The sequence below is a fragment of the Sabethes cyaneus genome, chromosome 3 (genome assembly GCF_943734655.1).
Source record: "Sabethes cyaneus chromosome 3, idSabCyanKW18_F2, whole genome shotgun sequence".
In the NCBI taxonomy this organism is placed as follows: Eukaryota; Metazoa; Arthropoda; class Insecta; order Diptera; family Culicidae; genus Sabethes; species Sabethes cyaneus.
This window is the reverse complement of record NC_071355.1, coordinates 245,295,643-245,401,265: the sequence shown is the minus strand read 5'-3', so window position 1 is coordinate 245,401,265 and position 105,623 is coordinate 245,295,643. Positions and strand designations below refer to the sequence as shown.

Here is a 105,623-nt window from a genome sequence, read left to right as displayed (position 1 = left end):
CGCGGGGAATGTGCGTACTGTGGTCCAAGTCGTTGATCACGTACGGACCCATGGTGAATTCTACGTCCACTCCGGTTACTCGAAGGTATTCCACGTGCTCTGGAGATTTGTATAGTTCTCCTTTCGCGCGGAATTTCGCCGTTGAACTTCCTGTAATTTTATAATAACGTTTTGTTAGTTGAAATTATTAGGGAACAAGGGACAGGGCAGAAAAAAATACTTACGCACTGAAATTGTGAGGATAGAGTTTTCGGTATCTTCCTGATCCTCCAACGATTCGCCGGAATACATTCCTAACAGTTCCAGAGCAGGCATCAGGAATGTCATGCTGAGCTCCAATTCGTCCAAATCGATACTAAACAAAAAGAAAATAACATTCAGACTCTCAGACAGAAAGGTCAATCATTCACTGCAAAATACCTCGTATCGTAAATAAAACTGTTTTTAAGTCCCAGCAAATAGCGGTTAACGTAAATGGCTTTGAATTCTTTTGCCTGATGACTGATCGTCATGTTCGGGAGCAGCAGCGGATCGAATGGAGTGATTGTCACCTTCGGTGACACCTTCCCGCTGGCCAAGAAATTGACAAAATACTGAATTGAGTTACCGACGCATTCATTCAGGTCTGGTGAATCTCTCGGGCATCCTGCGGTATCTTGTCGTCGACCTGTGTGCGAGCAGATAAAAGGATTTCAGTAACATTGATCGATCAATTATCACATCAGTTGTAAACTTACGATCACGGCTTGGTGCAGCCAGAGTTAGCTGAATTCCAGCTACCAAAAGTAGATATATGTTCAAAGAGACCATTTTGTTTCACACAGTGAAGGATCACAGCCAAAGGTTCGTAAAACGGGACTAAAACTCCGCACGGCACCAACGTTAGATCGAGACTGCGACCGAGACAGTCGATCGTCTCAGTTCACATTCAGTCGCCGTTTCAAATATGTTGCAAAAATTACTGTTTGCCAAAAAACATCCCTCCGGAAAGAAAAAGTATTGCCGTCCGCAGGACGGACCTTCCCAGAGGGAAGTCACGATCGCGCTCGCACATTCCGACGACAATGATGGCGATCAATTGAAATTCGCGTTGATTTAATTAAACGGTGGCGCTTCGGAGGACAGCACTCGCAAGCTGTCTCTTTTTCTCCCCAGTGCTCGCCGGTCCCGGAATGCAGCAAAATCGTATGCAGAAATGATGTTCTCAATTCACGGGAAGAGCTACCCACACCGAACCGATTGACCGATCTCGAACACTAAAGTGCATCCCGAGTCGCGCTCTATTTCTATTGCGGACACCCGCCGCCTCGCTCCGGCCGTTCTTCATCGCTGCCGGTGTCGCCGAATACTGCGTGCCATCGATTCACTACTCCAATTTGGTCTGCAGCAGGCAAATTCTCTTGTTATTTTCGGCCAACAATCAACGATTCATTGAGAGAAACGCCGTCGCAAATTTGCGTCAATGAACTGCGGCACTAATGAAATGCCGGTGATTGTCAAAAACGCGTGTCCAATCGATCGGTCGTTGCTAGGCCTCTGGGTGCGGAAGCTTTCGCGGGTGGGAGCGAGGGGACGAGGCGTCTTTAGTCCATGGTGGTGCTAGTTTTCATTCACCAGTTCCCGAGCGTGGGGTCGTTGTCGGTTTTTGTCCACAGCAGGTGGATGGGACGTTCGAGGCGAAGAGCAGGTTAAACGATAGGCATGTTGACCGTGGTCAGGGCGGAATTGGTCTTGCGTGCAATGTGCTTGCAGCATTTGGTGAGCTTTCGAACGGACTTCGTGAATGAGCTGGGATAGGATGACTGTCAGTTCAGTTTAATGCAATGTTGCGTGCGAGTTAAGTGATCTTCAACGCAGGATGTGGTTTGTTTCTTGGCTACAAGTAGGTCTAGGTGATAAACTAATGCTTGCTGAAGATCGAAGCAAACTGTGACGCACGTGAAAAATTGTTGTCCTTAAAAATGTTTTCACGGAGTTTGGTTAGTCCAGTTTGAACTCGGAGCTTTGTTTCATTTTGAAAGTTTAAAATGGAATTGGAAGTGGACCAAAAATTGATTTTGAAATTGAACGTTTGGAGTAATTTAAATCACGGGATGGCGTGCCCAGGCTGGGAAACATGCCCCATCTTCTTAGTAATATTTAATCATTAACAAAATGATTTTTGTAATCAAGAATTCCGTAGTTTTTAATTTAGTTTCAAGGCTAATTTAAGCTCAATTTCATATTGAAACTCATTTCTAAATTCATTCCCAATTTCTACACCGATTTCAAGTACAATTTTAAGTCTCTCGTGTAGTCTAATTTCTTCATACATGCGTACTCATTCTAACAAACACGCCAGCAGAAGCATCCCTTTCGGACTCTCGCTCTTATTTATTCATGCACTGCAACGAGTTTTTGCGAGGGTGTGTGTTTAGTCAACAGCTACAGTCGTCGCTCGTCGTTCGTCGTTGAAGCCCGAACTGCTGATACCGATTACTCGCGAGGATTCGCACGCCCGCCCGTGGGTAGAATCGAGGACGAAGAAAAGAAAACAGTTATGCAAAATTTGTATCCCAGTGCACCACGATAGCTTCACGGGCAACTGATTATTCATGAGTTTTTTGACTCGCGAATAAACTATGCAGGAAGATGATGTGAGGGTGTGCGTGTGGGTAGCAGAATGTCTGCACACAGCAACCGAGGCTGTTTCTTTTACGCCTGCGTGAGCGGTGTTAGCGTTGCCTACGGCCGGCTCGCCCTGAATCATCTAGGAAACATTTGATACTAACATGGTAAAAAGATCCCATATCTTATGATAAGCATAACCCATATTTCGCTTAACCAAAATCAAGAATTCAAAAATTGTTGAGCTGGAAAATTAGTTAACTCTAGTCGAAGGATTGAAATCTTACAGTGTAATAACGACAAAGCAGAAATAATTCGTTACGATATTGAATTGAGATCAATTTTAATGTTCATTATTGGTTACAGCTGTAGTAAGAAATTTGTAAATATCGATAGTTGAGGTAAAAACCAAAAAGCGTCTTCGCCGTTTTGTATTTTGTAAAGGTAACTCGACCCGAAGAATAGAGAAAAATAACTAGAGGTCAATAGTCCTAACAAAACGAAAAGATCTAGACAGATGTGATTTCTGCGGGGGCTGTCCCCCGTGTTCTAGCGTTACATTCGGGCTACTGTTATAATTGGGGCTAGTGCCCTTCGGGCATGTGGTATTCGACCTTTTGGTATTCGAGCTAGTGTTGTAAAACCGCACCTCCCAGCCGAGATTCGAACATAAAACGGCTGGCGTATTAGGCCAGCATCGTACCCCGAAGCTAACTGGGCGGAAGAATGAGATTGGAGGAGAAAAAACGGAAAAGAACACGAAGTAAAAAGTGACAAAACGGAAAGAAAAAGAGGAAAAACGCGAGAAAAAAAGATTAACGAAAGCAAAAAATGTAACAGAATAGCAGGAAAACTGGAAAAGAAGACAAAGGAAAAACGAGGTAGAAAGGAGGAGCATTTACAAAAAAAAACGATGAAGAATGGAAAAGAAAAGAACAAAGATGAGAGAAAAGCAAGCAAACCTTCAAGAAACTGAGGAAAATGAGAGGTGAGGTAGGGGTCAGTCCCGGCGTAGTGGTTAGCATTCACGCCTCTCATGCCGAGGACCCGGGTTCAAATCCCAACCCCGCAGAAGTCACGAATGACCCAAAAACTGGTTAAAGTGACTATAATCTAAACAAAAAAAAAAAAGAAAATGAGAAAAATAAATATAAATTAGACAGAAAATGACAAAAGAGAGCCTGAGAACGAGAAAAAATAGAAGAAAAAAAACGGCACAGAGGAAGGTAAGAACTCCAGAAAAGGGCGAAAAATCGGAAGAGAAATTGAACAGAAGAAGAAGAAATAGCGAGTAGAAAAAGAAAAAACAGATGAAAAGGGAAAACGAGACAAGAAACGAAATAGAGAACAGGAAACAAAAGAAGCTAAAAGGGAAAAGAAAAATAGCAAGAGAGAGAAAAGAAAATCGAAACGAGGTAAAAGAGGTCAAACGGGATATTAATAGACCACGGGAAAATGGAACAGAAATAAAATAAAAAAAACATGTAAAACGGACATAAGAAAAAGTTAAACCAGACTAGCAAAGTCGAAAAATGGGTGATAAGAAAGGAAAACCGGTGAGGAACGGGAAAAGAGAGCCAAAAACTGAATAAGCGTGACCGAAAATATGAAAATAGGGGGCAATACGATGAAAATAGGAAAAACGGAACAGACAAAGACGAGAAACGCGAAGGAAAAGAGAAAAAAGTGAACAATAGTAAAAATAACGTAAAATGGAAACTGGAAAGGGAAAAATAAGAAGCGAGGAGAGACGGAAAACAGGACAGAAAATAACAAAAAACGGATGGAAACATGAGGCAAACTAGGACTTAAAATAAAAAAAATAGGACAGGAAACGAAGAACAATGAACAGTAAACACGGGACAGAGAAAAGAAAAACGAAAGAAAAGAAGGCAAAACGGAAGAAAAGTGAGAGCAAAAACCAAGAAAACGGTTCATAAAAGGAGAAAAAACGTAACAAAAAGTGGAAAAATGAGATTGTTAAAGCGAAAAAACGAAACAGTAGTAAAACGTGTGAGAGATTAAGACTAAAAAGTTCTATTTTCAAGTAAGCCATCGCATTTGATTCCGTGTCCATGTATGTTTGAGAATTGCAATCGAGCTTAAAATCGGACATGCAATTGGGCTTGAAATTAAACTTGACATTGAATCTCCCTCAAGTTTTACCTCTTTTTGTTCTTTTGTTCTGTTTTCCTGTCCCATTTCTTCATTTTTAGTTTTTCTTTTCTCGCTTAGTTTTCGCTCGCACTTTTTTCTTTCTTTTTCTTCTTTTCCTCACGTTTTTCTTTTTTTTGTCCCGTGATTCTTGTTTCATTGTTCCATTTTCCTTCGTTTCCAGCCCCATTTTTTCTCATTTTCAGCTTTGTTTTTCTTCTTAGTTTTTACTCATTCTTTTTGTAAATTTCTTTCCGGTTTTCTGTCTTTTCTCTTCCCCTTTTTTTAGTTTCCAGTATTCGAAATTAGTATTCCCTCTTTTTGTTACGTGTTTTCGTTCTTTCCTCTCATCTCATTTTCCTTTTTCTGCCTGCTGTTTCCGAGTTCTGCTTCTTTTTTCGAGTCGGGTCATCCCCAATTTCAACACCGATTTCTAGTCTAGTTTCCAAACCAATTCAAACTACAGTTTCAAGTGCAATTGAAATCTAATTTATATCCAATTCCAATTCGTACTTTAGCCCTCTAGTGCCCAGGTTTTTCCTAGTTTAGAGTAGATTTGAGCAACAGTTTCTTGTAAATATGTTTTTTTTGCGTGTTGGGGAGTTACCACCGCGATCATTATTTTGATCTATTGTGGTAAAAATTTTAGTAAATTTTCTTTGCATTCACAGATGGATCACTTATGGATTAAGATGTACAAGTAGTCAGCCTCTTGCTGTTCTTCTGAAAACAAAGCAGAAAAGGAAAAATGAGATAAAAGAAAAAAACGGGAAAGAACACAAAGTAAAACATAGGATAGGAAAACAGGAAGAACAGGAAAAAGATGTACGAAAGAAAAAATATAACAGAATGGGAGAAAAAAAAGAAAAGCCTTGGGCTTAAACGTCTTTCTAAGACTTGACCCTTCTTTATCGACAAACTTCACAGCCGGCTATTAGAGTACGGGACAGTTACGGGGCTAGTGCAACAATCCTTCTGATTCCATCTAGCAGCACCGCCTAGTCAAGATTCGAATATACAACGACTGGCTTGTTAGGCCAGCATCGTACCTCGAAACCAAGTAACGTTAGAACGGGAGGGAAAACGAAACATAAAAAAGATAAAGAATCAAAAGGGAGAGGAAAAGAGGGAAAACGAGGTTATAACAAGAGCAGATCATAAGAAGAACGGATCCGACGAAAACTAAAAACCGGATACAGAATAGCTTTGTTTAAATAGCAAAAAAAAGGGGCAGAAAATGACAAAAGAGATTGCATCTGAAAACAAGGAAAAGCGGAAGAAAAAAAAAACGGAAAAACTAAACAGAAAAACCGGAAAGAAAAGAAAGAGAAAGCGAACAAAGAAAGAAGAAACAGCGGATCGAAAGAGCAAAAACGAAGAAAAAGGGAAAACGAGACAAGAAATGGAATACGAAACTGAAAACAAGAGCAACCAAAAGGGAAAAGAAGAATAGTGACAGAGAGTAAGGAGATCCGCTACAAGGAAAACGAGGTCAAACGGGATATTAATGGAACACGAGAAAATGGGACGGAAAAAAGAAGAACGTGTAAAACGCACTTAAAAAAAGGTGAACCGGATGAGGAAAAGACGGAGATAAAAAAGAAAACCGGTGAGGAACGGGAAAAGGGAGCCAAAAACTAAAGTAGAGATGGAAATACGGGGCATCAAAAAGAGGGAAATTGGTACAGACAAAGACGAGAAACGAGAAGGAAAACAGTGAAAGAGTGAACAGGCGCGAACAGGAAAGAAAATAGCAAAAAACGAGTGAAAACATGAGGCAAAATAAGGCTAAAAATAAAACAAATAAGATAGAAAACGAAGAAAAATGGAACAATGAATCAGAAACACGGGACAGAAAAACGAAAGAGAAGAAGGTCAAACGGGAAAAAGTGAGAGCAAAAATTAAGAACACGGTACATAAAAGGGAAAAAAACGTAACAAAAAGTTGTAAAATGGGATTGGAAAAGAGAAAAAACTGAACTTGCTGTGGTAATATGTATGAGAGAATAAGACGAAAAATGTCAATTTTCAAGTAAGCCATCGCGTTTAATTCTGTGTTCATGTCCGGTTGAGAATTGCAATTGAACCTAAAATCGAACATGCAATTGGACTTGAAATTAATCTCGACATTTGCCTCTCTCTCAAGTTTTGCATCTTTTTTGTTCGTCTTTTTCTGTTTTCCTGTGCCATTTCTTCATTTTTGGTTCTGTTTTTCTTCTTTTCTGTTGTTTTCTTAGTTTTCGCTCACACTTTTTTTCGTTTTTCTTCCTTTTCCCTCTTCTCCTCGCGTTTTTCTTTTATTTTGCCCCGTGTTTCCTGTTTCATTGTTCCATTTTTCTTTGTTTCTTGCTCCATTCTTTTTGCTTTCAGCTCTGTTTTTCTTCTTAGTTTTTACTCATTTTTTTGTAATTTTCTTTCCTATTTCTTTCCAGTTCTCGTCTTTTTCTTACTCTCCTCTTCGTTTTTCGTCTTCGTCTGTTATGTTTTTCCTCTTTTTGAAGCCCCCTTTTTCCATCTTTGCTGTCACACTTATTCAGTCCTCCTGTCCTCCTTTTTTTACTTATCTTTTGCCTTTTTTCCACGTTTCCTCTGTCGGTTTCTTTCTCGCTATTCTTTTCCCTTTTGGTTTCTCTTATTTTCTGTTCCGTTTTTCATTCCTTGTCTTGTGTTACCTCTTATTCTTTCCCGGTTTCGCACCTCTTCTGTTCGGTTTTTTTTATCTTTCTTCTATTTCCTCTTTCACTTTTTTTCATCTCGTTTTCTACACTTTTTAGTCCTAATTTTCCTCGTGTTTTACATTTTTCTGTTCCGCTTGCATATTTTTTACTTTTATTTTCGTTTTTCCTGATTTCCAGTCTCGTTTTTTGCTTTCTGTCCCGTATATTCCTTTTCTAGTTTTTGTTTTAGTCTATTCCGTTTTTCCTATTATTATGTTCTGCTTTTCCTCCTTTTCTGTCTCATCCTGTTTTTCGTTTTATATCGATTGTCTTCTGTTTTCAGTCTGTTCTCCTTTCTCAATTTTCTTGTTCTCGTCGGGTCTTTCTCTTTTTCTGTCTAGTCTCCTCTTGATTGCGTTTTTGCCCATTTTTCTCCCAAATTGTTCTTTTCCACAGTTTTCTCTTTTGGTGTTCCATTTTCCCTCCCATGGTGTCACGATTTTTCTTTCGCTCTTCTTTTTTAATTCATATTAGTTTTTCTTCTTTTTCTCTGTAGCGTTATTCTTCTTTTTCTATATCGTATTTTCCCGTGCTCTTTCCGTTTTTTTTTCTACCAGACAGACAAGAGGCAGCAAGTGACAGACATCTGTGGAATATGTTACGAAAATTCACTTACCTTTTTATAAGAAACTGTTTGTTCGTACAGCGCACTGCTTGATTCATTCAAAAATTTCCATTTGACAGAACATAATTTTTCGCTTTTCTTTGTAGTTGTGTAAATTGAACATAAAATCTAAAGTGAATATAAATTGGATTTAAATTGGACTTTAAACTGAGTTTGAAATCGGACTTGAAGTTGAACATGATAGCAATTAAAATTGGACATGAATTCGGACTTGAAATTGAAGGTGGACTTAAAATCAAAGTTGAAATTAGATTTGGCAATGGATATGAAATTAGGCTTCAAATTGAACTTAAAGTAGGAATTGAATTTGGACCTAAAACTAACTCAAATTAGGCTTGCAATCGGCGTTGAAATGACAGTTGAATTTGGACTTAAAATTAAGTTTAAATTAGGCTTGAAGTTCAATTTAATTTTTATTTAATGGACTTGGAATTGAAAATAGTGGCAGATTAATCCAAAAACTGCGGACTTCTGGGTTAAAGTAATTATTTTCTATTATTTTAATTTTAAAGAAAAGGTGTTATTTCGAATTAATGAAAACATAAGTCGAAAAGTCCATCAAAAACATCACTCTCAGCGGAAATTTTTACACATTCAGGTTGATAATAGTTCATAATAGTGAACCGACGGGGTACAAAAATAAATATTATTTATTGATACAAATAAAGCTCTATTTACATCGCCCTTACAGCAGGTTTTGTGTGGACCACTGATAACGACCGATTCGCTACTGTTGGCTGGGAAAGAACTGCTCGAACGGAGCTAGCCGCAGGATATCGTCCAGCAGCAGTTGGAACTTCTCCCGGAACGCTTTGGTGAATTCGTTCTCCACGATCGACAGGATGTTTCGGCCCCGCTCCAGATCGAAACTTTGGCTGTACTCCGAATAGTTGCCACTCATGGTGAACCAGCCGAATCCGACGGTATGGTCGCCGATCGTCAGATCAAAATCGGTAATATTTACCCGAACGTATATCCGATCCTCTTTCTCGTAGGTCATTCCCTTGAGGTGCATTCGAAGCGTGGAGTTACCTAAAAAGTAAACAACATTTTAAATGTTTTTTTTTTTATAAATGTGAGTTGAAAAACGCTTACGAAGAGAAGAAAACATTTTGGCCCATTCGGCGATTTGTTTTTTATTTACGAGCTCCGCTCGATACGAACCGTGAACGTCCAGTGCGGGCATGTGGAATTGCAGCGAAAATTCAAGCTTGTTAAGATCTGCCCTGAAAAGTTCAGCATTCGTTGATTACATTCAGGAGAAAATAGTTTTGTTTTAACCGAAATTATTACTTGACATCCGTTACGAACGAATTCTTGAAGCCCCGCATCTCTCTGGTCAGGAAATAGGTTTGAATGTTTTGGTTTCGTACCAGAGTGACGTCGGGGAAGGCGAGCGGGTCAATGGACATGACTTGGTTTCGATCGGATATTTTTCCATTCGACATGTAGGTAATGTAATACTGGATCGCACTTTCGATGCATTTGTTTAGGGATGATGAATGCCGCAAGCAAGCATTACTGTTTTCGGCTCCTGAAACGACGAGTGAATTCATTTTCTTTATTTTTTTTTTTTGCTACAATCAATCGGAAAAACTTCTACGCGTTGATATAAATAAAGAAAACTACTGAATCTTAAGTATGCACTTTTGAAAAATTAAGGCTAGTTCGTTACAACAAGTCGTACAGGTCTGCAGTTTTCAGTAGATCATATTTACCGTTTGACGAGAAAGGAAAATTACGCTGAGTACGTTAGTAAAGTGCATCCTTCTATCATTGTGATAAACTTGGATGCTAAAGCTTTGGAACTGGCAGGAGCTCGTGTTAACAACAAAATACCTCATGTTATTTGCAACTGGCCATCCGTAACCACAAATAATGGAACAAAATTATACGTGGAATTACCCGTGCCCAAGGTAGTTTCCAGTGTATTATCGAACATTCAAGCCGATCTGTTGTCAAATAACCTAGAAAAAGCTTGAATTCCCAACCTAAATGGTTCAATTAATTATCAAAAACCGTTCTTTTCATAACGAACATATTCGTATATGAAGATTAAAAGATTTATTTTGTTCTACTAATCGCGTCAGACCATGGTCTAGCGTACTTTGTTGAATTATCTAAAAATATTCCAATTTGTATAATTGAGTGGCCAAAGGTGGTCAAGGAAACGATTAAGTGATTTGGTTGGGAAGATCTATCACATGCGGCTTACTCACCAAATGTTCCATACGTACTTTTTCAAATTTTGTTTGGCTTAGACGGTACTGTTAAATAAATTAAAATTGTGTCAAACTGATCCATCCCTGTTTATTGGCATAATCATAAGGGACCATTTGGCATAATTCCTTAAAATCGTTTTATAATATTTCATAGTTGATTCAGGGCAAGACGGCCATAGGCCCGAAGTGTTGCCGAGGACCCGTCGTCCTAAGCGTCTCACATCTGTTTGTCATAGCCAGACATGTGTAAAAGTAAGAAACCGGATTTTTTCGGTTTTGCAGTATGTGATGGAGCATTATCATGCACTAAAATCACTTTATGCTTCCTTTTTCGGTATTGTGGCCATTTTACACACAAAGCTCGATACAAATTGATTAATTGTTATCGGGAGCGTTTAGTGAAACAGTTAATCACCTGGTTTGAGTAATTTTCCACGAAATTCGAAATGTTACACAAAAAAATCTCAGCTCAGATTCAGCTTCAGAAAAACAACTCCAGAGAGCTTGGACCATTTTCCACCAAACTAGGCATACGTGTTCCTTGACATAAGGGAATCAATACCCAAGTAACAATTCTAAAACCGCTTGGTTTTATTTGAATTTTATAAAGGTTTTATTGCTGTACGAATCACTACCTCTGGTTTCCTCAAAAATGGCGTGTTCAAATTTGATGGCGTGTCAATTTTAGCCACTCATCAATCCAATATGCAAGATAAAATTTAATGCGCATATGCTGCTCAACTACGGAAATGACTGAAAATTTATTATATATTCTTTCGGATATTTTATTATGGTTACTGTAAATCGAACAGCATGATCCGGCAGAACAACTCTACATTTTTTGCTCATGGCTATTTTCAAGTTAATAATGCTGTCTAGGTGATTTAACTTTTTACCCAGTAAGTTTTGTGCTTTAATGAAAACCGTTAGGGACTGTAATAAAATTTAAATTGTTGCTTGGGCGGCTTTCGATCTCGAACAGAACCGGCCTGTAATCGATCTGCAAAAAAATAAAAGAGCACCGGAAAGGACCAACTTCCTCACAAAGAATAAAGCATGTTTTATGGTAAGAAATTGAACGTTTGTTTTACGATTTGTTTGTTGTTTTCTACCACGAAGTTTACTCGTAAAATAAGTTACGAATGTGTCGTGCGTATAAACATAGCTGTATCCGTACGAATTATTATATTAAATGTACGAGAAAGTTCGTGACAAAAATAGTATAATAACGATGCCTATTGGAAAATAGTGAAATCTCTTTTTCTCTGACAAAACTACCATGATCGGGAGGCGACGTTGAGCTCGTTTGTCATATTTCGCTAAGAATAGCCGACTGCATCGGCAATTCACAGAAGATTGTAATGGCACAAATATATTTTCTCATGCCTCTTCGTAGCACGATCTCGTCGATAACGAAGCCAGATAATAAACGTGCATCAAATGCGTTCTGATGCAAAATGTGCTACGAAAGTTTTTTCGCACCAAATGCGAACCATTCGTAATAACATTTGCTGTAGAAAATAAACCTACGAATGTTTTTAAATGGTAAGTTTTTTTATCAACCGCGAATATAGTTTTACGAATATTTTTCTGCAAAATACGAAATTATGTTCACAGCTCAGTTTCAAGAATTTGGAAAAAGGAGAAATTACTGGAGAAGTGCGGTTGTTCATTTTATAAAAAAAGGCCATCGGCTCGACTGCTGCAATGACGTCTTACCTCAATAGCAAGAGATTTCGTAGAGCAGTATCAGGCGAGCTTCAAGCAGGCCCGTGCTTCTACGGATCAAATTTTTACTCTCCGACAAATCCGCTCGACAGAAATGTCGGGAGTACAGCATGCTTACGTTTTATGTTTTCATGGATTTCAGGGCGGCGTAGGATATAGTCGAGCGCGAACAGCTACGGCAGATATTGCACGAGAACGGTTTCCCAAGCAAACCGAAGCGGCTGATCAACGCTAGCCTGGACCGAATCGAATCGCGCAGAGGCGATGGATTAAACATGGCTATGGAAAGTGTGATTTGGCAAAGGGGAGTGTGATCGAAACGAGAGGAAAATATCTTCGGAACAACGAAGGCAGTCTATACCAGGCTAAAAACAGAAGCTGAGAGAATAGGGTTACAAATCAATGCGTCCAACACCAAATGTATGGTTGAGAGCAGTTCCAGAGAAAACAAAGTTTTCCTCCCACGGGCAGTGACTGTTGACGGTGATGACCTGAAAGTGGTTGATAAGTTCATATATTTGGAATCTCTGGGCACCGCGGATAACAAAACGAGTAACGGGCATTCTCTTTCCTTCAGAAGACGTTTCGATCTTGGATCCTTTGAGCATACACAGTCGTACAAAACTGATTGTGTACAAAACTGATTGTGTACAAAACGCTAATCAGACCTGTAGTCCTCTACGGACTTGAAACTGTAATTTTGCTTATGGAAGACATATGTGCATTTGCCGTATTTGAACGATACGGGTTGCGGATTATTGTTGGCGGAGTAGGTGCAAACGGGAAGCAGCGATTGGCGCTGGGGCATGAACTGGGACTGCAGTCACTATTTGGAGAAATTCCTATTGTACACCAGACGAAAAATGGGAGACTAAGGTGGGCCGGCCACGTCTCAATGATGCCGGACGACTGACGAATAAAATTCGTTTTCTTCAAGAACCTCACCGGTAGTGGCGCAAAAAAGTGCGTTATTTGTCGCAGAGAGTAATTCAAATATCGGTAGCAAGAAGCCAAAGTTGGTTGAAATTTTTACCCAAAATTTCAGTTGGTACACTTTAAGGTCATTTTTAGTAGTTACAACCAAGTTTTAGCTAAATCTGACCTATTCACAGGTAGAATCACTTAAGAGTGTATATTACCGCTAGAAGCAACGTATTGTCACTGCAAAACTGGCTATCTTCAATTTATCAGAAAATTTAGCAAATCAGGCAAAAAGTACAAATTCGGCTTTATATGTCGGAAGACCGGCCTTTTTGCCGGAATGACCGGCCACCGGCTTTGCAAGTAAAAACCGGCCAAAAACCGGCCACTTGGCAACCCTACGCTCAATCCACAAGTTCTAATCGAGCTGGTGTGGGGTCCAAACCACACATAAGTTTTCCAGTATCGGACGTACAAGAGAGCAGTACAAGGCTTTTAGGCAATGAGGATCCTTGAAGTCTCGTACTCGTCCTATTCTAACGATGAACCCTAATTGTCTACTCGCTTTAGACACGATCGCCGTAAGGTGTCTGTCGAATGTCAGCTTTCTGTCAAGAATAACGCCCAGGTATTAACGTGATCCATTCTCTTTAGCGCTTGCCCATTAATAGCATACTCGAAGAGAATCGGCGTTTGAGTTCGGTGAAGAGTAATTACTTCACATTTAGCAGTGCTAATAAGCAAGCAATTCAGTTTACACCACGTCGTAAATTTATCTAATAAAAGCTGCAGACAATAACAATCTTCTAAGCTACGATTCGTCAAGTAGATTTTGAAGTCATCGGCGTTAACAAGTCGACATCCATTGTCTATAGCATGAACTGCGTCATTGACAAATATAATAAAAAGAAGTGGCCCAAGAATGCTACCCTGCGGTACACCAGATTCGTTTGTGAATGCAGATAATAAATCCGATCCAAGCTTGACTTGTAAAACTCTATCACACAGACATGATTTTAGCGACGTGACAAACTTGTGCTTTACGTTCGGTTTCCAAAATACAGTTCGACTACTACTACTACTACTACTACTACTACTACTACTACTACTACTACTACTACTACTACTACTACTACTACTACTACTACTACTACTACTACTACTACTACTACTACTACTACTACTACTACTACTACTACTACTACTACTACTACTACTACTACTACTACTACTACTACTACTACTACTACTACTACTACTACTACTACTACTACTACTACTACTACTACTACTACTACTACTACTACTACTACTACTACTACTACTACTACTACTACTACTACTACTACTACTACTACTACTACTACTACTACTACTACTACTACTACTACTACTACTACTACTACTACTACTACTACTACTACTACTACTACTACTACTACTACTACTACTACTACTACTACTACTACTACTACTACTACTACTACTACTACTACTACTACTACTACTACTACTACTACTACTACTACTACTACTACTACTACTACTACTACTACTACTACTACTACTACTACTACTACTACTACTACTACTACTACTACTACTACTACTACTACTACTACTACTACTACTACTACTACTACTACTACTACTACTACTACTACTACTACTACTACTACTACTACTACTACTACTACTACTACTACTACTACTACTACTACTACTACTACTACTACTACTACTACTACTACTACTACTACTAGTAGTAGTAATCATTTGCGGGCTAATTTCAAAAATATCAAGATCAATAAGGTCAACAGGAACAGGTTTCAGCAGCACGCAAAGCACTATCATCTGAAGAAGGCTTAGCGGCGAATACCGAGGAAAAAAATCAGAGGGGTTGTGTACAAGACACGACCGCATAGGTAACACAAGACTACGTAAGTCTCTTTGTAATGATAGTAGCATGTATCCACGCATGTAATAATAGCGCCTCAAATCTTACTTTAACATCAAACACTATTTACATATATATTTATTTTGATTCAAAAAATTGTTATGTCAAAATGGCTTGACTGTGCTGTAGGTTGAGAAATTCAAATTTTTGCATGTCGATAATTTTTCACATGGTTTTACTCATATTCATGATTGCAAGCTACTATATAAGTAAGTTAAAGTTGTTTGCAAAATGATTTGTACCTTCCTGTCTCATGCCGAGTTGACGGTCAAACAAAAATTGATATCACTTCGGATCCCTCCTGCCTTGTCCACCATTTTCGAAAGAAATTAATCTTAATGTAATGCTTGACTATTGTAACTATGTATAGAATTGCAGGCAACTAACTGACGTAAAGCAACAAATGAAACGTTCAAAACTATTCTCGGATAAGAGAGTGGGTGATTTTCCTCGCTTTGAGAATTACTGCGTCACGTCACACACTAATATTCCTTCACTCAGCCTTGTTTCCGAGTAAGGCAACAGTTCCGAACAAATTATTGCAGTATATGGAGACAATCCGGCGAAAGGAAAGGGCGGCCGCTCACTTTCTATGAAGTTTCACCTTCAGGACATCAAATTGGGCTAGATTTAATGTTTAAACGATAACACCGGTTGAACAAGAGGGCTGAAAGAGCTGGTCGCAGTGGTCCAAGGTCCCCAACAAGGAAGAGGGCTGATTTGGCACTCTGGCATACTCCCCAAGCACAGATATCAAATCGGCCTAGATTTAATCGCGTTCGTAAGGAACTTTGTTGGGACTAGGAGATTTTGTCACTCTTTCTGGCGTACTTTCCAAGCACAGATATCAGGTTCAATCGTTGCAAAGAATCTTTGACCTGTTGGGACGGGGAGATTTTGTCACTTTTTTTCTAAAAATACGTTGCGACCAATAACGAAACGAGGATTGCCAGTTGGACAATGCTTCATTATTTTCAATTTTTCAATAGTGCATACTTTGAATGCGTAGAAGATTTTTCGATTGATTGGTGCAAAAATATTTAAAATCGCTCGCGAAACCGTTAAGCTTTTAGCGCTCAAAACCAAATCATTTTTTGTGACGCTCGCACTTTTCGATTTTTCGGAATGACACCCTATCCCAAACCTTGCCGTAAGACGTGGTCCTACGTCAAAAACCTTCCGGAAAGCTCACACGCAGCAGATCCCGAGCATGATTCCTCATGATCGAGGTACACATCAGTAGTAGTTGAGCGGCATTTTCGTTTTGAATTTACAAAATTCCAAAATTTTTTCGGATTCCTGTGCAAATCTGTTTCGATTCTCAAAACATATGATTTGTAAAGACTGGAATTCAAAACGTTAATGATACTTAAAACGAGTCAAAAACAATTGTTAAATTCTGAGAATTTGGTACATTTTTATTTATTTCATTAATATGGCAGAATAATGATCTCACTGAATCTTGCAGTATTCAAAGCCAATTTGAAAATGTGGTTTTCAGTTATTGCGAAGCCTTAAAAAGCATAAGCCCAGGCACTAACTGTATCAGGAACAAACTCAAGCCGTGAATATCAAAGCAACCCTTGGCCCTTAGCGACATTCAAGTACATATAGTGAACCAGGTTAATGTTATGAATGATAATTGTAGATCTCGATTCCGAAGGCAAAGTAAAATGCAAATTTCGGTATCTGGGAAATTGAATATAAATTGGTTAAGATAGTTCACAGTTCGTGACAATCATTCTGTCACCCATCACCAGTATGAACTAGCAGGAATAAATATCTTAGAGAACTTAGAAAATCTATGTGGCATTACAAGTTTGGGCACAGTTTGTCACATTGTTAGATTAATATGCTAATGAATGATAGTGAATGCATCTATTTAAACGAACCTGTGTTCAGTGCCCCGAGGGGGCAGGATAATTATGAGTACATTTTTCTGTGAGTAGTTTCAGCACTGGAAGCATATGTAATATGTGTAATTAGCCTTAACAGCTGAGTGCAATACCTTTCACTCAACTCAACTCAGCTTAGCTTAACGCACTGACGGAGTAACTAGATCACCTTGTATTGCTTTGTTTACATCTGGTATGCAAATCTGTTGGTAAGAGTATAACCTACCCCACCTACCTATGCGTTAGGGGGATCTATTGGAACTAATTTCTAACGAACAAAACTTGTCTAGCAGGCAATGTGACAGAGGTTAGGATCACGTCAAAATAAAGCATATCAAAATAATTCGTCATTCACTTGACATGTGAAACATAAAGCAGTGAAAACGGTATTAATGTAAGTTATTTTAGCAAAAAAATTAAGTATGTTTTAGCATGACTTGATATTGACAGGTCAATGAAATTTGCCGAATGACTTTGATGGCCCACTAGTTTATTATTTATCTAAAAAAAGTTAAATTTTAGTTAAAAAATATTGCTTAAGCATACACACGAGTTCTGTCATTTCCTCAGTAGCATCTTCACCAGTTAATGCCATGCAGAAGAGCCTCTACTCGGGCGCGGTGATCAGGAGCAAGCACAAGTTAGTTCTACTTACTTATGATGACGAGCAAGCAAGTCAAGTGTACGCGCAATGTTTCAAGGCCAATGTCGAGTGTGAATAACTTGCCCCAACCCGTTGTTGCTTTGCTCTTTCTTCTTTCAACCGACCAACCGATCAACCCGTTTTGCGCGCTTCACGATCCCGCGATCCAGCGGAGGGCAGCCCATTTGTACGATAGGAGACAATTACCCCGAGACGATCCCATCTCTCACTGACCACCGGCCGGTTCGATCCCTTACTCTCTCTCTCTCTCCACTCTACTTGAGGAGAATAAAGTAATATGCCAAGCACAATTTACGCACTCTTCTTTCTTCCGCGTATGTTCAATCACTAACAACGCGGAACAATCTTCCATTTAACAATCTTCCATTTCCGGAAGTCTTCTACGTCTACAAGAAGAGCACACGCGGCGCCCTGCTTTTTTGCGGTTTAATTCTCGGATTCCGGCTGTGATTTATGACCCCATTGATAGCTGCCACGATTACGGGTTCTATTTCTGTACACCACAAACCGATTAGGATTAGGGGAAGCACGGGCACCAGGAGCCAGGAGTTGCCAGGAAAGAAATTGGAACACTTACGCGGAGATCCGTCGGCAACCGTTAGAATTCCTGCCAGTAGCAGCAGCGGCGTCACAACCGCAAACGTCACCGGACCGAGCTTCCCAGATGGCATCATATTGCACTCCGTTGTCGCTTGCTTCACGAAACCAAACCCGCTTATCACACACTATCGCCCAGCCAGACGCAACAACACTCCCTTCGGACGCGAAAGTAAGTTCACGAATGAAATTCTTTCCGGACCGGAGCCGTTTGCTCTAACGAGAAGCATCATCCAGCCAGCCTGCGGACGAACGAACGGACCAATAAACCTAAGCGGAGAAAGAGACTGAATGATGGTCATTTTACGATCGTCAGAATGATGATCGTCAGCACAGTCAGTGCAATTATTATCAGTGAAGAAGCCGGCCGGACGGTCGGTCGGTCGGTCCGTTCTCTGAATCAAATCGCCGGCTCACCGTACAGTATCAGATACGGCCTCACATGATTGAACAACTTAAAAGTGATTTACAGTTCGCAATTTGGTCCGACAACGGTAGAAGGTAATAAATAACACTTCGACTTCGAGAGCACGGCGAAACGAGAGTGATCTTTCAGTTGTACGCAGCAAATAGACGGCAGAAAGATGATAATGGCAAAGCAAACTCCTGTAAATAGGTTCATTCCCATCATTATAGGTATGGTGGAAGGTATGGTTATCAACCGGTTTGCTTGCTGTAGGTACCTTCCTAGTAAGGGCGCTCTATGCTCGCATGCATGGTGAGAAAGTGCATAGCGAGTGCCCGGAGGCTTGGAATAACTCATAAATCCTGTTTCAATTTTGCTATGTATGGTGTTGTGGTGTGCCGGTGCTTTGATCAAAAGCAGAGAGGTGAAGTGGCAAAGAAATGACCTGCCCGGTCGACCGGCAGTGTTCGGCTCAACATTGTAAAACCTGATCAGAAATTCTTGCGTGTACCACCCCTGCGTGCCTGCCTGCTGGGAAATGACTCATCCAAGGCCGTCACCTCCCATCGGGGTAAGTGATAAGGAAGCAAAAGTGTGAACTGCGCGCCCTGATGCCGATGCGCTGCGCCGGTCGAAGAAAACAAGAAAGGGCAATTCTGCCGGCAATCGTAGGAATGATATAAATATGGCAGAAGCCTCACTCCTACTGTCCATTGAGGGAGATGTGCTGCCGCGAGATGTAAGATCGCAGTCTCCACTGCAGGAAAAATAGCCATCGTACAAATTGGTATGATTTGATAAAATATCAGCGAAAGTAGTGTGACTGCAGCTGAAACTGACTCTGCATTCTGTGTCAGATTCAGATAGTAGATTTGCAACGAGGAAGAATCTTTATTTGAAGTCAAATATTATCTAAATTTGTAATTTTAATTTTCCATGGAATAATTCCAGATAAAGTCTAGTAATTCTGATGCTTTCCGATTAAATGAAGATGATAAATGTTTTTCATTAGCTTTAATCTAGTTGAACATTTATTAAATTACAAAACAGAGTTTGACACAATTGAATTCCTGTCCTGTTGATTGTTTGAATTCCTGTCAAATCATGACTGAACTGCCATATCAGACAGCACAAAATCATGAATAAGAGTTCATGATTTTGCGTTGTGTTGTACTGCAAGAAGCTCGTGATATCATGATTATTATTCATGTGTATTTTTATAAATCATAAGCTAGAAACCTGGAATCATGAGTCATTTTGTTTGTTTTGGAGATCAAATTTCTATCCGTGTACGCGTTTGATTAGCCCATATAGCAGCTAAATAATCGCCTACGAGTCCTCCACTTTTTCTATGATCCAACCAACTCGGAGAATGATTCACTTATTTGCAAAATGCTGTTCTTTTCATATCAAATCACAGTTTTGATAAAAACTTGAGAGCCTTCGGCTAGATTATAGTGACCAGATTTTTTTGGCATAAATGCGAGACATATTGAATGACTTATTTGCTTAAGGGGACCCTACTACTACTTTTGTGATTTTTTTTTCGGTTGTTGGAATTAAAGTGAAGTGTTGGGATATTTTTTAAATGCATAAACATTATGGTACATAAGCAATCGGATTTCAAACAAGCTTCTTCAAATAGTCAGCCTTTTCGCATACGCACTTATCACCAAACTCCGACCAACACAAACATCAAGTATCCTGCACGTCAGCTTTGTCGGCAGGTTCCATGTCTGTTCCCGCTGCTTATCAACAACCCAAAAACTGTATCTGGGTATTTAGCAACCCACCAAATGGTCACTAACCCCCATTCAGTTCAGCAATGCTTAGTAACTGCATCCGAGGCTTATCAATTCAAGGTTCTAGCCTCGCACTTACGTTTGTCCTCGTCGCGACGGTGCCCTTCTTACGACGGAAGAGCTTGCCCAAATTGCTCAAAGGTTGTTCAAGCGTTCCTACGAAATCTTAGCTAAGCAGATTCACGCTGTAACATCCATTATTACACTGATAATAAAACTTTATAGGTTTATAGTAGGAAAACGAACGTTTGCTTTACGAATTCTTCCGTTGTTTTTTACCACGAAGTAGATTCGTAAAATCAGTCCTTAATGTTTCGTACATATGAACAAAGCAATATTCGTACGAATTATTGCATTTTACAAAATGATTCGTAAATTCTACGAATGAACGAAAAAGCTCACGATAAAAATAGTACTAGATTTCACTATTTTCCGATAGGTGCCAGTATTCTACATTACCGACACCTATCGAAAAATAGCGAACCGAGCTCATTTGCAATACTTCTTTACGAACAGCCGACAACGCCGCAAACCACACAACCACAGCTACTGCGTACCAAGCAGGTCATAATTGTACAAGTTTATTTTCTCTTCATACAATCTTCGCAACTCGTTGTGGGTATGAAACGGGGAAGGCAAACAAGAAATTGACCAACATAGCTCTTGCCGTCTCAAGCCCCTACCTAGCAGCTCCACGCGGCCATACCCGGCAATGCTCTATTGAGTAGCTAAGCTAGGAGGTGCGATGCTGTGTGGTTCCCAGCTGTCTGATTGGGCAATTAGGCAATTTTGGGCAGATGGCTGAACCACACGACCTTGTTATCAGTTAAGCCTAATATGTTATTTTGATAAAAACTTTAAATAGGATTTGCAATGGCCTAATGCACATGGATATTAGAAGGAGAAATTAAATTAATATTGGATATTAACCCAAATGACGCAATTATATTTCATTCGACGGATTGCTGATGAGATTGTTCTACTTTTGCCCATATATGTTCCATTTCATTTTATTTTTACGCTTATATATTCATATTATATTCATATCACATATTACCGGGTACATGAGGCTGGTAAACTGCTGGGTAATGCGTACCATCGATGCCTTGCGAGCTGGGCATAAAATAGACCCCACAGTGGTCCACAGCTCTTACCCAGCAACTCCTACCCCTACCTCCTCGTAGTACCAGCCGTGGAGATCGGGTAACCAACCCCGGTGGAAGCCAAGGTCGTATACTGATAGGGGAGGAGGGCTCCCTCGAGCTGCGTTGGTCCTCCAGCGATACTGTGGGGTTAGTTGCGGGCTTTGCAAGCCTGAACCACTGAAAAATCAAAGCAATGGACTCCGTAAGTAATCATAACTCTAATCGGAACAATCGGCAAAGATCCAGGCGACGAAAACGGACTAACGATTGAAAATTGGATAGATTGGATAGATGGTCGGCACTTTTCAGACATTATTGACGTCAGAACCTATTTGGGCGCTGACATCGATTCGGATCACTACCTAGTGATAGTAAGGATACGTCAAAATCTATTCGTTGTGAACAACATACGATATCGGCGCCCGTCACGGTATAATCTAGCGTGACTGAAGCAACCGAATGTTGCTGAAAACTACGCGTTATCTCTCGAAACCGCGCTGCTGGAAGATAATGAGCCCCTCTCAAGGACTGTTGGAATGCCGTGAAAACAGCCATTAACAGCGTAGCGGAGAACGTCCTAGGCCGTGTTGCACCGAATCGACGTAACAAATGGTTTGACGAGGAATGCCAGCAGATATTGGCTGAGAAGAACGCAGCGCGGGTACAAATGCTGCGTAGACCCACCCGTCAGAATGTGGAGCGATACAAACAGAAGCGGAGGCAGCAAACCCGACTCTTCAAGGAGAAGAAGTGCCACCAAGAGGAGAAAAAGTGCGAAGAACTCGAGCAGCTGTATCGCTTTCACGACACACGGAAGGTTTATCAGAGACTCATCGAATCTCGCAAAGGCTTTGTGCCGCAGGTAGAAATGCACAGAGATAAAGATGGAGATATCTTGACTGAGAGCTCTGGGTGCTCCGCCCAGTGTGAACTGGGAGTGCGCCGTAAATACTTAAGATAGAGCAATACTTAGGGGGCATCCATAAAGTACGTCACGCTTATAGGGGGGAGGGGGGGTTGACCTAATCGTGACGATTTGTGACGTAGGGGGGAGGGGGGGTATGAAGTTATGTGACGTCACATGAAAAAAAAATCAAATGGAAAATTTATTCGGGAAATTATAATTTAGCCTTCATTTGAAGTTACAACTATTGAAGGCTTCTATAAAATTAACGTACTGATAGATTTTAAAACAAATAGTTAAATTTTTTGAATGAACACTTTTTTGAACATATATGTGTGAACAGGACTCATTTATTCTATGTAGTATGAACTCTCCATTAAGGCTTTACAGAATATGCAGTACACCGCTGAAGAGCTGCTTGAGTACCGTCCTGCCTAAAAGATTTTTGCAACCGCAAATAGCAGTCGCACAAACTCCTGAAGGGTTACAGGATGCTACCAGAGACCCACGGCAATGTTTTCCCTTGATATTCGTGCTGAACTCAATCGATGAAGAAAAACTCATACCGAAGTTCCACGGCTGCTTTTAAGGTTTTTCGGTATAATTTATACTGCCCCTCACTCAAAAGCTCTCTGAAGGATAGGGTTTAAGCCACTTGCGGATTAAATTTCGCATCTAAGGTAGTGTTGAATGATTACACGATTGAAGAAATACACAAAATGACAAAGTCCCTCAGAAAAGTTCTTCCAAGGCGTGTTGCTGCAAGACGTCAGCTGGAAGTCCTGATTCTTTCAACTAGGTCAGACGAATTTGAGTGAATGAATGTAAAGGGCGTAGATATGCGCTAAACATTAATCGACGGCACATCAGCGAGTTCTGAAGCATATCCGATTACAGCAATTGAAGATCATCTTCAAAATCCGTGAATCGATGTGTCACACACCTGCGGCGAGTGCCGATACTCCGCCGACTGGCAACCGTGACCGACCGAACGTCATCTGCTTGTCATCCTCTGATCTGGACAATTGAGACCGTCATTTTCTTTCTCTAATCGCAAGCAGTACATGTGGAGTAAGTGCGGTGAAAATTTTACTTAAATCCTAATTTGTTCCTTATTACTAATTTAAAAGTGACTAAAATAGTATAAAATCTAAAAGGATTTCCTCATGCTAAACTATTATTATACTTATCTAAATACATACAGGTAAATTGTAAAACATGCACCCATGATACAAAACTATAACCTAAATTAAAACTATTTAGATCTAATCTACCACGCATACGGTTAATTATAATTTGCTGCAACAAAAGAGCACTAAACGTGAGTAACTCATGAACAAACTATATAAAAACCAATTATATTATATATTACAATTATTTACATGAACACATTTGTTAAAATTTACAAGTAGACTTAAAACTAATGTACAATTAAATTGATTTCATCCCAAAGGGATTTTATAACCCTGTCACACAGTACAACAATAAAGTCGGGTTACGAAACCGGAAAATCGTCGCATTCTTGTTTGCTTACGCAACAGATGACTTATAAGCTCGAAAATTTTCTTTTTTTTTTATTTGCTGAAATTCATTTGATAGCTTTAAATAAAAAGGTTGGAATGAATATTTAATTTTTTTTGTTGTGAAGGGGGGGGGGGATTGCCGTGACGTGACGTACTTTCTCAGGGGGGGTCACGAATGTGTGACGAAATGTGACAAGGGGGGGAGGGGGGGTTGATTTTGGTCAAAATTTGCGTGACGTACTAAATGGATGTCGCCTAGTTCAGTAATCTTATGAATAATAATCGATTCTATAAATGCCCCATACATAACATTTTCGAATTTTGTTTGGCTGAGGTGTTACAGCCGAAAAATCAAAATAGGTGCACTGAATGCAGGACTGCCCTGACTGTTTGCATCAACTTATTGTCAAGATTTGTGATACGGAACGACTACCGGAGGAGTGGAATGACGGGGTATTCTGCCCTATCTACAAGAAAGGTAATAAGCTGGATTGTGAGAACTACCGAGCGATCACTATCCTGAATGCCGCCTACAAAGTGCTGTCCCAAGTCATCTTCCATCGACTATCGCCAATAGCCAATAGATTTGTGGGAAGTTACCTGGCCGGCTTCATGGAAAGTCGGTCTATAACCGACCAAATCTTCACCCTGCTGCAGATCCTCCACATCACATCACCTGTTCATCGATTTCAAAGCCGCATATGATAGCGTAAACCGACAAGAGCTATGGAAAATTTTGGACGAAAACGGCTTCTCGGGTAAGCTTACTAGACTTATCATGGCTACGATGGATGGGATGGATGGGTGCTGTGTGAAAATCTCAGGTGGACTGTCGGACCCATTCGAATCTCGCAGGGAACTTCGACAAGGAGATGGTCTTTCCTGTCTGAGGAGATGGCAATCGAAATGCGGGACACGATTTTCAATAAATCCAGTCAATTTATCTACTTTGCTAACGATGTGAATTATAACCGGCCTAGTGTCTGCCCAAGATTTAGGAGACTGTCGCGCGGGTATAATATTTAATGAATGTCAAGTCAAGAAAATATTTGAAATACTCTATTGCGAACAGCTTTCCCCGGCGACGTACGCAGCCACGCGTCAACGGTTTCCACCTACCCACCACCAGGGGGCGGAAAATGGAGTCGAGCTAGCGTGGATTGAGTATGTCAAGTATGTCAGGAAAACATTCAGCCAGAGAGAGAGAGAGAGAGAGAGAGAGAGAGAGAGAGAGAGAGAGAGAGAGAGAGAGAGAAAGTAGGGTTCTTGGCGTGAAGAAAGATCATAGGTCGTTGGACAAAAGCTAATCGAAGCCATTACCTTGTCTGAAGCCAAACCGTAAACGTGCACAAGTTCAAACAGACAGACGAAATTAGACCAGACGTTTCAGTTTGTTAAAATTTACAAATTAGAAGGAAGATAGGAGTAAAAGACAGAAATTACCGCAAGTCTGAAGGAGGAGACGTGTATCACAAAGCAAACAACAGGTGCGGGGGGACCAAAAAAAATAAAATAAAATGGTTTGTGATACAGTATTTTTTTGAAGAAAAACACGACTGTTCTCGTTGTGGGTTGAAACCCGACTGACTAAATATATTTCCCTATTTTCTACACGATCTACTTAAAAATACCCTAGCCTATCAAAACCTAATTCTAATAAAAATGAAAAGGAAAACCCTAAGTTCCTGAGATAGGAAAGAAAAGAAAAGAACCTAACTCGCCTAGTCGTGTTCGCCTTGGTCCTCGCTGCCTTCGTTGATTCCCCGAAAACGATCACCCAAACGGGCGATCGTAACTCAACGTGATAATATCCAGATGCCCGTTCACCGCTGGTGGAATAATTAACAGCTGCTTCTCACGCTCAGCGCCTCGCGTCGCCTTTTCGATTCCTTATCCTCCCACGCAGAGCGATAATTTATTCCTGATAGCTAACGTCTTTTTATTCCGTCGCTCCCTCATCCTGTGACTACGCTTGGCAGGATGCCATTAGCCTATAACTTATTAGGGTCTTATCCGCCCTTTCTCTTTTTTTATTACGACTCGTCATCCTGCGATCGCGGCGACATAGCTGCTAATGAAAATGTAGCGACATACAGTGCTCGCTTGCTTTTTGGAGTTCTTCCACCTGCATAGTGGTCCTCGACAAACTCCGTTTGTACGAGACGAACTATTTTTCCTATGAGGCAGGCCATAAATTTTATAATCAGGAATGAGTGGCTTTGCATCCGCCCCTACTTAATCAGCTTCAACGCACTTAACCTGCGTTGGTAAGTTCGCTGGCAATGAGTCCATGTACTTTTTCCAATCTATTGATAGGAACTCAAATACCAATTAAAATCTATTTTCCTCCATCAGAACACCCTGAAGCGAAACTATGTCCGGGCGCAGCAATTCCTTCAGCCGCGAGTTTTCACGAATGGCAGTAGACTGTATTTCTTGGCTTATCATGGTAACTAATTTACCAGAAAAATTATTACGACATCTGTACACGACACCTTATGTACCTTTTCCGATCTTCTCCATTTTCTGGAAGTTTTCCGTCGTTTGTGTTGTCGTTGTCTCAATTACGATCAGACTTTTCTTGGCTCACGCGCGGGTAAACAAGAGTCGAGCGGGGTTTTGAAGTTCGTTGCTATCTTGGCAATGTATATGTGTAGCTCCATAACTGTGAGCTCGTTGGTGCCTGGATACAGCACATCCTCCGATCCTTCCGACGCTAATAGGTCTGATTATTTGTTTCAAATACAAGAAAAGAATCTAAGCTGATAACCCTACTGCTGTTGTCACAGTTTTTCTAATTTTTCTAAATGGTAAATTATATAATAAGTTTAACCCTTTAAAGACCGGCTACACCCAATGAACTCATCTAACTAGTTTCTTCTTTTTTTTTCATCTACTAAGTCTAGCAAAAAAAATCTGAATGTAATTAAAATCAATGTCCTCTCTTTTTTTTTTCTTGTTGATAATGACCCAATAGGGAATTAAAGTAAAATACATTGGTAAGAAAGAGAAACAAAAAATAAAATTGGGTGGTCTTTAAAGGTACTTTAGAGGTCTCCCGATGGTGGTGCTTCCTCCCTGGTTTTCTGAGGAGATTATAAAAGAAAGAAAGAAAAAGAAATGAATTACCATGCCACACGTTTTTTCCTTTTTTTTTTTAATTCGCGATACTTCGATTGTTTAAATTGTTGCCTAGTGATTCCCGATGTAACATCTCCAGTCTATTTGTCGTCCTTTTGATAGTCCCTTTTTTTGTCGATTGCCGCGCGAGTCGCTTCCTTCCCTTTAACCAGATATGCAGGTAACTGCATATTCCTCTCCCCCCTTCGATTGAAAAATGGTACGCCTACCATTGCAGGTTTTCTGAAAAGAATAAAAAAAAAGAAAATTGTCGCTCCTCCACTCACTCGTCCATTCATACAGGCGGGATGGCCAATCCCTACAACCTTATCTTCACTTTTCCGAAAATAATCAGTAGTTTTTCATGTTTTCTTTATTTTTTTCACTATTTCCGCTCTCTCGAAGGTTCTACTAACTAACAATTATTCTTTCGATGATCCAGCTGGCAATATAAAAGTCTATTCGTCATTGTCTTTAGGAAATCTTATTTATTTGTGATGTATGTACCCCTTCATTACCATTTTTCGTTTTCTAACTTTCTTCTCGTCATTTTAACCTCTACTTTCAACGCCTTGTCATTTATATAACTTTTATTCGATTCTCAGGTCTTCGCCTTTTATACTTCTCCATTGCTTATAATTTTCTTGAGTCCATAATTTTTTTTATCGTCTGTGGCATTGTTTCTATATTCCCTTTTTTTTTGTCAAGTTTTTCCCAAATGCGTCCTGCATGTCCATTGAATTATACAGTCTTATTTCGTCTCTAACATGCGTGATATCACCCTTTTTGTTTTACCTTTTTGTAGCCTTTCATATGCTTCTTTTTTAACTTTTTCCTCTTTCTTAGCATCATATTATTGTCGTCATCGTCATATTTCATTCCCTTCATTATTATCATTGATTTCAGTAAAGTCATAATACATTTCATTTTTTTAGTCATACGCGTTTTTAATATTTTTGTCGATCTTTTCTTTGTCAAATAACGTTTCACTCACAATGTCCATTATGTCAATTTTACTCAGTTTAAATGTGTTTTATTTTTCTATACCCCGTGTCTCGTTTTACCAATGTGTCATGCCTGCTACTTGAATTTCCTTTTAAGTCTCTTAACTAATTTTCGTCATTTACCACAACACTGTTACTCCATGTGTTTGGTTCCATTTTGCATTTATCTCCGCTTTCTTACTTTCTGTAACTCCCCTAGCTTCCGTGTCCAAATTCTTCGCTCCAAGGTCCTCAATATTGTTTTTTTTATGTCATGTTTATTTTAAAGCCCTTTGTCGGTCTGATAGTGTAGATTGTTTTGTAAATGATCATCATTCTCCCACAATCTATCTAGATCACTATCTATAAGAATGGTAGAATTCTTATCTTCGAGTCCCTATGTCGAGTATGTCCATGCTTTTTAATAACTTTGTATAATCGTCTGAGACACTGTCTCTATACCTCGTTTCATCCTTCCTTGTATTTTTGATTCGATTTTTTCCCCGTCTTTTTTTTAACTTTGTCTGTCACGCTTTTTATCCTTTCTAATTATCCTCGTTGATTATATCTTCGTTGAATGCCAACTTCCCTTCTTATGTCAGTTTGTACTAATCTTTCATTTTTATTTTCTCGTTGTCTTTTACTTGTCTCTTATACCTTTTTCCTTTTTTTTTTTTCATCATCATTATTGTCGTCATTATTATCAGCATATACCATTTTCATTATTTCCGTTATTATTTTCGTCATTATCACCATCATTTTCGTCATTACCATAATCATTTTCATTTTTCATCTTTTGTGCATGCATGTCTTTTAATATCCCTCATAATACGTTTTGTATATTTTTGTTATTCAGTCGTCTTTTAAATACTTAGTTTTGGTTATTATGAACCATCCTTTTTGTTTCCCCCTTTTTGTCGATGTCAATTTTTCCGTATAACATTTATTTTTGTTCATAATATAGGTCAATCAATTCCCCTTGTTCGCATACCTTATATCTTTTATTTTTCCTTTCGACGTCCTTTATCATAATTTGCCGTTTGTAAACGTTTGCATTGTCTTTCATATCATTTTTTTGAACCGATTATTTTTTTTATTATATTTAAAGTCTTTTTTTTTCTTTCTCTTTGTATCTCATTACATTTTCCCAATTCTCTTGTGTCAGGTAGTCACTTTATGCATATCAATTGTTGATAGCGATTTTGTTCCCTTTTATCTTTGTTTTTGTCAAAATACAGTAGCCTGTACATAAAGAATAGTTTGCTTCGGTTTGTCATACATTCTTTTTCTTTGTCTGTTATATAGAGATACATTGTCGTTAAATATCTTTTTTTTCCTCAGTAAATGAAAACCAGAAAGAAGAAACAGAAATTTTTTTGACTATGAGTTTTGTTAATAAAAATAAAAAAAAAATATGGCATCCTCTTTAAAAAAAATAAAATAAAAGTATCAGTGCATGAAAGTTACATTTAAGCCCACACTCAAAATGTCTTTTTTTTATATATATGTATTTCTGGAGATGGGAAAAAAAATAAATTTTGGATTAAGAAAGCACCTACAAAATATATGAAATAACCTAAAATATCTTATGCAGCATACAAAAAAAAAATTATAGATCAGCGTTATGCCACTGAAAGTAATACAAACTTTGTGTTTGAAAATGAAATCACTCTTGCAATAGTAATTCGTGTAAATCAATCCATTGCACCGTTTTAATTGCATAAAATTATCACTCGGAATTAGATTAGTCATTTCTAAGCCTAAAAAACATTCAATCACTTTTTTTTGTTATTGAACTATGTGTGTTAAGCTATAGCAGATAACTTTTTATCGCTCTTTCGGTTATATTGACAGCATAATGCATACTTTCACATCGTGCATCGGATCGCACACGGCCTATGCTATATTTGATGCTGTACTATGCCGGCCATAGTTTTTATAATTATATCATAATTCTTTAATTTTTTGAAGTTTATAAATCTTTAGTATTAATATTTTATAAAAAAAAAAACCTTGAAAAATTCGATAAAGTATACTATTTATATATGTTAGACTTTTGCTACTTTTTCAAACAAAATCAAAGCGATGTTTAAGTTAAACAATGTATCGATATTATGTCTTTCGAAGAGAGAAGATTATCAGTATCCGTTTAATTTAACCGCAGGCTTTATTTGCCACAAAGGCTGCCACTAGTCAAACGGCATCGTAATAAGTCATCATACCAGATACATAAAATGTGCTTTGCTTCGTTGATTAATTAATTAGTTAATCAATTGATTATAATTTCGCATCCCTATAGGGTAAGAAATCTAGTCTTCGACCCTGTGCTAGTTTTCGACTTACTGCTGAAATATTCATGAAATAAGCTAATGAAAAGGTAGAAAAAAGCTGTCATTTAGGATATTGTCAATGTAGATATTTTGCTAGAGATTTTTCAATATCTCACCAAGATTTAAGTTTGTATGTTCAAATAATCCAAATAATAGTTTTGTAAAATGAAATTTTAGTTCGAGTGTTTTCTTTTCGTCCAGTGAATACCGATACGAAATTAAAATTTTCAAAAATTGTGTTTATCAGGACACTGAATTCATGGATTAAATTATTATGCAGAGAAAAGGCAATATTTTTTATTAAATGTTCTTTTGTTGCGGTGCATATTTGTTTTTGAATGCAGTAATTTTATCTTTAAGTTGACGAAGAAAATCTTAATTATGGGATATCTTTTTTACATGGTTGGATAAACCGCTTCAAAAGCATGGTCCATACTGCATATCGACAGGATTTTAGATGCTAGAAGAAAACAAAATTTAGACGCGAAACGCAGTTTGAAGCATCCAAGAAAACATTCATACAGATTTCAGCATTGTCGATAAACCGAAATTCGGAGGAATCGACAATAATCATAACGGGTATAGATTGAAAATTAATAAAAATGTTGAGAAATATTCTCATAAAAATTTCTTGAACAGAGCACATTATTACACTAAAAAAAAATCAAATCTTATTATCAAAACAAAATTCAATACCGCAAAACTTTACGTCGGGCTATACTTCTGCTACTATATTTCATCCGCAATATAGAGAATTTTAATCCATGGTCATAATAAACAATATACGTTCTAATGCAAAAAAAAAAAAAAAAATTAGCCTAATACTTGGGCTCAGCACCCCAAAATTACTTAAACAACTAAACATACCATGAAGGTGTCAATTGACCACTTGCTTTTTTTTTTCATTTTCACAGCACTATTACACTATTCCTCTTGACTACTTTTACTAGAAAATATATTTAAAACATAACACGAAGTTTACTGCCCTACTATTTGTCTTTTTTCCGAGAAAAATATTAACGCTAATCTGTTGACAATCGCGGCAATTACGGTCTGCTAGTGCAAAATATTCATAGAGTGCAGTGTTTAGTGTTAAAGAAATTTTTATGGACCACTGTGCGACGCAATGTTTTTACGGCGGTGGAAAAAAAAAATCGAAAAATTTAATAGAAAAATTGGAAAACTCATCATCATATTGGACTTGCGGTTGTACCATCTCAGATAGTACGCTTCACTGCTACCCATTTTGAAAGGTGGCCTTTTAAGTCTTTTGGATCGAATGGCTTGACCAATGTTACTTACTGTGATGTATTTAGGCGATTGTGGCAGGACTTCTGATTGGTGATTCCTCGAAGCGGTTGCTCATAATCGCAAACTGTCTCCTTGTCAGTTGCATTTGCACACGTCATTTTTCGTCGATATGATTTTTCCGAAATTCAGAAACAGGGAAAACGGTGTTGACCAATTTAAAAAATTTTGATAACCACAAACACAGCGAGTCCGAAACAATTATTGCGAAAATTGCGGAATAGGATTTTTAACGTAATAGGCAAAGCCGAGAAAAAAAAATTGCGAATACACTGATTCGTAAATTTATTGTAGTTCAGTGGTAGAGCAATATTAAACGGAAAAATTACTGGGCTTGGATTACACCACAGACAAGTCTCTTTTTGTTTCACTTCACTTGAGCTTCTTCTTGCCAGCTGTCCTATTAAAGTTTCTTCGCACTTTTATTGAATATTTTTTTCGTTAGAACTTGTTTATAATCAGAGAATCACAGTTTGCTGGAAATCTTCTTTAATCTGCACTGATTATTAGCTCTTAGTTTTTTGAATTATTCATTAGCTGCCACTTTGCACTTTACTTGAGGGGCTACCCTTTTTTCGATTTTTATTCACTTTTCTTCTTATGTCAAACAGTGACGTAAATGCGGAAACTAAACACAAACTTCTTCCAATTTTCGAGATGGCTGGTCTAATTTGATTATTGTTCACACACGGCCCAGTACGGTTGATCATCAGTTAGAAAAATGGCGTTCCGAGGGAAGTATTTTTCCCTTTAGTTTTCGCTGTCACCACAATGCGGGGGGACCAAAAAAAATAAAATAAAATGGTTTGTGATACAGTATTTTTTTGAAGAAAAACACGACTGTTCTCGTTGTGGGTTGAAACCCGACTGACTAAATATATTTCCCTATTTTCTACACGATCTACTTAAAAATACCCTAGCCTATCAAAACCTAATTCTAATAAAAATGAAAAGGAAAACCCTAAGTTCCTGAGATAGGAAAGAAAAGAAAAGAACCTAACTCGCCTAGTCGTGTTCGCCTTGGTCCTCGCTGCCTTCGTTGATTCCCCGAAAACGATCACCCAAACGGGCGATCGTAACTCAACGTGATAATATCCAGATGCCCGTTCACCGCTGGTGGAATAATTAACAGCTGCTTCTCACGCTCAGCGCCTCGCGTCGCCTTTTCGATTCCTTATCCTCCCACGCAGAGCGATAATTTATTCCTGATAGCTAACGTCTTTTTATTCCGTCGCTCCCTCATCCTGTGACTACGCTTGGCAGGATGCCATTAGCCTATAACTTATTAGGGTCTTATCCGCCCTTTCTCTTTTTTTATTACGACTCGTCATCCTGCGATCGCGGCGACATAGCTGCTAATGAAAATGTAGCGACATACAGTGCTCGCTTGCTTTTTGGAGTTCTTCCACCTGCATAGTGGTCCTCGACAAACTCCGTTTGTACGAGACGAACTATTTTTCCTATGAGGCAGGCCATAAATTTTATAATCAGGAATGAGTGGCTTTGCACAGGTATGGCTATTCAGAAATCTTTTACCATAGTCCCGACCTTGACCGCCTTGAACCGGATGCTAAAAACCCTCTCGCACTTAGGACCCTGTGCTTACCCTGGATTTACCCCGATTACCTGACGTTACCAACGTGACCCGGAGCTGTACCTGAGTGTACCGAATTAGGTCCTCACGTCTCCCGCTGCCACCACGATCGTCTACCCCGAAGCTGAGAGAGCGTCCCTGCCATCGACGCCATCGCAGTAACGTCGCGTCGTGGCGCTTGACAGAAGCCCTGAGTGAGCCCGCAGTCGGAACGCTGGAGATTAGCCGTCGAACCCCGTTCCAACGTCGCCGAACTGACCGCAAGTGGATCCCGGTCAACATCGCCACCGGAAGTGAAACCCCGAAGCCAAAAGGTAGGAGTTACCGGAGGGAAAAGTCATGAATAAACGGGAATAGTTTGAGCAGCAGGTTTTCAAGTGTTTTATTGACAGTAAGTCGCGAACGTTTGCCGTCCCTGAGGCTTGATTTAAGGGGTCTCGTAAATGCTGGGTAGTTTCGACCCGTCAGTTACAGGATGCTGCCGGCAGAACATTTGAGGCGGTGGATGATCAGTAAACCAGACTAAAACGTGAAGCAGAGAAGATTGGATTGAAGATAAATACGTCTAAAACGAAGTATATGCTGGCGGGCGGGCCGAGCGCAACAGGGCCCGCTTGGGCAGTACCGTGGTAATTGACGGGGATGAGTTCGAGGTAAACGACGAGTTCGTATACCTTGGCTCACTGGCAACAGAGGACAACAATACCAGCCGTGAGATTAAAAGGTGTATTATCAGCGGAAGTCGGGCCTACTACGGACTCCACAAATACTTGCGGTCGAACAATCTGAGCCCCCGTACAAAGCTCTAATTAGACCGGTTGTCCTCTACGGGCACGAAACGTGGACACTGCTAGAAGAGGACCTACGAGCACTCGGAGTTTTCGAACGGCGGGTGCTGAGGCGAAGAATGAACCACGAGCTCGCGCGTCTCTACGGCGAACCAAGTATTCAAAAAGTGGTTAAAGCTGGACGGATACGTTGGGCAGGGCATGTGGCTAGAATGCCGGACAACTATCCTGCAAAAATGGTTTTCGCATCGAATCAGGTAGGAACAAGATAAAGAGGGACACAGCGAGCGAGGTGGTAAGACCAGGAGGAGCGAGATGGGTGCCCGCGGAACTGGAGACCAGCTGCTATGGACCGAAATAGATGGAGAAATTATACTGCGCAAGCCTTGTCGTAAGACTTTAGGTCAATTAAGTAAGTAAGTAATCATAAATATCTCAAAAATAGCTCAAGCAATTTATTTGCTTTTTTATTTTAATGCTTATAAAATTATCTAGTGTTTGACTTACCATTTTTCGATATTGCAATTTTTGTATTTTTATAGACAACAAACCAGAACGAATCAAAAACTAACTTTTATGTTTAAATATCCGACATTTCCAAATAAAAAAAGTGGGTCGAACACAAGATACTTTAATTTACTTTCAACCCGTTTTAAAATTTTTCATTTCGGATAAACCCCTGAGCTCCAATTCATGGTATCGTATTTCACGTTTATTTTGAATGATCAACTTCAAAGAGCTCCAGAGAAGAGGGGAAGTGGGTTTCATATGAAAACCTAATGTTTAATGTTTGCCTATAATGCGGTGTTTAGAATGCAATTCTTCCCAAGTAGCACATTTTAGGTCCATTTAGTTGAAGCAACCGGATTACGACTAAAATTAGTCATAATTCGGTTATCACAACTACTTTGTAACAACCGCAGTAACAATAGCAGTATTTTGACAAACGTTCGTGAGATGACCGATAGGTGGAAGTAGCACTTCGATGAACACCCGAATGGCGACCAGACGGAGAACCATGACGGCAGGGAAAGCGATTTCGACGGTGCAACAAACGGGGAAGAGGTGGCAGCCCTGACGATAGACGAGATTAAAGAGGCCATCATGCAGTTAAAGTACAATAAATCAGCTGGGAAAGATGGCATCGGAACAGAGCCTATTGAAATGGGACCAGAAGAGTTGGTTGTTTGTATGCACCGGTTAATTGTTAGAATTTGGGATACGGAACAGCGGAGGAGTGGAAAGATGAGGTTATCTGCCCGAGCTACAAAAAGGGCGACAAGTTGGACTATGAGAACTATCGAGCGATCACCGTTCTCAATGCCGCCTATAAAGTGCTGTCCCAAATCATTTCCGCCAACTATCACCAATTGCGAACAGATTTGTAGGAACTCATCGCGCCAGTTTTGTCGAAGGTCGGTCTACAACGGATCAAATATTTACACTGCGGCAGATCCTCCAAATGGCCCGTGGATACAGAGTTCCTACCCGCCATTCGTTCATTGACTTCAAAGCCGCATATGATACCACCGACCGGAAAGAGCTATGCAAATCATGGACAAGAACAGCTTCTCCAGGAAGCTCAACTGAACTGTTTCAATCTATGAAGGATGGTACACAGTGCAGTGTTCAGATTTTGGGTGAGATTTTGGCTCTCATGCCTGCTGCTTAACATAGCGCTACAAGGTGTTATGAACCGAGCGGATATCAATGAGCGGATATTCCGTCAGCTCTATGGCGAACCCAGTATCCAAAAGGTGGCTAAAGCTGGACGAATACGATGGCAGGACATGTTGCAAGAATGTCGGACATCTACCCTGCAAAGATAGTGTTTGCCTCAAATCCGGTAGGAACAAGACGACCACGAGCGCAGCGAACAAGATGGTTAAACCAGGTAGAGCGAGATCTGGCGGATCCTACTCGGTGTCCAAGGAATTGTAGAGTGGTATCCCACAGACGCGTTAACTGGCGAACCCTTGTTCAGTAGGATTTGTCTTAGTACGGCAAACCACTTAAGTGAATAAGTAAGATTTCAAGTAAAACTTCGTTACCAGCTGCGTGTCCATATCCAGATAGAAGTCCAATTTAATCTTCAATGTCAAGATCAATTTCAAGTCCAATAGCATGTTCGATTTTGAGCCCAGTTTAATTCAAGTTTAATTAATTTCCAAATTTAAATCAAATTTAAACTCTTATTTCAATTTAATTTCTAGTAGAATTTGAATTCCAATTTCAAATCCAAATCCAAATTCCAAATCTAATCACAACTCCACTTTAAATCCAATTTTAACTTCAATTTCGAGTATAATTTCATATCCAATTTCAACTTTTATTTCCGGTTTCAAGCCTAATTCAATTCCAATTTCAAGTAAAGTTTCCAATAAAGTTTATCAATTTTTAACAACAAATTAACATGCTAAATTATGCCAAGCAGAACGTAAAATCATCATAGAAAAATTAATCTCAAAAAAAATATGCGAAGTAAATTGATTCGATAAAATGGGAGGGTCCCGTTTGAAAATTAACCCATGATTAAGTCACTTGACCTTGGATGAACGTGAGCCTTGCCTAAATTATCATGAATAATTACGCCGAAGAGGCTGTAACAATTCAAATCGCTCTTTTATTAGCGATCACACACTTTCGAAAAAAAATTAATGAATTGTAATTGTAATTGCATCAAAAACAACCGTTTATAATTATACCTGCCAAATTAGGCAAATGAATGGCTGCACTCAATCATATCGGTTGAAATGTGTCAAACCGACAGTTGTTTCAAGCGCTCATATACAGCAATAATAATAGACTGATCGTAAGTGGTTGCTGTACAAATGTACTGTATGGTTTATGTTGCCATTTGAATATTATGCGTCATTTCTATGCCGTGCCGTTGCAATTGCCAGAGCCGTCAGCTGAGCAATAACGTAGCAATTGATGGTGGATAATTTGACCGATTAGAAACAAAGTGCTCCGACGGCGACTTCCATATTCGGTAGGCATTGTCGGATTGTCGGATATTATTTCCTTGTTCACTTGAACGTATTATTGTACATGTTTGATTACACTTCGATTTTATTTTATCATGAAGGTTTACAACCCAACTTATTTCCGGTCAAAATTGACGTCTTTTAGAAAGTTGAAATCTCTATCAAAACATTCACTCCCCACCAACCCGCAACTATTTAGCTACAATGTCTAAGCGCCAGCCAAAATGAGTGCGTTTACTTACCATAAATTTCCAGCTCCCGGAAATCTTTCCGGTTTTGCGGTTAACTTCTAATCACCCGTGTCCCACGAAAAAGGTTTCATGTAAGCTACGTGAGCCAAACCAAGTATGTTTCTTCGGTGACACGTTCTATCGGACCGGTTTGTTTTTTGTTTTGTTTATCTACTTGTTTCGAAATTGTAAATTCGCCAACTTTACCACCGTTTTTGGTATTCCCGAAAGCACAAACTAGGGGCGTTAATTGCACAAACAACGGCTTAGGCCTGCCAACGTTTCAAGGTTGTTAGCTCGTTAGGTTTGCCTAGTGGCACTTGAAGAAATACCACCAGAAGTGAGATAATCCTGTAAAATTGTTTGTTTTTTTTTTCATTCGTTTATTGTTTACCATTCTTATGTAGATGAGAATGACGATTTCAGTTCTTTTCGTCGAAGCTGTTCCTGCATCGCAGTTCGACAACAAAAAAGAACTCGTTACTCTTACGTGCTAGCGTTTTCAATAGACTAAATATAATTATGAAATAATTATAAATCACAGACAACAGCTTCCCAGTATTCAGTACGATACGTGCAGGGAGTTAAGCATAAATGATGTTGGATGACGTGTTAGTTTCAGATCATGATTGAAATGAACGATAAGTACTATTACGTCCGACCGGAATTTTTGACCCTTTTTTTTGGTGTATTTCTTTTTTTCCGCGTCTCGTTAAGAATTCTTTCATTTATGCCGGCGGGAAGATGTCGTCCATGGTTGCCAGCTGAAGGATTTCGTTGGCCGTGTTTTTGAACGTTTCCGACAGGCTGCGTTCCAGTCCGGGTGTCAGTTCATCCAGGAAGAGCCGCGAGTTGTCGTTGATGAACTGATTGCCGACCTGGCTGAGCACCGGGTCGCCGTTGAAGAGATCCTTCAGATCGAACTGACCCTTCTCGATCTGGATCTTGACAAGCAGCCGCTTGGCACGCATATACACTTGGCCATCCTTCTCGTACTTCTCGTTGAACAGCTTCACGCGTGCACGGGCGTTCTCTGTTGATCGAGGAAAAACGTAGTGATTTGTGGAATTTAATTATAATGGTCTATCGAACTCGTTTGTGCAGGTGCAGGTACTTACCGATTACCCCCTTCAGATCACCGCTTCCGGCAATGTTCAGCAGCAGCAGTCGCATCTTGAGGTCGTATTTGCCACGAAATGCAAGCTTCGGAAGGTAGATGTTAAAGTCGAATGTTAACTTATCAAGATTAACTCTAGAAAAAAATAAGCACATAAATTTACACATGTTCAAGATGACCGTTTTACTGTTGCTCACTTTAGATTATCGATCTGAAACTGGCTGGGTCCATCCACTAGCAGCCGGCTGAAGGTGGCCTTGAATTCCTGGCCTTGGTCCATGTTGATGTTGGATAAGGCCAGCGGTTCCAGTGGCGGAACCGAAAAGTCGTCGGAAAATTTTCCGCTCGCCAGCAGCGGCCGAAGCGCTATCACCGAATTCGTAACACACGTGTTCAGATCGGGATCGTTGCGGGAACACACTCGAATGGCTGAGGCTGCAATAAAACGATGACGAATTAATTGAGTAACACCTAATAATAGTTCTAAATCGGAATGTAATATAATTAATTCTAGAAGTGATTTTCGACGCTTAAGTGACGATGCTCACGTAGGCAAACTGCAACCAAATACGACAGTGTTAAAGGAAGGCAGAGATTCACCGGCCGGTTCAAATGGTCGGATATTTTTTTATTTTAAATTCAATGTGAAGGCCACAACTAGCAACCCCGTTTGCGGCTATTATCGATCGAACGTTGATTGATAACGAGGTTCGCATGCATGCATACAAGCGTGCATGCATGGACAAGACGGGAGAGCTCCGCCAATTGGCTATTATATCATCCGGCTGCTGGTCCTGCATATTGATGCGCTGCTGCTCCGATGGAAGTGGAAACGCTTTTTTGGAATCAACAGCACGTGGATGCAAGTGGCTATTTGGTGTGCATCAACGGAATCTATTTTATGACACATTGTTGATAATAGATTGTTCAATTAATACTTAGAACTGCTCCCTATTACCCTTGTTTTAATAGCGATATGTAATATTCGAACCGTGGCCGGCAGTCAGACTGTCAGACCTTCTTTAGATCACGAACAACAATTCTAGCCAAAGATCGGCTATTTGTTATTTATTTAAAAGCATAGCCATGGTTATAAATGTCCTTCAGAACTTGACTCTTCTTTATCGACATATTTCGCAGCCGGTTGTTAGAGAAAGACACTATTAACTCTGTAGCGACACCGTCCAATCGAGAATCGAACAAACGACGACTGGCTTCTTGGGCCAGCATCGTACCCCGGAGCTAACTGGGCGGGCAATCACAATTTTAAATCCTAAAGTTTTCCACTACATTATCGTTAACTTGTGTCATGCTAGACCCGGACTTGGAGGCTCGTCATACATTTAGAAAATTGCCGAAGGTAGCAGTAAAACGTGCAGATCCGAATAATGTAAAGATCGTACGTAGACTTGTGGAAATTTACGACGATAAGGGTACTTTTCCACTTCAAATGGTTGCAATTCAATTACGTAATAATTGAAAGTATCACAAGTTGGACACGAAACTGAAATGAATTATCGAGTTGACAACATTTATCCCTATAGGTATAATCAGCCTCTATTCTTGCTATTTAAATGAAACATTTTCACACTATAATGCTCCTTTGTTGTGCATTCAGACAGAATCTGTGAATACAGAAATAAAAGTACATATTTGAATTCTAACTTTTATAATAAAAAGTAGAGTTAAAAAGAATAGTTTCAACTCTTTCTAACATTTGTTCTGAAAATTGGTTCAAATTTTTGATCAATTTTCTATAAATCTTTGTACGTCTTTGACGTTTCTCATAAGCTTTGTTTTCGTGCAATTCTCTCAAGGATTTTTTCAATTCCCGATGCTAGTGATAGAAAAACGACCATGTGTCTCCTTTTTCGGTTGAATTTATGGAGGCGTGCTGTTTGTCGATGATCAGAAATCAGCTATTACCGTAATCAGCTATAACAGTGTTAGCCAAACTGTGGCCCTTGCATGTGGTCCGTGTGATCTCGAGGGATGCTGTGGCGAGGGGAAACTATAATCTAAATTTTTAAACGACTAGTTGAAGGCAGTGTTGCTATTCATCGACACACTTTCAAAGATGATTACGAAACGTCAAATTCTCTGGAAATTCTTTTCTAGCTGAGAATTATTTTAGGAGAGTGAAAAATAAGCGAATTAAAACTCACACTTTTTCATGCATGAATTGATCGCTAGTGATGTCAATCAATCACGAAAAGGTTTCATTTTGGCTCATCGCGATGAGCTTCGAAGAATAAACAATTTAAAAAAATGTATGCGCTATCGGATATTTGGTTATACGGTCAAAAAAATTGTAACATACTAATTTTTCAGTTTGATTATTAGCACCTGAGATACTTGGAATATACACTTTTGCGCAATAAATGCATCAAAATTCTTTTATACCGAGAAAATTTATAGTCTCATATTATTTTAACATGTTATTCATAATTTTTCAACAGTCACATTGAGTGCAGCAGAAATTTTTTTTTGCGACAAGCGGCCGACCACATTTTTAATATGAGCCTTCATCGTTAGCCACACAAGAAGAAGAGCAGTATATTATTTTTCACAGCTTCGATACTTCGAGGCTCCAAATAATAGTAATATTGTTGCACTAGGTTTGCATTCAATTGTGTAACTAGATTTTGAAACCATTTTGTTTGTCCGTGTGTCGTTTGTAGTAACTGGTTCTGTCTGGTGTCGCAAGTCCTATATGTTGACATTTGACGATTCATCGTAGAGCGAGTAGGACAAGAGACAGTTACCGATTGTAGAAATTTAAATCGCTGATGAGCTGACGATGAGCACTCATCACGAAGAAGATTTGCAACATTGGGTGAGGTATTCAGTTTAGTCGTGATGCTCCGCGTATGATGTGCAGTTAAATATTGTTCTGTAAGAAAGTTCTGATGGATCTTGGAGAATGATAGTTGGGGTAGTAAATTTCGCATTTTGTTATGAGCATTATTGGTTAAAAGTCATTGTTCGCGGCTATCTGACTTAACCCGCACATTGCGAAAAATGACCACGCTTCTCCTTTCTCTCGGTAATTTATGGAGACGCATTGTTTATCAGTGATCGATCAGTGTTTCGATCATAACATAAGCATTGGCGATAAGCTATCAAGCTTCTGATTTACATATTTCACAATAAGGACGACTATAACTGTACTCAATGTGACGCTTCCATTGATTCCACAGAAAAGTGGACGAATGGCAATTCTCCAACTTACAGTACTGGGCTTAAAAAATGTAAGAAGCACACCAAACTGAGGTCACCAAAAATTATATTAATAAATCATAGACTGTTTCTTTTTGAAAAATGTTCCGTTTTTCAATGCTTGCTAACAGATACTTATACTATAGACGCCGTTTATACCAAGTGCTTAATAGTCGCCAACGTCATTTTAAATATATTAATTCGCTGCTTTTATTTTTTGTTCAACTGATTTGTTGAAGCAACTCTAAATATTTCGCTAAATTCAGTTCTTGTAGCAACAATTCGAACATAAATACGGCTTGTTCGCAACCTTTTTCACTTGCTACACGGAATAAAAGTCCCATGTAACCAGTAAAAATCTTTTATAAAGCTACATTTTGGTGACTTTTCGGCGCAAGTTCGTGATTCAGTCCTTGTCTCAATACAGCGTTCTTTTGCACACCGCCAAAAATGGTTCTTAACGGGTGACAACTAAAATTTTGGAATTTTTTTCCGAAAAGACAAAGGTACATGAAGAAGATCTGATTTACCGAAATTAAAGATAAAGATCCATTGTTGAAAAAAAATTAGTGTACATTTAAAAACGGTCCGTAATCGGCTGTTCGGCGAAGCTTTCGTTTGACGTCGAAACAGGAGTGTTGTACGGCCGTCATGTCAACCTTGTGAATGCCTCTCTTCATTCTGCCAATCAACTGTTTGCAATTCGTGGCGCTGCAGCTATTTTCGTACACCAAGGAACTAAAAACCCCGAAGACATCTTCGACTGGGCGACACTGAGGCAGATTTGTCGGGCTGTGGTTTTTGGGCACAAATGGGATCGAATGGGTATTCAGGAACGATTGTATTTTTTTGGCGTAATGCGATGATGCTCTATCCGGTCAAAACACGTATTGTCCATTTGCATGAAGTTTTTGTAGAAATGGGATCAAAATTTTGTTCAAACATTCGTCTTGCACATCTTAATTGATAACCAAACCAGAGGGCTTGTTTTTGAAGGCACGAGAAAGAGAACGATGTCCTTCTGCGTCCATAATTTTGGCTCGTGTTCCATTACCTTGCTAGCGAACAGTTGTTGGGCAACATAGGATATGGTAAACAGTCAAAGCCGCAACATATTCGCTTTTTAAAAGTTGTACCGTGTACTTTTTGCCGAGATTTCTGTGGCAGTTCGTAGAAGTGTACAACGCGCTCCCGAAATGCTTCTTGTTTCGACGTCATTTTGAGCAAAACAAGGCAAGCATAAACAAAACACTAAACATTGACAAAAAGAGGAGAGAGAGAGAGCTAACACATACATATTCTCATTTCTCTCTGAGCTCGTTTGTTGAGTATAGGGACCTCAAAAAATTCCAAAATTTTAGTTGTCACTCATTAGATGCCACTGTCCGTTTGGTGCAAAAAACATTTTCTCGAATATTCGTGTTAGTTTCTAGAATAAATCTGAATAATCTATTACAGGGATACCTCGATATAAGACAATTTATAATTTCTAAAAGTTGTCTTATTTCGAAATTGTTTTATAACGAAACATGGTTTTTTCAAAAAAAATTGCATTAGCGGTCGCCAGTTTTGCTCTGTGTTATGTGTTTACGGTTTTTGAAATATTTATTATTGTTTGAACTATTAATTTTTAACTATTTTTGGGGTAATTTTGAAATAATGAACATCTTCATGGCACCGATTTCAGAATGGAAAATCAGCTCTGGTATCGTTACCAGCTATGTCAAAGGGATTTGTTTCGATATAAGACAAAATTGTCTTATATCGAAGTTGTTTTATAACGAGGCTGTCTTATATCGAGATATCCCTGTATAAGAAGCCGTAAATAGAATATTACCACCAAAACAGTTACCGAGCTACTGGTTTTTCTACGAATTTAAACCAAGTTTACTGTTGACGCTCAAAAATCAAGAGTTGTTCCCAAATTACCACTTCTGGAAATTCAGCGATCAAAAACCATTGCTGTCAGAACTTATTGTGCACATAGTATACTGAAACGATATTGTTAGAGAAAATTTTTTTTTCATTGATGGCAAAATAGTCGCCACTGCCTTAAAAATAAGGGTTTAAGCCCAGTACTGTAAGTTGGAGAATTACTATTCGTTCACTATTTCTGTGGAATCGAGTACAGTTATAGCAGTCCTTTTTGTTATGTAAACAATTGGTGTAGACTCACACCAATGTTTATGTTATAATCGAAATACCAACGAGCACCGATAAACAACGCGCCTCCATAAATTGCAGAGAAAAAGGAGACGCATGGTTGTTTTTGAAAAATGGGGGCTAATTGTGAGTCAGACTTTTCCATGAAAGCCGCGAGTAGCAATGGATTTTGACCATTATTGTTCATAACAAAAGGCAAAATATATGGCCTCAACTGTCATTCCCCAGGACGCACCAGAACATCCATACAGGAAAGCATTCATCTCCACAACACGGGGCATTACAACAAAACTGAATACCTAGTCATTAAAAAAATTAATCTATTATTCCCCTCACCATCGCATTCCACAGACCACGGACCGCACGGATCGTCTCGAAGGGTCACATTTTGACCTTCATTGTTATGTAGCTGAATTGTTACTATTCGACGACAAACAACGCGCCTCCATAAATTCTATAGAAAAAGGAGACACATGGTCGTTTTTCAATCAGCAGTATGGGGCATTGAAAAAAATCCTTGAGAGCATTGCGCGAAATTAAAGCGACGATCCTACTGACTCTATTTAGCACCACCGCCTAGCCGAGATTCGAACGTACGACGACTGGCTTCTTAGGCCAGCATCATACCTTGAAGCTAACTGGGCGGGACAAAGGAGCAATAAAACCGTTTAAGCATTTGCAACCATAATAAAATATCCCATAGAATAAATAATATCATAATATAATTTTTGGATATCTTAGTACGTTTGCAGCATATGAGCATTAAATTTTTTCGTGCCATATTGATGTGATAAATAAATAATGATAAATAAATTTTGCAATTTCCGAAAACTGGATGTTTAAACAAAAATATATATATCCAGTTAGTCACTCTCAATTTCCAGCAAAATCATTTTAGTTGCTTCCTGTGACAGGAGAACCGATTGATAATAGCTTTCTTTCTGCAAAACACTTTGGTGAATTTTTGTTTGTGAGCTAACAAAATACTGGAATATGGCCTTTTGGTGATAAAATTTAGTATTCTTCATAATAGCGGGAATAAATCTGTTTGGTCAGGGTGTTACCGCTTTATTAACTCTATAAAACCAACAGATTTCTTGCGGTTTCATAAGCAACCACGATAAGATCAATTTCAGTTGGTGCACCATTTTGTATTACTACGCCACACTCATGACAAGTTTATAAGAGACGTGGTATAGCCAACTAGTTTTACCATGGTAATATTAGCAACCATAATAAATTTGCTTTATTAATCGCTTTATTATGGCTGTATAGCTAGCTAGAAGTGTGTTTTGACTTTTGACTGTATTGCGCAATTCCACAATAAAACCAGAGGTAATGATTAATTCCGCTTTGAAACCTTTATTAAATTCAAGTAAAACCAAGTGGTTTTAGAATTGTTACTTGAGAAAATTATAGTATAACAAAGGTAAAACCATGAAAACGTGACCGAAAAAACAAAAAAAAATATGACAAAATGACGAAGAAAGACGCCAAAAACATTTGCTGATTACAAACATGGCTAAAAGCCGCCGAAAAAAATAACAAAAATCCAAAAACAAACGTCAAAAAACGATGAGAAAATGTCAAAAATACGATGAATAGATTGATATCTTTTCAGAAACCACGAAAAGACGACAAAATTAAGATGATGAATATGAAGAAAAGACAACAAAGAGATGATAAATTCGGCGAAAAGGAATTGAAAAGACAATAAGAAGATGACAAAAAGACGACAAAAAACAGCAAATACTCGACAAAAAGACGACTAAGAGATGGCGAAAATGTAGCGAAAAGACGCCGGGAAGAGGACGAAGAAGTGATGACAAATAGGTGAAACGACGATGAAAAGAGACGAAAGACGACAAAACTACGACGAAAAGACGCCGATAATCCGCCAAAGATGCGGCAAAAAATGTCAAAAAGATAGTAAAAACAACGAAAAGCTATAAATAAATCCAGGAAAGGCGATGAAGCGACCATGAAAAGACGACAAAATAGCGACAAGAAATGCCAAAAAAGACGCTAGATGGCGTCAACCAAAAACGTAAAGCGATAAGTAATAACAACAAATCACTGACAAAAAACCAAAAGATGATTTAGAGATACCAGAAAGGTTGATATTAAATAGAACAAAAAAACAGTTGACAGACGGTAAAAAGACAACACCAAAACGACAGCATAAAGTAGACATAACAAAAAACAAGACGGAAAATGAAAAACAAAAGGTGACAAAACCAAATGACGAAAAATGAAAGATAAAAGACACACAAACAAAGACTTAAGGCAAATGATGAAAGATCAAGAACGAAAGTCGAGAGTAAGCGTCCTTGAATAATTTAGGTCAAATCGCAAATGTATCATGAACTGATTTGATTCAAAAAAGAATTGATTTCCTTTGAATACAATCAAGAACAATTCTTATACAATTAATGCGATTAAAAGTGAGTACAGGTTTAGGCGGAATGAAGCGGCGTTTATCCGAAACAGTGCGCAATTGCGCATTGAAATTTATTATCTCGTTGCAGTAAAACAAACGAACTTAGTACTAAATTAAAATAGCTAGTAATACTATAAACTTAGTGAATTAATAATATAAATTATGAAGCATATTGTTGAATAATTAATACTAAATTCTTAGGTACATCTGTAACTGCTAATTTTAAGGAAAAAACGAAAAAACCTTCTGAATTGAAATGCTTACTACAAGATTTAAACTAACAACTAAACTATGTCAAATTTAATAGCTCTCAGGAGAAATGAGTCATCATTGATTCTGCAAATTTCAAAAGCAGTTTTCTGTTTGAAACAAAAATTCTGTTCGTGAAAATGTATTCTCTGTGTTTAGATGGGCAAGAAGAATGCAGTGAATATATTTCTAATAACAGAGTTTGGTGGTCCAACCGGGCTTGTGAAAATCATCGATGTTTTCATTACGTAATATATAAATATCCCCATTGATAGAAACAGATGATAATGCTGGATTATCTTTTTTTGCATGAAAATTCAAGCATATTTTCTCAACAATGCAGAAAAAATATTGTCCTGAAAAACCTTCAACTAAATATTTCATTGTAATCAATCGAAAAAACGATGTATTGCCTCAAATTTCAAAATATTTTTTTTTCAATCATCTATTGTTCATTTAATGGTGAAAAGTTCACAATGGCATTACGTCCGAATGCGTCGGTCATTATTCGTTAGTTAGTCCGCACTACGCAAAAATTACGCTTTTGTTGAATTTTTTGCAATTGAAAGTTTAGAAATCGGTGACTAAAAACAAAATATTTTGAAAATTTTCCTTGAAAATTTTATTCGGACCTTTCAAATTTTTCCCCAAAATTTGTGAAAATTTTTTCAAATGATATTTTTCTTATGTTGCTGTTGAATGTCTTCCATGAGCAAGAGGACAGTTTTTTTACCTTTTTATAGAGTTTTCCAGCACTATAATTTTTTTTTTTGAATATTTTATTCGTTTGTTAGTCTATTAATTACCTCCGCATATAAAATTTAATTACACTTTGGGATCCCATTTATTCAATCATTTTTCAAATGTCTATAAGCGTAATGATACTGCATGGTTTAGCGCTAATCGAGAAAATTATCAACCAGAAAAACAATCAGAAATTGCACTGCATGCTAGGAGCATGAGAGCTAGCTGATCAACATCGCTAACTACGCAAAACTTGAAATATTACAAATTCAAAAGCCATAAATCACACTGCTAATCGGAGGTTTGACCATTTCTAGACTAGATCAACTAAAGACTAGACAAACCATTCAATCAAGAGTATTTTCGATAGTTATCAACCTGCCTATGAGTACTTTCAAATCCATCCGGTCGGGCTGCTGAGCAAATCGAGTGAGCCCACTAGCTTCAAGGTACATAAATTACACTCTATTTTTGAACTAAGAATCCAATTAAGAAATTATTCTGCACGTAATCAGCCAGACTGTAAACCTCTTTGAAAGTCATTGAGTACGTTCTACATGAGTGAGTTCAAAGTGAAACATACACGCACAGATTAGCAGAGATGTGGGTACCTTCACAAAACATGTGTTAACAAAATATTGGATACTAAGTACTGTTAAACCTGTTCCACCACTAATCCGTTTAAGCAAATTTTTTAAACTAAATCATCGAAAATATGGTTTAAAATAAACTTAAGTCAGGAAACTTACGCAATTTTCCGTAACTGCTGTCGATTCGTAGCAGGACTCCGAGCACTAGTAATGCGGTGATTGATTTCATTTTTACGTTTATTTTTTTTTTCTTTGTAACACGAATTTACACACGAATTCCTTCCGTTCAGTTCAACTTTCACAGCGCACCCACCGATCGGTGTCCGCCCATGAACTTGAGAGGTCCTTTGAGATCACTTTTCTTCGCAGCGCGCCGTCCACCGTCCGTCGTAGCTTTCTTAGCTACTTGTGCTTCTCTCCGGTTTGACCTACTATCCTTGAACCCAAGCAGAGCACAAAGCTGCACACGCGCGCTGAAGCAGATAAACACAAAGGACAATTTCACTCTTCACCGAACGAACCCACGAAGGAACTTCCTCAACCGCTCAATTCTCTGACTAGCCAAAGTGCCGAAGCCGACTGTTTTCTTAATTGTGCAATCGGCCGCCTTTTATAGAATCCGGACGGTCGGTCGGTCGGTGCGCGGTGGCCGCCTTCTGGTAATCTGGTTAGAGTTGACCGATTGGTGACTGACTTGACTGCTGCCACCGGCTGACCGCACGGACGGCACACCTGTATGCGTGCGTGTCGCACGCAGAACGAACAAATGCGCGCCGAGTGCGCGCCGAAATCACCGCACCGGCCCATAGTGAGAATGTCACCTGACGGCAACGACGGCGACAGCGGAGCGAAATAAACAGGTAAACAAAATATGTACGTCCGACAGTGCCGGATTCACCCTTTTTGCGATACTTCCTAGACAGCGCAACGTACAGGTTGATTGTGCGAAAGCACGTAACCAGTCAACGCGACTTAGAGAGAACCCGAACCGGTTAAACATTGGGGAGCTACAAAGTTTGAGATTTTAACCCACTGTGCATTCCACTTAAGTAGAACTGCTCGAGAACGCTAATCCTATTGAAGCGCTCAGCCGGCGTAGTAGCAATCACGGCGTGAACGGTACAGCTTGGGCGTCGCGACGCGACGCAACACAACTCAACAGCTTTGATTTAGTGTGGAAGTTTTTGGGGGAAATATTCTTGTTTTTCGAGTTCGTCGTGTACGATCGATTAGGTCTTTCTGGCGCCCGGCTGATGCCGGTGCAGAATTTTTATGCCACACGCTTTTTTGGCTATAAAATTGCCAGTCATCTGTGAGTTTACAAAGTTGTTTACATTCGGCAGGTTGAGTATCATCCGCAGCCCGGGCAGGCTGGATCGTTCGTCACCGCACTAGCGTGCCCCGGCATAAACCAAAGGGGTATTCATAGGATAGCGAAGGTTTTATTACTTATCACAAAAATACCGGATGATTAGGTTGAAAACTCTGGACTTTCGGGTTCAATAGTGTTCAAAACCAAAGTTGAAATTGGACTAGAAATTAGACTTGGAACTGAACTTTGAAATTGGACTTGCAATTGGAATTGACATAGGAAATTAAATAAGATTTGAATTTGAACTCATGTTAAGCTTGAAGGTTTACTTCTCATAGAACTAGAAATTGGACTTGAATCGGATTTAAAATTGGACTTCAATTTAGGGTTATTTGAACAGGAAGTTTTACTTTGAATTAAACATGAATCGGACTTAAAACTAAGTCAAATGTTAAATTTTAAGTTCAAATTTTATTTGAAGTTGGTCTTGAATTAGACTAGGGATTAGATTTGAAGTTGAAATTGAAATTTGGCTTGAAATTTGTTGTGAGATTAAGACTCTAAATCGGATATCCAATTGAACATAAAATTGAACTTGACATTGGACATTAAGTTAGACTAAAGTTGAAGTTTTACTTTAAACCGGATATGGTTACAAAATTAGACACGAAATTAGTAATGACATTTTTCGCCTGCGGTATTATTCTCTCGCACGTTTTACCTCTTTTTACCTTCTGTTTCATTTTTTTATCTTTTCCAGTTCTGTTTTTCCATCTGTTATCCATTTTTTCTGTACCGTTTCCTTGGTTTTCGCTCTCACGTTTCTTCCGGTTTTCCTTTTTTTCTCGTTATCCTTTTCTTCAGTCCCATGTTTCTTGTTCAATTGTACTTTTTATTTTCGTTTCTTGTTCCGTTTTTTCTTATTTTCAATCCTGTTTTTTTATCATGTTTCTCATTTATTTTTGTTGTTGCTATTTTCTTTTCCCTTTGTCGTATTTTTTGTTCATTTTCCCTTCTTTCCGCTTCCAGTTTTCATCTTTTTCATGCTCCTTTGTTTCTTTTTCTTCTTATTTTTCTTCTTCATATGTTCCGTTTTTCTTCTTATTTTTTTGTTCTCTTTTATTCTGTTTTTAGATCCTATTTTTTCGTTTCCTCTCCAGTTTTCCATTTTTATCTCAAGGTTTAGATTTTTCTCTCTTTCGTGTTAAATTTTTCTTCAGTCATTTTTTTCTAATTTTCTTTTTTATGTCTCATTTTCCCGGTATTTGTCCCATCTTTCTCCTTTTATATCCCGTTTGATCCCTTTGTACCATTTTCCTTGTTTCCTCTATCGTATTTTTTCTTTTTCGCTACTTCCTTTTAGTTCCTCTTGTTTTCTCTTCCATTTCTTGTATCGTTTTCCCTTTCATCCTCTCTCGTTTTTCCCTTTTTCTGTTGGCTGTTTTCTTTATCTTTGTTTCTTATTTTCTTTTCCTGTCACGTTTTCCGCTCTTTACTTAAGTCTCGATTTTCCATTTCCGTTTCTCGTCTTTTACTTCCGTTTTTCATCGTTTCCAGGCCTGTTTAACCTCTTTTCCAGAGTCCTTTTTTCCTCTCCCGTTTTTTGTCTTTTTCATTCCACATTTCCTCGTTTTTAGACCCGTAGTCTCTGTTTCCGTGACTCCTTTTGAACCATTTTTTGTCTAGTTTCGATTTTTTTGCTTGTTTTTCGTTCTTGATTTTCGTCTTTATTTGTTTTCATATTCAGTTTCCCTTTCTGTCACTCTTTTTTTCTTTTGTTTTTTATCTATTTTGTTTTCTGTTTCCTTTTTTTCTCTTTGTTCCTTTTTCTCCATTGTTTTCGTTTCCTTTGTTGTCGTTTCTCCATTTTACGTCGTCTTTTCTCGTTTTCGGTCCCATTCAGCAAGTTCAGCTTATTCTGATTTTCTTCGTTTTCGTTATGGATTTTCTTTCTTTTTTTTCTTTATCCTTGCGTTCCTAATTTTTTTATGCCCATTTTCCTCCGTTTTTCCTCGTTTTCCCTATTTTCCCCCGCATTTTTTTTACTCGTTTAATGACCCGTTTTGCCTCTCAATTTATCTGACGATGTTTTCTTTCTTTTTTTGCCAGTTTTTATTCTTTTTTCTTTCTCGCGTTGTTTCTCTTTGTCCAGTTTTTGTCCCGTTTTCCTTCGTGGTCTATTCTGTTTTGCTCTTTTTGAGGCCTCGTTTTTTGTCTTTCTGTCTTTGGCTTTCTCCGGTTTTCCTTTTTTATCTCCAGTTTTAGATCTTTTTCTCTGTTTTCTGTCCCATGTTTTTCGTTTCATATACCATTTGATCCCTTTTGCCCGTAATCCTCGTTTCCTCTATCGGTTATCTTTTTCTCTTTCTCTGTTCTTTTTATCTCTGTTCGTTTCTCTTGTTTTCTAGTTCATGTTTCCTTTCTTCTCTCTCTCTTTCTCCCTTTGTCCTCTTGCGTTTTTCATTTTTTCTGTCTGTTGTTTCCTCTTTCTCTGTTTTTTTTTCTTTTCATTTCAATTCATTTGCATTTCTGTCATTTTCCACTTTTTTCTTATTTTGGTCCCGTTTTCCACTGTTTTCGTTTTTCCATCTCGTTTTTTTTATTTTCGTTTCGTTTTTCTCGTACTCATGTTATGTCCTACTGTTCCCTCTTTCTGTCACGTTGTTTTTCTTTTCCGTTAAATTTTAATTTTTTCTCATTCTATCACGTTTTTCCTCTTTTTTTGTTTTAGTTTCTCTATTTCTATCCTGTTTTTTCTCCTTTTATGTCTTAGTTTTTACCATGTCTATTCACTTTAGTCTTATTTTCTTCGTTTTCTGTATGATTTTTCCTGCTTTTCCTTTAGTGTTCTTCGTTTTTTATGTCTCGTTTCTTGGTTTTTTTTTCGTCCCTCCCATATTGTACGTTTCCAAAATGTACTTTCTTTTTATGATCCGTTTCCTCTTCTGGTCTGTTCCATTTTTTCGTTCGATTTTCTGTATTTCATGCCGGTTTTCATTCTTTTTCTCTTTATCGCGTTGCTTCTCTTTTTCTGTCCCGTTTGTTTGTTTTTGTCACGTTTTCCTTCGTACTCTATTTAATTTTTCCTCTTTTTTATCTTTTTAATTTTTCCCGTTTTTTCGTCTTTTCTGACATGTTTATTCTGTTTTTGGCTCCCTTTTTGCCTTTCCTCTACGGCTTTCCTTTTTTATTTCCAATTTTAGATCGTTTTCGTTTTCATTTCAAATTTTTCTTTAGTCCGTTCTTCCCGTTTTTCTTCTTTTTTCTCGTTCTTTGTTTTACCCTTTTTCATGTTTTTCTCCTTTTCTCTATCGGTTTTCTTCTTTTCTCTTACCCTATTCTTATATTCTTCTGTGGTTTCTCCTGTTTTCTAGTGCACGCTCTCTTTTTTGTCTCGTTTTCGCTTTCTCCTCCCTCGTTTTTCTTTTTTTCTGCTCGTTTCTGTTTCTGTTTTTCTTTTCGTGTCATGTTTTTAGTCTTTTTTCTTTCGTTTTTCCTCGTTTTCACGCCGGTTTTTTCTCTTTTTCTGACTCCTTTTACCTCATATTTTGTCCCGCTTCGACTTGCTCTTATTGTTAGTCCCGATTTGCGCCTCTTTTCATGTTTTTACCCCTTTTTCGTTTTCGTTTCGTTCCATTCGTCCTCTCATTATGTCCCCCCTTTCTGTCACGTTCTGTTTTTTCAACTCATTTATCTTCCATTTTAATTTTTTTCTTTTTCTATCGCATTTTTCCCCTTTTGCTGTTTTCGTTTTTCCATTTCTATCCCATTTTGCCCTTTTTGTCCCGTTTTTCCCCATTTCTGTCCAGTTTATTCTCATTTTGTTCACTTTCTTTATGGTTTTTCCTTCTTTTCTTTTACGCTCTCCATCTTTTTCAGTCAAATTTACTCGTTTTTCGTGTTGTTTCTTCCGTTTTATATATTTCCATTTTTCTCTTATTTTATGTCCCATTCTTCCTCCCAGTCTTTCACGTTTTTTCTTTTCTTCATGCTAGTTTTTATCTTTTTCTGCCTCGCGTTTTTTTTTGTTTTTTTCTGTCCCGTTTGTTCAGCTTTTTTCATATTTAGCTTCGTGCTTTTTTCCGGTTTTACTTCTTCTATCTCAGCTTTTCTTTTTCGCTCCTTTTCCTTTTTTTCGCAGCAGGAGACAGACTACTTCTGAATTCATTGTGTATTGTGTATTACCTAATATGCCATATGTGAATATGCTAAGAATTAGCAATAGCTTATCCACATTGTTTGGTTCTTCAGATATGGATTTTTAAATTAGGCAAATATTCCGGAAGACCGAGCTTTTCAACCATAACTCATAAACAACAAACAATGTTATCATGATAATGAAAATTTTATGATTAAAAGATTAGAAATTGACTAACAAGAAAAACAATATTAATAAAAAAACCATGTGACAGTCACAGTACATAGTTTTCCGGCTCCTTTTGGAGTTTTCCACTAGACGTAACTTAAAATTGCATTTCATAATGGATATGAATTGGATTTATATTGCACTGGAAATTGGATTTGGATTTGGTATTTGGAACTAGACTTAAAATTTAAATAAAATTAGAATTAAATTTGAACTTAAAATTGAGTTCAAATTAGGCTTGAAATCAAACTTAAAATTTAATCTATAACTGGTTTTAAAATTGGACTGAAAATTGGAACTATTTTTAGCACAATTAATTTACCTATTGTAAAAATAGTGACCGATTAAATTAAAAACTGCGTACTGCTGGGCTTCAAAAATTATTTTGCTTTATACTAAATTTTAAAGAGAAACTGGGGCACGTGCCCCACTATGCTATAGCCTAGGCACGCCCGTGTTCGTGTTTGCGGATTGTTTGAAGTTGATACTCAAACATCAACTCGAATTTGTTTGTCATTCTGCTTATGACTGTCTCTGCTTTTATGACTCCGACTCGAGCAGATTTAGGAAGCGTAGATTTAGTGGATTGTTTAATTGTTCTGAAGTAAGTACCGAGTGAATCTAGCAGAGAAAAACCGGTCCAGAATTACTAACGGGATGAATTATCAATGACGACTGTTGTTCTTCAATTAATTCAACTTTGGCTTTGGCAGTTCAAACATATTTTCGCTGTTCTCCAATATTGAACTGATAGAATCAATATAAAATGCGACCTATCCTTTTAATCTGTTTTTGTTTGATATGCTAATTGTTTTGCAAAAGAACAAAAACAAAAAAACTACGCCAATCGCTACTCAGACAAACACGGCCTTAGGAATCCCGAGAGAACACTGGATTTATGAGTAAGAATGAAAGAAAGAACGAAACATGTAAACAACCAACTCCAAAAAAACATCTCATTTATTCGCTAAATTATTAACATATACCATCCAGACAAACAATGAATCATCGCACAAAAATATCACAGCGGGAAAACCTCATCCAAATCGGCATCCCGAACCACTCCGTTGGCAACGGTTGTAAACATGTCGGAGAAGAACCGCCGGATGGGCGGGATGGCTCTGTCCAGCAGCAGGTCCGGATTTTGGTTGAGTGCCTCGTTCGCAACCTGATCCAGTTCCGGTCGTCCGTTGAGCAAATTTTGCAAATTAAATCGCACCGGACCGGCAAACTTGACCTTGAAGTCGACCGGAAGAAAGCGTATTCCCGGCCGCCGGCTGCCGGCACCGTCGTCGGCGTTCCTTTCGACCGGTGTGTAGTGGATCTTTAGCAGCACTTTGACGTCAGCTGGAATTGGCGTCAAAGTTAGTTCTTGAGTGTTTTTAGCCATCTAGGGTATAACTCACAGGAATTCGTTTGAAAATCTCCGGCTCCATCAAGTTGCAGCATTGAGAGCTTCATTCGCATCGAATATTTGCCTCTCAGATTCATCATTGCCAACGACAGCAGCACTTTTATCGTTTTCTTTCGCTTATCAAAACTAAAAATTTAAAGTCGAACATTATTTATCATTTTTGTTCCTTTTTATTGCTTCGGAGATCCCTAACAGTTGCACTCACTGTAACTTGTCGATGCGAAAGCTAGCCGCTCCGATCACGGTGCAATTATGAAAACTGGCCTGCAAGCTTGGACCCCCGTCAACGTCCAGCCGCTGGACGAACGCCGGATCCATTGCGAGCAGTTTGGTGCCATTACCGAAATCTCCGGAAGCAATGTTGGGTCGTATTCGGTCAACGGAATCGATTATACACCGATCCAGTTCAGGATCGGATAGGTGACAGACCTTTATACTGGGCGCTGGTTTTGTGGAAAACAAATAACACTTGTTGTTAAAACACATAACTTTGGTTTTGTTTTTTTTTAACAAACATACGTAAATAGCAGATCACCGACTCAAATGCGAATAGCACCACAATAACCAAAATTGTAAATTCCATATTTCTTTGGTGTAGTGAAAAACAATAGCACACGAAATCACAATTTAGCAAGAATGATTCTCGAAACAACGTCTAGACGAATCTTTTATAGCACCCATTCTGGTCGGATTGTTTTCGCGTGTTCCAAATCGCGGAAAGTTCATCAGCGGGTGAACCCTGCGCGCACATCAACGACGACAATCTTCCGCGATGTCACTTTTCACAATTGGGTGCTAATTGCATCGAAAATGCTTCATGCACTTTTCCCTTCACTTGGACGGGCGACGATCGGGCGTCCGACAGGCGACAGTCGAAAGCCAATAGTTTCTGCAGTGCGATGTCATATTTCGGTTTTAGCCACAGGCACCGGTTACATCCAGGTGCCTTTTTTGTTTACTGATAATTTTTAGAATCACAATCCAATGGGTGATAATTTTTACTTCGATGATTTGAGCAAATAAATAGAAGTTTGGTTTTGATTGACAGTCGGTTGTTAGTGCCACAAGTATTTTTGGTTTGAATTAGAACAAAGGTTCTCTTGAGAAAACGAATTCGGTTCTCCGTTGTTGTAAGAATGAATCCTTCTCATCACTACATACTGTTTACATTTCATGAAAATATTCTATTTTTCATGTTCGAAAACCTTTCTAAGATGAATTAAATAAGATGTCCATTTAAGTCATAGAGGTCCAATAAGAATGTCCAAATCAATTGACTAAAGGGGCACAGGTTTCAATCAAGCTAAGTTGGCACTCCCATCGCAAAAGTCGGTAGCGTGGCCCTAGTAAGATAACTTATCTAATCCTATTTCACTACGGTCGGAATATACGGCATCGACCTAGACGACGGATAGAAAATTGGTACTTGCAAATCGCTGAATTTCGCAGGCGGTGGCTGCTGCTTGGACAGCTTGAACGCCGCCAACTTGGCATCGTAACTCTGCAGGAAATCTGTTGCAAAGAGAGAAGGTTTAGAAGACCCTCAGCGGGATGGCCCAGTTTTATCAGAGCGGTGGCACTGTCAAACAACAGAGAATGAGTTTTGTAGTGTTGGGCAGCAAAGATAACTACAAAGCCACTTCGAAATCATCTGACCAACGTACAATGAACCAGATTGATCACGTTCTCATAGATGGCCGGTTCTTCTCTGACGTCTCGAGCACACGTTCCCTACGGGTTGCGGATATCGAATCTGAACAACACGTCGTAGCAGTATATATGAGCTCAAAACTGTCAACCGTTCATCAGACATGTCAAAACCGTCCTTCTCGGCTGAACATCAGGCAGCTAGATAACCTGCCATCTGCCGCTAGCTATGCGCGATTACTGGAAAAAGCATTGCCTTCTTCCGAGAAGTTAGGTGTTTCAAACCTCGAAGACGGTTTGAGTAGAGTACGCTCTGCCGATCGGACAGGCCGCTACCGCGGTGCTAAGTAAGCAGCCCCGAAGTATACAAAATGATTGGTTTGATGGGATATGCCAATAGGTGGTGCAGAGAGAAAAAAATCCTTGGAAAAATTATCTGAGAATTGCCACTAGGGAGAACTTAACTAAATGCCGAAAAGCGCAAATGGAGGACAGGTCATGAAGAATTAGAACCACTATTCCGAGCTAATTACACACGCAAGTTTTACGAGAAGATGAACCAATCTCGAAAGGGCTGCACTCCGAAGCATGACATGTATAGTGACGAGGAAATGAATCTAATCACAAACGAGCGAGAGGTGGTCGACAGGTGAAAGCAGTTCTTTGATGAACACCTTAAAGGAGGCGGAACGGAAGTTAACTTAGGAGTGCCCATGGATGACAATAATGTCCCAGCACGTGATCTCTAAGAAGTCAAACGAAAAGTCGAGTTGCTGAAGACCAACAAAGTCGAGACCGTCGAACGCAAATTTGTACGTTATGCACTACGGCACCTGTCATGAACGACCGGAATAACCTACCTCGTTATGCTCAGCCCTGCAAGTTAATCCACCTTGATTCACTCAGCGTTAGGAGGGATGTCGCCAATGCTTGCTTCATCAGCGACTTACTAACGTCCTACATTGACTACCATGAACTTCTCGGTCTCTTGGACGTGAACATCCGCAGATGTGCTCTCCGTTCCCATATGTTACTCGATATAGGGAGATCCAGGACAAACTATGGGATGCATGAGCTAATAAAACATATGTGTCGTGTATTTGAAAATTGTTTCGAGTGCTTCGATTTTAATTTGTGTAGATGTGTTATTACAAATAATTTTGTACGAGCGTTATAAGTGTGATATTATAAATGATGTTTGTATTATCTGAGTAATTCTCGCTGAAACGGGGCCGCTACTGAGGTCTTCAAATATTGGAACTTTTGCGCTTAATTGATTGAAAATGGCTAAAAAATAAGAATTACCCTTTGGTACCTCGAAATAGTCGACCCCTCGTTCGCCAAGGGGCCTAATAGGTTCAAAGAAAAGTTGAATTTGGAGCAAACCTTGAGATCTATATTATGTTATATTTTATAAATTTGCCATGAAACAACTAACAAATGGCCCGGTTCAGGGCTTTCAAAAGGAGTAAACAAATTTTGGCGGCTATCTTGGATTTGGCCGTCATGTTGGATTTTATCAAGAAATCGCCGTTTCCACCATGATCCCCCCAACCGACTTCAATTTTAAGACCACCATCGGAAAGCTGAGAAAAAATGCTATAAGTCAAATTACATACTCATCAAATTACATGTGTATTGGCATTAAGAGGAAACCGAAAATGGCACAAAGATGACTGGATATATGGCTACCTTTCGATGCCTGTGTTGTTTTGTGCCTTAAAAATGCATCTGTATTGGCTGCGCGGGTATGAAATGGGGAAGGCAACTAAGAAGAAGCGCCCAACATAGCTCTAGCCATCCCAAGCCCCTACCTAGCGCCTCAATGTGGCCATACCTGGAAATACTTCAATTTGTATAATTGAGTAGCCAAGCTAGGAGGTGCGGGGTCGTGCGGTTTTCAGTTCCTAACCTTACAAATGTAGTTTTAGGCAACCATTAAACCACACGACTTTATTTTCAAGTATTATATGATTTAAACTAATATTTTTGGCAAACTAATCTATTTTCAGAGAGCGAAATAAGGCGCTATATCCTTGGCCAATTGCAGCCTGGCTTCTGGTCTAAATACCATTAGTTCATCCCTGAGGGTCCGGAGTATCACTTAACCTTTATTAGCAAAGATACTCCCAACGATTGTAAATAAATCATTGTCTATGTATACGGGAAGCGTTTGGTACGGGAGGTCCACGCTTTCTTCCTTCCCCTTGATTTCAAGGAGTTTAATAGAATTAGAAATTTTTTCTGGTTCCACTTGATTCCTTGGAATTCTCTCTGCGGTACATGCTGCGCAGTTGGCCTGGCCGTTGACAAGAAAAATGATTGATTCAAGTAATCGTCATTTTCCAGGATGCCTTCAAGAATTGGCTGCGTTAGTGTGAGATTAGATTAGATTAAAAATGCATCTGTATTGGCTGCGCACGTTTTCGCCACGTAAGCAGTGCTTCCAGTGCTGTTACAATTTTCTAAAACTTGTTGTTCCACTTATCGATCCGCTATATATCAACAAACCCTCAGCAAAACATAATTGCTAAAGGGAAATAAATTTAACTGGTCATATAGATCTTTACGTGTTCATAAAACGTATAATCTGGAATTAGTTGATAGATATTTGGTTGCGCACATATTTCGTCTCGAAGTTTCGCCACATCAATGAGCTTTTAAAGAGCTCTCAACTTTTGCCGCATCGATAAGCTTAGAGTAAAGTAAACAAACGATCAGCTGACCAGGCATCAAAAATACAGTGGACCCCCGTTCGTTTGAACGATTCCTCATGCAAACTAACGGGGTTGGTTTTTAATTTGAACAACTGGCAATCCTAAATATGCTGGAACTAGTGTGAACTAGTCGCCCTACTCTTTGTTATTGTTTTGGTTGTTTGATACAGTTGGAAGTTGGAAGCAGCGAATCCGATCGGATTTCTATCATAATCGTTGGGAAAACGCAATGTGAAACAGATTAAACACGCTAGATCAGTACAAACAAATCGCGTTTATGCGCATTGTCTGCATAAGCAAATGATGTCATGTTGAGAATGACATTTGAACCATTTTTAACCAACAGGGTGCAAATTAAAAAGTGTTCAGACTAAAAACGGTCAAACAAACGGGTCGACGATGCTCTTCAATGCAAATGGATTAATTAACCATCCTATTGATCCAATGCATAAGTTACTAGTGCAAATCTTAAATGAGTCGGAATGTCTTGATAAAGAAAACAAGCTATATTTCGAGGTATTCGTAGTCGGTGCGGTTGACTGCGGAGCAACTGTGTTTATGTTTGCAAGCTCTACTATTTGACATCTATTACCAATACTTATGCAACATTCAAATAAACGTTTAGGTTTTCAACGAATAGATGAGATGTACAGTACAGTGTTTGTCGCACTAATACAATAACGTTAGCCACTTTCGGTTTCTTCTTAAATAAACGAAACAATTAATTACCTGTATCAAGGTTTACAACATTCATATAATGGAATATCTTGCTACAGAAAATTAATTGTTTTATTTAGTTAATGCCATTGCACACCTAACTTGATGAATGTTTCTTATAGCATTTTTTCTCAGTTTTCCGAGCGATGGGGGCCTTGAAATTAAAATCGGTTGGGGGATCATGGCGAAAACGGCGATTTTTTTTATAAAATCCAACATGGCGGCCAAATACCAATTTTTTTCCACTTTGTTTATAAGCCCTATCTCTCCACTTTACATTACCGTGTCGTTTGTAGTTTGTTTTATGGCAAATTTTGGAAATATCACAATAATTATATGACAATTGTGAGCCTTGCTACAGCTTACTTACTTACTTAATTGGCCTAACGTCTTACGACAAGGCCTGCGCAGTAAAATTTCTCCATCTGTTTCGGTCCATGGCAACTGATCTCCAGTTCCGCGGGCACCCAGTGCTCGCCAGGTCTTGCTCCACTGGTCTTGCCACCTCGCTCGCTCTGCCCCTCTTCGTCTTGTTCCTACAGGATTTGATGCGAAAACCATTTTTGCAGGATAGTTGTCCGGCATTCTAGCAACATGTTTTGCCCAACATATTCATTCAGCTTTAACCACTTCCTGAATACTTGGTTCGCTGTAGAGACGCGTGAGCTCGTGATTCACTCTTCGGCTCCATACACCGTTCTCTTGCATTCCGTCAAAGATGGTTCTTAGCACCCGCCGTTAAAAAACTCCGAGTGCTCATAGGTCCTCTTCTAGCAGTGTGCACGTTTCATGCCCGTAGAGGACAACCGGTCTAATTAGCGTTTTGTACAGTGTGCACTTTGTACGGGGGCTCAGATTGTTCGACCGCAAGTGTTTGTGGAGTCCGTAGTAGGCCCGACTTCCGCTGATAATACATTTAATCTCACAGCTGGTATTGTTGTTGCCTCTGTTACCAGTGAGCCAAGGTATACGAACTCGTCGACTACCTCAAACTCATTCCCGTCGATTACCATGGTACTGCCCAAGTGAGCTCTGACGCGCTCGGTCCCGCCCGCCAGCATATACTTCGTTTTAGATGTATTTATCTTCAATTCAATCTTCTCTGCTTCGCGTTTTAGTCTGGTGTACAGAACTTCCACCGCCTCAAATGTTCTGCCGACAGCATCCACGTCATCAGTAAAGCAGATAAATTGACTGGATTGATTGAAAATCGTGCCCCGCATTTCGATCGCCGCTCGCCTTATAACACCTTCAAGCGCAATGTTGAATAGCAGGCAGGAAAGACCATCTCCTTGTCGAAGTCCCCTGCGAGATTCGAATGGGTCCGACAATCCACCCGAAACTCTCACACAGCACTGGACCCCATTGATAAGTCTACTAAGCTTACCCGGAAAGCCGTTTTCGTCCAACATTTTTCATAGCTCTTGTCGGTTTACGCTATCTTATGTGTAGACCGAACCTCCAAGAAGCCGGCCTGGTAACTTCCCACAAATCTATTGGCTATTGGCGATAGTCGATGAAAGATGACTTGGGATAGCACTTTGTAGGCGGCATTCAGGATAGTGATTGCTCGGTAGTTCTCACAATCCAGCTTATCACCTTTTTTGTAGATAGGGCAGATAACCCCGTCTTTCCACTCCTCCGATAGTCGTTCCGTACCGATGGTAGAGGTTATGCAGGAAGACGGTACTACGTATGGCCATGTTCTTGGAGGTGGCGAAGTCGACAAGTCTTCGTTTCGTTTCGTTTTCGTTCGTTTGCGGGTGAGCGCTGAACCGTCCAATCACCGGTTTGAATTCCTCATCCTGACCAACCTGAGCATTACAGTCCCCGATGATAATTTTGACAACATGTCTTGGGCAGCGGTCGTATTCACGCTCCAACTGCGCGTAGAATTCGTCTATGTCATCATCGATACTCCCGAGGTGCGGGCTGTGCACGTTAATTATGCTTATATTGAAGAATCGGCCCTTGATTCTTAATCTGCACATTCGGGGGTTGATCGGCCACCACCCGATCACCCGCTTCTGCATCTCGCCCATCACTATAAAAGCTGTACCCAGCTTGTGTGTATATTGCCGCAGCTCTGGTAGATGGTATGACCATCTCTATACGTACGTACCATCGTTCCTTTCCAGCAGAGGTGGGCACAATTCCGCTAATCCGCTAACAGCTAATTAGCTCAGCTAACATTTTGGTTAGCGGTTAGCGTTTCCGCTAATTTTTATAACCGTTAGCGTTTTTGTTAGCTTCCGCTAAATTTATGTACCGCTAAATAAACCGCTAACTTTTTTTTTGGCAGAAGGAAAATTTGTGAGAAATATTGCACAGGCTTCGGTCGAAGGATTCCAAATTCCAAACTTTTGTACGTACTCTACCAGCCAAGAGCCGGGGGGGCTTTTGCCGTATCAAGAATTCCTCTCCATTGTACTTTTGGGTCCTAGGCTACTCGTTTCCAATTTGTGACGCGTCTCGGCACATGCAAGTCGGCTTCAACCTGGCCAAACCATCTAACTCGTTTGGCCCCTCTATTCCTGTTGCCGGTGGGGCTCTTGAAGAGAACGGATTTTACTGCACAGTCGTTCGGTATCCTTGCAATGTGGCCGGCTCACCGTAGTCTCCCAACTTTTTCCAAATAGTGACTACAACTCATGGTTCATACGCCTATGCCACTCCCCGCTATCCGTTTGTACTCCGCCAAAAATAGTCCGCAACATTTTTCGTTCAAATACGGCAAGTGCACTTCCGTAAACAAAGTTGCTGTCTCAAGTCCGTAGAGGACTACTTTTGTGCGCGGACTCAAATAAATCGATATTTAAAAACTTCGAGGTCTCCTACATTCACTGAAAACATCAAGGAAGATTTTTCGATTTTCTCGAACATCACTCGTTTTATAAATTCATAGGTAATGGGCTAAATTTCAACGCAATAAAGTTTTTACAACAACCAAGGAAAATTATTATCTACAAATTTTTTTTACAAATTTTCTACCTTCTGATTCTGATTCCTTTTATTCTGATTTCATTGCATTTTTACTAGAAACTTGAAATTTTTTTACTAGATGCGCCACTACTGGTATGCTTACCGGTAATGCTCAAGTGTAAACCCAACAAAATGTAAGTAACTTTTTATTAAGCAATCCAGAGAAAATATTATTTAGAAAGCTTTTACAAAAATTTTCACAGCGATGGAAAACTCCAATAAAAAATCGAGAAATCTATGTCATGGAACATGGAAATGTTTTGTACCCTTTTAATGTGATAATATGCTAAACGATAATGTTCTTCAAACATTTTTCATGAATGCGTGCAATTCTTTGCACGGAATTATCTCAGGTATTTTTTCTTAGACCTTTGAAATAAAAAATTTCTTTTATTGCCGAAATCAGCGCTTATCAAAGTAATGCCGATTCTACAGTGCTAGCAAATTTAGCTGTTAGCGGTTAGCACTAGCTTCCGCTAAATTGTTGGTTGATTTAGCGGTTAGCGGTTATCGAAGCTAACGTTTTGATTTAGCGGATTAGCTGTTAGCGAAGCTAAAATTCCGGTTAGCGCTGCCCACCTCTGCTTTCCAGCATACCTCCTGCAGCGCTACGATGTCGAACTTATGGTTCTTCACTTCTTTAGAAAGCACGTGGGTACTTCCGAGAAAATTTAGAGACCGACAGCTCCATGTTCCTAATTTCCAATCGTTAGTCCATTTTCCTCATATGTTTTTTTGGCACAATCTCGCCCCAGATGACGGTAATAGATTTTTTTTTAGAATTAACTGCTCTAGAATTCGATAGTTATTCATGTATGACTTCACCTTAAGTGGAGGGATACGTAACTGAAAGACAATAGAAAGACAATCTCGATTTTAGATTCATGGTAGCTTTCAGTATAAACTGCAGAGGCGACAAGGCAGCATTCTTACCACAAACACACCTTTTAGTCTAATATTGCATTACCTTGCCACCTCTGAGTTGAAAGCCTCTATTGCCCCGCTATATGAAAGGCTTTTAAACGCCGTGCAGTAGGCAACAACTTAAACGGTAGAAAAATACATCGTGCGAATAGAAATTCACTTTTATAATTCGCTATGGAATGATATAGGGTACGGAAGGGTATTTATAACCTAACTTACCTATTCTCCATTATTTTTAAATTTTTTGTTTTTTTTTCTGTAAGAACATGTTTGAAAATAGAAGGTTTACTATTACTCACAACTGTCTATACTAAATAAAAATTTCAGCACAAAACGAGTACGGAACTAAACAGCCGATACAAGCGTTTTTCTCATTCCGTTTATTTGATGACGTATTCGCAACAAGTTGTTATTTTCTTTAGAATTAGGTACAGCAAATTCAGCAGAGCTTCACAGAAGTAATGTCGCATACCTACATTATTATACGCACTATAAGGCAGCTCCATTTATTCTTCGATTGTTTAATCGTGAAATTTTGTTAAAGCAAATGTTCTCATCAATTGTCAACTATAATCAATACAAAATAGTCGGGACATTGCGTTGATACTAAGATATACGTCAATATTTTCTAATACTCTTACCTTTAGTTCAAAATTTAGTTTTGTAGATGTTACTGTTATGGTTGTCAATATAATGAAGAAGTTCAAGTTGCGTCCGCAATAGAGAAATTTTTCGCTGATTTCAAACAGTACCGATGATTCTATAACTTTTGACAACAAATTGAATTTAATTTATTTAATGAAGGTAATCTTTACAAAAGACAAGGGTAGATAGCGGTAGAAAGAAGTAATGAAACAAAGGTGTGTATAGTATCCTTGGGGTAAGATAAGATGTAGAGGAAAAATAGATGATAGCAGTGTCATTTGAAGCACGCTTGTTTAGTTTGTAGTTGTATTGTATTCAGCGCAGTTTGGAGATCACCGGCCTAGAAGTGATTTAAGACTCTTCTTAGGCCCCTATATTTCGCCAATATTGCGTAGCCCTCGAGTAGATTAAGATCACACGACATTCCTTCGAAACTCATTTTTTTATGGATTTATAAAATCACAAAACCCTCTGGTGGCTCCTGTTTTAATTACCATAGAACATTAGATATATTGATCATCAATTTTTAATTCCCTACGTGAATTGTTAACAGTTGAATAGTATCATGCATCTAAATAGCATACAGTATTATTTACATCATCTTTGAAATCTAGTTTGCTGAATGCTGAACAAGCAACAACAATGAAACTTATTGATTCTTTCACAGGAATCCTAGGGAATATTAGCCGTAATATTCAAACAACAATGAAATGCAACATGATTTTCCTTTCTAGATTGCAATGCCGATCAAGCGTTTCGTAGTAAATCGCACGCATCGATCAGTTGATCTGATTTTGTGTGTAGGCCTCACGCAGGTGATTAACTCCAGGATTGAGAGAACACGAGAATACCTATACGGACATTGACATCAGCAACTTATTCAGATTCTCGATATAAAATATCGATTAGCACCAGCTATTGTCTATTTTCACAATTAACACCGTCCACGCCAACTTGGGAATTAATAAGCCCCTTAATGATACCTTAATGATGATGTCTATAACAAACAACAACACATCTCGGGATGCCGGCCCTCAGTAAATGCAATGTTTCTCATCAACTAACATCAATCTAATCGCTCATACGTGTCAGTAACGAGGGATTCACAGCCGGTAGCTTAATTTCTTAATTATTCACAGATTTATTTTTCAGCCATAAAATAATGCTAATTATGGTACCGTTTCTTAATCACATTGTTTTATTATCTTTGTTTGTTTTGGAAACAGTTCCGTAAAGCTTACGAAAAACAAATTTTCTCTTATCTTAAACCGATTTTATGAATGGTATCACATTTCAACTAAAAATTAAAACAAATATCACACAGGTATTGACAGGCTTACAGCGGAAGCAGCTCGCGCTCTTCGGCTCCCTGCACGACGGTGTTGGAAATTTCCGTCAACGATTCGCGCAGATGTTCCTCGATCGACGGTCGAACCTCGTCCAGCAGCAGGTGCGGGTTGGAGTTGATGGCCTGGTTTCCGACCTGCTCCAGCACCGGATCACCGTTGAACAAATTCTGCAACCAGAACTTGGCTCCGGCGAACTTGAGCTTCATGTCGACGGGCAGGAATTTGACGTAATCCTTGCCATCCTTCGGATCCAGCTGGTACTGAACCTTCAGACTGACTAGGGTATCCTCTGAAATGAAATAAAGGGCTTAGTTAATTTTTGTTTGGTCGCCGGGGTGGGGGTTTGTCACGTACCGAGTGTTAGGTTGAAGTTACCCTTGCCGGCGATGCGCAGCAGAAGAATGTTCATGTTCAGCTCGTATTGACCGTAGACATAGAGACTTGGAAGCTTTGCAGAAATGTTGAACCGTTTGTAGGGTAGATCTTCACTGTTTGAAAGAGAGATTATCATATCAATAGGAACAATGAGGAACGTGATGTAAAAATGTATTTTATTGTTGACCAGTTCGAAGCACGTGTTGTAAGTTAATGCATATTTATCTTGTCTATGGAATGCATGGGTGCAAATTCCAGATAATAAGTCATCATTATGGATTCGTAAAGAAAGAGAATTACAAACAATAGTCAGAGAAACTAATTAGCGACTCGGATCTTTTTAAAGCATTTTCTGGTGATTTCACTCGATTTAATACTAAATTTATAATCAGGCACTGATAAAGATTCTTATACTTTCTACGCCAAATATATCCTGGAATATTCATTTTGGCGGACACTATCTGCCTTCTAGAACATGTTTTTTGTAGAATGTATTTTTAAGAATATAATAAAGTTTCAATATTTTTTTATGAAAAACTAAAAATTATATTCTTATTTTTTAGCACGGAAACCAGGAGTTTTTGTGCAATCTAGTCTGATGGACTAATGATAGTCTGGACGTTACTTGTAAAAGAAAACATTTTAATTTAGCAACGAACCTTATTTTCAGTTTTTAAATTAAATTACGCTTGACCGTGAAATATACAAAGTACACCAAGAGACCCACTCTTCAAGTGTTTAAGAATCTCTTCAAGGGGAAATAAGCAATCATCAACTTTTCTTCGGAATGCCCAATTTTGGAAGCAGTCTTTAAGCCTAAAACATGTATTCACTGCGTTTTTCTTGCCAATCTGAATACAGAGAATATATTTTCATGAACTCAAATAGAAAAACAGCTTTTGAAATTCACAAAATCAATGACGACTCGTTTTTCCTTAAAAGTAGGGTCATAAGCTCAAGTAGTCTTAAAACTCTCTCTGATGAAAGCAGCAATAAAACCGCTCATGTTTTTCGCTGCTTGGCAGCAATCGCCGTAATTAAACGAAGCTTTGCAGTTTGTTCAACAAAGCATAAAGCTTGCTAATAAATTTTCAGCAATTTCCGTTGCTGTGCGTCATAGGTCATATTTTTAAGATTTCTGAAATCCAGTTGTTTAAAAAAAAATAAAATATATAATAAATAAAATAAATAATTTCTAGCTGCATTCTGTGACATGATAAACTGGTTGATAATAACTTTCTTCCTACAACTAACATTTTATTTTGATAAATTTTTGTTTGCGGGCATGACAAAATGCTGGAATGTGGCAATATGACCGAGCATAAAAAAATGTTTTCGGTGTTGAGCTCCAATATTCTACATAATAGTGGTAATAAATCTGTTAGGCCAGGAAGTTATCATTTCAATAGCACTATAAAATTAACAGATATATTGCGGTTTGACACGCAATCACAATCAGATCAAGCTTGTTTTAGTACGCCATTGTATTACTGTCTCGTAGAAAAACTAAGTAATTTTATAAGCAATGAAATGCAGTCAATTAGTTTTATCGTGGTAATACTAGCAACTACAACAAATTTGTTGTGTAGTTAGTTTTATTATGGTTTTATGGCTAGCAATAAGTATTTTTGACTCGTATCATTATGGTGTTACAATATACCATAATAAAACCAGAGATAATGATTAATACCGCAATAAACGCCGAATTGCAGCCGCGACTCGGCCTTCCTATGGATTATGTAGTCAGATGAAGTCAGTTTATTTGCATACTCGCAGAAAACTGGCGCTCTACAGAACACTTATTCTCCCTGTGGCGCTTTACGGACATCATGCTGCAGGAGATTGGTCGACGAGTGCTTGGGGTTGCTTGAGAGTACGCGAACGGGATAGAAACCCAAAAAAAGCCGAAATTGAGACTGAAAAAAAAGAAAAAACGCTCGAAACGGGACTGAAAGAGACAAATAAAGGTCTTAGGAACGGATGAAAAACGGAAAAAACGACTAAAAATGGAGGAGGAAAATTGGAACCCAGGAAAAGGGCGAAAAATGTGACAGAAAAAGCAAAAAAGAAACAGCGAAAGAGGAAACAGCGAACAGAAAAAGGAAACGAGATAGAAAACAGAGAAAACAAGACCAGAAAGGGAATGTGGAATAGAAAACAAGAGAAACCAAAAGCGATAAGAACAATAGCCAAACAGAAGAAGATAACATATAGAGGAAACGAAAAGAGCGGGGAAAAAAGTGAGATGGGACAAAAAAGAAAAAAAAGTAGGAGAAACTGACTGAAGGAAAATTTAAAAAATAAAAAAGAAAAAGACCTAAAACGGGATATAAGAAAGAAAACCGGAGAGGAAAGGAAAAAAGAGAACTAGAAACAGAATAAACATGACAGAAGAGACAAAAACTGAGGCGTCTAAACCCGAGGAGAAAATTACTGAAGAATGCCTGATCCAGATATTTTTTGTAAATAACTGCATATCTGAATTTGGTATTGACGAGCTTGACATAAGAGTTGAAATAGCTAAAATAAAAGCTAAAAATGTTCTACAAACACTTAAATAATAACTGGTTTTGTTAATACAATCTATACCTATAAAAATGGATTTCTGTCTGTCTGTCCCTATATTCCTTTTAGAATCGAAAACTACTGAACCGATCGGCGTGAAAATTTGCATGTAGCGATTTTTGGGGCTACGGAAGGTTCTCTCGATGGCAAAAGTCCCCTCCCCCCACTAAGAGGGGGGCTCCCATACAAATCCATGCCTACCAAAATGGATTTCTGTCTGCTTTATGTTCCTTATAGAATCGAAAACTATTGAATCGATCGGAGTGAAAATTTGCGTGTAGGGGTTTTTGGTGCCAGGGAAGGTTCGTATGAAGGTTAGAGATCCCTCCCCCCACCAAGAGGGGGTGCTCCCATACAAATGAAACACAAATTTCTGAATAACTCGAGAAATAATCAAGCAAATGGAACAAAATGTGACATGGAGACAAGAATGTTTTCTATGGTGAATTGAAACCTCTCCCTGCTTTAGGAGGGGGGGGGGGCTCCTATACAAATGAAATACAAATTTTCTGTGGGGGGTTTTGGAGGCAGGAATTTTTTTAACGATGGTTTGATACACCTCACCCCTGTGGCAGGGGGATAAGGACTCTCATACAAATAAAACAAAAATTTTTGCGTAACTCAAAAACTAATCAATCTCGAGAAATTTTAGATTCATAAAACATTAATCATTAACAAGACCACCAAAAACTATCAATAGTAACATTAGATAATTCAGCACGAGACGGCCATAGGCCGCGAGTGTTGCCGGCGACCTGCCGTCGGAAGCGACGGCCACTGCGGGGGGCAGCCCCCCGTGGAGATCACCTCTATCTAGGTTTACTTATTTTTCTAGATCTACTGACGTCTATTACTTTCCTTCAGTTGGGTCACCCCTGCGAAATGGTACTTTCTACGAACAGATTTTCCGTGGAATGGTACATCCCGCGTAAGGTTTTTTTTGCGAAATGGTATTCTGCGAAACTCTATATACTGCGTTATGGTCAACCAAGAATTGGTGTTCCGCAAAATGGTATTCGGCGAAATGGTTTGTAATGGCGAATATTTAAATGCCATTCGCTTTATTTTTTCAGGCTAAGCAATGGGGGGAATTGTTTTCTACTTAACTATAAGGAAAATTTGTATATTAAAACACCCATAACTCCCCAGAAACTTGTAAAACTTAAGATTGTGACCAAGGTCATCCGAGATTCACGATTTATGTACAACACAGTTTAATTTGTGGCAATACGACGTCGGGTCAGCTAGTTTAATATAATGATAATGGAACTCATAAGCAGCCACAATTTGTAAATTTACAGCGGAAAATACTATGGACATGTGAGATTTATAATGGTTCGAAAAACGTGTTAAAACTTAAATTTATTCTACCTGAAAATAAAAATCAGACATAATGAAACAATAGCTCGTTTAGCTATTAGCTATTCCCTAATAGGACACCGCCTCTAGTTTCTGATAATAAATAACAGAAGTTGGCGCAAGTGTTTCATCATGCGCCATGCGTGAGAGTATGCTTGAAACTATCAATGTTTCCTTGTTGAATACAACAGATGTCGTTTCTTCGTAGCGCATAGTGTGCATTTCCATAAAATCTGAATTTTGCGCGACAATAAATTTACTGAAATCAACACCCTTACTCTCTCATGCATCTCAGTTTCTTTTGTGTTTATCGCTAATCGCAATATAACGTTTGACACCTGAACCAATAAATAGTTGGTAAACATTGTTTTTATTTATTGCGTTCATGTTGCGAAATTTAATTTTTTCGAATTGAAATGTCGCAAACATACTTTCATAAAGCCCTACAAATGTATCTTTATAGGGCTTTAGCTTTTTAGGGCTCTCGGATGACTGGTAGTAAGATGCTATGGAGAGGTATAGGAAATGTTTGTTTTTTATCAAAATTAGACAGAAATCAAGAAAATTAAGTATAACAGAATAACTGTACCACAAATAAAATATGATTAGTGATTGTTTTTCAGTTAGGTAAACATAAATAAGTGAGAAATTTTGATTTTACTACCACTAGAAAAGCGCCATCTCTTGAAAAGGAACGGTTCGTATGGTGTCCTATTAGATAAGCATTTCCTCTTACCAACGCTAACATGCAGAGATATAGCGCCCATGAATTCAAGTTATCCAATATTAAAAATATAGTTTATGACGCCATAGCAAAATAAATATGACGCATTCCATTTTTTGACGTAGGACTACGTCTTTGTTTACTATATTGGGACTGGGTAGCACTTTGTGAAAACGAAAATAGAAGTGTAACGTTTGAATGAAAGATTTCAAATGCTAATAACTATTAAACTACTGAATGAAACTGAACAATATATATGTCGTTGGATAGATAAAATGACCAGCAATTTTTTAGAGGGGGTAAGAGAGAGCAATTTTATGGAGGGCGTAAGAGGGGGGGGGGGGGGGCTGCTATACAAAGGAAACACAAATTTTCTCAAAACTCGAGAACTAATCAAGCAAATGGAATCAAATTTAGTGTGTAGGGGTTTTAGAAGGGAGGATTTTTTGCTATGGTGTACTGAGACCCCTTCCCCTTCTAAGAAAGGAGGGGGAAGGAGGAAATTCAAGTTTCTTTATAATTCGAGAACTAATCAAGTAAAAGGAACCAAATTTGGCATGTGGGGTTTTTTGGAGGCATGAATTTATTTTATGATGGTTTGAGACCCCTCACCCTTGTGGTAGGATGATAACGACTCTCATACAAATAAAACAGAGATTTTTTCGTACGTGCCATATTTTCTGCTATGTAACAAGCGGTAAGCTGTGAAAGTAAACTAGTAAAACCTTCTCGGAGCAAAAGACAGTGGATCGACGGCGCTAACGTGTCAGTTTGCACGTCATATTGGCGATCAACGTGCTTTGGCTTTAATGTTATTTGTAACCAATGGCCCTTTTAAAGGCCACAAGCGTGTAAAGTAAGACTATTGAAAGATGTCAAGCTATGCATAATCATATTTAATACAATAATATGTGGGCTGGTCATTCATTACTATATCAACCTTTAAGATGCACACAAGTGATTTTCAAAAGAAATCTCTATGTCTCAATGGTTGCAGACGTTGTACTTATGAACCCCCGTCCGCGTATTTTTAAAGCCACCATTACATTCAATGACGAATTGAATCTGAATATTTCGCTCTGTTAAACGTTCACTTATACAATGGCACTCACAGATTCTTATAAACATGCATATGCCAGAAATGCAGTTTACATTTTTTTTGTATGGGCTTATCACTTTGACCACAACGTTATTGATCTATTGTAATATTGCCCGCGTGTATGCTGTATTCTGCACTGCATTTCTGCGCTTTATCGTTATTGAGTAAACGATAAGCTTATATTTTTTTTATGCGTGCTTATGTGTTGAGGGTTTTACCCATGCTTCGATGCATGTCCTACTATACCAAATCTGTTTCGCCTCGTTATAGTTAGCACTGGTGAGTCCTCCTGAGGTTCAAAACCATTACCTCATTAGGTCCTCATACCAGTATACTAACCATAAGAAGCGTCTTTGGGATAATGTAGAACTCAGCATGAAGGAAGGGTGATGAGGGGCCAGAGAATAAACCCATGCTAAAGTCACTTTGACATCGAATGGCCAGATTCTACTAAGATTCGAACCCACGACCATTCGCTTGTCAAAGCAGACTCGGTAACCTTGCGGCTAAAGAGCCCCCCAGTTTACATTAGTCTTTGATCTAATGAGTTGATATAGTCCTACGTCACCCTTTCGTACAACCCTTAGGGCTGTATACCTTGTAGTTTTTTTGAATTTATAAATAGATTATTTCTTGGCTGCATAAAGGTTGGTGGGACGTTGATTAAGCGACTGAAAAAGCATTGCCCAACTACTTCTCGTTCAAAAAATAGAATTGACAGCCTTGCGCAAATTGGTTATTTAAAAACGCTCAAAAGCCTCTATTAAGCTCCATTGCAGCTTTGAAAGCAGCTACCCAAGTAACAATTTCAGGCTGATTAAATGCTTTTATGGCTGAATATATTCAACCTGTGGCCGAACTATAGTTTAGTTTCAGAAATCTGGTGATATTATCAAGCTTCAGAGTTGAATCAGCTGTAACCAAATCAGTAGCATTTTAATTCAGCTTCGGTGTTTGTTGGGTAACTTTTGACACTTTCAGATTATGATTGGGAATTCATACGAGCAAAAGTTCGGTAGACACTAGTTGCTAGAATGAAAGCAAAAGACGCTAGGAAAAAATTATGGAGGTCTGTGCCTAAGGACACGAACGCTGCGCTCACGTAGAACTAAGCATGAAGATGCAATTCGATAACGTTGGACATTTTTCAAATGTTCCCCAATCTGTTATGCAAATTTATAACTTTGTTGGACGAGGTTGAGATTATACCTTCCAAATGCCTGTATCTTGTGTATCAGTTTCTTTCTGATTTGTAGTTCTATAAAGAATTAAACTACCAAGTCACCAAGTGATTGGCGGAGATACCACATTTTGTATGTTTTTGAGTGGCTTGCAGCATCAGGTAACTTTAGATAACTGGTTGGAAACTACACACCAATTGACAATCGTTATATGTTTATTGGCTTAAAATACTTGTTCAAAACATAAAATATTTGTTGTCAAACGCAAAACTTTTGGTAGAACAGTAAATAATAATCAATTGATTTGAGTTATCGTTCACAAAACTAATTCACTCTTTTCAATTAATCCGAAAATAGTTCGGTCACTTTTTTTAGAATCGAAGAAAAACGAGATCACAAGTGATAAGATTGTCGTACCGGGCCTGGGAAGCAAAGACTGCTTCCATGTGATTCGTTCGTTCTTGACAATGTCTAATATTTATGCTTTTTTCAATAGCGTTTTGGCAAATTATTTTTAGTTATGCTATATTAATTAATTTTTAGAAAAATTTCTGATCGATTGATGCAAATATCTCCAAAATCCATTGGAAAATGGCTGAGTTATAAGCGTGCAAATCATAACCATTTTTCTGTTACATGCTCATTTCTCGTACTTCAAAAGTGCCCACAATATAGAAAACAAAAACGTAGTTCTACGTAAAAATTTCCACTTGTTTCCCTTTTGGACCACTTTGGAGTGGCTGACGATCATCCAATTTGGACCTAATTTAGACGATCATTAAACTTGGACTCTTGTGAGTAAAAATGCGGAAATTCGATTTGAAATCTTTTTCCGTTTTCTGAACACTGGTCCGAAAATCAAGCCCCCGGATAAATCTAAACCCGCTTCAAAATATGGATTGGGAAGCTGAATAAACGAAAAGTCGGAACTATTTTCACAATTAAATATTGCTATAAATTTTATTCCGACAGTTACGCATTTTGCCAACGGTTTACAGGCGTTATCAGTGTCTTTTAGAGATTTGTTTTCCAGTTTGGAAACAGACACTGATGAAGCCTGAATTGCGCATTGCGTATCTATCGAAAAAAAATTGCAGTGGAATTTAATTGTGAAAGAAGTTTTGACTTTTTCACAATTAAATTACTGGAGCAGGACTGCAACCTCGAAAGCGCGTCATTGGTTGGAGGATATGTTACTTCATTCCTGATCCTGAATTTGCCACCAGAAAATGAAGTGATTTATGAGAATACTAACTGTAGCCCGTGTGTGTCACCTCGCGTGCATTTAATTGAGAACGAATCGGAAGTACCCAACTTAATTTTCTATAATTTCAATGAAAAACACTTTTTTTGCAGTGATAATCTAGATTCACTATAACGGAGATAACCGGAATGTATAGCCAAAACGTCTAAATATACCGCTATGTTACTCTAAGAGCTACAACTACGTTACTGATGCTTGTCTGGACTGCAATCTGCATATTTTTTTTCCAAAAACCAAGAGACCATGGAATCGAAAATCACATTAAAACCCCCTTTCAGCGGTAAATGAGAGAGGTTTTCGAGTAGAATTCTAACTATTTACAACTGCTCATATCTTAATAACAGTGCGAAAAATTTCTTACAATTCACGAGTTTTTTTTGCTCCAATCATAATATGACTAAATAATAATATTTATGAACACAATAAAACACTTCTTTCTTTAGGAAACTATTTACACTTTGCAGTTAGCTTAGAGGCTTCCCAACAAACACCGAAGCTGAATTAAAAAGCTACTGATTTGGTCACAGCTGATTTAACTCTGAATACAGGTGGTAGACGCTGAATAAATTTAAGCAAAGGCCTCTGTATTCTATAAATGATTAAGCAGCCAACGAATGCGCTGTAAATCAGCTGCTTCACATAATAGTGTCACAAGCAGATTAGGCGCATCTTTAACCTCTCCACAACCCGTCAATATTCTCAATAATTGTGCTATACTAGCTAAATAAACGATTTGTCATCTTAATAAACAGCCCTCCCACGAAACGTTTATGCGCTGATTAAATATTTTAGCAGCCATTATTATTCAACCATAGCTGAATATGCATCGAATAAAAGTTATGTAAACAATTCTACAATACTTATTCAGCCGAAATTGGAGAACTTATGCAGCCTATTTCGCTTCAGGCAGCAAAAACACTTGTTAAGCGATTATATCGCCCTTTATATAACCTCCGTGCGCCTTGTTTTCAGCTTTGCTCAAATTGGTTATTTAAAACGCGCAAAAGCCTCTGTTAAGCTCCATTGCAGCTTCGAAAGCAGCTGTTAGCAAGCCCGAAGGTTGATAAGATCACCAAATTTACATGTTTAAGAGCTGAAAAAAGGTTTTTATTTCTAAAACTAAACCATAGTCCAGCCACAGGTAGAATAAATTCAGCTATAAAAGCGTTTGATCAGCCTGAAATTGTTACTTGGGTAGCTGCTTTCAAAGCTGCGTGTTTTTAAATAACTAATTTGCGCAATGCTGACAATTCTATTTTTAGAACGAGAAATAGTTTTGCAATGATTTTTCAGTCGCTTAATCAATGTCTCATCAACCTTTATGCAGCCAAAAAATACGACATGCAGGCTGCACACGACATGCCTACGACATGCAAGTTTCATCAGTGTGTGTTTTCGAAAAATCTTGTACACTGGATCGCCTTAAACCAACTCGTAAACAGCAAGAGCAATTGCTGTTTACGAGTTGGTTTAAGGCGATCCAAGCTGCATAAAGTAAGCACTCAAATGGTGTTTGACGAAGCGATGTTTAAGCTACTTTAAGTTTTTCCAAACCACCTCTCCTCCAAAGCTGATAAACAATCCGCTTCTAAACAGCCATAAACGTAGAACCGTTTTACGGTTGCTTAAAGGTGTTAAAGTGGCTTTACAAACTAGTAGACGCTTTCATTAGGCTCACAGCTTTCAAACTACTTTAAAGCTGCTTAAGGGTGTTAAAGTGGATTTACAAACTAATACCAAGCTTTCATTCGGTTTACAGCACACATACTGTCAGATCATAGAGTTTCGCAATTAGACTGGCAGCAAAAATATATGTCAGTTATCGACATTATCGACTGTTTCAAGTGTAAAGATATTTTCACTGTCTGTTCTGCAGATGCAGATGGGGCGGATCATACGATGAGTGCTTATGGATCAGAAGATGGCGGTTCAATTCCTGAAAGATGACGACATGCAATTTTAATTAGCTTGCATATGCGAATTCAAGTTATTCAAAATTTAAAACATAGCATACGACGCCATGGCAAAATAAATATGACGCGTTCTATTCTTTTTTAAATTTAAAAATAGATCATTCTTTGGCTGCATAAAGGTTGATAAGACGTTGATTAAGCGACTGAAAAAGCATTGCAAAACTATTTCTCGTTCTAAAAATAGAATTGACAGCATTGCGCAAATTGGTTATTTAAAACACGCAAAAGCCTCTATTAAGCTCCATTGCAACTTTGAAAGCAGCTTCCCAGGTAACAATTGCAGACTGATCAAACGTGTTTAGCTGAATTTATTCAACCTGTGGCTGAACTATGGTTTACTATTAGAAATAAAAACCTTTTTTCAGCTCTTAATCATCTAAGTCAAGCTCGGGCTTGTTAATAGCTGCTTTGAAGCTGTAATGTAGCTTAATAGAGGCTTTCGCGACTTTTTAAATAACCAATTTGCGCAAAGCTGGAAACAAGGCGCACAGAGGCGGTATAACGGCTTGACAAGTGTTTTTCCGCCTCGAATAAAATAGGTTGTATAAGTTCTCCAATTTCGGCTGAATAAGTATTGTACAGTTGTTTACATAAATTTTATTCGATGCATATCCAGCTATGGCTGAATAATTATGGCTGCTAAAATGTTTATTCAGCGTATAAATGTTTCTTGGGTTAGAATCAGTCGTATGTTCGAATCTCTGCTGGGCGGTGCTAGATAGAATCAGAAGGATCGTTGCACTAACCCCGTAATTCTCTTGTATTTCTCTCGACAATGAAGTCGAGTCTTAGGAAAACGTTTAAGCCCAAGGCTTTGCTTTACGAAAATCTTCGCGTTTGATGGCACGATTCCACCTCATGTAATTCTGATTATAACAGCAAATCAAAATTTGCATTCGAGTTGATTGTAAAATCTAGGAATAAATTCACATTTTAATTATATGTTTTGAAGGATTTTTAAAATCGTTGCACCAACTTCACAATTGATTAGTCAGGTGCCTTGCTTGGATTGTCGTTATGCATTAGTTATGATCCAACCCCATTAAACCCCAATCACTTTTTGTTTAGGTCTCACAAATATGTCTACCACAATACTTCTAACTTTTTTTTTCTATTTTGCACAACGATTAATTTTCACTTCAGAAAACGCCACCTCGCAATGCATTTAGATCACAACCGCACTTACCGAATCTTCCGCAGCTCAAACTTGCTAATCCCTTCGATGTTCACATTGTTCAAATTGGCCCGAAAGCTCGGTCCGTGATCGATGTTCAGCTTCTCGATAAAGTACGGATCCAGCTTGGTAGCGATACGGCCTGGGCCGTAATTGCCGGAGGCAATATTTGGCCGCAGCTTCTCCACCACATTGGCGATGCACTGGTTCAGTTGCGGATCGCTAGTCGAGCAAACCTCCAGCACCGGAGCTGCAAAAGACACGCCGCACGCCGAAAAGAAAAGCAATCCTTAATCCGCTGGTTCAGTTCAGAAACTACAGAAAAACGCACGGCCAATACTTACAAACTTCGCTGCAAGCGAAGGCCAAGTTTAAGGCCACAACAAAGCCAACACCGAACAGGTTCATATTTCAACCTCAGTATCACTAAACAGTCACGAATCAAATGAAACTATCTGGCGTTGTTTTATACAACTTATGCACGTCCTAATCGGAAAAACGACACCTCATCCCTTGAATGCTAGCTAGCTAGTTAGAACTTGCACCAGTAGCGGCTAGGCTAGGAGGGCTAACTGCTTTCAAACCTCGTCGATCATTACGGGTGGTTCGGTGATAATTGGATCGCCCGGTTTAGCGGGAAAACTTACTAGAACAGAGCGGCAATAATGGAGACGTGATAGGGGACGGTCAGTAGCGCGTGAAAAGTAAAGGTGGACGAGTCCGCGCACCAGTTGAAAGTTAACTGCGAATAGCCCATTCAGCTATTAGCGATGTGACGTTGGCTGGTTGGTTGGGGTTGCTCCAGTAGCGGCAGCAGGTTGGTGGGGTGTTGGTGGAGAAGCATAACACACCGCTGCGCCGGGTGTCGGAGGATACTACAAACTTGCTTGCTTGCTTGCTTGGGCACGTGCTACGTACGCAATGCACGGAAAGGGCCGAGTTGGTAATTTTGATTTCATACCTGTTCAGTTCTGACGAACGAGTCAGTAAACAGTGTAGGAATTGCAGCATTAGGTGGCAGCGAGGTGAACGTTACCGTCTCAGCATTTTTTAAGAGTTTCAGTAAATTAAATGACCCTTAAATTGTAAGTACAATATAGTATTGAATGAAATTTCAAGACTTAAAAACAATCTAAAAAAGGACTCGATTACCCCGACTGAAATGATAAACAATAAAGATTGTCTGTCTGTCTCTCGTAGTCGGGAGACCTCCCACTCCCAGTCGAACATACACGGTAATACGGAAAAATCGAATATATGTAGCTCCAAGATATGAAATTAGGTCAAATTGCATCGACAACAATTGATTCAACAATTGAGCAAATGACTCAAAGATTGAGAAATATGCAACTAGATACGAATCTGTAATTTCCCATCGTGACAATATTCACCTATATGTTACTATACCAATCACACAAATTTGAAAAATAACGGCCAAAAAGTTTTACCTCACCCACCATATTCACCGGACATTATGCCGTTTGACTGCTATTGATTTCGATTGATGCAAAACGCTCTAACTTCCCCGTGAGGTAGCAATAATTGGTTTGCTCCGTTATTAGATTCAAAGAACGAAATTTTTCTTTTCGTTGCGTTTATATCAATGGGTTTTATACTTATTGTAAAACCATTGGTTTAGTCCAACATGAAGTGACCATGTTTGAAATGTTTGACGATAGAGAGTTTGACTTTTTGAATACAGATTTTTCTGGATTACTAGATTCTCTAAGGAGCACGAAACTTAAACGGAACCCTGAAAACTTCTGGTTCTTCGTAAAATCAAAACGAAAAGAAAACGGACTTCCCTCGAACATGTTCCTTGATAATGAACATTCCAGTTCGCAAAGCGATATTTGTAATCTATTCGCCAAATACTTCTCTAGTGTATTTAGTGCTACTTTCGCTAACTCGTTGAAGTCGAAAGTGCGCTCCGTCATGTTCTATACAACGTTCTAAACATTGGTAACATAAGTTTTTCCGATGATTACGTTATTGCTGTGATCGGTAAGCTGAAGTCCTCTACCTCTTATGGACCTGACAGAATTCCTATAATTGCAATTAAAAAATGTGCTAGTGCCCTTTGTTTATTTATTTATTTATTTTGTTTCTGTCCATCTAACATTATGGGTCTCTGTTGATTGCGCTACTGTACGAACCCGTTCAACCTCACACGCTACCTAAATTCGACGTCGAAAGCCAAACCCATCCACGCCCTGTGCCTGTTCGGAGGATCGTCTAGCCTAGGGAGAAGTGTCAATGTCATGATGTACAAGTTAACCAAACTGTTGTGACCGAATCAATCATTGTTACTTAGAAACGTGGATAGGATTCGGCTTTAGGCTTAAAGTAAATTATAAAAAATTTAATATACATAAAATCAAGTTTTCTATTATATAATTTTTAGAAGTTCGGCTCTTTAAGTGCGATTCATTTATATAAGGAGATTTATTGCTTAATAATTGATATAAACAGTTCGCAAACTGTATAATTTTTCACAGTTAAAGTTCATACTGAAAGTAACATATTTTGTTAAATTAGAGTAGCTAAATAATACATTAAGATTCTATTGACAGTTAAATAGTGCAAACTGCAAATAATTCGTAGAGTAAATCCATTGCAGGCGGTATAGAATCACAACAAGTAAGACAGTTCATATGATAATGTTTACCCAATCGTTTACAAAATTCCTGGCAAAAGAATAGTCTCCATGGAGTAACTGGATGGGGAAAAGCCCAATTGAGGGCATCCTCATGTGGGCGTAAAACCCCCATCAACTTTTTACAAAAAAATACAATTAAACTTAACATAGCGCATTACAAATGAACATGAATATTGTCAAAAAAATAAATAATGTTAAACTACATACAAAATATAATCGTCACTTATAGGATTCATCCAATTTAAATTTTTTTGATGAAACTTCGGCGTTGGTTCCCCAAATTCAAATAGGTGCACCAGAGAAAACGTGCGAATACAAGCTGCAATCGGTTCGTTAAATCCAATTGTAGTACGGTGCAATCCCGTTTGTAATAATCCAGCAGAACGGAGAGAACGTTGAGGAGCACGAAAGTTTAGCAGAGATAGAATGTTCGGTGAATCAATTTCTCCAACCGTTCAGGATATGGAGGCAGGTCAAAGGATCACGCCAGGGTAGGTCACGTAACGCTAGACGAATGAACCTCTTCTGCACTCGTTTAATTCTCGAATTCCAGGCTAGTTTGTAGGGAGTCCAAATCAAACACGCATTTTCCAATAATGGTCGTACTAATGAGCAATTGCCCGTTAAAAATAATATTGCCCGTAAAAATCTGTTGCCCGTTAAAAATAATTTTCAACAAATCATTATCGCAAGCCGTATTTCCTACATGTTGGAAAAATTCTGTGATGTTTCCGGTTTTCAAAATAGGCGATAAACAGTACAATTGCAACTACCGAGGTATAACATCCCTTTACGCTGCCTCCAAGCTGTTTGAAATACTAATAGGAAAAATAATCTTACACGAAGCTAAGTCATATATCTCCACCGACCAACATGGCTTCTTTCCAGGTAGATCGGCAACCACTAATTAAGCTCAGTTCATCATATCACACTGCATTAAACATATGGAGGATGGTGCTCAAGTTGATACCATACACACAGATATTAAAGCCGCATTTGACCGAGTCGATCACTCTATTCTGGTGGTAAAAATTGCTGGATTGGGAGCCTCTTATAGCTTCGTCAAGTGGCTCTGATCATAGCTGATTAACCGTTTTCTTTCTATGAAGGTTGGAAACTATGAATCATTCAGCTTCGTTTGCTCATCAGGTGTATCACAAGGAAGCAATCTTGGGCCTCTGTTTTTCTCTTTGTTTTTCAATGACGTCTGTTTTACCATACCACCATTCGGACGATCTTAAACTGTTTCTTGTGATACGATCCATAGCAAACTGCATTGAACTACAACATTATCTGGATGATCTGTTTGAATGGTGCTCCAATAATCAACTGACAGTGAGTATACCGTTCTCTCGTTTTATGTTCAAAATTTAAATAAACGTTCTCTTTTTTACGTCCAAATTTAAATTAAAGTTCTCTCGTCCTAAATTTGAATTAACGTCCTTTTTTTACGTCCCCCCAATAGTGGACGTAAAACAAGATTTGAGTGTATTTCTTTAATTTTTTCCATCAATTGTTATAACCGTTAACCGTTATAACCGTTACTGCAGGTCGTCTTAATTCCTTGTTTTAGCAGTAACACTCATTGAATTCTATATGCCTCGACTTCATCGATATAAGCAACCATTTTGCATTCCAATTATCGCTGAATTAACACCATTTCTCACCGATAGGGTTCACCCCAAGCGAGGGATGCAACTTAATTTTTGACGTAGGACTACGTTTTATGGCAAGTTTTGAGATAATAAATGTTTTTGCACCAATCGCTCGGAAAATCTTCTATTGAAAAATTGGAAATAATGAAGAAGCCTTGTCCATCTAGAAATCCTCGCTTTGTGATTGGTTGTTGGAAATGACGCCATCAGAGTGGTAATGCATTTTCACGCTTTGGCTTTTAATTCACTCAATTCTTAATAGATTGCCAAGCTATTTACCAAGCTGTTTGAAGCTATTTGATTGGTAGGAATAGTTTCCAATTATTTTCGAACAAGTTTTGGTACAATTCTGGAACCAACGAGAAAGTTGAAGGAAATTTCCATTCAATTCTACTATAACAAAGTTACAAGAGAATTAAGCGTAATCCTACCCATTCTCATTGATTGCTAATTGACTTGATAATTCCTTATTGTGATGTACCACCGACGGCAACACGAGCGGTGCCGCAGTTACTACAACAATCGTCACATTGAAAAATTGTCTGGCGTGAACAAGTGATAGCAATTAAAACCAAGTTAACACCAAATTAAATACTATTGACCGCTACAAATGCACAGAAAAACGTTATTGAACGTTATAAACTGTATTGGGATCAGCGGAGAACAACAATCTTTTATAACTTCATATAAGCAGTATTAGTATTAGCAGTTTTAGTGACTTCTTGTGCATCTTTACATAAAAATTTGTTCGTTCTTAAAAGAACGGTTTTCGGTAATTGATAAAACTTAGAAAACTTGGAACTTGGGGCTATCCCTCGGTTTTCTTTAGCAACGCAAATTCAGCCATTACCAATGCTAAACGAGTACAGCTACAGTAATGCGTAGCGTTATTCCTCTTTGGCAGCAAAAATTGAACGACTCTCTGAAAAAAAAAACAAATTAAAACGGACAAATTTACCTTCTTTTCCCAGACTGAAATTGAAATCCTCTAGTTTGTTCAACGTAGGTAATGGAATGACGGACCATGAAAAAAGGCTGGACATTTATTTTTCAAATTATACAATTCCATTATTTGCGAAGCACAGCCGATTCTTGTCGCTTGCTCTGGTATATAACACGACGTAAGCCGGCGAATAGCATTATTCAAACACTAGCTACTGCCAACATCTCATCGGCATGTCTGGACGCGGCAAAGAAGAAAACATCAAGAGTAAGCGAAAATCATGCTCGAGTTGTCTGCATGTCTGCAGTTCCCGGTCGGTCATATTCAGCGGCTGCTGAGAAAAGGAAACTATGCTAAGCGGAGCTGGAATGGCATGGAAATATGCTGCTCGCGACAACAAAACGACCAGAATTATCGTCACCTGCAGCTGGCCATCCGCAACGACGAAGAGTTGAACAAACTACTGTCCAGTGTCACCATTGCTCAGGGAGGTGTCCTTTCGAAGATCCAAGCTGTTTTGTTGCTGCCCAAGAAGATGAAAAAGAAGATTTAAATTTTCAACATATCACGTCGAAAAAACGTTCTTTTAAGGACGAAACATCTGTTCATGAAGAATTACCACTAGATATACCAGCTATTTAGTCATTCTGACTGGTACCGGTATAAATGTCAATAACATAAAAATAAATTTATTTTTAATCTATATAGAGTAAAATTAGGTATATAAAATGTACTCTGTACTTAGAGCTACCAAACTCATAACATTATTTCTGTAAGCAAATTTTACACGTTGCAGGAATTTTGAGTTAAAATTGCACGGCCAGTCAAAATTAGATTTTTCTTTCCTTCATTTCTTTCCGTTTCGAAAAGATAGGCAAACCTTTGCTGTAGTAAGATATTCAAAATCATTTAACAAAGAGACTTTCATAATAGACCATTATTCCTAAATCTACCGGGTATTGGTCGGATTCCGCTCCTTTGGAACCAAGGTGATGCCATTGTTATTGTACCACACTACTTGGTCGAATTTGAATAGAATTCGTTTGCTAACTAAACTTTTATGGTAACTTCGACTTCTTTTTTATTTTCAAATCTTTCGTTAAATTGCTCTTCATAAATGGCCTTGCACCACTTTTAGTTAGCACTATCTAATTGTCCGATCTTTCTTGGGGCCCTTTTGTCTCTCAGCCACTTGTACATCTGACTTCTTTTCGGTAATCCCTATACTGCCCATAAAAGCATAACTGTCCCATATAGAATTTTATCGATTTTGAGAAAAGCACGAAAGTAGCTTATTTATATCCTAATTTATCTAAAAAACTTTAATTTAGACGGACTTTGTTCGAAAATTTTTCCAAAAAATATCAAACCTGAACTGTCCCATACGAAAAATAAAAGCATAACTGTCCCATAATAATATTGTCCATAATAAACATTTTTTTCTGTCAGCTGAGGCAACCATAAGGCATTATAGCTTTGATAAAATAATATTCTTTTAATTTCCACCTGAATAGGATAAAAACTTAACAAAAAAAGAAATATGACAGTAATACATATTTGTTTTTAAATTTAAGACCACAAGCTTTTTTTAATCGGCGAAGCTTTCACTGGCACAATTTTCTACGGCGGTGTCAGGGAAAAGAGTATTTAATAGAGCAGCTTTTCTCTTCGTTTTGATTTCACGATATCCTTTATTCTGATGTTTTATTTCGATTGAAAAGTTTTCAAAACAATAAATAGTGCTGTTTTTTCAACAGCAGGACACACCTGTTTCGAACTACTCGAACTTTATCAAGTTTGCTGTTATCTTTAACAACAAGGCTGCTCTTTTTGAATATTATTTTTCAAATATTTTTGAGGTATAGCCTTGGTTAGGATTTATAATTTGTGATTACGAAGCCAGCATCACTGGTTCGAAAAAGATCGACGACTTTATGTCCAACACCGCGACGGCTTTCTTGCCTTCTTTAATCACGACCTTGAGATCTTGGTATATTATAGGAGCGTTTCTGTAGCGCATACTTTGGCGTAGAAACTATCTTTCACTATGTACTGGCAAAAATTTGAAAAAATATGGAACAGACATGCTTTTATTTAGCAACTTGCGCTTGTAAATAAAAGCATAACTGTCCCATCTTCAAAATTTTGAAAAAATATTACATTGGTCTTTAATTTTACAACAAAATTTATGTGGATAGTTCAATTACTAGTGTAACGTGATGTTTTTGTCACTTTCAATCTCATTTTCCCACGCTTTACGTTTTTCCATATGGGACAGTTATGCTTTTATAGGCAGTATAATACGACACAAAACCTTCTTTACGTTTTTGAACTTCTCCCTTGTCAATGGCTAACCCATTACCCCCTTTCAGAAAGCTCTTCTTGTCGTCCAGTCACTTGTACAACTACCATCGTTTTAAGGTGAAAGTCGTCAGAGGCCAGCTGCTTTTTTACTGATTTCAGTACTTGTTTCTACTATCGTTTTGTTTATGCTAAGTTTATGCTGAGTTGCTAGTAGTAGGTAATAATCTGTTATGAACAATTATGAAACGTAAAATTGCGTATCTATTTTTACTGTTGAACGAGATCCGACAGTAATTCTATCACATACAATGTTGTTTACGGTGAATTTTATTATCAGAGAATTTTATAAGTATATTTTCGACACTTAACGTTAATTTAACAGCGAAAATTATTTTCCAATTTCATGCTCAACGTAAATATGGCATCATTCCCGTTTCCTTGGTAACGTATCAACAACGACGGTCGCGGATTCGGAATTGCAATCGAAACGAAGTAAAGTTTTTCATATCAATTCAAGTGAACAGTTTGAGCAAAATCATTATAATATCTTACCAAATAACTGTTCGGGTGGTAAATTAAAGTTTTCTGTATTTCAAGTTAAGTTTCACGAGTGATGTGAGGAATGGAACGGCCGAAAAAAATTAAAGAAAAATCGACGGCGAAAAAGTGAAAATATAGTGATGAATTTTAATTGGGCAGAAATCACAGTATTTAGTGTAAGTTATGCCCTGTAGTAATAGAACCTGTAGAATGCAATGTTTAGTGCTTCGAGTTGCAAGATCTGATTACGGCTAGCAGGTTAGTTGAACCAATTTTATTTTTTGTGATGGTTTGCCGAGTCTAAGGGAGTTTGTTGATACACTAAAGCAGGGAATGGAAGGGTGATATTCAGTGTCATACTGACTGCCATAAATGGACTCTGACGACCTTGTCCTTAAATGCAAACGAAACACACACCGTCACCCATTTGAACCTTCCTTCTCATTTGTACAAGACGCTTCCCCCTTTTGCCCACCCTTTTTACTGATTCTTTTAAGTCAAGAAACACGTGTACCAAGTTTGATGAAGAACCGTCCAGGCATTTCCGAGTTATGGCGGAATATATATTCATACACACATTCGTTGTTCCTCCCCTTTTTGTTAAGTTCCACCTTCTGTCACGTAGCCAATTATGCCCCTTTTTTCAAATAGTCTCCCTTAGTGACCCTTGTGCCTTGAAACTTTTCAAACCAGTCCTCTTCTTTGTTTTTTGAACATACAAACTCCGCTCATTTCCATCGTGCCTCTCCTTGATAATTGCAAGTTGCATTCAAAAAGAGCCACCACTTTTGCATGAGTTTCAGGACTAACTGCACACAGGCACGCTGTCAGGGGGGGGGGGGTCGGGGTACACGTTCCACGTAAATTTCGGAATTCGCGTAAAAATAGTTTATACACAACTAATCGCATATAAAACGACTTCAGTGTACGATAAACTAAAATTATAACTAGGTAAGAAATATTTTTTACTAATGTTTTTACCATCGTTTCATATCGGAGGGAAGCGAATGCTCATGCCGTTGTCGTAGCACCGTTATATCCTGAAAGTGAAATTGTTTGAACGTGGGCAGAACTCCAAGATCATTTTAATCTAATCAACGCATTCCAGGACAGCTCCGTTCATCTTAAAATGAAATGAGATAAGCACAATCAATGATGGTATCCAGCAGTGCCGTGTTTTCAATCACTAGCAATCTTCGACAGATTTCACAGCTAGATAGATCTTTAGATCGCCGGCACATACCAGTGCGCATTCAAAACCCAGCAGAATAGCAATGTCATTGAAGTACTAGGCGAAAAGTAAAGGCCCCGAGTTACTGCCTTGTGGGACACCAGAATATTACTGCATGTACGTGAATCTGTGGCATGTGACCTGACAGGTATGAGCTCAGCCATGTAGTTAGTCTATCAGATACGCCGAGTTTAGAAAGCTAATGCAACAGTATTTGATGATCGGCCTTAATATCCGTGTACACAACTTCGTTTTTAGTTCCGGTTTCCATCAATGAGATGCAGGTACTAGTGAAGTCGACCAAGTTAGTCGACCCAGAAGGACTCGGTATAAATCCGTGCTGATCTACTAATAGTAAAGCTACAGTGGTTATTGCTTATCAGCTTATGATACGTCTCACTAAAAACAAGTTTGTTAAATCGCGAGGTACAAATAAGCATGCAGTGCTATGTAAAAATGTTTTCCCAAATACTCAGTTTTGTGGATAAAATCTTCCCCTCTCCCCCATAAAATAAAATTCAGGTTACGATACTGAATTCCTCACGGCACACGACTCCTTCAGGGTGGTGAAAACCGCCCTACGTTTAGTCGTTAAATACTCCGGGAACTGACGAGCCAACTGAGTAGCCTTACTTGCTGAACGAAGAAATATTACTTTGGTTATCTCATCAATGACCAGTGCAATAGTTATTGTCTTCTACAGGTTTCAATCGCCTCACCAAAAATTCAACGCTGAGACCTGAGGCCTATATACAATACACTATAGAATAACCTATTTAAGCATCTAAGATAATAGATGGGTAAGTGCTACCTTGATCATCTATTATCAAACAATCAAGCCGATTCTAATAAAGATAAACATGGCATCAGGTAGAAAAACTCAGATTTTGTTTTGGAATTCTTGGGAAAAACGTTTAATGGAATAATCCTATGATATGAATTTTATCGAGCTTGAACGATTTGCCCGCAGCCCAGGCACTCCGTGCTTTTCGACAACGCTCAATTCGATCTCAATCTCACCCTTGCCCTAGAGAGACCGACCGCATGGGCGATTGTTATTTACCGGTAAAAGCACGAACCGGTTATCGCGCTACATTTATAAATACAGTGTAGCACAGTGCAATCTTTTTTACGCTTATCTCTCTAGGAAACCAGTACCTACCCAGCAGTGGATCGGCCGCCGAACACAACAATTTAGCCTTTTTTGTTCGTAAACGGTACCCCAACTATGAAAAGGGGTCAATCACACGACCGTCCGTCCGTCCATCCGTCCGTACGGTTCAGTCCAGTCCAGCAGCAAAACAATAGCAGTAAAGCTAATTAATCTCCGTGACCGAGTGACTGACATAAATGATTTTATTAATCGATGATTGGATCGCTGACCACTTCTAGCAGGGCGTCCGCCTCAAGGTTTCGGTCAAGGTTCTTTCTGACTATCAACAAAGTAGAATGATAGGGCTAAGTTCAGAAGCGACTTTTAGAAGGGAATTCGTTTCGGTTTAACGGTTTAACACACTTCCGCGTGAACTAAAATTTTAATGATTAATCTGGTTTAATCCAACTTTAGTGAGCAGGCCCATTAAATTTCTAGCAATTATCTGGCGATAAGATAAGTGCCTGTGCCCTGTGCATATGTAAATTAAACTAATTGTTTAGTTGATGCAAATAACTTTGTTTCAAGTTGCAATTCCGGTTTCCACGACGGCATCACGGTAGCAGAATTTCCTGTTCCTCCGCTCCGCTCACGACGGCGTTGGCCATTTTCGTTACCGACCGGGTCAGATGCGCTTCGATGCCGGGCTTCACCTGATCCAGCAGCAGGCTCGGAAACGAGTTAATGGCATTGTTCCCGAACTGTCCCAGATTCTGGTCGCCATCGAAAAGGTTGTCCAAATAAAACCGGGCTTTGTCGAACTTTAGTTTGATGTCTAGCGGTTTGAATTGGACCAGGTTTTTGCCGTCTTTCGGTTCTAGGAAATATTGAGCGGTCACGTCCGCCAAGGTGTCAACTAGAATTGTAAAAGTAACTCGAAATATAATTCACCCAAAAGTATTATTTGCGGAGGGTTCCTCACTGAGAGTCATGTTGAAATTTCCTTTACCAAAGATTCTGGACAGAAGAACGTACATGTTCAGATCGTACTTTCCCTTAACAAACAGCGAAGGCAGATTCAGGCGGAAGTTAAATTTCTTCTGGGGCAGGTCCTCACTTGTGAAACAAAAAATTTTTTCTTACCTTAAAAAGATCTTCCAGGAGGTCTCAAACGCTAACTTACCGAAGTTCAGTAATTTTGTAATCGCCGATTCCTTCAATCGTCGCATTGCGTAGTAAAACTTCAAAGTTCTGTCCGTTTCGGATGTCCAACGTCTTGATCTGGTACGGATCCAGCATGGGTGCTGTTCGTCCAGCACCGAAATCTCCCAACGCTAGAGCCGACCGGATGCTGTTCATTGCGTTCGTGACACATTTCGACAGATCAGGGTCGCTTCTAGAGCAAACCATCGATTGCAGGATGGGTGCTGCAATGAAATAGATTGAAGAATTTATCTTAAGGATCTATTCTGGGACAAACTTACCAATTTCACCAAGTCCAACGGACAGGTAAAAAACGCTCAAGATGAAAGTTGCTCCTGCCAAATGCATTTTGCTTATCTGCTGTGGTTGCAAGTGCGAATCAAATGCACTGCAGCTTTCTTATTTATAGAAATTCAATTGAATCCGGGTATGGTCATTGCTTTGCATTTGCTTTTGTGTGAGGCAATATGGGTCACTAGCCGACGTCGTCGCCATTCAGCATAGAGCCGAGCAACTTGCTGGACAAATTCCCAGGCGTCGCAAAAGTCGCACGTTATGCCCATCCCGATTCCTGGTGCCGGCCGGTGTAGGGCTCTTGAAGAGAACTGCGTCCGTCGCCCTCCACAAGTATCGTCCGCAGTACTTTCTGATTGAACACGACAAGTGCGCGTACGTCTTCTGTGACCAGCGGTCTATTAAAGGGGTCAATAGTACCAACAATATTAAATCAAGTTTGTCGTCCTGTTCTGTTTACTGATGAGCTGAATAACAGAATTGATTCAACTTACAATGGTATGACTGTTGAAAGAATTAAATTACTATAATCTAAACAAGTTTACTCCATCCAGCAGCGAATAAGATTTAAGATATCGAATGCGTGAGTTCATGGCTAAAACATACCAGTTTGAGCAAAGGGCAGCCTCTTTGTGCTAATCAGATAGCTCAGACCAGCTGAGCTAAGATCAAAACAACTACACGAAAAACGAGCTACTAACTCAAGCCGGATCGGTACAATAATCGACACGCAAATCATCTTTATTGCCGCAATAAATCTATCTCGTTTACAATTTTTATAGTTTCCTAGGACAAAAGCAAAAAAAAATCGACGAACACAAGTTGTGCTTTGCATTACGCAATCATGACGGAAGCAGTTCCGACTCTTCCGCGCCCTGTACCACGCTGTTCGAGATGTCGGTGAAGATTCGGGCCAGATTGCGCTCGAACGATGGTTTGACCTCGTCCAGCAGCAGGTGCGGATTCTCGTTGATGGCCTTGTTGCCGAACTCTTCCAGGGCCGGATCGCCATTGAACAGGCCGTTGAAGTTGAAGCGAGCCTTCGAGAACTTTAGCTTCAGCTCGATCGGATTGAAGCGGACGTAGGTTTTACCGCCGCTGGCGGCCGGTACCGTCTGGTATTCCATTCGCATGCTGGCGATCGTGTCGTCTGAAATGAGAAGAAATTGATTGCTATTTAGTAATAGTAACTCACTTGAAATTGACTGCAATTTTATTGCACATATTATCACAAACTTTCATCAGAATTACATGAAAATGTCATGTGCTAATAAACTGCCTCTTGGATTCAATTATTGTTGGTAATAGTTATCGCAATAAGTTCCGGGAAAGTTATACAAAAGTAAAATTGATGCTACGCAGGCCTTGTCATAAGACGTTAGGGCAATTAAATAAGTAGCTACTTAAAATGCCCTATCCTAAGAAAATTTAAGGTAGATAATTAGACAATCAGTGTCACAGTCGGGGTTGAAAACTTCTAAAATTTCGGTGGAATCAGGACTTGATACAGTAGAATTCGATAAGATTCTCAATCGTAGCACAAAATAGTTGTTTGAAATTGGTCATTCAAAAATAATAATTTTGTTTATTTGAAATTTAACAAAAATAATTTATATTGATTCTATGTTTGTTCCTGAATGCAGGCTAAAAACATACCGACTAATGTCAACATATGCCCGTTTTTTTTGGGAATACATATAAGGCCATTACTTTGCCATGATACTTTGCTTCTTCAGCAAAAGACCAAAACGAATCAGCCATCAGCTTACTGCCGATTTCAGTCGTTTGAACTACTGAAAAAGTAGGGTATGTTGCTGCTTCATCGTAATTGGCTATTGCCGTCCTATCCAACACAAATTATTAAAAATATCAGCGATTTTTATGACACACAATGCAAAATTAGTTATTCGCTGTTATTTTAGTTTGTTGACTATCATACGCGATCAATCAAAGTGAGCTGAGATCTGTTTAAATACTTTTTATCAGCTTTTAACTTCACTTTTTGCACTAACGTAAGAACTGACGACACTATTAACACAAGGCATAACACTTATCGTTCTTACAAACATAAATGGTATATTTACCTTTTACCGACCGGTTTCGGGCAACTAGCCCATCGACGGGGTAATGCCCAACGGGGTAACTGATGTGTGGATTTTTAAACGGTACGACGAATTTAAGAAATAAAGTCAGTTGCGTAATTTCAATAATCAGCTTCAATAATCGCTTTTCAGTGATTTCAAAGTTCACGGATCAGAAGGTAAGTGTGTTTTAGTCAAATCAGCACAAGAACATTTAACCCATTAAGCCCCGCACTTTTCCCAGCAGGGATAGAAAGTTGAAACTTTCAGGAAAATTCTCTTTTAGGTCAACTAAGAAAAAGCCGCTGACATGTATTTTTAATTTTGACCCTGTGTCCCGCAACGCTACGTTGCGAAAACGCAACGCTGGGCATTAAGGGTATACCGTTTTTGCATACCTTCATTATTATGCTTATAAGTGCTTCATACTTTTTTACCGTTAAATCAAATTTGGGATTTTTTTTGTGATTTTGAGTATTAATAAAGATTAAATGAACGACTTAGAGTATTACATGTTATGTTTTATGATAGATATCGAAACATTTGGGTTGGAGACCATCTTTGCACTAGACGCATAGTAAGCAGTTTGAATGCCAAATGCATGTCATCGCAGATGGTTAAATGCCTACCAACGCGTTCCGGAAAGGTTGTAATATTAAATTTGGATCCATGAAACTGTCGCTGCCATCACTCAATTCCTCCAGATATTTCGGAGGCAAAGGTACTTTAACAATTTTATTACGCTCTTATCACAACGGCTTCTTCATCAGCCATCAGTGTTTGAAGCTGCGAATTCTATGTTATGTAAACTTTTATAATGTTTCCGGGATGTTTTAAATAAGCGAAAGATAAGATTTACATTCATTTGTTTACTAAAAAGCAACGACATCAAATCAAACACCGCAGCGAACGAACGAAAACAAACGTTCCCGTTGCAAATTTTGAATATCGTTACTTCCTAGCGTTGCGTTTTCGCAACGCAATGCTTCAAACCTATCTTAAAATTACAAAAATAATCAAAATTATGAAACAAAACTTTTTTTGGCAAGCAACCGATTCTTACTAACACTGATTGATGATAGGTCAGGCGTTAATAGAGGTGAAATCGAGTTTTATGAGCATTTTTCCTTAACTGTCTGAAAAATAGCAAAACCTGTTGTTTTGTCACAGCTATAATTATGTTACATGTAACATCTGACCTTTGAGCAAAAACAGGTCGATTAGATTTTTATCCAATCTTTCTTTGTTTCTCAGGGTCCAAGTTGATATCTTCAACCGGGCCTTCTCTAGAAACGAATGAAAGTGCGTTGCGTTTTCGCAACGCTGGGAGGAAATGGGTTAAAGTATTCATTAAATCCATCCAACAAATGATGAAAATTAGAATGGCTTTACTTACTACGACGGGAATTAGAAATAAACCCTACTACAAAATAGAACAAAATTGGATATTGAACCATCTATTTATATACGAGGCGTATGTCTGTACCGAAAACCAGGTCTCTGACAGGACGTCATAAGGGGCTTATCGGTAACTAAAAATAGGTCCCTGATAGGACGTCATGCTTCGTAGCAATGGGTTGTATTCTCAGTCACCTCACTGGTCGACTGCTGGACTACTCGATTGCTCAACTGGTTGACTAGACTGCTCGACTGGACTGGTCGATTAGATTGCTCGACTGGACTGCTTAACTGAACTGCACGACTGAACTGTTCGATTCAACTACTTGATTGGACAGATCGACTTGACTGATTGAATGAACAGCTCGAGTGGACTACTCGACTTAACTACTCGATTTGACTGCTTGACACATTTACTTGACTTACTACTCGACCCGACTGCTCGACTTAACTGCACGATTGAACTGCTCGACTGAGCAGCATGATTCATCTACTCGACTAGACTGATCGACTCAACTGCTCGACTGCACTACTCGACTCGACTGCTTGATTCGACTGCTCGACTCGCCTGCTCAACTCGATTACTTGCCGCGATAGCATATGGTCGGTGTTAAATCAGTCCGGAAAATTTTAAAAAATGAGTTAATGGCAGCAAACGATCAAGAATTTTCTAAGCAACATTTTACTCTAATCAGACTACATAAATGTGGCAAACAGCCAGAGTTATAAGATGATTTCGGACGATTGATTGCTATGAACCATACAGAGCAGCAAATTTTGAATGCGTTTTTCTCGAAGTCAGAATTTTGACACTTGGTTCTGCCTGACAACACCGACCATATGAATCAGTTCGCGGCAGAAAGTGGACAGTTCAAAGCCACTTACACAAAAGAGATATTTGGCTACCTATAGAATCAGCACAGTGGAGGTATTGTTTTTATTCAGTTAAATAAAATACAGTGCGAGAATAAAAACTATTTGTTTCAGTTTCCGGCTAAGACTCTTTGATATACATCTTAGAGCCATATTATGCAATATAAGAACTCAAAGAACTAATACAAAGATTAACTATCTTTGCAAACACTGGCCAATGAAACGTATGAGATGCGCGCTGGTCATATTATCGGCGGCGGCGGCGCAGGAATAATTTTTATTCGGCGGCGGCGGCGTGCATCGGCGTGGGAGTATTTTACACCGTTAAAATACCGCGTTTCGTATTAGTTTAAACAAAATCTTTTTAGTAACCGGACTAAAGTTGACTAGTAAAACAACCTTAATAATACTTATTATGAATTATTCTTTATTTGTATGTTTGTGACTACGCAATACGGTAGGCACGGGTACGTAAAAGGCAGGGAAGGTTTGGATACGCACCCCATCTTTCGATTTTATGCCATACATATGAACGTCCGATTGCTATAGATCGAATTTAAGTTTCAGCTTTCTGCCTATGTGTTTTTTTTAAATAAATTAAATATTACATGTATTGCGTATAATAGCCGACGTCTAAAACTTTGCGGGTGAAACCGGCAATGTTGCAAATCGAGCGAGAAGTAAAGTATGCCCAGTCACATGCGAGCGAGTATAAGCAGCGTCCAACGTTTACCCAACTGACGCAAGCGCACGATACACAACCGCCGATGCTGCGTGCATACATTCTACTACCTGCTTACTAGCAAGCGCATAGCCTCAAAGTGTCTTTCTGCACAGCCCACTCACAGAGCCAACAACTCGTGAGAAGCCAACAACCTGTGCGGGCTAGCGGCATACTAGGATATATGGATCGATATTTTGCATTTTTTTTCTTTTTTGTTCACCTTACGTCCTCACTTACACACGCGCATTAGACTGCGAACCCTCGCGAGAGATCGGTGTCAGTTGCTTGGATTGCAATTACGAACGAAGGCGGCGACCGATAGTTGAATACACACTCGCAAAGACTTGTCGCAGGGCATGAAAAAATAAGGGCGAGAGTCCCAAGGAGATGCTCATGCCGGCGAGTTCGTTAGAACAAATGGAAATCAGTATCAGGGTAAGACCGGCACCTAATTTTGTCAGTCAGTTTACAGGCACGACAAAAGTCAAATCATGTACTTGAGTCTCAATGACCTAGTAAGTTCCGTATCCACCGAGAAAGTGACCAGTCCTTTGACTTGAAAACGCATGATGGGTTATGTGACCTCAAGTCACACCAAGATGCAACAATTAGTTCAATAGAAGTTTATCTAGAATATAGCTAGGATAACATTGGCTAGATCTAAACATGTCCCGGATACTTTTGAAGAAATGATTTGGTGACCGGACAATCTATACCTATAAAAATGGCTTTCTGTCTGTCTGTCAGTATGTTCCTTATAGAATCGAAAACTACTGAACCGATCGCCTTGAAAATTTGCATGTAGGGGTTTTTGGGGCCGAGGAATGTTCTTATTATGGTAAGAGACCCCTCCCCCACTAAGAAACAGAAACACGACGTGTGCATCAATCATTGCTTTGTCATTACTTTTGTCAGGAGGAATATATGGCGTACACAAGAAATGTTTCAAACCATTGATAGTCGGTTCTCACACATAACTGCTCCAAATATCTCCCATTTGCAGTCTCGAATATCGTGCTAGAGGTTCATAGACGTACAATTGTCATTGATAAGGTATGGTAGATACTGGGACGAATAGGCATGTCCTAACAAAGACTTTAGGACAAGTGTTATTTTCTACACCCAAAACTTGAAACTATTACTTTAAAAGGAATAACGAAAAATTCTTCTTTTAGTAACAACTTTGTTACTTAAAGAGTAATAGCGTTCGTCGCCGGTTGAATAATAACATATACTAATGCACATTGTATACATTATACAGCCCAACTGTTTGCTGTTTGCGCCCGCGCTTTGATTTACATTCATAGCATTACTGTTGGATAGCACTCAATACAAAAACGCTGAATGTGAATGTGCGTTGTAAGTTGAATTTGCTAATCGTTACCGTTTGCATCGGGGGACTAGCAGTCCTATTCCTTCCTATAACAAATTACAGCAACCGCGGGCCGTATTCGAACGAAAATTAATCGGCTGAAAACTGTCATCCGGAACTGTCTGTTGTTTTTTTTATTGTAAAGATGATGACAGCATTACCATTTGTGCAATCATCAAAACATCTAAGCAACCATGTGCTACTCGTACTGACAGGAGCATCAGATGGGACATAACAAAGAGCAACGTGACTGACATTTGAAAACATTTTTTCACCAGCTTTTCAAAAGGGCCAATTTGAAAATTTAGATAAACCGAGTTGGGTTTTTTTCCTATGCTAGCCCAGCAGAGAATAACCCTTACTCGGTTTGTTTACATTTTGCAGATTGGTCCTTTGAAAAGTTGTTGCCGACTAGCAATATGTTCGATGTTAGCTGCAAAATATGGCTGCCTGCTAGCACCCTGGTTTGCATCTGTAAAGTGTGGGCGTATTGGTAAGTTTTGTTTGCGTATTCCAATACGAAAGAGTAAAACTGCGCGGCCAGAATTTCTGGGCAAAAAGCAACTAATTATCCATTATCGGATATTTTGAAAACCATGGTTGTTTACTGAATTGCAGTATATTTTTCCAGCTAAAGTACAACGTTAAACGAGTAAACGAGAAATTGTTCTATTGAGCCATATGAATAAAACAGTTTGCATTGCTTTTATTGTGTAAGCCTTATGGAAGAAGCAAAGCAAACTATTTTATTTTTACCGGCCATTGAATTCTAGAATATAGTTCTGCATAGAAAACATAAACATAGCTTATTTTCAAACATAGCTTAGAAAACGTAGCTTATTTTCAATCATCCGCTCTGAAAAAAAAAATGAATTGACATGCAAACTAATACTAATTTCCAAAAGTTAAACAAACTAGCAGCTCTGGTCATGACAAACATGTAATCGGTTTTAATTATAGGGTTCATCTACCAGTTATGGACCCTTTTCATATTATGAACCCAGGCATATATTTTTTTCTAGCTTATAATTAGTTTTGTATATATTCTGCTTGAAACAGGATAAAGGAAACATCAAATACACTTTAATTTATAAATTTATTTATTAATAGTTTATTTATCTTCCGAGTTCGATAATCAATGTATAAATATCAATATTTTCACCAAACGAATATTTTTAGAAGGGGAAAGTCGCTGAGAACATTGTGCTAGGCACCTTCCAGGGAACGATTTCTTACATAATTCAGCTCATTAATCACAATTGCGGTACATTTATTGCACAATTTGTTGCACACTGTGCACTCAAGTGACACCTTTTTGACACCTAAACTTTAAAATCTTGAAATTTAGCAGCTTTGCCAATTTTTAACATTGTCATACTGAACAAACGAGCACAAGTTTTAACTGATCTGAACCTTGCCGGCACAATAAGCTACAATTTAAACAAAATTGGCACGAATATGGTGCATAGTGTTCTAAGCGACTTATCATTGTATTTTTAGCAAAATCTATTAAACGATTTACAATGCAAAAGATGTCGTATTTTGCAAATCTTCTCCATGTAAATACGTTAGTATTCTTGTAACAGATTCTGTTTGTAAGATTAATGTGGAAAATACAGCTCAACAATATGATGTGACAATATTGTTAAAGATGTAAACATAACTTTTTGGGCATTTCGGGTAATCAATTAACTACCAACAATCAACTTTTCTCTCATAAGAGAAATTAATTCAAGTACAAAAATGTCTTCTTCTGGTTATTATACCCTATAAGATGCAAACGGACAAAAGTGACGTCGATCTGCGAATGGATCCATGTGGTTTGAAAACTGGGAATAGGTTTCTAAAATCACAACTGCTTGATTTCGGCGCTGGTGTACACATACGCTAGCGCTAAATTTAGTTAGTGAAGAATAGAGTAATGAGCGAATATCACATCAATACAGCTACAAAAACTAATCTCTAACTAACACATATAGTACAATTTGCGAATGTGTGGTTCATTGCAAAAACGCATACATAGATGCAGCGGTCATTTTTCTTGTTACTTTTAGGTTGTTACTCTTTTCATCTAATGTACGGTCATAAGACGAAAAAAGTAATAGATTATTGCTCAAAAACAACAAAATATTCTCCCCGAGTTTTGGGTGTACATTAGGTCGTCACATTACAAAACGGAGAGCAGTTTCTCTGCAGGCTACGTATGAGAGTTGACGTATTTCAATATAGCAAACAAGAATATTTTGATGACTGCAGCAAGGATGTTAATCTATAATTGATCTGGAATTTATACATATTTTATATCTATATATCTACAGTAATACAGCAATTTTATTTTTATTTTTGTTATGAAAGGTCCAAATAAGTAAAAAGGGTTGCATTTCTCTTTTATTTAGACCACTGGTGGCCACGATATAAGCATAATGCGGGCTAAATCAGATCTCCTCAATAGATCCGCGGCCCGAAATAACTTCTGACATTAATAAATTTAACCTATAGTTCCCGTCCTTCATCCATCAAACCAGTCCGCGGGCCGCAAGGACCATATTCAAGAGCCGCAGTTTGGCCATCATTTAATGATCGGTGTAAATCCAACCAATCCATCCGATCCACCAATGGATCGGTGTAAATCAGACACCGATTACATTTGTGCAAGAGGTTGGGAGACAAAGAGGCTGGGGGTGGGATTAGGGAGGTGGGCCCCCGATGAGGAATATATGAAAAAAGGTTCTATTCCGTTTCTGTTTAGGGTTTTTCGGATAGCCAATAGATACATAGTGGTCTAGATTACAGATGAGAGAGCTGACTGGAATGAGCTTAAGGGGTTATGTAGGGGGAAGTCCTGTTTGACCGGACGGGCCTCTATGCCCGGACACTGGCGATTTCTGAAAAACAAAATATGATAAAAATATTTGGAAAGAATGGAACAATAGAATGTTATTGGTACTATTATCCAATTCTTTCCAAATACTTTTGCCATTCCTAGTTTTTCAGAAATCGCTAGTGTCCGGGCATAGAGGCCTATCCGTCCGTATGTACATATATTTGAGTATGCACACAGAAAAATTTATGTCAATCCGGCAAATATTATCGAAGTTTTACGCATATTTATAACGACGTATTAGAGCGACTGAAGAAGGAACGTGAAACTTGCAACGCCTGTTTCTCAAAACCGTGTTTTCAAAGTCGGTGAGCAAGATTTCTCGAAAACGGCTGAACCAAAACACTTCAAATTTTGATACGAGTGTCCTAAGGACATTTTCTACGGATTAACCGAAGGGTTTTCCTCACCGATTAATATTTCTCATTTTATGGGCAATTTAAGAGCAAAATTTATGCCAAAAATCGATTTTTTATGTTTAAGAAGCTGCTATTTCGTCAAAAATGATTATATTGCTAAATCCTTCCTTTGGTTTTTCGATTTCCAATGATTCATGTTCAAAGATATCGTGCTCACCGCAAGACGTCGAATTTTTGGTCCACTGCACAATATAAGATTCTAAAAAAATCCCTCCAAGAATCCCTTGAGCTTAGCATTTCCGACAATATCCAAAAATGTTTAAACTACACTCTTTTAAATAGTAGAGAATTCATCGCCTATTGTCAATCAGTGTTAAGAAATCACAATCACTCACTCAGCACAAGGTTGAATTTTCCTTTTCCAGTCGCTTTCACCAGCAGAATATTCATATCCAAATCGTACTGCCCACTAACGCGCATCACCGGAATCGTTGAAACAATATCGAACCTCTTCTCCGGCAAATTATCACTAGAACAATGAAACAAAAACAATTTCACCAATCAGTTCAGTTAGCTCGATCACCGAAAAACTGCATTTCACGCACCGAAGTTTATCGATATTGAACTCGCTGGCACCGCGAATGGTAACATCCGTCAGGGTCAGCCGAAATCCGGGTCCATTATTGATGGCCAACTGCGGCAAGTGCATCGGGTCGAGCTTCGGTGCCGCCCTTCCGTCGCCATAGTTTCCATCGGCCACATTTTTCCTGATCCGGTACACCACGTCGGTGATGCACCGGGCCAGATTCGGATCGTTCCGAGAGCAAACACTGAGTACGGGTGCTGTAAAATTTTTTAACGAATAACAATTCACTGCGTTATTTTTTATTGAGAGGGGTGTTGGGAGGAGGCACTGCATACCGACGTAGGATTTTCCGTAGTGAAAATTCAAAACCACCAAACATTGGAGCAGGAAAAGTTTCATCGTCCTGCAGATACTCAACGCTCGACACTCGACTCGGACCGTTCACAGAAACCGTTCTATTCAATTAATACGCGTGCGATCATCTCTCGGCAAGAGTTTTATATAGACAGATCTTCGAATTAGAATCGACCGTAGAGAAGGGGGCATCAGAGTAGGAACTAGCTTTTTATCGATCCCATGATGCTGCCGGGAAAGTTGTGAAAAGCGAGAACAAAAAAGAAAAACGTCTGCCGTTAAGCGGCTGCGTGCGTACTGCTGCTTGCATAATAAGCTGTCATCGATTGAATCGCTCGCATGATAAAAAGCGGCCGCCGGCCCCATGGAAGGCGCCTCAACACTGGCAAATTCTTCCATGAATGTGAGGTGCAGTGTTTGGTTCTGATAATTAACTAGATTAGATTAGGGTAGAATTTTATCATGATTTCATGATCATAGTTGTTGGTATGTAATAGGGAATACCCATTACTAATACTGATTACATTCCATACTAATTTGGTGATTTGCATCTTGAAATATTGATAATCAATTTTAAATGAGTTCAACCTTTTAACGAATGTAATGAAATCATGCGTCAACACTGGCATGCCCAGGCTGAGGCTCACTGGGGCACGTACCTCACCAAACAATTTGAATTGCGGCGATCAACTCAATGTAACAATACCTATAAAGAAAATATGGGACATCCGGCCTTTTAGTAAAATGTTTGGTCTGGAAAAACGATCGTAGGGTGGCATAGGGTAACGACCCCAGAATTCGCCCCTTTTATCAGGTTTTTATGCTGTAAAATGAATAAATCGCCATATTATTATAAAATCAGTCCTGAACTCAGACAAGTAGGATTATATATTAATATTCTATCTATTTTGGCTATTAGGAATCGCGAAAATTGAAATTTGATAGCAAAAAAGCCAATTTTGTGCAGGAACCTCTAGTACCACATTTCGCCCATAGCTATCCAAAATTCGTCCCCCATGTGACCCAGATTTCGCCCACTTGTTATTTGTTGCAAATTTCCCAAATAACCTCAATTATTTTGTTAGAATTGTTGTTACTATTATTTAACTTTAAGATTATGTCTATCCAGTCCTTAATATGGCAATCAATTTGTATCAGGAATTCGTTAAATGTTAATCTAAATTGAAATAAACTGATCATCATCACCTCCTGATACCTGATTCAGTAAAACTAAAAAACACAGAGAAGGTGGGTTTTTACTAAATGTTTATTTTCATTGCAGTAAAATAAGGCTTTTGACACTCGTCAAAGATATTTAAAATGAATAGTGCTTTTTCTGGTCCTTCGTTGAATTCATTTTCACTATTGATATGTGGACGAATAAATACAATTCAGTGCCTACAGAAGGGTACAATGTTTATTTTAATAGTTTAAATAAACTTAAGGGGGCATAGTACTTTTTACACCATATTTTTTGCCTTATTTAAAATATTTTTTTCTCGATAACGCGAAAAGCGAATCGATTCGGGTTTATTGCTTGCTAAACATTGCACTTTATACTAATATTTGCAGTTTTGTTTGCATATGTGAACCTCTTCCCCTCTCCCCTACGGCTCCTTGAACATGATCATTCGAAAAAAACATGATTTACGGTACCATGGATTGGCGCTGGGGGGCTTATCCGAATTGAAAAATTCCAAAACGACCTGAAAGAATATTAAATTATCTCGTGTTTGACCCATCCTTTTTTTAAAATTCGAACGCATAACAAAATGGCGGACATTCAAACATAAAAGTAAGGTTTTTAGCCGAAAAAATTGACTTTAAACATTTCTAAAAAATACAAAAATTGTAATATCGAAAAAAGGATGGGTCAAACACTAGATAATTTTGTTAGCTTTGAAACAAAAAAAGAATCATGAGAATTGCTTCAACCGTTCTTGAGATATTTATGGTAGTAGTAGTAGTAGTAGGTAGTAGTAGGGGAAAGCCACCATCATTTCAAGGACTTGCCAATGTATGTGGGTAGAATTACAGTAGATCCAAATTTGATTATCAAATGAATTTCACACTAATGCTGTTACAGAAGGGCCAAAAGGGATTGGGCGGACCCACAAGCAGAGGCACTTGTGCGCATTCCGGGGTTATAAGAGTCGCCTTCCAGCATTAGGATCCTTCCATGTAATAATCAATTTCGCTGTACCAACTTTAACCCACGTGATGATTTGTTTGTTTTGAATTTAGAAGTGCCATATTTGCTTCAGACCATAAGGATTCAGGTTGGCAATCCATTCCGTCATCCAGCCTTCCACATTTATGATATCAATAATAATACTGTTAATATATGATATGATATTAAGATGAAATGTGGTATAAATGATAAAAATAGAACAATCTCACCAGCAGTCCTTCGTATGGAATAGAGTAGCGTCCTTTGGGTTCCATAAATGCTTCTTATTTAATTTTAATTTTTAAAAGTTAGTTTAATTTTTCATTCTGGTATCCATGTGCAGTATTAAAACTCGTTTTGGCCAGTTTTTACTATATAGCAGGAGATGCTTCATAAGCTAAAACGAAAAAAATAATTAAAATAACTTATTAGGCTTACCTATTAGCTAGGCCGTGTGGCTCCGCCGTCTGCCCAAAACCGCGGTTTTGAGACCAGGCAGCCGGGTACCACCCAGCAACGCACCTCCTAGCTTGGCTACTCAATAGAGCATTACCAGGTATGGCCACGTGGAGGCGCTAGGTAGGGGCTTGGGATGGCTAGAGCTATATTGGACGCTCATTTGCCTTCCCCATTTCATACCCGTTCTTGAGATATTTATGGTACCGACTTTCAAAACCTGGTTTCGAGAAAAACGACGTTGAAGTTTTTATTCGCTGTGTAATCGCTCCAGACATGCGCGGTACAAATAGCTGTAACTTTGTCAATTTTTGGAATTCATCGAAATGACTTGAAACACAAATGGTCAAAATGTTAATCTTTCGAAATAATCAATAAAAAAATTTCGATTTTTTTAAATTGAAAAAGTACTATGCCCCCTTAATGATTACTTATATCATTGTTTAGTAATTGTTTGGGAAAGAGTAAATGTTTACTGTGAACAATAAAAAATTAGTTGAACTGGAAAATCTTGATATTCGGCTATATATATTGACTAATCGAAGGTGAGACTCGAGTCCACAACCTAACCTCTTCCCCAAGAAATAACTAAGCTTAACTGCTTAATATAGTCAATAAAAAGATGAAGAAAAAAATTTTTTTAGTAAATCACTGTCTGTAAATGGGTATGTCGGTTTACAGTATTAAATATTCCTGGTAACTGGTAAGCATACCCATCTTACCTACTCAACTAGGATATTTTTTGACATAACTTGGAATTCTTAACTAGCATTTTTGGTTAGACCGGGTTTGTAATGCTAAGCTATTAGAATTTTCATGATATTATCGAAATATTCTATTTTATCAACACGATTATTTCTTTGTTGTCTGCATTGCACATTAAATACTTTTCAAAGTTTTATTCATGACAACAATTTTATTGCGCTTAGATGCTTTAAAATAGTAGACGGATTTTTCGTGTGATTTTCCAATAGTCAGATTTATTCTCATGACAAGAAAAATTGTGATTTTTGAGAATATTATGCGCGTCTTATTAATTCGTGCGGTTTTAATCTTATTATCAATTTCGATGTCGATTATTGCTAATTCAACAGTTCGTTTGGTAGAAACCCCATTAGCCCATGTTTAGCAGGTAATTCTTTTGTTAGATGAATTCAAATGAAGATATGATGTGCTTTCTGCATCAAAATATTATTTATTCTATACTTTTACTCACCATTTTGATAAATATAAATCAGCGAACAAACTAATCGATTGTGACTTACATTTGCTTATGTGTGGCATATTTGCATATATTTGATAGATGAGGGCGAAAACTGGTTCACGCAGTAAGTTCGGCTAAGTATATACAGATTCGACCCGGGCGAATTTTGGAACTCATATGATTTACAATACCCAGTTTTCGCCCAGTGCATTTATGTTCTATTTTTAGCAGAATTGCGATAAAATATCAAAATAAAAGCACAATTATGAAATTTGAAACAGATATAACCAAATTGATGCGAAAAAAGTGCAAACAGATACGATTTTCCATTACTTTTCCTCAATTTTATTTTTCGTGCTCGTTCTTGAAAATGGAAAAATCGCGTCTTAAATACATTACCTATTTTTCAAACCACATTAAATCATTAAAATACATAAAACAACACAACGAATTCTATTCAAATAACTGAAAACTGAGTTAAAATGAATATAAATTAAACTAACAACTTATATTTCAACTATATATTGAGTTAAATCACGGGAATACCAATGGGAGGGCGAATTCTGGGGTGGGGGCGAATTGTGGGGTTCTTACCCTATCTATTATTACTTGTCACAAAAAAAAGATCGATTATGTTAAAAATTTTGAACCTTCGAGTGCAGTTTGATGCAAAATCAAGTTGCAATTGTACTAGCAATTGGACAAGGAAACTGATTAGAAATTGAAGTTTAAATTGAACTTGAAAGCGGACTTGACACAAGACATCAAATTAGACTTAAATTTGGACTAATTCGGGTTTAGGGCTTTACTGCAATTTAAGCTGGAAATTGGACTTCAATTTAAAGTAATTTGGGCCGGAAATTTTACTTGAAATTAGACATGCAATCGGACTTAGAACAAAACTTGAAGTTTTATAATGGGTTGAAATTCGAAATAAAATTTGATTTGAAATTAAGGATTTGAACTTAGCATTAGAATTGGAATTGTCATTGAACTTGAAATTAAAATTCCAGCTGTTCAAGAAATTGGACTAGAAAACAGAGTTTAAATTAAATAAAGATTGGAATTAAATTAGACTTGTTATTGGACATAGATATGAAATTAAACTCGAAGTTATACTTGAAATTTGGTTTAACATTTTTAGTCTCACTCTCTCGCACGTTTTATCTTTTTTCGGTACCGTATCTGTACCGTTTTTGGTTTTGTTCTCACTTTTCTACTTTTTCCTCCCGTTTTTTCCTCTTTTTCAATCGTTTTTCTCCTTTTCTGTCTTGTGTTTTCTGGTTTATTGTTTTCTAATGTTCAATCCTATTTTTCCTCTTGTTTTTCACTCGTTTTTTTTTGTAATTTTCGTTTCCGTTTTCTGTCTTTTATCTTCTTCCATATAATCTCCTTTCCTTTTCGTTTTTCGTCTCCGTTTGCTCCGGTTTTGCTCTTTTAGTTGCCCCGTTCACTTCTATTCTGTCCGTTTTTGGTTCAAAACTTTGGTTTCAGTTTAAAAATTTATTCTGTTTTTGGGTTTCTTTTCATCTCACTCAGGTTTTCTCGTTTGTCGTCTTTATATCTCATGTTTTGCCTTTTGTTTTGATAAGTTTTTCTGTTCATTTTTTTGTAATTTCCCGTTTTCTGTCCAATCTATCCTGTTTGACCTATTTTTCCCGTTTACTCTATCGGTATTCTTTTTCACTCTCGCTATTCTTTTTTCCCCTTTTTAGTTTCGCTAGTTT

At 38.6% G+C, this 105,623-nt stretch overlaps 7 protein-coding genes across 7 annotated transcripts in view; all 7 read right to left on the bottom strand.

Moving 5' to 3' along the window:
• The window catches only part of LOC128744224 (uncharacterized), a 956-nt gene extending 146 nt beyond the window's left edge, over positions 1–810 (bottom strand). Inside the window, exons 1-4 of the mRNA XM_053841064.1 lie at positions 744–810; positions 421–667; positions 225–355; positions 1–150 (exon numbers count right to left, since the gene is read on the bottom strand). The exon at positions 1–150 is cut by the window's left edge and continues 146 nt beyond it. Of these exons, the coding sequence (XP_053697039.1) occupies positions 1–150; positions 225–355; positions 421–667; positions 744–810 (595 nt within the window). The remainder of the gene's footprint in view (positions 151–224; positions 356–420; positions 668–743) is intronic.
• A 7,872-nt stretch (positions 811–8,682) lies between these two features.
• On the bottom strand, positions 8,683–18,254 carry LOC128743704 (uncharacterized). Its single transcript, XM_053840330.1, has 4 exons — positions 18,068–18,254; positions 9,397–9,637; positions 9,199–9,329; positions 8,683–9,135 (listed from the first exon to the last, which is right to left on the bottom strand). The coding sequence occupies exons 1-4, from the start codon at positions 18,162–18,164 to the stop codon at positions 8,831–8,833; spliced, it is 774 nt and encodes a 257-aa protein (XP_053696305.1). The 5' UTR covers positions 18,165–18,254; the 3' UTR covers positions 8,683–8,830.
• Positions 18,255–37,594: 19,340 nt separating this feature from the next.
• Positions 37,595–48,278, bottom strand: LOC128742913 (protein takeout-like). The gene is made up of 4 exons (XM_053839409.1): positions 47,889–48,278; positions 38,522–38,759; positions 38,326–38,459; positions 37,595–38,240 (listed from the first exon to the last, which is right to left on the bottom strand). The coding sequence occupies exons 1-4, from the start codon at positions 47,956–47,958 to the stop codon at positions 37,936–37,938; spliced, it is 747 nt and encodes a 248-aa protein (XP_053695384.1). The 5' UTR covers positions 47,959–48,278; the 3' UTR covers positions 37,595–37,935.
• A 6,150-nt stretch (positions 48,279–54,428) lies between these two features.
• LOC128741010 (uncharacterized) lies at positions 54,429–55,404 on the bottom strand. The gene is made up of 4 exons (XM_053836585.1): positions 55,341–55,404; positions 55,027–55,264; positions 54,814–54,947; positions 54,429–54,754 (listed from the first exon to the last, which is right to left on the bottom strand). Exons 1-4 carry the CDS (start codon positions 55,402–55,404, stop codon positions 54,429–54,431), a joined length of 762 nt encoding a protein of 253 aa, XP_053692560.1.
• A 10,232-nt stretch (positions 55,405–65,636) lies between these two features.
• LOC128743722 (uncharacterized) lies at positions 65,637–78,023 on the bottom strand. The gene is made up of 4 exons (XM_053840350.1): positions 77,861–78,023; positions 77,529–77,766; positions 66,157–66,290; positions 65,637–66,091 (listed from the first exon to the last, which is right to left on the bottom strand). The coding sequence occupies exons 1-4, from the start codon at positions 77,922–77,924 to the stop codon at positions 65,790–65,792; spliced, it is 738 nt and encodes a 245-aa protein (XP_053696325.1). The 5' UTR covers positions 77,925–78,023; the 3' UTR covers positions 65,637–65,789.
• Positions 78,024–88,555: 10,532 nt separating this feature from the next.
• LOC128741009 (uncharacterized) lies at positions 88,556–89,492 on the bottom strand. Its single transcript, XM_053836584.1, has 4 exons — positions 89,426–89,492; positions 89,125–89,368; positions 88,924–89,057; positions 88,556–88,857 (listed from the first exon to the last, which is right to left on the bottom strand). The coding sequence occupies exons 1-4, from the start codon at positions 89,490–89,492 to the stop codon at positions 88,556–88,558; spliced, it is 747 nt and encodes a 248-aa protein (XP_053692559.1).
• Positions 89,493–90,280: 788 nt separating this feature from the next.
• Positions 90,281–100,131, bottom strand: LOC128741008 (putative beta-carotene-binding protein). Its single transcript, XM_053836582.1, has 4 exons — positions 100,048–100,131; positions 99,732–99,969; positions 99,522–99,655; positions 90,281–90,588 (listed from the first exon to the last, which is right to left on the bottom strand). The coding sequence occupies exons 1-4, from the start codon at positions 100,109–100,111 to the stop codon at positions 90,281–90,283; spliced, it is 744 nt and encodes a 247-aa protein (XP_053692557.1). The 5' UTR covers positions 100,112–100,131.
• Positions 100,132–105,623: the final 5,492 nt, after the last annotated feature.

Bases quoted from the DNA above. Each gene is read 5' to 3' on its own strand.
- LOC128742913 (XM_053839409.1), bottom strand. From the start codon at position 47,958: ATGAAATCAATCACCGCATTACTAGTGCTCGGAGTCCTGCTACGAATC. The intron at 38,460-38,521 runs GTGAGCAACAGT...ATTTTTTTCTAG, and splicing joins TTTCAGATCGATAATCTAAA to AGTTAATCTTGATAAGTTAA. The intron at 38,241-38,325 runs GTAAGTACCTGC...CTCGATCAACAG, and splicing joins TGATCTGAAGGGGGTAATCG to AGAACGCCCGTGCACGCGTG.
- LOC128741009 (XM_053836584.1), bottom strand. From the start codon at position 89,492: ATGCATTTGGCAGGAGCAACTTTCATCTTGAGCGTTTTTTACCTGTCC. The intron at 89,369-89,425 runs GTAAGTTTGTCC...ATTTCATTGCAG, and splicing joins CGTTGGACTTGGTGAAATTG to CACCCATCCTGCAATCGATG. The intron at 88,858-88,923 runs GTGAGGAACCCT...TTACAATTCTAG, and splicing joins AAATTTCAACATGACTCTCA to TTGACACCTTGGCGGACGTG.
- LOC128743722 (XM_053840350.1), bottom strand. From the start codon at position 77,924: ATGAACCTGTTCGGTGTTGGCTTTGTTGTGGCCTTAAACTTGGCCTTC. The intron at 66,291-77,528 runs GTAAGTGCGGTT...TCTTTCAAACAG, and splicing joins TTTGAGCTGCGGAAGATTCG to TGAAGATCTACCCTACAAAC. The intron at 66,092-66,156 runs GTACGTGACAAA...ATTTCATTTCAG, and splicing joins TAACTTCAACCTAACACTCG to AGGATACCCTAGTCAGTCTG.
- LOC128743704 (XM_053840330.1), bottom strand. From the start codon at position 18,164: ATGATGCCATCTGGGAAGCTCGGTCCGGTGACGTTTGCGGTTGTGACG. The intron at 9,638-18,067 runs GTAAGTGTTCCA...TCGTCGTTTCAG, and splicing joins GGTTGCCGACGGATCTCCGC to GAGCCGAAAACAGTAATGCT. The intron at 9,136-9,198 runs GTAAGCGTTTTT...TTTACTTTTTAG, and splicing joins CAAAATGTTTTCTTCTCTTC to GTAACTCCACGCTTCGAATG.
- LOC128741010 (XM_053836585.1), bottom strand. From the start codon at position 55,404: ATGGAATTTACAATTTTGGTTATTGTGGTGCTATTCGCATTTGAGTCG. The intron at 55,265-55,340 runs GTATGTTTGTTA...CCACAAAACCAG, and splicing joins GTCGGTGATCTGCTATTTAC to CGCCCAGTATAAAGGTCTGT. The intron at 54,755-54,813 runs GTGAGTTATACC...CGCCAATTCCAG, and splicing joins AGATTTTCAAACGAATTCCT to CTGACGTCAAAGTGCTGCTA.
- LOC128741008 (XM_053836582.1), bottom strand. From the start codon at position 100,111: ATGAAACTTTTCCTGCTCCAATGTTTGGTGGTTTTGAATTTTCACTAC. The intron at 99,656-99,731 runs GTGCGTGAAATG...TCATTGTTCTAG, and splicing joins TTCAATATCGATAAACTTCG to TGATAATTTGCCGGAGAAGA. The intron at 90,589-99,521 runs GTGAGTGATTGT...TTCTCATTTCAG, and splicing joins AAAATTCAACCTTGTGCTGA to ACGACACGATCGCCAGCATG.